The sequence below is a fragment of the Panthera leo genome, chromosome B2, assembly GCF_018350215.1.
Source record: "Panthera leo isolate Ple1 chromosome B2, P.leo_Ple1_pat1.1, whole genome shotgun sequence".
Classification (NCBI taxonomy): domain Eukaryota; kingdom Metazoa; phylum Chordata; class Mammalia; order Carnivora; family Felidae; genus Panthera; species Panthera leo.
In genome coordinates, this window is record NC_056683.1 from 120342970 (window position 1) to 120487148 (window position 144179).

Sequence of the window (144179 nt, forward strand, 5' to 3'; positions counted from 1 at the left end):
TTTGAATACTTAGAGTAGGAAGCAAAAGATCAAGAGCCATCCTTAGAGACCCAATAGATAATAAAATACCCAAATGGTTGCATACTCCCAAATCCCCTGAAGTCAGCCCTTGCCTTCATTTTCAAACGGATAGTGGCATTATCATTTTTCACCCACGATTCACACCAATCAGAGACCAGATACCCATGACCCCGCCTTGTGGCCTTTTATTAAATCAGAGCTGCCCATCGGCCTTTTCTGTGGCCAGAGGCTTCTGGCTGCAGCTGAGCTCGGGAGCAGACGCCCGTGACAGCCTGAAGAGTGGGACTCCGGGGGCGCCGCGGGGTTCTGCGCTGCCTGGCGCTCCCCAGGCCGTTACCCGAGTCTCGCTCCCGCGGGCAGCGCCTCTCAGGCCACCCCCGAGAGCTCATCGGACCGCAGCGCGGCCGTTCAAACTGGCGAGTGTGCGCCTCTCGGGGTTCCCGGATTCCAGGGCTACTTGGGCGCAGAGCCATGAAAGAGTCTCAGTCCCCAGGCGCCCAGCTTTCGAGTGACCGCCCTCCTACGCCCGTCGGCCTGAGCCACCGTTTCTCCTGCTGGGCTCCCCAGCCCTAGCCTGCAGCCGCCCTCGCCCCGGTCCATCCTTCCAGGATCTGACTGCGCCGCGTATAAGCCTCTGAAGTGCTCGGGCTCCCAGGCGGAGTCCTGACCGCAAACCCAAGTTGAGTAAGGAATAGGGAAGGGAGAGACGACAGAAGTGTGACCTAAGCTCCCTGCCTCTATCTCTCTGTCTGTCTGTCTATCTATCCATCCATCCATCCATCCACCCACCCACCCATTCACCCACCCTTCTATCGATCTGTCCATCCATCCTTCCGCTATCATCTCCTGCCGGTGTATTTTAGGACTAGAACTAGAATTCCTTAATGAGAGGTTTATCATGACGTCGTAAATTAACGCGTTTAACTGAAAAAGCGAAAATAGGACTTTTTCAGACAGAAAATGTCTTAGAAAATAAATTTACTTGTTGAGAACTAGTTTTGCTAATTGCGTTAAATGGTGGACCTTGAAGTTGAACGAGCTAACGAGAAAGTTCTAAGGTTTTGACAAAAAAATTAAAGTCCATTTATAATATACTGTATGCCAGGAACAACGTACTCATGTTTAGAGATGAGCTAGAAAGGTACAAAGATCACGCAGTTTTTTCAAAACCTTTTTAGGCGGTCCTCCAGCAAAAGAAGTCTAGCCCAGTAGCACTCCCTGCCCCCAACACCCGGACGTCGCCAAGCCCAAGAGCGGGAGGGGCCTACCTTGGGGGACCAGGAAGGAGGAAGGGAAAGTGGGGAAAGGGGCGGGGGAAAGTGACGGGAGCAGTGAGAGCCGGAAATGAGTGGCTAGCGAGGAGCCCAGGGGCGCCCTGTCCGGCGGCGCTCTAGCCCCCGCGCACTGTCTCTATGTTCCCCCTGCGTCTGGTCTATTTATTGTCGCGGGGAAGAAGCGGCCGCCCAGTACCCGGAACAACAAAGCACGAAAGACGGAGCCCGAGCCTCGGGGGCTCCTAGCAACGGGTCGGGGCGGGAGTTCCATGGAGACTGGGGAGCGCGCCCGCCTCATCATCATCCTTGTCCTCCAGCTTATCCTCCGCGTCCGACGTAACCGGCAGCAGCGCTGCCGCCGCGTTCTCTGCCGCCGCCCCCTCTTCCCACGGTAACCCCGTAGGCGACCCTGGGCGGGGGGAGCGCGGGCGACCGGGCGGCCTGAGCGCCGGGTGCCGGGCATCTGGGTGCCGGGGCTGGCGTGTGCGAGCCGGGCCGTACGGTTGGTGGGGTGTGCGGGGGCGGACGACCCGAGGAGAGGAACTAAGGTGGGAGGAATTGGTCCGGGGGCCGAGGGAGGGTCTACTTCTTAGGAGGACCGGGTGATATTTGGGGAGCTCATCAGGGATAACGGCGTGGGGGGCGGGGCGTCCCTGCCTGCGAGCTTAACCGAGCGGGGTGTAGCAGAAGAAAAGAAGTGTTTTATTTTTCCTGTTAGCCACCCCTGGGAAAGACAGAAGGGAGATTCCCCATCCGTTTCTGTGAAGCCCTCACCCTGGAGAAGAAGAATCGTGCAAAGATGCTAGGGGTCCATTGCTTCCCAAAAAACTTCCAGCGGCCTCTGCCGCGGCGGGAATGCTACCAAATAGCATCTTCCCCGGTTACTGGTGCCGGCAATGCCAACAGCCCCGCTTTATTATTATTATTATTATTATTATTATTATTATTATTATTATTACCCAAATTAGGTTTGATGAAGGATCCGGAACTGAGGAAGATAAAATGAATTGTGGGCAGAGCTAAGCGAGGATCAGAATTGGGATAAGCGCTTAATGATAGCCCGTAAGAGCCCTAAAAGTAATTTAATTGAGAATGATGGTTTTTAAGACTCCTTCAGCCGCGGTGTGCATCTGCGGGCTCTGTCAGTGTGCTCATTGCAATAAGACTCAGACTGCAGCCAGCCAGTTCACATCTGTGAGCTCTCTGGCTGCGTCTGTCACCTGCAGTTGCAAAGCGACACTGGCAGTTAACCAGCGTGGGTTTCTGTATTTAGGGTTAAGAACAGTGCCTTAAAATTGGCTGTGGGTAAAAAAGAGAGAGAAACAAGCCTGGTGTGATTTTTGTGTGAAGAACCAATTACAGAATCCCTGAGAAAATTGAAAAATAGAAATATAAGGAAAAGATTTAGCAGTCGGAGCGTAATCTGCTGTCTCTTTTAAAGTTTGAGAAAATGGCAGGCCATTCAAATGGAGAATCTGGTTTAAAGAATTATTTGCAGTTTGGTACCTCCAGGTAAATATTTGTCAGCTTATATGATCTCTGTGCTTTACATCACTATTTAGTGGTTTTATACTTTCCCAAATCATTCCAGGTCAGTAAATGAGGTTTCCCTATGGCATACTGAAATGGCCACATATACCTTCAAGAGAATATCATCTTCATGTCCAGTGAGAATAAAGCTCTTTATATAAAGTTGAGGATTAACAATGAAAATAAAACTGATAAATCACAGAAGCAATTATGTCAACCACAGCTTCTGTTTGTCTCAAGCTTTTTTTTTTTTTTTTTTTTTTTTTGGCTAAGCTGGCTTGTCTTAAGCAAAATGTGTCATCCTTATTCTCAGCCCCCTCTTTTCATACTCTTTGCCTTCAAGATCAGAAACTAATGGTCTGCTAATAAGTGCTCTTGATTGGTTCACTATAGCCAGAATAGCGTTTTTAACACAGGCATTTTCATGGAGTTGGGGTTCAGTATCTCTTGTTAAAGGACTTTCATGGATGTGCAGTTACCTTTAATGGAAAGTATAAACATTGGGAGACTTAGAGTTGCGTTTTAAGATTCTAAGAGGAAAAACCCAAGATTGTCACCTTTAGGTTAATGAATCAAGGATTGTTTAATCTTTTCATAAAGCTCTCCTTCTATGAAGGATATCCTGGGGGAGGACCACACTTGAAGCTGTTGGATGTTGAGTCCCAAGATTTCCATAGTGCACATGAGACTTAAGTGAATTCCCTCAATCACAGGGTTGCCATCACATACTTCACCTAGACCTGTTTGTGGTTCCCTGTCTGTTCCGTGTTTGAGTGGGGGTCAGGCCCTAGCTTCCACCTTTAGTAGCAATCCAAATTCTGTGTTCCCTGCTCTCTACTGTAACATTCCCAGTGTTTGGTGTTGTTTTAGTTCCTATCCTTATTTAATCATGTAACAGTCCAAGTGATTTTTTGGGCTATTTGTATTGTTTGTTTCTTACGGAGTTTTCGGTATACATCCTTGGGCTATATATATCCTTTTCATTAATGTTACTTTTGTTGTATTTTCCTTCTTCTGTATGCCTCCCCTTTATTTGTAGAATTGAAGTGGTCATGTCAGATGTTCTGTATTCATTCTGTTTGTGCAGAACAGCAGGTTAAGAGCCTCATGCTGGGACTGTATTGAAATAAAGCATGTAAAAAATATTGTCACTTTTCAGAATTAAAAGGTGTTTTACAAGTTCAAGTGGTAGTACTATAATTACAGACAGTCACTTTTTTAAAGGTTAAAAGTATTGTAGAGCTCACTGTGTGTTTTTAATTGAACCTCAGATTTTCATAATTTTTATTCTGAAAACCTTCTTAGTATCAGTCTTTTCTGATCATTTTGCATCTGAATATTTAACTGAAATTACATTTTGCCAAGTTTGAGGGAACAATTTAAGTGATTCCCACAAATTTTTCTTTATGTGGATAATTTTTATATCAAAACTTTTGTGGATATACAGTAGTCCCCTCTTTATCTGTGGTTTTGCTTCCTGTGGGTTCAGTTCCCCCTGGTCAGCCAGGGGCTGGAAGCAGACAATCTTCCTTCTGATGTATGGTCGGAATGTCAGTAGTAGCTTAATATTAGGTTATTAGGTCATAGGGCCTACATCATTCACCTCATTTCATCTCAACATATATGCATTTTATCATCTCACATCACAAAAAGAAGGGGGAATAGAGTACAATAAGATATTTTGAGAAAGACCACATTCACATAACTTTTCTTATAGTACATTGTTATAATTGTTCTGTTTTATTACTCTTGTTAATCTCTTACTGTGCCTTATTTAGAAATTACACTTTAACATAGGTATGTATGTACAGAGAAAAACATAGTGTATATAGGGTTTCGTATTACCTGCAGTTTCAGGCATCCACCAGGGGTCTTGGAACATATACTCTACAAATGAGGGGAACTACTATATACATGTATAGAATGTGCAGAATTTGCTCTAAAGTAGAGCAAATACATATGAAATATGCAACCGAATGTTATTGGAGAATGTTATTTCTTATCATGGACGTGGCACATCACTTACAATAAATATTGTGTAATCTAGTTGAATGGGTGTCAGCATTGTTTTTAGGCAAAGGGAGCCGGTAAGAATCTGGTGATTGAACAGATTTCCTTCCGTTGCATCATTGACCATGTGATGAAATTATTATTGCTTTGAAAAATAAAATTTAAATTGATTTTAGAAGAATTTATAGTAGAATGTTTCCCCCGTGTGTTTAACTGAAGACCTGTAGTGCTTTGAAAATTTAGCTGTGTTGTGACATTTGAATTAAAAAATAAGGATTTCCTGAAACGTACACTCAGATTTGTTACACCTTTTATATGCCTAATGCCGCATCGAGTACGTAAAGCTGGAAGAAAGGTGTTTCTCTTCAGGTGCTTTTTGTGCACTTGTAGATAGCAGAGAAATGGACATACCATGAATACCGAAACACGACACACAAATTTGTATTTTAAATCCCTTGTTACACACTGCCTGGTGCTATTGATGTCCAGATTTCATCATGCCTGATAAAATTAGGACTTTCTGGAGGATCAGGACTATGAGTTGCCATCCTATTGTACGCTAATGTCATGCAGGTGTGTGTACATATTTTGAAGATTAACATGTTAATAAAAGGGTATATTTATTTTCTTTGACTTCAGAGGGTAATCTGGTAGATGAGGGGAACCTTTAATTATCTAATCTAATTAGTAATCTAATTCTTGATGCCTACAATTTCAGTTATTTTGTTTTTTTGTTTTACTGGCTGCAAATTATAAGCAAAAACTTCTCTAACATGATTGGGGATTTTTTTTTTTAAACCAGTTCAAACAGTAAAAATAATGATTTACTGCCTTGAGTAGCTCTAGTATTTGCTCGCATGAATACCACCTTGGGAAATTTCGAAAGGGTGAAAGAGTATATGCGTGTTTGAGGTCTTGCCAGGCTACGTATACAAATTTGACTTTTGTGATACAACCTTTTATTAAGACGAAAGATACGGAGTGTGTGTGTCTGTGTAGTTGTGGAAAAACCAAGATTCTAGAAATAGGTCATTAGTGAAAAAGAATCAGTTTGTATCAGAAGTTATATTCATCTGGTCTTATCGTGTGATTGGTGATAAAACTCAAAATTTGGCTTCGATGGCTTGTTTTGGATGGGACACCTGCTGCTAGGGATCCCATTAAATGTTAAACACACTAAAGTGAGTTCTGGGACAGTTCGGATGGGCCTTTGTGCAGGAATCAATAATGAAACTGTTTAAAATTTCACGAAAAAAAAAAAACGTAGCACAAAAGTTTGGCTGGCAACTTCAAGCATGCAGTATTCATTCATCAAGCAAGAGTACTGAAAATCAGATTGTGTACTGAGGACGCTTTTGTCAGGACATGTGTGGATGAGGACTCTTACTGTTTTAATTGTATTTAGCACCACAGAGATCTGCTTATAAACATTGGTCCGTGGTATGTTTTTTTGTTTTGTTTTGTTTTATGTCTGTTTATTTTTGAGCGAGCGAGAGAGACAGAGCAGAGCTTGAGCAGGGAAGGGGCAGAAAGAGAGAGAGGGAGAAACGGAATCGGAAGCAGGCTCCAGGCTCTGAGCTGTCAGCACAGAGCCTGATGCATGACTTGAACCCACAGACTATGAGATCATGACCTGAGCTGAAGTTGGACGCTTAACTGGCTGAGGCACCCAGGTGCCCCTGTTTTTGGTTTTTAACTCCCTCGATGAGAATGCATAAAATTTTAAAAGAAGTAAAAATTTGTTTTTGTTAATTAAATAGTTCCAAAGAATCAGGTGCAAGCCTTCTTTTGTTGATAAATTACAGGTATTTTCATTGTGAGGCAGAACAATTTTAGTCAAAATCAGTTATACTGTTTTCTTAGGATTAGTCTTAATATAGCACTTAACAGTATGGAATCAGGATACAGGCTGTCTGTGTTCAATACAGTGGCCGTGCTGCTCTTTGATGATATGGCCTGAGTAATTTATTTCACTGCCTTGATTCCCCAGTTGTTTCAACTACAGTATGGGACTAATCCCAGTACGACCCTGTAGGATTGCTGTGAGAATTAAGTGAAAAGCATTTGGAACAATGCTCAGCATAATTAGGTGAAAAAATATTCCCTGATGCTAACAGCATTGGTACTAGGCAGCACATGAAAGGTGAACCAGCTATATAGTTTGTGTCCTTCATATGGAGGCTTTCTGTTAAAGCACTGGAATTCTTGATGTGTGATTACCGACTTAGACTCATCCCTGCTGTTAGGTTCCGGGGGGAGGGAAGCACTTTTGTTTTAATTTTGAATTATCACACAGGCATCTGGTTAGCACTTACGGCAGATGGACTAAGTAAAAAGAGACATCTCTGTTTCTTGGGAAAGGAAGGCCAACAAAGCCTGATCTGGCACCACGTTGCAGCTATTGAAATGCTATTACCCTGTGGACTTGACCACTTGTTTTGCTGTATGGTGCTTCTGAATAAAAGCAATAGACCCTGATGGTTTTATTTAGCAGAATTCCTCTTTCTTTAGAGGATACTATTTTTGCTTGTATAACCTTAAATGGTGATAAACTTGAAACTTGTTGGTGTCTTTGTCAGGCCATTTAACTTGTGTTTTCTGTTATCACTATAAATGTCCTACATTGTAGCTTTCTTGTAATTTTAGAAGTAGCTGAGACTGCTGCTCTGCTCCAGTAATTCAAGTGACTCAAGGATGACCGCATAGAACTGGAAAATTATTTGTTTATGGTAAGGCTAACACCAGATACTGAGGCTTACCTAAGCAGGGGAATAGCTTGATAATTGTAGTTTTGTTTAGGCTGTTATTAAAATGGTTAACTTTTTAAAGTGAAGTACAAATGTTTTAGTTTAGTTAGAAGGACATTTGAAACTGCTGACTAGAAAATAAATGTTTCTGCTTAAATACAGTGAATTGCAAACTGTTCTTTTCTGTTTTGGCTGACATCCAGGTCTTGGTTTTTAGTTGAAATAATGTTTTCATGAAAGGTATATTACAGAAGTTTATATGAAACGTGCTATTAAAAATATGTTTTGCTTTAAACGTACAGGGGTCGAGTTTTATAACCCTTCCATATTGTGCTGTTTTGTTTTAGTTGCTTTTTATACTATTTCTCCCCTAAGAAGATTGGCGTATATGCTTGTATGTAGAGATGTGACTTTTGTTTTCCTGTTTAAAGAGAGGGAAGTTTAGTTGATGTTCTTGATTTAGTTGAGTAGTCATTTCGTTGACTAGATTGATATAGTATTGATATAATATTGTTAACATTATTCCTATAGCCATCATGGATTCTGGGTCTGAAAAATATTGAGATAAGCAAAGAAATGATCATGGCTATTTCACTGATACCTATATCCATATGTATCTATATATATCTCTGTAGATATCTATATCCATAGATATATATCCATAGATATATCTATAGAGATATAGATATATAGTTTATACATACACACCTCCATATATCCTTTTAGATATTCTAAGGACTATAGTGGGAGATTTTTACGAAAACAGGTCTCCAAGGTGTTAATATTGTCCAGAATAAAAGCCCGTTTTGAAATAAAGGTCTGACTGACACATTGTTAAATGTTCCCTAGTGTTCTTTCCACCACACTTTTTCAGGGACAGGTGTTGCTGACCTTGAGATATAAAGATAATAAAGCTGATGTGTAGTCTAAAAGCACAAATACGAAGATGGGAATTTGGTTTTTGACTATGGGCACCATTTATAGAACCCATCGTTGTTTGAACCTCAGCTAACATTCCTGGTAAACCTGAACCTTCTGTGGAATAAGAACCACCCCAGTCCTTGTAAATTGCTGCAGAGCCTCTTTCAAGGTGTAGAGTCTTTTCTTTTCCTTACCAGCTGATGGCTACAGTGAGCTTCTTGGCTGTCTCCAGTTATTCGTATGCGTGTGTAACCCGGTGAAGTTGTGATGAGCATCTTTAATTGCACGGCTTGACCATATATATCCCAGAATCTCTGCTGGGGGCAGGTTAGGGTAGATGTGGATGGTACAACCTTCCTGAAGGCATAGTCACCAGTTCATGAGACCTGCCTCAGCACAACGTTGGTATGCTAATCTCAAAGGTACACTAGATTTCTTAACCCAGTTCTTTCCTCCTTTTTTGGTGATGGTGGCAGTTAAGGTATGTGACACAGCTGAACAGTTTATGATTGACGAAAAGCCACGCAAATAACTCTTTTATCATCTCAGCAGCATACTGCTAGTGTGAATCCTTAGGTTAGTAAAGCTGAGAAAACCTTTGGCTGGCCAGTGATCTTGAAAATTCTCCTTCAGTGCATAGTACAGTACCACTTGGATAATTGTTTAATTTGTGTGTCTATTAAGAATGTGTGTCTATTAAGAATGTGTGCCTTTTAATTTACTCTTTCTAGGCTTTTTGTTTGGGGCCGATTAAATTGGAAGAGTTTCAAATGTCTGAAGCTACATTCTTAATTCGTCTTGTGTTACATCCTCACTCTTACTTTGTAAAGAGTGGAATGATGGCTTTATTATCATATTCATTTAATTGCGCGACTGGTAGGCTGGAGGCAGCTGACCTGTTGGCTGGTCTGTGACCAGCTACCATGGAATGAACTTTGGGTATGGATGGTTTAGGGCTCACAGGACTCCTGGGGTTAAAATGGAGAACGTAACCCTTAGGAGAAAGGAAAGGGAATATATACATCAAAAACGTTAAGGATCTGTATGGGTGTTTTAATTAAAATAATTCTTTCTTTACATCAGAAACATACTTCTGTATTTGTAAAAGCTCCTGAAACACAGTTGCCCTTCAGGATTTGGGGGTCTAAACTGAAACCAATAATAACTTGTTAGGTGTGTGAACACTAAGCAGAACATACCAGTAAGTTAAATAAGGGACATAATAGATGCTGTTAGAGAACTTGAGTGGTTTGGGGCTACTAAGATTCTTACCTGTTACAGTGAAAAATGTCTGCCCTTCCTACTTACTCCCCAACCCCACAATTCGGTTTTTCACTTGTTCTTGAAGTATTCATCTAATTTAGCAACTATTTGTTGAGTTGACCAAGTGCCAGCTAAGCCAAATTCTAAAGGTTACACATTTATATTAAACAGCTCTCTTCAAGGCGTGTGGTGCCTATAGCACACGGTCATCATGCAGACGGTACCTCTGCGGTACCCTCTGCTCGGAGAGCTCCTCTTAGTGTTTCGTGACTGGTTCCTTCTTATCCTACAAGATCGCACGTTAAGAATAATTTTTCGTCTCTGAGGAACTTAAGAGGCCTGCCTGCATCATTCCTCCTAGAGTTTCTGTTGTGTCCTCTTATTCCCTTCACAACATAGATCACATTTTCTTAATTATTTTAATTGCTTATCTGTTCATTGTCAGATTCTTCCGCCGGAATACAGCTGCCGTGAAGTTTCCTCCCCTGACCGTTGTTCTGAGCTGTATTCCCAGTGTCCAGCTACAGTGCTTGGTTCGTATCAGTTGTGTATTCAATGAGTCTAACCACAAGTAAGAGTCTGTTAGTGAAGCAATGAGGAAAGGGCATCCTAGGCAAATTTAAAATTAAGAAAAGGTCTGCTGGAGGAGAAATAGTGAATAGCTGAGATTGTTAAGGTGTGTTGGAAGTGGAAGAAGATTAGGTCACAAAAGGTAAATTGGAGGCTCGAAGCTCACTGCATTCCAAGCCAAGCAAGTTAGATTCCATGTGTCCCTGCAAGAGAGCCAGACTTTTCTTCAAGCAGGGGTGTGGCACAGTTAGGAAGAGAGCTTATTTGTTGGACGGACTAGATTGCGGATACTGCAAGCAAAGTTCCATTAGAAGGCCGTGGTCATAAGGACATGTGAAAGCCTAAAATAAAATGTCGATGCTTCGGATGCAGAAAAGAAGCAAAGTGAAAAGTTAACTGGGTATAAGAGAAAGAGAAGAGCTGAAGGATGATTGATTCTGAAATTTCTGATTCAGGTGTTGAGTGTTGGAGGGTGGCTTCATCAACTGAAATTAAGAATTAAGAGACCACAAGTATTTCTGAGGGGATTAACTGATTTTGGATATGTTGGTTTAAGTTAATGAACATACCGCACAGCCAGTGAAGAAAATGGATTCAGATCTCTGATAGGTTAGGATTGATGTAGGAGTCATAAACTCAGAGATAACAGTTGAAGCTTGGAAAGCTTATAGAAGAAAAGGTTTATAACCTTCAGGGCTCTTAAATTCATCGAGAATATGAAAAACAAATGGCCTCCTCAGGTACACTTCCAAATTTGTGTGTGCACAATTTCAGGGGTTCCTCACCTCTGGAACCTATTGTTGAGCTTTTCAGGAACTGTCCTGGGATTCAGTGAGGAACTTCCAATTTGCGGAGCAGAAGAGTATTGTAGATGGGAGGAGAACCTAGGGAAAGGTGCCTCAGAAGCCAAAACTAGGGGTGGTGAGGGAGAATTTTGAGAGTCAGGAGTGCCCCGTGCTTTGTGCTCTGGAGAGGTCCATCAGGAGGGAGTTTCAACTGCGACATCAGATTCAGCAGTGAGCCGCTCGTTCCTAAACATTTCATACCATGCAGAGGCACAGGGCAGAGTGTGACAGTTTCATGCATGAATCAAGTTAAGGAAACAACGCATGGTAAACAGACTACAGAAGTCTTGATGTTCTCTAATGATAAACAGGCCTAATATGAGAATAGAGTCCATTTTAAGGACCTGCCGAAAGGGAAATTCCATTATTTTGATGACCTGTTGTGGTGTTGCAGCCCAGTGGTTCTCAGCTGGCTGCCCACTAGAAACAACTTGGCAATGTTTTTAAAAATTAGGGCCCCCATGAAGGTTAGTTAATCAGTATCTCTGGGGGTTGAGATTTTGGTAGTTGTTATTTTGTTTTATCTTTTACTTAGTAGTTAAGAGCTAGTGTTGCAGTCAGAAAACTTCATTATCATTCCTGATTTATGTTCTATGTAAGAATACTTTCTTTTACTTGTATGTTATCTAATTACTCAGTTTACTGTTGTGCTGTTTTAAAATATTTTGTCTTTCTCGCAGACCTTAATTTCCAGTTTAAAAAACGTGACTCAGCCCTCAGTCAATTAAAGATCTGACAGTTCTGAGTAAATTAAGACGTTCTTAATGGTGCTTACATGTGGAAAGATATTCATTCTGTAACCCTGTTTGCTTTTATTTAAGTATGTTACTTTTTTACTAAATAGTAAAAACTGCTTTTTACCTAGAAAAGTTTGAACTCTGTATTACTATTTTCCAGCTAGCTGATTTATTTCATAATTCTACCTTCCTTTTCTTAAAATGGCACTCATACATGACATAGACCTTAAACAGGTTGTCTACACTAGAGCACACATTTTATACGAAGGGTAAGCCTGTAAAAGCAGTTGAAAGGAAACCATCAAAATAGAAAATTTCTCATGTTGTATTCTACCTTGGGGTGCTTTCTCTTGATTAAATTCTTGGTGAGCTGTCAGCATTCAAGTTTGAACCCTGCATTCACATCCCTGACATAAAAATCAGAATACAGAATACGGAGAACTTTGAACTTTATGGGTGTCAACCCTGACACCAACCAGAAGGTGAAAGAGGGGTTGTTCAGCTTACTAGCCGCCTAGGGAGTTAATATTTACACTACCAAGAAAATTATAATCTTTTTAAAATTATGTGGTTTTATTAGCTTATTAGTGGCTTAATTAGTTTCACAAAGTGTGGTTACTTATGAGTAAGTTAGGACAAATATCAAGATTCTCTATAAAGTGACAGACGTAACTAGTTTCTGAAATGATGGCTCACAATATGGGAGAATACGACATATAAGACTGGGGAGAAAACCTGTGCCATACACTTGAAATGAACAGAGTAGATTTACACTTTAAGGGAAATGAACATGATACACAGTTTTTGCAGTTTAGTTTCCAAATCTGTTGTACCTCTAATTTTCCTGTGTTTGCAGGTACCTAGCTGAGTTAAAGCAAAATATATATTTTGCAATATGTAATAGACTTGGTCAGATTCTTTTTCCCTCTCTCTCCTTGTTCCCCTTCTCCCCTAACCCCAACCCCCCTCCCCCCCCAAAAAAAAACTCTGCATAATAAGCACTTGGTTTCAAATGGTTTTATTATTGAGGATTTTTCTTTTTTTTAACGTTTATTTATTTTTGAGACAGAGAGAGACAGAGCATGAACAGGGGAGGGTCAGAGAGAGGGAGACACAGAATCTGAAACAGGCTCCAGGCTCCGAGCTGTCAACACAGAGCCCGACGCGGGGCTCGAACTCATGGACCGTGAGATCATGACCTGAGCTGAAGTCGGACGCTTAACCGACCGAGCCACCCAGGCGCCCCTATTATTGAGGATTTTTTAAAAAATCACTGTTAAATCTATTTTTTTATAATACTAAACAGACACATCAAAATTCTTTATTTTTCCACTTGCTTTTTTCTTTTTTTCTTTTTCCTTTTATTCTTTGTCCTTTTTAGAGTTTATTTATTTTGAGAGAGAGAGACAGAAAAAGAGAGAGAGAGAGAGAGAGAGAGAGAGAGAGAGAGAGATCCAGAGTGGGGGAGGGGCAGAGAAAGAAGGGGAGAGAGAGAGGATCCCAAGCAGACTCTGCACTGTCAGTGCAGAGCCCGACTTGAGGCTCCAGCTCACAAACCACAGGATCATGATCTAGGCTGAAATTAAGAGTCAGACACTTAACCGACTGAGCCACCCAAGCACCCCCAACCCCACTTTTTTTTTTTTTAAAGAGAGAGAAAGCAGAGGAGAGGGGCAGAGGAGCCTGACATGGGGCTCAATTCCATGACCCTGAGCTCATGACCTGAGCTGAAATCAAGAGCCTGACTCTCAACTCACTGACACCCCGGTGCCCCTCTACCCCTTGCTTTTAGACTTGAAAGAACATGATTTGTTTTTGTTTTTGTTTTCCAAAGCTTGAGGACCACAGCAGATAACTGGAAATCCTTTCCAGTTTTGAACACTTCTGTATTCATGGAAGATAAAGAAAGGAGATAATAATAACAATGAGAATTGCTAAGTTTGAATGCTTACCAACTGTTAGTACTGCACTGTGTTTTGCATGAAATTTCAATTTCTGCAACACTCCAGGATAGGTCCTATTACCTGCCTTATTTAATAGATGAGGACATTTAGGCACAAAGGCGTTAAATAACTTACCTAGGGTCACACAGCTGATAAATGGTAGGGTCTTGGTTTAACCCAAGTGATCTATTCCAGAGTCTGAGCTCTGAAACCTGTGTGTGTGTGTGTGTGTGTGTGTGTGTGTGTGTGTGTACTGCTTTTTAATCTCAAGCTAACAGTTAAGCTCTTCCAGACATTTTATTGAATGTGTTTAGTGTCTTGGGAACTATGCTAAGGTTTGGGTGTAAAAATAAGTAAGATTTGATTATGTACTTGAGGAGTTTATTGTCTACCAGGGAGACATAAATAAATACGAAATTTTACTATAGTGTGGGGAAATCCTGTGATAGTGGTTTGCATAGCAACATGGTACTGGGACTCAGAATAGGGACACCCTGGCTCAGTCTTAGGGATCGGATGTCTCAGTTCCTTTGATTTCTTATTTTATCCGTCGTGGTTTTAATTACCTTCTCTACTCAGGTTTTCAGATTTTTACCTCTAATCTGGACCTGTCCTGAGTGATGGACTCTTACCTAATTGTCTGCTCTGTACCTCCCTATGGATGTCTTCTGAGTTCCTTCAACTCAGCATTCCCCAAACAGAATCCTCACCATCGCTCCTTGTCCTGTCTGCTCTGCAGCTTGCTCTCCTTCCAGTGTTTCTGTAAATAGTATGTTAGGCAACAAACCTGGAGTCATCCTCCACCCCCTTTTCCTCTTTCTGTATCAGCCACAAAGCTGTGTTCAGTCATCTCCTAGAAATGTCACTCTTCTGTCTACTTCTTTGCATCTTCATCCACCCTGTCTCCACTGCTTCCCTCTCTCACCAGGACTGCTGCACTGGACCCTGACTGAGTTTCCTGCCCGTTCTTATCATCCAGTCCATTCTTCCATTACAGAAGTGCCAGGGATATATTTTTAAAAAGCAAATACTTCATGTCATTTCTTGCTTCTCTTTTAGTTCATTGCTCTCGGGATGAATGTGAGAATGTGAAAATCCTTAACGTAGTCTGGAAGGCATGACCCCTCTGTGCATCTCCAGCCTGGTCTTGCGCCACTCTTTCCACTTGAGCTGTGCTGGCCCTTCTTCAGGTCGGAATAGTTTGTACTCTTCACCTTGGAGCTGAGAACACCTGCATTCCCTCTACCAGGTCTTGCTCAGGGCTGGATCCCCAACCCCCCCCTCCCCCCCCCAGCCCCCAGCATGAGGCCTAATGCTTAGATTTCCAATTCATTTCTACAGAATTGATTGAATGAAGGGGATGCTGAGCTATAGAACAAATAGGAGTGAGACAGGTGAAGAATTTTAGCGAAGGAATAGCATAAGCCGGCAAAAGATTAATATTCTTTAACATATAAAAGCTTGTATAAAGCAGTAAGAAATCTCAGAAGGAAAATGAACACAGAATCGGAGACAGTTAACAGAATAAATACAAGTGGTAGTATTTTAAAAGTGCACTCTTATCAGTATTCAAGGAATTTCACCCTCACCAGTTAATTCACTATTGGTTTTTCTTGTATCTCAGATTGTCAAAGACCTTTTCAGAATACTTTGTTGGCGAGCTATGACAGAATATACATGTGATCTCAGTCTTGTTTAATATGCAGATAAATGTAAGGATTCAGCAGCCTAAAAACGTGCCTTTTTGAGCATGGGGGAGGGGGGACCTTAGTAATTATAACTGTGGTAGGACTTGTTTTTCTTTGAGTATTTTGTATGTGATTGGAAAATGACGTGGTATCTTCCTTAAAATCCTGCATTAAGGCCATTTATTTGAAATACTAAGAAAGCTATCCAAAGTAAATTTTGTTCTTCATAAGGAATTGGTACACTCAATTTCTCATCTTTTGAGTTTGAATCCGCAAATTTCAAGTTATATTCAGTAAAATATACTTATTTTCTTGTTATCCACAGTAATACATTAGTTGATGTTAGCATTGACTAATATGGCATTAATTGGGCACATTATGATTTGGGAGGTGTTCATTAATTTCTCAAAACAAATCATGTGATGAGTAAATGGTGTATGCATTTTGCAAATAAGTGTAGGAACGTTCAGAGCCAGCCCACTTTCACAAAGCTTCCACTAGGATCCAAGTTCTCTTACTTTATTTCTGAGAGAGAGAGAGAGAGAGCCTCTGCTCAAGCACTGGGGAGGGGCAGAGGGAGAGAGAGAATCTTAAGCAAGCTCCATGCTCAGCGTGGAGCCCAACCCGGGGCTTGATCTCAAAACCTTAGATCGTGACCTGAGCTGAAATCAAGAGTCGGACACTTAACCAACTGAGCCACCCAGGCACCCCCAAGTTCTCTTATTTTATAGATAGATTTTAGTACATGATGAAATAGTGAAATTCTTAAGTGGGCTACTATTTAAACATTATTAATATGAGGTAGATATTAGATTATTCTTAAATTGCAAAAATACTTTGTTTTGTTTTAACTGGAACTTTTTCTTTGAGTGTAAACCATTGATTTGCCTTTCATTAAGCACACATTCAGAAAATCATCAAGTTAAATTAAATTAAGTTTTCCTCCATTATTTTTTAGGCACCATTACAAATATTTTTACTGACTGAAACATAAAAATTTTCCTTACTATTTTTTTTAAATAGATAGTTGCTGGCAACCCACCACTTTGTTAATTAATTTCCATAAAAACAGTATTTTTGTAGTTTTCTTAATACAGATTTAAAAAATCGTAACAGTTCATTTTGATGCAAGGTATTTACATGAATGCTACCAGCTTGCTGGTCTTCAGAATTGTTATTTAGACTGAGTCATAGTAGGTGGAGGCAAAAGTAATGAAGATACTTTAACTTTCTGTTTAACTCAATGTAATCATGGTTTGTATATCAAGTACTTTTTGCTTTATACTTAAATACTTACTTGTTGAATGTTTTATGTAATATGGATGGCATAATATATAAGCTTTTCCTTTGGAAAGTACAAGGGTTTTTTTTAGGCCAGGCGTCCTGTTAGTAAAATTTTCTTTCTGTGGCTAGAATGCAAAAATGCCAGCCCTAAGGATGGGTCCCGGAAGTGCACCAGGTGACAGAATGATAGAATGTCACCCTGCCACACGGGTTCAAGGTTTGCAGCTTCATCCATGTGCCTGTGCTGTTGCCCTGTAGTGCTGCCAGTTGTCTCCCTCCACCTGCCCCTTTGAACATAAACGCATATTGAAGGCAAAGCGGGAAGTTGAGAATTGGGATGTTAATTTAACTAAACTGACACAGTAGCTCTAGAACTGAAATAAAAATTTAGTGTATAATGCCTAGTTTGTCAGTAGCCTGTCTTCATCTAAGATGTTAGAATCTGGGATTTGAGAATTGGGTGGGACCTTAGAAACCATCTAGTCTCATCTTATACTCAATCAAAGACTCATTCTATAACATTCTTAACTGTTGGTTAATTCTCTAGCCACACCTTCCCCCCCCCCCCCTCCTTTTGTGACACTTCTCTTCTGTGGAGTCCCCTGCTTTGCAGTGGTATTTGTTTATCAGTGTGGCTTCATGAGATCTGCTTCCATGTGACTTTAACTGGTTCTGTCAGTTTCCTTTTTATTCAGATATTTGAGAACAACTGCTATCTTTTCTTTCCTGCGCTAAATGTCCTGAGACTTCCCTCACACACTATTTTTATATCTCATACCATCCTGCTTCCCTCTGGATATCTGGTTATCATTGCCCTCTTTAAATGACAATGTTTGGATATTGAGATATTTTGGTAGCAAAAAAGGCTATAGGCACTCCTTTGCTGTAGGTGCTCCTATCTAACCTAGGTTCTGTTTGTTTTTTAAGTAATATAATCACAACTTCATGTTGTCTTAGTATGGCCTAGTGTGAAGTAAAGTCTTTTCTTAAACACTTTTTACAATTATTGTGGAGAGGCACCTGGCTGGCTCAGTCAGTTAAGCATCCAACTTCGGCTCAGCTCATGATCTGACCTGGGTTCGAGTCCCACGTCAGGCTCCGTGCTGACAGCCTGGAGCCTCCTTTGGATTCTGTGTGTCCCTCTCTCTCTGTCCCTCCCATGCTCGTACTCTGCCTCTCTCTCTCTCTCAAAGACAAACATTAAAAAAATTATTATGGAAATTTTCAGAGAGAATTAGAGGGAGAATAGTATAATGAATACCCATCTGTATGTCTATCACGTACATTTAACAATTGTTAAGACATGCAACAGTAACATGACATTTTTTTGGTCCTAAAATACAATTATATTTACTGTCCATATCTATTCTGTATCCCAGAATAGATTGTCCAAATTTGTTTGGTTCCTGTAGCAGGATTCCAGCATCTAGGGAATCATCTGAAACTTTATCCAAATCTATTTGTTACTGAGTTCAGATAACGAAAAACACTTGCATTTTAACGTAAATTATAAACACGACATGCCTCCCTGAATATTTTGGTAGTGTCTCTAAAAAATAAGCATATTTGTCTATGTAACTAGTCTGTCATTGCACATAACGAAATGAACAGTAACTCCCCAATATATGTATCACTCAGATCCATACTGATGTCCTTCAAATATTGCCTACAACTGGTTTGTTCAAACCAGTGTTCAATCAAGGACCATGACAAACATATTTTATGTATTTTAATAAAAATGTAGGTGGGGCGCCTGGGTGGCTCAGTCGGTTAAGCATCCGACTTCAGCTCAGGTCATGATCTCACAGTCTATGAGTTCAAGCCCCGCGTCGGGCTCTGTGCTGACAGCTTGGAGCCTGAAGCCTGCTTCAGATTCTGTGTCTCCCTCTCTCTGACCCTCCTCCGTTCATGTTCTGTCTCTTTCTGTCTCAAAAAAAAAAAAAAAAAAAAAAAAAAAAAGTAGGCTTTAAAATTTATCAGTGTTGCATTTTATTTTATTGATACAGCTTCATTGGGCCAGCCCAGGAATTAACAGACTTTTTTTTTTTCCTTAAAGACCGGATGGTAACTATTTTAGACTTGTGGGTCATCTGGTTTTTGTCATAATTGCTCAGTTGTGCCACGTGGTCATTAGGTAACACTTGAGCATGGCATGTTCCAATAAAACTTTTTTTACAAAATGGCCACTGGCCCATTGTATGATTTGCTGACCCCTGCCTAATCTGCGGCGATCTCCATTTTTTTCCTCTCTGTTAATATGGCTTCTCAAGGTTTGCATCGGTTCATGAAATAATACTATTTGGTTATAAAATTCAACTACCTGTGAATCCATCAAGCAGTAATAGCTGTCATTTAATTAATGCATGCTGTGTGCTGTATGGACATAGATAACCGTACTTAATCCTTCACGGCACCTTGGTGGGGGGTTGCGGTGATACCGCCAGTTTCCAGACGAGAAAGGGAAGAAGTAAGGTTTCTCCTGTCCCGTGAAACAGATGTGAAAGAACGTTGGCTTTTTCAAAGGCACAACGTTAGCTGGGTTACAGGCGTGTGCTCAGGGACTGTCAAGTCGTCTGTTGGAGTCAGGACACAACGCCTGTGTCCTGATGTGCTATTTTGAGAGCTTTATGAAGAATATGAGGTTACTTTGGACGGCATGCCTCACCTGTAGAAAAGAGCAATCTCCAGGAGACTGTGAGGGTTCGTGTTGTTTGCAAATGGGTCTAAATCCAGCCTTCCCCTACTTTTGCCATTTCTCAAATCATGGAGGGTGATCTTGTGGTTAAAGCATTGGAGGCCGCTCTCCCGGTGTCCTCAGATGCAACTTGAATATCCTCAGAGTAGCTAAGATATTATTCTTCTGTGCTCTGTTTATTTCGTTTTGTTCTTCTGGCTTTTTATTAGGTTTTGGGGGTATTTTTGCCTTGTTTTTACGAAGAGTGTTTTTTGTGGCCTTTCAGTTTTAATATCTTTCCTGGTGTGGAAAGTATAAAATGTACTAGAGCTATTACTGGTCTTAATGCGCTCCACAGATACCGCGTTTTTGGCAGACGGGAGGTTTGTGACAACCTTGCACCAAGCAAATCTGTTGGCACCATCTTTCCAACAGTTAGATGATTCCCTCGGTGTTTCAGACTTACTCATTATTACTGTGTTTGTTATGGTGATCAGTGATCTTCGCTGTTACTCTGTAGTTGTTTTGGAGCCCCGAGACATGCTCCCGTTTAAGGTGGCAGACTTGAGACGTATCGGGTGTGTCTGCTCACCAGCTGGTCGTTCCCCTGTCTGTCTCCTCGCGCCCCCCCCCCCCCTTCCCTGAAACACAACAATATTGAAATTAGGTCAGTTTGTAGCCCTCTGATGACCTCTAAGTGTTCAAGTGAAAGGAAGAATTACACTCCCTTGAAATCAAAGCCAGATACGATTACGCGTCGTGAGTGTCAAAAGCTGCAGTAGGCCAAAAGCTAGGTCTCTTGTGCCAGTTAGTCAAGTTGTGACCACAAAGGAAACGTTCTTGAAGGAAATTAAGACTGCTACTCCAGTAAACACACTAATGGTACGAAAGTAAAACAACTGTATTGCTGATACAGAGAAAATTGTGGTGGTCTGGATAGAGGGTCATACCAGCCCCGACATTCCCTTAAGCCGAAGCCTAATCCAGAGCAAGGCCCCAACTCTCTTCAATTCTGTGTAGGCTGAGAAAGATGAGGAAGCTGGAGAAGAAAGTTTGAAGCTCACAGAGGTTGGTGCATTTAAGGAAAGAAGCCATTTCCATGACCTAAAAGCAGGGTGAAGCAGCAAGCGGTGATGTAGAAGCTGAAGCAAGTTATCCAGAAGATCTAGCTAAGATAAGGAAGGTGGTTACATTAAACAACAGATTTTAAGTATACACAAAATAGCTTTTGATTGCAATGAAATGCTGTTTAAGGATTTCATAGCTAGAGAGAAGTCAATGCTAGCTTCAAAGGATAGACTGACTCTCCTGTTGGGGGCTGATATAGCTGGTGACTTTCAGTTGAAGCCAGTGCTCATGTACTATCCCAAAAATCCTAGGACCTTTAAGAGAATCTACTCTGCCTGTGCTCTATAAATGGAACAATAAAGTTTGGGTGAAAGCACATCTATTTGCAACATGGTTTATGAATGTTTTAAGCCCACTGTTGAGACCTACTGCTCAGAAAAAAAGATTCTTTTCAAAATATTACTGCTCATTGACAGTGCGCCTGGTTACCCAAAAGCTCTGGTGGAGATGTGCAATGAAATTAATGTCGTTTTATGCCTGCTACCACAACATCCATTCTGTAGCCCATGGATCAAGGAGTCGGTTCAACTTGCAAGTCTTATTGTTTAAGAAATACATTTCCATAAGCCTATAGAACTGCCCCAGATAGTGATTCCTTTGATGGATCTGGAAAAAGTACATTGAAAACCTTCTGTAAAGGATTCACCATTCTAGATGCCATTAAGAACATTCATGATTCATGGGAAGAGGTCACAATATCAACATTAAGAGGAGTTTGGAAGAAGTTGGTTTCAATCCTCATGGATGACTTTAAGGGGCTCAGTACTAAAGTGGAGGAAGTAACTGCAGGTGTGGTGGAAACAGCAGGAGAACTAGAATTAGAAGTGGAGCCTGGGGGCGCCTGGGTGGCTCAGTCGGTTAAGTGTCCGACTTTGGCTCAGGTCATGATCTCGTGGTTCACGAGTTCAAGCCCCGCATCGGGCTCTGTGCCTGACAGCTCAGAGCCTGGAGCCTGCTTCCGATTCTGTGTCTCCCTCTCTCTCTGACCCTCCCCCCATTCATGCTCTGTCTCTCTCTGTCTCAAAAATAAATAAACATTTAAAAACAAATTAAAAAGAAGTGGAGCCTGAAGATGGGACTGAATTGCTGCAATCTCATGGTCAATCTTGAATGGCTGACGAGTCGCTTCTTAGGGAAGAGCCAAGAAGGTGGTTTCCTGAGATGGAGTCTACTCTTGGTGAAGATGCCATGAAGATTGTTGAAGTGACCAACAGAGGATTTAGAATATTACATGAATTTAGCTGATAATGCAGTAGGTTTAATGGATTGAGAGGACTGACTTCAATTTTCAAAGAAGTTCGACGGTGGCTACCTACTATAGGGAATGCATCACCTACTATAGGGAAATCGTTCATGAAAGGAAGATCCGATCCATGTGGCAAACTTTATTGTCTCAAAGAAATTGCCGCAATCACCCCAATCTTCACCCCAACTGCTTCACTCTGATCAGTCAGCAGCCATCAACATGGAGGCAGAACCTTCCATGTTCTCCTTTTCCTTTCCGCCAGCAAAAAGATTGACTTGCTGAAAGCTCAGATGGTTAACATTTTTTAGCAATAAAGTACTTTTAAAATAAGGTTTATACATTGATGATTTTAGAAATAATGCTGTTATATAATTAATAGACTGTAGTATGGTGTAAACATAACTTATATGCACTGAGAAACCAGAACGTTTATTTGACTTGCTTTATTGAGTTACCTGCTTCATCATGGTGGTCTAGAACCAAACCCACGCTATCACCTGTAGTCTTTGATGCAATTTGTCTTAAAAGCCAGGAGGTGGCGGTGTTTTCCAAGTAATGCTTTAAGGTTGCAGTTTGTGAGGGTTACTGAAGTAATGTTTTTGAATACCACTGAAAAGTCAGAGAACCTAACACACAATGTGTTCTTACCCATAAAATCATTGAGTGAGGAAGAAGCTGCTTCAGCCTCTATGAGGAATTTTTTCTAAGACTATTTAAAAATTTTTATTGAGATACAATTGACATATAATATGTTTCAGGTATACAACTTAATGATTTAAAAATATATATATATGTATATAGGTGTGTATGTGTATATATATGTATATATATATATGTGTATATATATATATATATATATATATATACACACATATATATATAGCAAAATCACCACCACACTATGTCATTAGCATCCGTCACCACACATAGTTACACATTTATTTTCTTGTGATGAGATCTACTCTCTTAGCTTTCAAATATACCATATGGTAGTACTAACTCTAGTCGCCAAGCTGTACATTATATCTCCAGGACTTACTGGTTTTATAACTGGAAGTTTGTGCTTTTGGCCACAACTGTAATGGACTTAATAAGAAGCTAGAAATATGATAGTTCCTGAAGTTAGGGCAGGGGCAGTTTTGAATTCTGCTTTTTATTAGGAGGAAATATTTGATAACTCATAGTAGGCATACTTGGAGCACAGGACGAAACACCTGATTAACACATGCCTTAATGTTAGGCCCTGTGCAGTGAGAAAGTCATCGATAATTCTATTTAAATCAAAATAGAGTTAACTGTGCTTTTCATATATACGTTGTTTTTCTCTAATATATATGTTATTTTTCTATACTGTACAAAGATTCTAATATTTATGTTGTTTTTCTATACTATACAAAAAATTGAAGAAATTAACTTTTTAATATTCCTATATGAAAAAACTATTGGAATCTTTTACATTTCAAAACTTGGAGTTGAATTTTTCTTTTATTTCTACCATGTTTGTTAGTTATAACTACCATGTTAGTTATATTATTTCTACTTTCATTTACCATTTTCTTCCGTCTATTTTGTGGTTGTCATTTACTTGATTTCTTGGATCGAATGCTTAAGTCATTTATATTTGTCCTATACTTGATTTCTTGGATCGAATGCTTAAGTCGTTTATATTTGTTTTCTTTTTTATGGCCGAGAAGTATTCCATTTTGTATATATACCACATCTTTTTTTATCCATTCACCCATCAGTGGACATTTAGGTTACTTCCATAGCTTGGCTATTGTAAATAATACTGTGATGAATGTAGGGGTGCATATATCTTTTCAAATTAATGTTTCCCCTTTCTTCAGATGACTGTCCAAAAGTGGAATTGTTGGATCATTTTTAATTTTTTGAGGAACCTCCATACTGTTTTCCACAGTAGCTGCACCAGTTTACATTCCCACCAACAGTGAACAAGCAAGCATTCCCTTCTCTCCACATCCTCACCAGCGCCTGTTGTTGTGTGTCTTTTTGTTAACAACCATTCTAACACATGCGCAGTGATCTCTCATTGTGGTTTTGGGTTGCTTTTCCCTGATGATTAGTGATGTCGATTGAGTATCTTTTCATGTGCCTGTTGGCTATCTGTATGCCTTCTTTGGAAAAATGTCTCTTCAGTTCCTCTACCCATTTTTTAATCAGATTGTTTGTTGTTTTTGCTATTGAGTTATGAGAGTTCTTTTTATTTTCTGGATATTTACATCTTACTGAGTATATGATTTGCAGCAATTTTCTCGCATTCAGTAGGCTGCCTTTTCATGTTGTTTGCTGTGCAGAAGCTTTTTAGTTTGATGTATCGCTCGCTTGTTTTTGCTTTTGTTGCCTTTGCTTTTAAAGTTAGATCCAGAAATTCAGTGCGAAGACTGGTGGTATCGTGGAGCTTACCACCCGTTTTCTTCTAGTTTTATAGTTCCAGGTTTTACATTCAAGTCTTTAATCCATTTTGTGTTATTTTTACGTGTGGTGTAAGATAGGAGTGTAGTTTTATTCTTTTGAATGTGGCTGCCCGGGTTTCTCAGCACCACTTCTTGAAGAGACTGTCTGTTCACCATTGTGTATGCTTGCCTCCTTATTCATACATCGGTTGACTGAACGTGCATGGGTTTATTTTGAGCTCTATCTCTATTACTATAGCTTTGTAATATAGTTTGAAATCGGAGTCCAGCTTTGTTCTTTCTCAAGATTGCTTGTGTGGTTCCATACAAATTTTTGGATTGTTTGTTCTATTTCTGTGAAAAATACCATTGGGATTTTGATAGGGATCGCATTGAATCTCTAGATTGCTTTGAGTGGTATGGACATTTTAACTATTAATTCTTTCAATCGATGAGCATGTAATATACATTTACTTGTTTTTCATTTTCTTTCATCAGTGTCTTACAGTTTTCAGTGTACAGGTTTTTCATCCCCTTGTTTAAATTTATTCCTAGGTATTTTGTTCTTTTTGATGCAATTATAAATTGAGTTTTTAAAATTTCTCTTTCTGATAGTTTGTTGTTAGTATATAGAAACAGAACAGATTTTATATATTGATTTTGTACTTGGCAGCTTTTCCTGAATTCATTTATTAGTTATAAAAGTGTTTTTGGTGGAGTCTTTAGGGTTTTCTATATATAAAATCATGCCATCCGCAAAAAGTGACAATTTTCCTTTTTCCCTTTCCAATTTGGATGCATTGTCTTTTTCTTGCCTAACTGCTCTGGCTAGGATTTCCAATATTGTGTTGAATGCAAGTGGTGAGAGTGGGCATCCTTGACTTGTTCTGGATCTCCGAGGAAAAGCTTTCAGCTTTTCACCATTGAGTATGATGTTAGCTGTGGGGTGAATCTTTGTTAATATCCAGCACTGCTTTCTTGTTTTACAAGATAGCTAAATTGACTGCAAGTGGGTTTTTTGTTGTAATGCTTCAGAAATGTGGAGTCTTTCGTGTAGGATACCTGACTCTTTTTTTTTTTTATTTTTTATTTTTTAACGTTTATTTATTTTTGAGACAGAGAGAGACAGAGCATGAACGGGGGAGGGGCAGAGAGAGGGAGACACAGAATCTGAAACAGGCTCCAGGCTCTGAGCTGTCAGCACAGAGCCCGACGAGGGGCTCGAACTAACGGACCGTGAGATCATGACCTGAGCCGAAGTGGGCCGCTTAACCGGCTGAGCCACCCAGGCGCCCCGCCTGATTTCTTTTTTAAGTACTGACTCCATATTCTGTCCTTGATTTAAAATGTATTAAAGCAATAGTGTTTTCTGAGGCTGCTTGCCAGGTTATATTCATCTAAAATATGAACATTGAGTAACTTCGAATGAACTACGCCTGTGATCTCATTTTTAGAGTTTAAGTTACTAAGGTACAGGCACAATTGTATTAATTTCAAGTCTTCTTTGCAGTCACCGAGATTTGCTTTATACCTACTTTCTTGACTTATTTTTACCCTACATATTGTCCTGGTATTCTCGCCTTAATTTGTTTTAACTTGTTTTGATGTAAAAAACAAAATCTGTGTGAAACAGTAAATTTAACAGTTTCTTCATACGAGTTTCTTTTTAAGTAGTGCTTTCTGTAGCCTGTCTCTAGGGATGTGCATCCGTTAGGATTAGGCTTGGCTGCATATGACAGAAATTCAGCAGGTGAGGGCCTTGAGATGGAAATTGATTTTTCTCCCACCTTCATCAAGTCTGGAATTAGGAAGTACAGGGGTAATAAGGAATTTCATTGGATTAGGGACTCGGGCTTGCTCTGTCTTACTGTTCCACTGCCCTTATCTCATAGTCTCATGATCAGATGGCTACTTGAGCTCCCAATTCTTACATCTAAAGTCCAGGCAATAAAAGTGAAGAAGGGTAGGAAGGCAAAAGGGGTCTTGGCTGGCTTAGTTTGGTCACTCTAAGCAATCTTTTCTTCGCAAAAGATACAAAACCATTTCATTTTACATTTCGTTAATCGTGACAGGATCGTGTGGCCCCTTGGCTCTACCTGTTCCCAGGGAGCCTTGAAAGTATGGATAGTATTTTATTTCTCCCAAACACCTGGGTTCTGTTCACTGTGCAGGAAGGGTGGAACGGATGTTGGGGTATGCGGCTAAGAGCCTCTTTACCTCAGTTATTTCATAGTTTTTACAGGAAAATAGAAAACCTGGTGAGGTCTATATGGCTCAGCATCTGGGCTATAATATAATCATGGGAAATGGTAGTAAGAGATCTCTGCTTATTGATTATTTTATCTATATTAACTGTCATTTTTGTGTTATTATTGCCAAATATGTATGCTAAGTACTTTTTATACACTCTGTATAATCCCCACAACACGTTCTAGTAGGACACTAGATTCCATGCCACAAATGAGAAAACCGAGGCACAGATAGATTGCATACCTTTTTCAGGTTCTCGTACCTGGTGTGTGGTGAGTCAGGATATCGATCCTGCTGTTTAAGATCAGTGTTGATAACTGCCTCCATCCTCTTTCGTAATCCGTCTACTTGTATATGCACTGCTACTCCTGCCCCATCCCTTGTACGTAACAATTATTTGAGTTGACTTAGAGATACACAGAAAACAACAAAACAAGGAGATAAGCAGATTGAAGGGAACATAAAAGTCAGAAATTGGTGAAGCGGAGATACAGGTGGTGCACACAACTGAAGGCTCCATCATCCTAGAGAGGTGCCACAGGCCTGGTCTGACTTGTGTTCTGTCAGATCCCAAACGGCGGGAAAACAAGCTTGAATTTTATTTATCGGGACTCTTGGCATCTTCATTGTTTTAGTCATACAATAATTTGAATCCTTATAAAGAATACTAGTTTATCATATTGTAGCTGCAAGGGATCCCCAAGATCATTACAATGGTATTGTTACTGTTTTCTGGTATTCTCTTTGTGGGTTAGGTGAACTAAATTACCATTACTTGTTTTTTAAGATGTGGAAACCTAGTCAGAATTTTTTAACTGGAAATGGGTCATATGCTTACTGGTAAAAACTGGGGCTCTTTTTTGTTGGTTCATTTATAGAAATGCTCGTATCATAGTTTTAAAAGGATACAGACCTTGAAAGACTGTGATCCTGACGAAAATGGTGTGCTATTTGTGAGAGCTTCTTCCTACACTCATAGACTTGTGAGCTCCTTGATGACAAAAGATTTTGCCTTATTCATTTTTTTCCTGGTGTCCTCAGTGCATAGAAGGTATTCAGTAAGTGAATAATGAATGGCTGACTAGCAAATGAGAAAAATCTATTAATATTATAATTAATATTTCTGCTTCTTTAAACAGGTAAGTCAGTTACCTAAAATAGAGGAAAGACAGGTCATCCTTCTTTTTGCCCTGGCAAGTTGTATGAGGTGGGTTACAGTACCACTAATGATTGGACATTGGGACCACAAAGTCCCACCCTTAAACTTGGTGTGTTTGGAGAATTGCCATAATTATGATACACCTGAAACATAGTGGTTGTAAAGGGAAGTAGCAGGAGAAAAGTCTGGTAGGCTCCTGGCACGTAAATGTTACTTATTAATTGTAAGGAATAAAAGGTCCGGATTTTGAAAGATTCTGTACGACATGTTTGTTATCTTTTTAAAAATGACATTTTTAGTGAGGAAAAGAAGGGACATGATTTGGTTTGAGTCACATTTGAAAACCAAATAGTCTAATTCATTTCTTATATTTTAATTTTCAAGACTATTTATGAAAAATAAATTAACAGGATATTTAAGTGTAATTACTTTATTTTGTTTTCTTTCTCAGGATGTGATCTTCGTGGTGGGAAGCTCAGTTTTTAAACTACCCCAATGGATGCAGACAGTGATGTTGCATTGGACATTCTAATTACAAATGTAGTCTGTGTTTTTAGAACAAGATGCCATTTGAACTTAAGGAAGATTGCTTTGGAGGGAGCAAATGTAATTTATAAGCGTGATGTTGGAGTAAGTATCTAAATTTTGGCGTGTGGGCTACATAGACTGGTTTTGTAGCGCTGTAAATGATATACTAAAATACATTCACTTACCGATAGTTTAAGAGCACCTTACCATGTGCCGGCTGTACTCAGTACAATATGGAGCCCTGTAGAAGCGCCCCCCTGCTCCCATGAAGTGCCAACTTTTGCATATACATATCTCTAAGTCTTAGCAGAGAATTCACAGGCTACTAGACATTTTTTTCTCTTAATTTCTTTTAACTGAAGAAGGGGACATCTGTACAGTGGTGTATACTTAATTCAAATATAATTTTTTAGTTGCATGAATGATGCATGATATGAATGAGGTCCTAATACGTATGTTGTGATTTTTGTAGTATGTTGTCATACCCCTCTTTATTTAGCTAAAATAAAATAGTTGGAATTCTTAGTAACACATGGCTGAAAACAATATGATTCATATCCTAACCTGGATACTTTCAATTTTAGTTTTTGTTAGACCTCTACTATTTAAAATAAAAGCATTGATAACTTGCCTTTAATCTTATTGAAGATTAACATTAGAAGTGACAATACGTGTTCATTGGATTTTGTAAACCACATGATGTTGAGATGTGTATCTTATACATTTATTATGAAAATTATGAATGTATATGAAGGCTCCAAGCTCTAAAAATTAGGTGCCAGTATACCTCAGTAAATTATCATTAGTTCTTAGTACTACAAACTAAGTTAAGGGGAATTGAATTCAATTAAAACTTAATAGTGACACAATTAAAGATTTTCAAGTTCATCAGCAATGCCATCGTCCCCTAAATAAAGGAAGGAATATGTCCGCTGAAGAAGGTTAGCGAGTAAAAGGCCTCGTACTGCTTTGGATCTTGTGTGTGCCATGGGACAGGGAAGTCATTTTTTCTAGGAAGATGAACTGAAAAGGCTGAGTTGATGGTAAGCAGGTGGTGAAAGGCACTTAAATGCAGAATAAACTCAGTTTAGTGTTTCCCAGCCACTTGTGTGTGAAATTTTATACTATCTTTTGGTTCAGATTTTATTTTGACTCTTTGGGAAATTTTATCCTTCCAGATTTAATAGCTTTGATAATAAGTGTGTAATACGGCATATGACAGAGAAAGGGCAAAACTCAAAATGCCAATGGAAGTTTGAAGGCGAAACGTCTAATTCATATGCTATCGTAATCAGTATACATTTATTTCTCTTATGCACAGTGGGCATATAATTAATATTTCCATAAATGAAAAACTACAATGAAAATTTAAATTTGTTGTTCTCTTGGACCTTAGTCCTTGACCGACTTATGCTCATTCTGTAGATAATTTCATTCAAACCCACAGCTTTAAATAAATGGCTCTCATATCTAAGGAATCTAAAATTACATCTCCAGCTCCACCGTTTCCCCTACATTCAAGATTTGTGTATTGAACTTGAACATGTAGTAGGCATCTCAACTGTAAGGTACAGAAAGTAGCGTTGAGTCCCATGAAGCAGAATAAAGCAAGGTGGGAGGTGGGGAGCGACAAAGGGATGGGTGCATTGATGGAGTGGTCAGGGAAGGCCTCTCTGACATCTGGTGAGAGACCTGAATGAAGTGAGACTATTGAGGGAAGAACATTCAGGATGACAGTAACAAACACTGCAAAACCCCTGAGGTGTGAACAGGTTTGGCATGTTTAAGGATCCATTTATGTGGATTGCGAATTGCAAATTCCAGTTATGTAACCCGCAGGGAATGAGAGTTGGAAAGTGTACAGACTTGTGGCGTATTGATTTCAAGTATATAGTAAGAGGTTTATGCAGACCTTGTATTTTTGATTAATTGAATGTCCTTTTGGATTAATATGTTCTTTGTGTTTGGTATGGAGCTCGATTTCCGAGTGGATGATTTGGAGAACAGTTATTTATTTCAGACTTGGGTAAGCGTCGAGTAGTCAACTCGTATTAAAATGGCCACATAGAGCAGCACCGTAAGTGAAAATTAATATTTAATGTGTAATCAGGTTTTGGGTCTTGTGTGTGTGTGTGTGTTGTTTTTTGCAGAAAGTATTAATGAAGCTTAGAAAACCTAGAATCACAGCTACAATTTGGTCCTCAGGAAAAATTATTTGCACTGGAGCAACAAGGTAAACTTTCCTTGGACTTTCAATGTTTCCTTTGTACAAGGGGAGGACGTTTTCCTGGACTTAAAATCATGTGTGAAGTTTGTCATGTTTGTCAGTATAAAGTTTATTTCCTGTGTGACTGATAATCTTTTCGTCTCCTTAAAACCGTAGTGAAGAAGAAGCAAAATTTGGTGCCAGACGTTTAGCCCGCAGTCTGCAGAAACTAGGTTTTCAGGTAATGTTTTCAAAAAAACATCCAAACTGCAAATATGAAAGGATTTAGTTTGTAAAGGTAAACTTTTTAATTTAATAGACTGAAGAGATCACACAAAAACTTCCTCACGATTGGCCTTTTTCTTACTGTCCTTCAGTACAAAAATTACGCAGTGAACTTACCCACGTGAGTCCTTGTAAGGATCCTGGCTTTTTCACTGCCCCCTTTCTCAGAGAGGCTTGTTACCTTACACGTGACCTGCCTTTTCAGCTCTTCAGGTTGTTCACTCCTCACACACACACACCAAGTCATGTTTTTGATGACCTCAAGAGTAGTTTGTCAGGATGATGAGTAGGGAGTAGGGCCCTACGTTCAAAAAGTTGAAGCGCATTTGTTTTTATTTATAGATAGCTATCACATAAATTATAAAGAAGAAAAAAGATACTAGAATGGAACTTGCCTAGATCTACACATTTTATGGCTAAGAGTGAACAGTGTTCCTACATTTTATGGCTAGTGACAGCATTACCATTATAACAGGAAATTGTGATTATTTAAAAATACGCAGAACTGACTGAATCTGTGCTTGAGAAATAAGAGCACTTGCTGGTGTAAGTTGAAAAGGATTCACATGAATAACTAATACTAAGTATACACCTGTGTATAAGAACTCAGAAAGGCTGCATTTTGTAAAATCAATCAGCTGTATTAAAAATGACATGAATCCTGGGGCACCTGGGTGGCTCAGTCGGTTAAGCGTCCGGCTCTTGACTTCGGCTCAGCTCATGGTTGATGAGTTTGAGCCCCACGTCGTGCTCTCTGCTGTCAGTGTAGAGCCCGCTTCAGATCCTCTGTCTCCTGCCCCTCCCCGACTTGCGCTCTCTCAAAAATAAACATTTTAAAAAAATAGCATAAATCCAAAACAAAATGCACAGTGTTTGAAAACGGACATTGTAAGATTGGCCTGCTGTGTTAAATCCACACTTTAGTCCACAGAAAGTACATACTGGTTGGTGGGCTCTTACTTGTAAAGTGACCATCACTGGGAGGTTAACTTTATCAGATACCATTTTATGGAGGCATACATTTGGTAAAATTGCTCTGTAGTATGGACTTGTTATGTCACTTGCAAATGATGAGTAAACGAAAGAAAAATAAAGATGTGCTGTGGTCTCTGAAGAGATGGGCCCAGGCTGTGTGGAATTCAAATGAGCAGTTGTGGGAAGTTGAGTTTCTCTGTGTCTTCCTCAGTCTTCCCTGAGGTGGAAGATACTAGAAAGGTGCCGGAGTACTGATGGTGGGAGAGGGGGAGGGTTGGTGCTTAAGAAAAGTGGCAGTATTGAGAGTCGTGACTGATGGTGGGGCCACTTTGGACAGCGTAGTGACTTTCATCAGCTGCCTTGTGCAGGTACTCAGGTGGAAGATAGTTAACCCAGAATTGTGGTTTTACTGGGAACGTTTCAAAAGATAATAAACTGCTCCATTCAAGTTATTGGTAGGAGTGGCTGAAGTTACTTTTCAGCCTTGGACCTTGTCTTGCTATAACATTAGACGTGTTGAGAAAAATCCCAGTCAAAAACACCATTTTCTCACTCTACCCTCCCGAAAGAAAACGTCTAACTAAACTCACAGAAAGGTCATTTTACCTTACTCCTATAAGCAAAAGTCTGACCTTTCAGAGCTCAGTGTACACGCAGTACTCAGTATTGACTCAGCGTATACTCAGTATTTACTTATTTAAGTGGCAGCTTCCATTTTGACTCTTGAGAAGGATAACTCTGCTTTAATTTTTATAATCACTATTCTTTCTCCTGTCCCAGCAGATTAAATATCCCACTTAAAGTTTAAAAAAATACAACATAAGATTCAAAAGACCCAGATGTTTTAATCTTGCAAATCTCTCAAGTTCTATTTAATTTTTTGATGAAGTTTTTGACCTTTTTCTTTAATTACAGTGGGCCCTTGAACAACACAGGTTTGAACTGTGCGGATCCACTTATGTACAGATGTTTTTTGATAAATATATTACGGTGCCATATATGTATTCTCTCTTCCTTATGACTTTCTTAATAACATTTTCTTTTCTCTAGCTTTATTGTAAGAATACAGTATATAATATGTATACAAAATATGTGTTAATCGACTGTTTATGTTATGGGTAAGGCTTCCAGTCAATCGTAGGCTATTAGTAGTTGAGTTTGAGGAGTCAGAAGTTATGAGTGGAATTTTGACTGGCAGGGGCACTAATCCCTGCATTGTTCAAGGGTCACCTGTATGGTAGTAAGAAGTCACCGAAAACTAAATCAGTTCGTCAGGTGTTGTTTTTCTTTCTAGTTTGTTCTTTTAAGGATTGAAACAGTTATTTATAGTTTCCCTGATGAACAATTTCTATTTTCTGCTGAGCAATTTTTTTGTTGCAAAGTAATTCATTGAGTTGTACTTCTCTCCTGAAGGTAATATTTACAGATTTTAAGGTCGTTAACGTTTTGGCGGTGTGTAATATGCCATTTGAAATCCGTTTGCCAGAATTCACAAAGAACAATAGACCTCATGCCAGGTAGGTCTTCGAAGAATCAGGACAACTTACCAAATTTGTAATTGTTTGTCAGCCTATAAATATTTATATTAATTGTGTTTTGTTTTTTTTTTTTTTGTACAGTTATGAACCTGAACTTCATCCTGCTGTGTGCTATCGGATAAAATCTCTAAGAGCTACGTTACAGATTTTTTCAACGGGAAGTATCACAGTAACAGGTATTTTATGATACTGAAAGCAAGCGTATGGCCAATTATGGTTTGAATGAAGTGCTTATATCCAAATACAAATATTGTCTCATTGTCCCCCTTCAGTCACTTCTGCCCTTCAAAGGGAACCAGTCTCCTGACTTTTGAAACTGTAGTTTCGTTTTCCCTGCTTTTTCTACTAGTTTTAAGTCTTACACATACTATTTTGGGTCAGTGTTCTTTCATTCATTATTATCTAGTGAGATTCATTCGTATTATTCCATGTAGTTGTAGATTCATGACCTAAGCCAAAATCAAGAGTCAGACGCTTAACCCACTGAGCCACACAGGCACCCTAAGAGAAATCCACTTCATAAACTTCATAGAGGTTTTACATAAGCAAAATACTCATATATCACTGGTGCCTATTTATCACGTCTTATGTGTATTTTGTTATGTATCTTCTGAGTCCTAAGTATTTGGAAGGGGTGGTTTCAAAGACCAGGCATAGATGTCAAAGGATCACATTAGCACACAGGATGGTTTTTAAAAGTACTGTGCGTATAAATTGTACGGAGACATCACTTGAGAGTTAGGCCCAACCTTTGACTAAATTGGATTCAGGAAAATTTCTTTGGTGTCCTTGAATTTTTCTTTTTATTCCTTTAGTCCTTAAGAGAAAATACACGTTACCAACACCTTTAGACTCTGAACAAGTAAGTTTTAGTTTTGACTCATTCTATGGGCTTTCACATCTTCCTTGGAGACTTTTAAAACCTACTGCCAGGGTCATGCCGAAATCTTAAAATGGAGTGTGGGGGAACAAATCCATTTGTTCCCTCCTTTCAACTGCCTCTTCCTACATTTTGGAGCCTAGGCCTCTGCAGAGCCCCAAAATCTGTTGAGAAGTCCCCATTAAGTGTAGAGTTTATGATGCATAGGTAAAATCTACATTTGAGTTAATAGGTAACTAAACAACATCACAAACTGAAGACAGTTAGGTTGATTAGTATACGCTATATATTTACATCTGGAACATCCTATGAAATGCTAACAATTCAGTGAACAGATACTGAGTGGTTCCCGTAGGCAAAGCACTATCCTATGTGGGGGAAGGGAGAGGAATCAGGAAAGAGCAGACCCTGATAACACGTGGTCAGTACCTTCAGAGAGTTCACAGTGGGTACAATATGTGTGTTTTTAAGATCTTTCGAAAGAGTTAAGCGTACGTTAGTGAAACCATTTTTATTAAAATGTTTTATGAAAATATTTGGTCTTTTTTTATGTTTCCTTTTATCTATTCAAGTGGAATATTAAATTTTTTAAAAACTAGTTATTCCTAGCATTATATGGATTAATTCATATGTAGCATCACCTCATTCCCGGGTGTGTGTGTGTGTGTGTGTGTGTGTGCGTGCGCGCGTGCGCACGTGCACGCTTCCCTATTTACTGAGTGAACTGTGAGGATGAATGGCCAGGTTAGTAATAAACGTGGGGGTGGGTAGTGAGTACTAATCTGCGGGGCGTTTTAGACCAGTTAGCTAGTCACAGCCCTCTGATTTCCCAGAACTTTGGAAGCAGGCTTGTTGTACTTTACTGGGTTCCTCAGCACTCCTGTGAGCCTCAGAGGCGGCCTAACCAAAGCCAGACTACAGCGACCAAAAGGATAGTGCCCAAAATGTCTACTCCCGTTTATCATTCCTTCCTTTAATCAGTATCTCACATCGCTTCTTATTCTCCTTCACGGCAGTCTGTGTGTGGTTTTTATGTACACTGTCTTCACCCTGGGGCCCGAAAACAAGACGAATCACATCATTTGTGTTTCAGATTGCCTTTAATTGTTCAGAGAGAATTTTATTCTCTTGGTTTTTGCTGTGACTGTCTGACTATGTAAAGTGTAGATCTTTTTAAAAACAACCCCGTATATTTTCAGTTCTGGGAAATCCGTGTTCCTGGCGCTCTTCTCACCCCTTCCTCTCTCTGTTGTGTTTGGTACAGGGCCCAACGTAAAGGCTGTTGCTACCGCTGTGGAACAGATTTACCCGTTTGTGTTTGAAAGCAGGAAAGAAATTTTATAATTCATCGCTTAATTGGTTAGAATCCCTAACTGAGCACCTTTTAAAACCTGCTGCACATTGGACTCAAAACAAAAGGAAAACTGGACCAACAGTAATTGAGGAAATAGACTCTTTTATTCATTCACGGCTACAGTGTAAGCTCCAGGCCCTTTGGATTTTATTTCAGACCTTGCTGTAATATAAAAAGGAAGTTTACAAGACATGACATTGCTGCTTTTACAAAAGGACATTCTATTTATTTTCGCAGTAATTCTCATGTCCCCGTAAGCAGAGCTGTCACAGTGTGCACTACCTTAAATTGTTCTGTTGTTGTCATTAGTTTTTTCCAGTTTGAGCTAATGTGTTTTATTTGTGAATAGTCTTTTACATTTTTGTATGCTGAATATGGGCACCAAAGAACCTGTAAAAGTTATCTTTTTCAATTGAATGTGCACAAATAAAAGTTTGGAAAAGATCTCTCTTCATATCCATTCTGTAACTTTTATTCCCCATTTTCTATTTTAACAAAAATTGTATTCACAATTCTTTTTTCTTTTTGATCTATGCAAGCTTAGACTTTTGCTAAAAGTGTGTTGGCTTCTTTTTGAAGTGTATTTTGTAAATATATATATGCCACGTGTGTATAGTATCTTTTAATGCTCTGTTACCAAATATCAAATAGGCAATTTTTTCTTGCAGATTAGAAATAAAAATATGTGTATAAATTCTAGGGAATGAACCGGAGTAGAACTTTATAGATTAAGCATAATGTTTTATGTTGCTAATTTAATATGATAGAGAATGTTAAATATCTTTTAAAAGTTACAGAATTGTAGTTTTAAAAAGCAAAACCTCTTACCTATGAGATGGATGTGAGAAAGAAGCTGTGATGGGTTGTACCTCGTATGTACTTCTGTGATTCTGGTAAGACTCAACTCTAGTTGTAGGAAAGTAGTAATCTGAGGTTGGCGTTCGAGGCTATACTAAGAGTCTTGTCAGAAGTTGATACGTTGTGCTGTTTTAACAGGAAGTGCCCACAAGCTGCCTCTGTGCCACAGTATAATTATAATATAGTTCAACTTGAACTTGAAAGCCATTTTGCAAGACATGTCTTTCCCCTTGCTGTGTCTTATTCAATGGAGCCGAAGAGTGACTGCCTATCCAGTATTTGGGATTGCTCCTCTTAAAATGACAATAAATGTGCATGTGTGAAACATTGGCTCTCTGGCTCACCCGCGTGAGCCCTGGGATGGTGGCGTGCGAAGCAGGCTGCAGTTGCGCTCCACCCCTGGGGTGAGGAATTCAGTAGAACCAACAATAATTTCAACTGGAAGTGAAGTTGAGTGGAGAGTGCAATTAGCTTCTCAGTAGAAACTTACTAGAGACAGTATTCCAACACAATCCCCCACTAAAACCTGAATTTCCAAAACGTTTTGAAAGCTTCGTGAGAAATGGCCGCGTCCTAACCTCCATATTCGAGTCCATTTTCCTCACCATCTCATAAAGTCTCCCAAACCTCACTTACATCCTGCCCTGAACAACACACGTTATTTTATATTTATTTTTATCTTCTTTCCTCTCGATGCCTTTCCCTACTGTGCCTCTCACTCTTAATGGCGGGGGGGCAAAGGCTAACTTTTATATTTTCTTTCTTGTGAAAGACTTGTGATTTTCAAACTTCCGTGCGCCCTCTCTCTTTCTCTCTCTCTCTCTTTTTTTTTTACATTGTGTTTATTTGCTTCACGTTAAGAGCCAATAGGATAGGTAGACCTCATAAAACACAGAGGATACCATTCCGTGAAGAAGTTACAGGTTCCGGGCAGACTATTTTAAAAATTGAGATTTTCCACTTAGCTTTAATTAACAGTAACAAGTGACCTGTTTTGTAACGTTCCCCCAAAAAAGAAATGTGGGAAAGGGGGGGGGGGAACATGATTATATGGCCAATGTGCGGATCCAGATGTTGTAATATTTTCAGCATTCGAGTGACTTGAAAAGTGGGTAGATCAGTAGCGCATCAAAACGCTTTCTCAGAAAAGAGGAAGAAAGACAATCTAACCAGTTTAGGTTTCAGGGCTGCTGTGTGAGCGTCACCTGGCAAAATGTCCTGGCTGACCCACTAAACTTAAAGCTGGGAAGAATGAGCATGTCTGAGGTCTTCTGCTGGCTCTTCACAAGTGCTGTAAATTTTTTGATAAATAAAAACTGTGACTATATACATACACATTGTAAGTATTCCCCCTTTTTTATATTTGAAAACCAAAAAAAGCTCTGATTGGGGGCATGTTGGGTAAAAGTTGGTTCGAAGACAGAATTATTTAGTCATGGACTCAGGGTAATAAAAGAAACGTGTAAGAGTGTTTAAGGTACCGAAGTTGAAATCACCAGTGATAAACCACCTAAGTTTATGAACAATTTCCTACCCATTTATGATGTATGGCTAAAACAAATTGCTAATGTATACGTAGTGCTCAGACTTTGAAGGGAACATGTAACAGTTTTGTTAAATATCTCACAATCTGGGATGCTTGGCAAAGAAAAATTCGTATCAATTCCCTGTCTTGATTAAAAAAAAAAAAAATCTCAGCATCTAATTCCACTGAAGATTCATAATAAATTTCTTAAATTGATCCTCTAGAACATACTTTTCCTTTTTCCAAAAAAAAAAAAAAACAAACCACCCAACACATGCTCTAACTTGCATAGGAAATGTGCTGTGGTAGAAGGAAGATCTCAAGTCTCCCTTCCTCATAACTTTCCCTGCCAATTTTCATTATGTAATTCGTTTCAGAATCAGGACTTTTAGTCATTCTCCTGAGTCTCTGCTAGTACAGTTTCCCTATTATACAGATTTGTAGTCTTTCCATTTTGTTATAGGGAAATGACTAGGTCATATACCCTTCTGTCAAACTGGGGCAGTTTGGTTGGGGCCAGTAGGAAAATCCCAACCTAAACAACAAAGGGTTTTGGCTCTTAGGATTCTCTTTTCTTCAGGCCAAACATAATTGGTTACTCTTTTTCAAGTTAGGTTATTCGTGCCTTAAGTCTTTGTGTGCCTCCCATAGCTTAGAATAGTAACTTAATGGGTTACTCCTGAAGTGGGTCAAGATTCTTTATTGTAGGTTCTCTGTCGTCATATCCAAATTGGTAAAATGCCCCACCAAGTCCTAATATTCAACTGGAGAAATACAGAGGAAAGCAATTCATTGTTGTGGTAAAAACTCAAGCTTCTGGTATAGCTGGTGACCTCTGTTTCATCATAGAGAAGAACATAGTGAAGGAGTTGTCCTGATGTCCTATGTCTGCAGTCATCTGAAAGTCAGCATCAATTATAGCCAGTATGCCATGACCTGAGGTAGTGATATTCCTGAGGAGTGCAAAGAATTGCAGGAAACTATGGATCGCTATTAAGTCATGAAAGCCTTACAAGGAGAGAGTTTTATAAGCTTGACTGCATAACCCAAACCTAATTGATTATAGAGATTTGGATAAATAACCTAATGGCCTGACTCCTTTTCTCATGTTTTACTAACAGCTACTACTAAGTATATATGGTCCCAGGATTTGGAAATTGCCTTTTCTATTCATATAGATTTTTTTAAATGGATGGAAAAGTGTTTGTTTTTCTTAACTATGGCAGAATTGTTTCTTTTAATATGTGATAATACATAAAATTTATAAAGGTATTTTGCATTACACTGTTGTTCATAATTCATAGAATAAGCTGCATAATCTTTGTACTTGTTGAAATATAATTAGGAATTATCACTGAAATCCTAGCCAGGATCCTATCCTAATCTAAAACCTAGGTGCAACTGTCCACATTGTGTCCTGATTCTTTTTTACAGAAGACCCAGTGTAAGTACTGTCGTAGTGGGCAAAAAAAAAAACCCTGTAAGCTTGTGTTCAGGCCACTTACGTGTCCGGATAATAAAGCTGCGACTGGCCTCCGTACGTACATACCTTAAGGCAGAAGTTGATCGTATTACTAGTTCATAGTTTTTCAAAGGCTGCTATGTGAAAAGGGTGGGAAGTATTGAACCAGCCAGTATTTTTCACCTAGTATCCTACTCAGAGTAAGAGATCACTTGGGATCTTGCACCCCATTTACACTTCGAGAGGTGGACATGAAAGGTTGTCCTTATCATTTCAGGGCGTCCCTCTAAAACTAGCTCCGTGACCCTAAGAAAACATGGGAGTGGCCAATAGGTGTTGGTACAAAGACACCCTTCTAATTTGTCAACACTTGTAAGGTTTGAGGCCATTAGATCTCTGGAGAAAGCCACCTTGCTCGTCCCCTACCACACAGCTTTTTACACTCCAAGAGCTGCTCTTGGGGGTTTTCTTTTTTGAAGCTGTTTTGGCACTAATTCCTCTTGATGATGACTCATAAAACAAATGTTGTTTTTCACAAAGTTCCTGAAAGAGAAAGAGGCACTAATGAAAATGTCGTTCTTAATTTATAGTACTGGGGTGGGGGGGGGGGGGGAGGGTGCAGGCTTTTTTTTTTTTTTTTTTTTTTTTTAAACCACCCGGGGCCTCTCGTGTTTTAGCTAAGCAAAAAAGACATTTTCATTGGAAAGCCCTGACGTATCCTGACATTCAGTACCCCACAGAACTTGTGTCGATTTCATGCAAAGGGTAAAATGGGGAGGGTGACTTCTCTGAACACAATCAAGGCATTCCTACCAGCAGAGTTCAAGGACAGTATTACACAGAACTAATGGACATAACGTCCCAGATCGTATTTTGTCTCCATTTCTCGAACCCAATTAACATGCCTGTTTGTATATCTACATTGTCTGCCTTCTGCATTATCCCCTTGCTCCTGCAGTAATCATTTTTTTCCTACAGGATTATTCCCATTATGGGATTATTTCCCATAAAAATATGCCCTAGTATTTTACGCTCATTTAAAAGTGAAACAAAGGGATGCCTGGGTGGCTCAGTCGATTGAGCATCCGACTTCGGCTCAGGTCGCCATCTCACGGGTCGTGAGTTCAAGCCCTGCATCAGGCTCTCTCCTGTCAGCGCAGAGCCTGCTTTAGATCCTCTGTCTCTGCCCCTCCTCCCCCTTCTCTCTCTCCAAAATCTACATTAAAAAATAATAATAAAAAAAAAAAATAAAGCCACCTTTGAACCTCCTCTTTCAAAGATCTTTTCCTGTAATTTAGCCAGTTACTTAAGTGGCTACTATGCACCTAGTACTACGCTAGATACTGAGGATAGCGTGGATATAGAGTCCTGCTTTCAAGGAGCTTACATTTTAATAAAGGAGACAGGCACATAAGCACCTGATTTCAAGTAGTGGAAGTGCTAATGAGAAAAGTAAACGGAAAGGAAAAAAAGAAGGAAAATAGTTGGGAGAGAGGCGACTATATCCCGCTGGCATCGCTCCCAAGAGGTGACATGTGATCAGAAACTGTAACGAGAAGGTAACCATGTGAAGCATTAGAAGCACTGTGTTTTCAGAAAGATCAGAGCATGGTGAGTACACGAACGACAAGACGGGAGGTAGGTGGCAGCCACAGTAAGAAGTTTGCATTTTATCTGAAATGTAATTTGCACCATGGCATTTTGAGCTGAGGAATGACATTTGTAAAAGATCAAGCTGACTGCCCCATGGAGGGCAGACTGTAGAGGGCCAGGGCTGGAAGACCAGTGTGGAGGTTAGTGTAGTCCAGGAACTCCGAATGGTACTGGCTCAAAGTGTCAGATTCATGTATGTCATGCCGACAGATTTAACGAGAATTAGCGACAGTATGGTTGTGGAGCATAGTGATTATCGTGGATGAATCCTAAGCATCTGGCCTGAGGAGCCCCTCCCGACTACCCCCAGGCAGAAGGCTTATGGAGGAGGGTGTGTGCGTTTGGGTGAGTGGGTCTGAGACCCAAGAGTTCTGTGTAGGTCATGTCAAGCTAGAGACGCCTATTAGACATTCCAACCAAAGATGTTAAGTAAGCAGTTAGATTTGGAAATTTGAAAGTCAGGTAAAAGGTCAAAACCTGGAGATCGTAGACATTTGGGAGTCCTCACTTTTTGGATGGCTTATAATGCCTTAGGGATAGGTCTAAGAAGTAGACGTAGGTATAGAGCTAAGGACTGAATCCTGGGCGCTACTGGGTTTTTTATTTTTTATTTTTTCTAATCTTTATTTTTGAGAGAGAGGGAGACACAGAGTATGAAGCAGGCTCCGGGCTCTGAGCTGTCAGCACAGAGCCTGATGTGGGGCTCAAACTCACAGTTCGTGAGTTCATGACCTGAGCCCGAAGTTGGACGCTCAACCGACTGAGCCACCCGGGTGCCCCTTGGGCACTACTGTTTTTAAAGGTATACAGGAGGACGGGGAGAGGGAGGAAGCAAAGGAGACCACGAAGTGACTAATGAGGTAGGAGGAAAATCAGCAAAGAGTGGTATTCTGGAAGACAAGTGAAAACAAGTGTTTGCAGATAGGGAGCATGAGGAACTGGGCAAGTGCTTCTGGGAAGTCGAGTAACGGGGACTGAGAACTGTCCCCATGTTTGATAACTTGGAAGTCCTAAGTAGCCTTCGGAGTAAGAACATGAGCAAGTCTGAGTGGAGTAAGTTCAAGAAAGAATGGAAGGTGAGGACACAAAGACAATGCAGAGTACAGTAAAACCTTGGTTGGCGAGCATAATTCGTTCCAGAACGTGCTTGTAATACAAAGCACTTGCATGTCAGTGCGAATTTCAAGAACCATTGGCTCAGTTGTGATCACGTGACATTCGGTGTCACGTACCACTCGTATTGCAAGACATCGCTTGGATATCAAGTTAAAATGTATTAGAAATGTTTGCTTGTCTTGCACAACTCTCGCAGAACAAGTCACTCGCCATATAAGGTTTTACTGTACTTGAGAACTGAAAAGTAGGCAGGGAAGGGGTGGGTTCCTGGAGGAAGGAGGTATATTGTTTATGACGGTAAATACTGCAGCTCTGTGTGTGTGTGTGTGTGTGTGTGTGATGATAACCTCACAGAAGGGGGAAGTTGATGACAGCGCATAAAGGGAAGAGCTGGCATAGATGGATATGGGCATAGATGTAGGTAGTTTAGTGGATGGCATGGAGGATGAGTTGGTCTCTCTATTTCTCTTTTGTCAGCGAACTGAAAAGGCAAGATCGTCGGCAGAGAGGAAGTGGGAAGGGTACTCAAGGCTTGAGGAAAGAGTATAGAGTGTAAGGTAATCCTCTTGGAGAGGAGGGAAGTCAACTCTCTGGGCCACGTGGGTTGTAGGACTCGCCCGAAGACCTACTTGAGATTTATGTTCATAAATCTAAAATCAGTCTTGTCAACACGGTTGTGTGTTTTCTTCAGCCACGCTGCGCCCCTTGGGTGCAGGGATAGCATAAGAAATGGTTTCGTCAGAGTTGGGTTTTCCCGAAATGATGGAGGAAGCGAAGGCAGGGAAAAGGTGGTGGTGGTCCATGAAGTCTGAGCAGGGGAAGCCGATGGCTACTCAGTGGATTCCAGGCCCTGGTGTGGCGCGGATTTGTTGCGGTGCTGGTGCTTGGGAAAGTGAGCTGGGGCGCAGAGGGGTCACAGGGCGAGGGGTAATGACAGTCCGTGATACGACCATCCTGTTTGCTCCCCTTCTGAGCAAAATGACAGAAGGGCTGTAGCTGATTCCCTCACTTCGTGAACTTCTGACCCATCTCAAGCCTCAAACCTTCCGTCCTGTCACTCCATTGAGACTGTGCCTGACAAGCCTGCGGTCACCTTACTCTTTGTACTTGACCTCTCAGCAGCTTTTGGCACCATCTGGTCCCATCTTCCTAGAACACTTTTTTTTTTTTTTTGGCTTCAGTGATCCCATGGTCTCCTGGCTTTCCCCCAAACTCACTATCAGCTCCTTTTCAGTCTTTTTGGATACTCCGTCTCCTCTGTTGGATCTCTAAATGTCGGATTAACCTAGGGCTTGGTTCTGGACTTCCTTCCCTTCTCTCGGCTCTTTGACTAGATTTCATCCGGTTCCACAACTTAAATGCCACCTACAAACTACATACCAGCCCAATCTGACCCTGTCCCTGGGTGTCTTTCAGACTTATTATATATCGCACAGCTGGCTAATAATATATCTCCCCGATGCCTAATGGTCATCTCAAAATGAATATATCGAAAATAGTACTCTGGACTCTCTCCATCCCCGAAACCTAGTCCCCCTTGTGGCTACCCTATCTTACCATCCATGTAGTTTCTCAAGCTAAACATTTAGGTGTCATCCTGACTACTTCATTGCCTTACTCTTATATCCAATTCATTCATTCATTCATTCATTCATTCATTCAATAACTTTAGCTGAGATCAATTAGCCAGTGAGGCTGATAAAGAAGTTCTCTAAGAAATATACCTTAGGGCACAAAAACTTTAAAATAGTGGGAAGATACAATGGAACCAGTAGAGGGTGCTGACAGGAGACAACCGGGGGGGGGGGGGGGTCCTCGAAGGCAGTGAAGCCAACTATTTCAGGAAGAAGGGCATGCTCACCTCGGTCCAATTCTGGGAATGGTCACCACGCTAGCCATTAAGATGAGGAAGGAGAATTGACCACTGGCTTTAGCATTGTAGGGGGTAACTGGGATGCTAAAAACAGCAATTTCTGTAGAACGGTGGCCATAAAAGTCTTACTGGAGCAGGTTCATAAGAGAATGGGAAAAGAGGAACTGACAATGAATATGCTAGAATTTGCTATAAATGGTAGCAGAAAAACAGCAAAAGCCAAAGAGAAAAATGGAATCAAGGCCATTTTTTTTTTTTTTTTAGATGGGGAAAAATTGCACAGGGTTTCCCTGCTGGTGAGCAGTTGAGATAAAGGGAGAGGTAAAATGGGCATGATGCATGGGTGAGCAGAGAGAACTGTCAGAGAATGTCCTGGAAAAGGCATGGGGGGAGAACATGAAGTGATTGGCCTCAAACAGGAATGCTGAGGCTAACAGAGAAAACCCAGAGGGATGGTGGCGTATTTGGATACAAACACGTGCGGGTTGGTGTGCCAGGTTACGGAAGTGTCCATTTTTCTCAGTAAAGTCAGAGGGGCAAGGCCGTCAGTGGGAGTGAGCAGGGCTAAGGAAGAAGGGAGGTTTCCAGACAGAGAAGGCAGTATGGAGCAGTTGTCTAGGAGACAAGCAGTTAATGGACCAGGGACACGTGCGATCGCCAGGCAGCAAGCACTGAGGGCCATTTGAGGTCAATGATCGTGATTCAAAATGAGAAAAACCCAACACCGCGCTTGTGTGCTTTCTCAGCCACGTTCTGCTGTGCGACTGCAGAGGCTTACTTGGCACACCTCAAAATGTAAATCAGATCATGTCACTCCCTGCTTAAAATATTTTAGTGGCTTCCTATTGTACTTAGAATGAAATCCAAACTCGCTGGGCCTGCAGAGTTCTGTATGCTCGTCTCTACCGACTTTCTGACTAATCTCACACAGATTTCAGCTTCCTGGGCTTCCTGCTGTTCCTGGAACAGGTCAAGTGCATTTCGGATTAGCCTTTGCGCTGTTCTCTCTGCCCGAATTCTCCTTCGCCCTATCTTGGTTGGCTCCTTTATTATCACATAGATTTTATCTTAAATGTTGCCTCTCAGAATAACCTTCTCGGATCAGCTGATCAAAAATAGCCCCCTGGGACACCTGGGTGGCTCAGTAGGTTGAGCATCTGACTCTTGACTCTTGATTTTGGCTCAGGTCATGATGTTGAGGTTCGTGAGATCGAGCCGCGTATTGGGCTCCACACTGACAACAGGGAGACTTGCTTGGGATTCTCTCTCTCCCTCTCTCTCTGCCCCTCCCCCACACTCGCTCACTTCTCTCTCAAAATAAATAAACTTTAAAAAAAAACAAAAACAAAAAACCTAGGCCCTGATTAGGAGGCTCTCTTATTGCCATGTTTTAATACGGCCTTTTTGCTTGTTGAGTAATGTTGCCGTAGCACCTAGAACAGTGCCTGGCACGTATTAGATGCTCAGGAAATATTTATCGAATCAGTGAATTTGGGTGAATGAATGAAGCAATGACCACATACGATAAACTGCTGGAAGCGGAAAATAACCTAAGTCTCAGAGCCAAAATATTTCCAAAACGTTAGCTTGTTAATTTTCTCCATTTGTTCCCGCTTAACCTGAGGAAAAGCATCAAAGTCACAGCTGAAATAGCAAATATGGCAAACATCCCATTTTGAGTTTGTGGCTGGCAGGGCAGAAGTTCAAAACAAAATCCTTTCAAATTACATTCTTGCTGAAATCTTGTCCGACCTCTCAGCTGAGTCCCTGCTTATTTTATAAGAAACTTAACAACCTTGGGAGAATATTTGTTTTCTCAGCCTCGCGGAGATGGAAGCACAAGAACCGAACTCCGGAGATGAGGAAAGAAAAGTGCTAAGCGGTATGCAGGCTCAGCTTCGAAGTTAATTTGACATTATAAATTGCTTCCTTTCTTACTCCTTAGGAAGTCATTGGGAGATGCATGTCAGGACTATCTCTTTCCATGGTGGCAAAAAATGATTCACTTGTTTCATAGACTCCTAAATTTGCAAAGACTTGCTTGACGTAGCAGCGTCCTTCCGCAGTCTCTAAGCTCCCTTAAGCTTCCGCGTCCAAGCCAGCTCCCTGGGCTTTCTGCTGCCCCGCATTTACTTAGCTGGTTGGAGAACCATTATGTATTTTATCTTTTTATTTTTGTCGCTGACATTTCCCTCCAGGGAACCTTTTTTTTTTTTTTTTTTTTTTTAATATATGAAATTTATTGTCACATTGGTTTCCATACAACACCCAGTGCTCATCCCAAAAGATGCCCTCCTCAATACCCGTCACCTACCCTCCCCTCCCTCCCACCCCCCATCAACCCTCAGTTTGTTCTCATTTTTTGAGAGTCTCTTAGGCTTTGGCTCTCTCCCACTCTAACCCCTCCAGGGAACCTTGTCTAATGTACAGACTTTGGCCAGTCTGCACAATTCGGGCTGCTTACATTTTCATTTGAAAAGCCTTTGCCGACCTGCTTCTTCGAGCTCAGATGAACCGCAGGCTCTCTACTACTAGATAAACAGGAGTTAGCCAAGGGTTCCCAGAGCAACTCTTTCCTTTCCGCCCTCCATAATGGGTTTCCTCACACCATACACCCTAGGAGATGCCTTCACTGCTGCTGTGAATTTCACGTGCAGGATTGGTTTGCCACCTCCTCTTTTATAATTCTCCGCAACAGAGCTCGCATCTATTTTTGGTCTCCAACACCTGGTGCCCGTGTCGTCTTGTCTAGGGTTCACGGTGCTTTGGCTTCTGGATTCCTCTTACTTTGCCGTTTATCACTTGAGGTTCGGATTTAAGTGTGAATACCTTGCGTGACTCAAAAGTAACAGAAATGTGATTCTTTCGAAAACCTTTCATAATCCAGAGCTTTACTGATTTAGACGGATTCCTTCCCCACCCTGACGCTGAATGAGTAAGTTTTGTTGCGTTTTAGACAGCCAAATCAGATACTGCTAGGGAATGTCTTATTCTGGAGGTCTATTAGATAGAAAGATTGGCTTTTCTGAGGGTTTGTCCTCAGATTTTTATTTGGTTTGCAATTGGATACATTCTGACAGCCCCGTGTGAAAAATAGATCTGAAAGTTTCTTAACCTTAGCTCATCCAGAGCGTTCCTTCCACTTTCAAGTTAGACTTAAAAAGTTAATTCCTAACTGCTTTCTCCCTGCCTCAATTCTGTAGTGTTGTTCACGAGAATTTTAACAAACGTTAATGTTTTAAAGGAATCTCACACCCCCAGCTAATAAATGGGTAGTTACAAAGTGCTTACGCACACGGTGGACGGACTTACCATGAAGCCAATGACACATAAGCCCCAGGGTCCCTCCCTGCACAGCCTCTTCCAAGACCTACATAGTCACACCTAATTTCACATTCATAATTTGTATTTTTTTTTCCTTCGACAGGGCCCCTCAAAAGCTTAGGCTCCACGAAATGTGGATCAGCCCCCACTTACATCCCTATGCACTGATGTGTTGAGGACCGCCTTGCGACCGACACCGGTCTCTCCGCTCCCCTGGTCCATTTGCATGTCCCAGAGGCACCTCACAGACAGTCCCTACAGACTGAGTTCAGTGCTGTCCCTGAGCCCCGCCAGGCTCCAGCCCCCCAAACCTGCTCCTCCTTCTCCTGGTCTTACGAGGGCACATGTCGCCATTGTGTATGGGGTTAGTTCTCTAAGCTTGAGGGAGATTTGCTCCTTTCCCTTGACCATCTTTTCCAATCGAGGTCTAAGTTGTCTGGTTCCATCCCTACATGCCATCCAGTCCCATAGTTTTCTGTCTGGTTTCATCAACACGCTCCCATCGGTCTCCCTCACCCAGCTGCCCCTCCACTTCCATTCTCTGTATTTGGCCAGAGTCCTCCTTCAAAAATCGGTAACTCTTCCCTCCTGTTCGGTTACTTTATCTTTTCATTTTTATTTTTTGAATTTTTCATGTTTATTTTTGGGAGACAGAGCATGAGCATGGGAGGCGCAGAGAGAGGGGGAGACACAGACTCTGAAGCAGGCTCCAGGCTCCGAGCTGTCGGCACAGAGCCCGACGCGGGGCTCGAACCCACGAGCCGTGAGATCGTGACCTGAGCCGCGGTCGGATGCCCAACCAACTGAACTGCCCAGGTGCCCCTAAACATGCCCCGCTGCCTTTAGCACCAACTCCAAACTCTTTACCAAGAAGGACGAGCCCCTTCCTGACTGTTCTCTGCCTTCTGCTCGGCACTCCCATCTCAATCCTCTTGTCCTCTCCGGACCACACCAGCGAGCATACTGGCCTCCGTGTGTGATCCCCCTGTGTCTCGCACATACACCTCTTTGCCCAGGCAACTCCTTCAGGATTCTGCTTCAGTATTATCTCTTTCAGGAAGATTTTATAGGTGAGATCCTCCAATATAGGCCATCTTCCTTTGAGCCTGCCAACAACGCTAAATATTTGTAATAGTCTGTTTTCTTGCCTGCCTTCTAAAGAAGCTATGGATTCTTTGTCTCCTGCGTCTTCAGTTCTTTCCCAGAACGGTGTCTGGTGGAGAGCAGATGGTCAAAAAAGAGTTGAATGAGTAAGATGAAACCGTGGGGAAGGGAGTGGTGTGGTATAGCCAGTCGGGCTCACTTATCTGAACACATACCTCTGCCTCTTCCCATTGCACAGGCTCCATTCAACTGTAGATGAAACCACACCCTACAAGCCACAGATCAACACCTATTGTGCTCCACACGGTCATCCCAGCTCTAATCCCCTCACACAATGAATTCAGCATTGGCCTTGTTCATAGGTTATCAAATTGAACAGCGGATACTTTTCCACCATCCTCTAGGAATCAAGATTATGCTAGGCACCACACAGAGGTTCCGGAAGAAAGATAATGGGCAGAGGCCACTCCTGGAAACCAAGACTTTACCGCTTAGTTAAGGAGGGGAAACCCCTAGAGTCCTAGCTACGCCAGTAGAGAAGAAAATGGGACTCGAAAATGTGAAAAATCCAGGAGAGAGGAATGCTATCCAGGGCTGGGGTTATGCAGGGCTTCTAAGATGAGGCTTTGCATGGTCTCTCAAGGCATAAGGATGACCGGCTAAATCGGCAATGATAACTATAATGTAGGGAGAGAAGGAGAGATAAAGAAATAAGTATCAGTGAGGCAGGAGGGAAGCCAGGAAAGAAAACTGTTTCACAGGCGCTAAAAGAGAATTTCAAAAAGAGTAGGTGTGGAAGAGTCAATGTGGTTAAAAACAGGTTTTTGTGTGCGCGTGTCCATCTCATCAAGAGATTAAGTCAATGTCTACAGCCCTTGATTCTGGGCTGGCCTTGGGACTTGTAGGATGCTAGATAGTAATGCAGGTAATGCAGTGTGACTTCCAGAACGTATACCCCACAGGGCCTTACAGCTCTGGCTCTCACCGCCGTGGAATGCTGCCCAGAGTCTGCCGCGTGAGGAAGCCATGTTAGCCTGGAGGCTGAGGCCACGTGAAGGGCAATGGGAGCTCCCCACTGAGTCAGCACCCACCGCCATCCTGTGGCTGAGACTCCCTTACACCGTCTATTACGGCGTTCCCTCCTGCTGATGGAGACACATGAGTGCAGCCAGGCTAACCGAGCAGAGGCACCGCCCAAGCAAGCCAAAGAATCCGGGGAAATGGGAAATGGTGTATCTTCAGCCACCACATTTGGGGATGGTGCGTTCCACCTGAACAGACAGCTGATGTGAAACAGGTGACAGGGAAGAATGAGAAATGAAGAATGAACAGCAGATTTGGAAGTCTTTAGCGTCCTGGCATCTAAGTCCCGGAAAAAGGCCTTGAATCTGAATCAAGTATTCAGATGAATGCATAAAGTTACCAAGGTCTGAGGCTACTAGTTATTGGAATCAGGTATCTGTGACAGTCTTGTTGAGATTCTGTGCTCTCCAAGAAATCTAGTCAGTTGGTTTCAACTAGCATAGGGCCAGGCAATGTGCTGATCAGGCCAAGGGTACAGCCGGCTTTCCTGACAATTACATATCTTCGTAAATGAGTAACCTTCGTTTTCATTGTGTTTTTTAAAAATGGGGCCTTATCTGTATTAAAAAGTAATCCTACAATTTGATGTTTAACTTACAGCTTGAATTAAGAGAAAAGTCCTTCCGCTCACTTAAGTGAAATATTTACTTATGTATTTATTTATTTTTTAACGTTTATTTATTTTTGAGACAGAGAGAGACAGGGTACGAGCGGGAGAGGGTCAGAGAGAGAGGGAGACGCAGAATCTGAAACAGGCTCCAGGCTCTGAGCTGTCAGCACGGAGCCCGACGCGGGGCTCGAACTCACGGACCGCGAGATCATGACCTGAGCCGAAGTTGGATGCTTAACCGACTGAGCCACCCAGGCGCCCCTTTAAGTGAAATATTTTAAAAAGGCAAACCACTCTCGGGGCTCCTGGGTGACTCAGTCCGTTAAGTGTCCGACTCTTGATTTCGGCTCAGGTCATGATCTCACAGTTGGTAAGATCGAGCCCCGGGTTAGGCTCCATGCTGACAGCATGGAGCTTGCTTGGGATGCTCTCTCCCTCTTTCTCTGCCCACCCCCCCTTTCTTTCTCTCTGTCTTTCTCTCTTTCTTCTCCCCCCTCAAAAATAAATAAATAAACATGGGGGGAAAATGCAAACCATCTAAAAGTGTATAAAATACAAAGCGAAAGTTTTCCAAACCCTACTCTACATGAATATGTACATGTCCGGCTACCATCAAATCACCTATCAGGTATGTTCTTCCTTCAGGCAAAAGCTGAAGCATCACGGTGCCCACATTTCCTGTAGCAATCATACATTTTTCTCCAGCGCATTGACAGACTTTCTGGAAGAAATTCCCAGACTATAAATAAGTCGTGCCCTCCCAGTATATTGAAACCCAAGAGCAAGAATCTCTCCATGTTCAAGTGTAATGATTTAATCCGAGGAAGAACGAGTTCCCCTTCATTCCTGGCCCCTGTGCATCACCTCCTTGCCCTCCGTTGAGCAGTCAGAGCTGTGAGCTCTGTTACCAAAACCAAAGAGTTTTCTACAGCCCCTAAGTTAAATGGTCTAGACAATCTCTCTATGTGAGATGCGTTCCACCAGTTTTCTGAATGCTATCCCTGCGAGAAAGTCTTTATCTTCTTAAACTCGTTTTGATTGTGCCGCATTTGGAATGACTGCAGTCACTGAAACTCGAGTGTTCCTGATAATCTTAGCCTTGACAGGTGTTTGGGGCTTAAAGACGACCTACAAGCGTAATAGGAATAGAAGCCTGTGGTTCTGGCACAGGATGGGCATGGCATTCCAAGACTTACCTGAAACCCCAAACAAACAAACTAACAAAAAACCCCTCCTGGGTGGGGGACCTAGGGAGCCGAGAGAGGTTCTTTGAGCATTTCTGAAAAGAGCTTTGAAAAGGTCCCCTGTTCGAAAGCACTGGTTATTCTAACTCCTTCGCTTAGTCACCCAGATTCAACACATGGCCCTAAAACCTGCAGTTGTGCTCTGAGATATGGCTTCACACCGTAGGGAATATCCTGAAATAATTTCCGACGTTATCATTATTCAGTTGTACATAAAAGCTGCATTTTTCTGGACCAGAGTGTTGTGCAGAGAGCAGTGCATAGAATACTTACCCTTTGGCCAGCTCTGCTGATATCTGTTCCAAAGAGCATCCCTTCGTCTCAGGTATAAACACAACAACAAAAACCAGGGATGCGAGGCTCATGATCGTGTATATAAAGCACACCCATGGCAAGCCAATGAGATCTACAAAGGACAAAAGAGACTGATTAAAAATGTGGGTTTTGCTTTTTGTTTTTTATTTGAGAGAGAGAGAGAGAGAAGGAAAGCAGGGGAGAGGGAGAGAAAGAGAGAGAGAGAGAGAGAGAGAGAATCCTAAGCAAGTTCCACCCTCAGTGTGGAGCCCAACACAGGACTCGATCCCAGGACCTTGGGATCATGATCTGAGCCGAAATCAAGAGTAGGACACTCAACTGACTCAGCCACCCAGGCATCCCTAAAAATGTGTTTTGTGTTGCTTTGACCCACTTTGTGGACAGCTGCTTCTTAGAGCATATAAAAAACATGTGTATTTCCAAACACGCTGGTAGGGTATATATCCAGGGAAATAGCAACTACAAATTAAAAATACAGTCAACCTCTGTAAGTGTCATGTTTAGCAACTACCCCAGCTTGCCCTGTCAAAGTAAATAGAAGCCTTGTGACTACCACCATTTAAATCCAATGCCATCATGCCATCTTCCTGCTGAAAATGCTCATCGCAAAAAAGAAAAAAAGACCTCAAACAACACAGAAACAGAGAAAGCAGAAGGTAAAATATCTCCTCCCTCTCTCTCTCCTCACCCCACAGTTCCCCTCCTGGGAGTACTGGCTGTAGCAGTTTGGTTTCTATTTGGTGGATATTTTAAAAGACATTTATACAGATGCACTTTTCTTGAAATGAGCTCACCCGTCTTTACCCTGACTCAAATACATCACTCGTGTTGGCAATATTCGTTTTAGTAGCTGGCAGCATTTTTGTGATGCCTCTTCCTGGATTCAGAGAAAAAAGTGATAACAGTTCTTTTTTTTTTTTTTTTAATGTTTATCTATTTTTGAGAGACAGGGTGTGAGCAGGGGAGGGGCAGAGAGAGAGACACAGAATCCGAAGCAGGCTCCAGGCTCTGAGCCATCAGCACAGAGCCCGATGCGGGGCTCGAACTCACAAACCGAGAGATCATGACCTGAGCCAAAGTCGGACACTTAGCCGACTGAGCCACCCAGGTGCCCCAGAAGTGATAACAGTTCTAATGAAAGGCATTAGCTTGCTAAGATTCATCAACAAGAAGCCGCATCCTCTCCTGCCAGCCTGGTGTTTCCTCTGACTTCTGGTCAAAGATACAGTCCTTTTGTAGTTACTGACCAAGGTTCGAGGCAAGTTAACTGGCGAGAAGCGGCCCCCAGGGCACCGGAGCCTGGCATGGGCACTGCGTTGCCCCGGGCTTAGCAGCAAGAAGTCCAGCCTGGCGGGAACTTGTGGGAAAGAAACTGGCTCTTAACAAACACAGGCTCAGACTGACCTCAGCCAGAGACAGTGCAAACAGCCCTTAACAGCCGCAGCCACGAATCCCGACTGGTCAGTCAGGGAAAAGTGCAGTGGGGAGGTTTGGCGAATGCAGCGTGGAAGGATCTGGGCATATAAACCACCTGCCAGTCAGTGAGGTGAGGAGAAGCAGGAAGAAGGGACAGTGCTGCAGTTCTTTGGACAGTTTTAATTAAAGTCCGATCCCTTGTGCTTTCCTTGCTGCTGGCACAGGTTTTTGCCCCAGTGAGGGCTTAATAAAGTGCTTGTAGAATCGGTCGTCTTTTCCTCTCTGGGACATAAAACCGGAATATAGACAGTGGGGGAAAAAAAAAGGTCACCTCATCGAACTCGTCCTCTGTTCTGTTTGAACACTTTCAGTAACATGGAGTTGATGAATTGATGGCTTCAGAGATTCTCACCGCACAGTGGGCTGGCCCAACTGTTACAAAGGCCTTCCTCACTCATTCTGAAGTCCAAGTACTACCTTTCAAGAGCTCTGGCTCTGGTCCTGCTTTGCCCTCCGGGTCAGCTCTCCAGTCCCTTCGTCATGACAGCGTGACAGCCACGCAGGCCCCCGGGCGAGCCCCCTTCCATCCTTTCCCTGAGCATCTTCTCGCCCCAAACACCCAGGACTTTCGCAACTTTTCTGGACAGACCGCGGGTCACAATGCCCATCCAGGTGCCCTCCCGTGCTGGGCACACGGCAGCCCTCTTTTTTTATTTTTAATTTTTTTTTAATGTTTATTTTTGAGGGGCGGGGGGCAGAGAGAGAGGGAGACACAGAATCCGAAGCAGGCTCCAGGCTCCGAGCTGTCAGTACAGAGCCCGACGCGGGGCTCGAACCCACGAACTCTGAGATCGTGACCTGAGCCGAAGTCGGACGCTCAACCGACTGAGCCACCCAGGCGCCCCTTGGGAAGTTGACTTTTGAAAGTAAGCACAGCCTTCCCTGTTCTCGGCAAATTCGTGTCCTGCCACTTTGCTTTTATGAGAGACCTACCTCGGTATCTGTTTTTGCTAACTGAGAAAAATCCAGAGAGGATTTTCGCTCTTAGGAAGTGCGAGTTGCTTTGCTTCAGGCCATTGTGGCTTCTGAGTGGTTTCGTGGACACACCCTACTTTCGAACAGCGGGAGAAACCCGTATCGAATTTCAAACGCAGCCCGGTGAAATGTCATCTACAGGTTCATTCCAGGATTTTTAAGTGAATGTGCTTTCCCAACGTTTGTTCTAAATGCAGGAGAACTTCTGAATGTGCATTAGCTCATCTTACACATTAGCTAGCCTTCCCAGAGATTTATGTCATCTTTTCCCATCCCTGATCGTTTCCATTCTTTCTTCTATTTTTTAATTTCAATTTTAAGTATAGTTGACACACAATGTTACACTGGTTTCAGGTATCAGGTTAGTGATTGGACAAGTTGACACATTATGCCATGCTCACTCCATTTTTGCATTTATATTTCTCTTTCTCCACATCAAGGGGCAGAAAAGGGGTGTGTGTGTGTGTGTGTGTGTGTGTGTGTGTGTGAAGGTGAAAGGTACAGGGCTATGCATGTGATCTGAGAAGGACACGTATGGTTGGTGCTAATGACCGATTTCTTTGTTTCCTTTAATCTTAGGCTATTTCTAAAAAACGTGGGACGTTTGAAAATGTTATGTAAAAACCCAAACCATGGTTAATTAATAACTCCAAAACTGAATTTCCAAAAGCAGATGTACTCAAAAAAAAGTGGTTGACAAGTATTCAGAAATATAGATATAGACCTTTTCGAGTACACATCCACTTTTCAAAATTCATATTTTATATGTATTTTTTAATATGTGTATCAGATACACATATAATGGGAAAAGGAAAGGAAGAAAACAGCTCCTTAGTAATTTTGGAAGATGCTGGGGAACTATCTCATTATTTTGAAAACTAGAAAATCAAGAGAAAACGTCAAGCATTTACCTTGCCTTTTTCCTACAATTCATCCTTTAGGGCAGGCAAATAACTAATGAGAAGAAATTCCTCCTTAGAGAAATATCAATGACAAAAATACAGAAGGAGCGATGCAATGAAAATAACGGATCTGGGGTGCCTGGGTGGCTGAGTCAGTTAAGCATCCGATTTCAGCTCAGGTCACGATCTCGCAGTTTGTGAGTTTGAGCCCCTGTGTGGGGCTCTGGGTTGACAGCTCAGAGCCTGGAACCTGCTTCAGATTCTGTGTCTCCCTCTCTCTCTGTCCCTCTCTGTTCGTGTTCTGTCTTTTTCTCTCTCTCTCTCAAAAAAAATGAATAAAATATTAAAAAACAACACTTAAAAAAAATAACGGATCTGGGTGATGATCCTCGAAGGGGCCTGCATGACAAAGTGGGACACAGACAGACAAGCAGACACACAGGGTGTGCCTTTGTGGCAGGACACCCTCCATCATCTGTGAAGGAGTTTATAGACAAACAAATGAGAAAATCTAAATCTGCTCTCAAGCCTCGAGATCTAAAGAGCAGTTCTCAGGAAACCCAAAAGACAGAAGGCCACGTGACATGACTATAATCAGCAAAACCCAGCGTGGGGAAACTCTTTGAAACAAATGACCCAGTTTCTTCATTACAAATCCAAAGATGGGCAGGAAAAGGAGGAAATGGAGATGAAACCTACAAATTAGGAGCTATGTCAATCAAAGGCAGATTGTGTTATTTGGATCGTGATTCAAACAAAGTATAAGAAAATATAAAAAGTGTATAAAAGACATAAAAAATAACACAAAATATAAAAAATAACTAGAAGACATGGAAGAATGTGGATACAGACTCGATATTTGATACTAAGGGATTACTGTGAATATTTTTATTTCTGATAATGACCTTGCAGGTATAGGTTTTAAACGCCTGATCTTATAGAGGTCCACGTGGAAATTTTATAGACAAAATGATGTCCTGTCTGGGATATGACCCAAAACAATTCGGGGAGAGAGAAGCTGGGGTTATAAACGAATTCAGAATGATAACTTTAAATTGGCTGGTCGGTACATCAGATACATCCTCTTTATGTTTGAATGTTTTAAAAATGTCCACAGTGAGGGGCGCCTGGGTGGCGCAGTCGGTTAAACGTCCGACTTCATCCAGGTCACGATCTCGCGGTCCGTGAGTTCGAGCCCCGCGTCAGGCTCTGGGCTGATGGCTCTGGGCTGATGGCTCGGAGCCTGGAGCCTGTTTCCGATTCTGTGTTTCCCTCTCTCTCTGCCCCTCCCCCGTTCATGCTCTGTCTCTCTCTGTCCCAAAAATAAATAAAAAACGTTGGAAAAAAAAATTAAAAAAAAAAAAAAAAAAAATGTCCACAGTGAAATGTCTTTTAGGTGAGTGTGCTTCCCCAACATTTGTCCTATGAGCACAAAAGGTGGTAGAGGCAAACAGCAGGTCCTTACCGGTCACAGTCAAAAATGTCAGCGAGATGATGAGATTGATGCCCCAGTTCATGCTAGAAGTTAAAGCCATGGCTCGTCCTCTAATTCCAGCAGGAAAAATCTCGCTCAGTAGTAGCCAGGGCACTAGAAGAAAGGGAAGAGAGGGTGGGGAGCAGCGAAATTATCAAACACCCATTGAAACGGAGGGCCAGCCCCCTGACCTCCAACCTCGGCTCTGGCTCCGAGTGGTTTATGGTTGGAGAGTGGTTTATGGTTTATGGTTGGGTCCTTCCTTGGCAGGAGGGAAGAGGACAGGCTTCCTGCTCCTCTCCAGCCAAGTGAGAAAGGATTCGGGAGAAACACCAACAGAGTCTGACAATCCTGGAGGAGGGGTGGGGCAGAGGTGGGGGGCGGGAGGACAGAAAGTGCTGGTATGTGACACAGGCCTGAGAAATGCAAATGGGAGGGGCAGTGGCTGGGGCCACCTGCCAGGGAGCAACCAGAGAGGCAGCTTGGGACCTCTGCCAAGCACAGAGCCTCAGGGCCAGACCAGCGCTCTACCTGCTCCATGTCTGGGCCCTTCCCTATAATTTCCTTTGCCCCTGACCTTGGAGAAATCCAACATCATAGCTAATGAGTGGGTAGGAAATGGAGCCACGAAGGCAGGAGGAAGGAGGCTCTCTTATTCCCCCTTCTCCCACTTGGTCTTCCTGACCTGGGCAAGCTGAATGGACAGAAGGTCTGAATTCAACAGAGCTCCGAAATTTGATTATTATACTTGACTTAATGTTTGAGTGTCTGAAAGGAGACTCTGGTCGGCACAAAAACTGACCAGAGCATTTTTGATTCTCTGGGAGTGACGAGGAGCATTATAGGACCCTCCTGATGGGATGAGGAGGGGCGGCCGAGGAGCAAACGCACTTGTCTTCTGTTTACAGCCTTTCAAGTCCAATCTGCCCTCATAAAGGAGGTACGAGTTCGTACAAGGGGCGGAGCACGTCCCGAAACTTACTTCAAACGAGTCTCCTCAAATCTCACACGATAGGAACTATTACTATCCCTCTTCACAAGAGACGAAACTCGGGCTGAAAGAGTTAATAATTTGCCAAGGTCACGGCGCTCACAAGTGGCACGGGTGCCACTGAGTCCTGGCGGTCAGTCTGTGAAACTCATGCTTTTTAATCACGGTGCTCTCTTGCTGGTGGCTCAATAAATATTTGTTAATGAATAAGTAAATGTGGAATCTAAGCCTTTGATTCTGAAGAAAGAAGGACGCAGGAGCTGCCCCAGCCCGGGCTCACTGCTGGCTAAGTCACCTTGTGTTGGAAAGCCATCAGTCACATACAGCCCAGATGTACTGTCCTAGCCCAGTGGGGGTGGGGGTTGGGGGCGGGGAGAAGCTTGAAGCCAGGGAGGGGCCCCACTGCGGGCAACCACTGGGAGGGATCATGTGGGAACCAAGCTGTCAGCTGTGCCTCTAATTTAACAACTTGGCTCTCATGACAAGAGCAGGCTCTGGGCTGAAAACATCTGCTCATAGTAAATTTGTTGTTTCAAAGTAAGAAAAACAAATTGAATTATAGAAGAGAGCTGGAGAAACATTTTTTTTCTTGATTACCTTTTCCACGTGAATCCGTATCGAGTTACCTTTAGGGCATGGAAGATACTTTTAACAAAAGGAACACGATGATCATTGTTTTAATTAACAGGGAATTCAAAGTCAACATTTTGTACCGCCCCCCCCCCCCCCCCCCCGCTTCCTACCTGCAAAAAAAAAAAAAACAACTTTATTGGGTTCTTGCAGATTAGACCCGAGGTAGGATCACTTTGCTCTTAATGAGACCAAAGCAGTACTCGGGTAACCTCGTCTGGGGCTTTGTTAAGACTGGGGATCTGGCTCTGACAGTTGTGTGATTCTAGCAAAGTCTTTGTAATGACCTGCCCTTGGACAAATGCAAGATGAATTTATGTATATGCAATTTCTTTGGAGCTAAATAATCTACGCCACAGACCAATCCCCTCTGCCCCTTTCTGCCATGGTTTTTTGTCAAGGTAGAGCGGAGGATCTCTTATCACCTTTTGCTCTAGCGGCCCTAAGGAGGAGGTGGGGGATGGGTCACTCTTTCATTCTGTTTTCTGGAGGAGTTCGCACAAGTTTGCTTTATTTTTTTTTAAACTTTTTAAATGTTTCCTTTTTGAGAGGGAGAGACAGAGCATGAGCGAGGGAGGGGCAGAGAAAGGGAGACACAGAATCCAAAACAGGCTCCAGGCTCTGAGCTCTCCGCCCAGAGCCCCATGCGGGCTCGAACTTACAAACCGTGAGATCACGATCTGAGCCGAAGTCGGACGCTTAACCGGCTGCGCCACCCAGGCGCCCTTCACACAGGTTTTCTTGATCTACTTTCATCCCCACTTCGTCACCTCTGAAACTCCCTTCTTACCCTCCCCACTTTCATCATGACCTCCTCTTGGAATTATTTGGTGGGATTTTGCAAAATCATTGCTGGGGTCATCAGACCCATGCTGGCATCGGATGAAAATGAGCTGATCTTTCTGTCGTAGAAAGTGGTAGAGCTCGCCAACAAGAAGATGGGACAGTTTCCTAAAGCCCTAGTTACAAGCACTCAATCTGAACTGTCAGAGGCTTCCTGAAAGGACCCACAGTCTACACTGAAAGCCTGGGTACTAGGTGTGCATTCAATTCAGCACCTGAGCCAGCTTCGCGGGCAGTTGAACCAGTCAGTGAGCAATGAACTGAATGTGGAGAGAGGGACTTCCCTTCGTCTCTGATAAGAGCTTGTCAGGCAAACCTTGCACCTGACGTTTCCAAAAATAACGCATCATTGTGGAAAGCTTCCACTTCTTTTTTGATCTAATAGAAAGAATTCAAGAATCGATACCTTGGCTTATCTAATACTGACAAACTGGGTGCTGTGGCAGTTGACAAGCATTTTGACAAGGATGGTTCAACCTCCCAATAAGAAGCCTGTTAAGTCAAAAATAAGGATTTTAATTGTTAAAATTATTGTTAAAATTGTTAACATTGTTTTAACAATGAGGTCAGCACCCTAACATCACAGACTTCCAAATTCAGAAAGTGAAATAAAGTTCTGAAGATGGTCCTTGCAGCAAGGGAAAACTTCCTGAAAGGATAAGAATCTTTCCACAGCAGCCTCAGGAGCAAGATGATGAAAAGCCTCCACGTTCCCTGGGAAGGGGCCACGAATACCCAAAGCGGAAAGAATGGAGAAGCTCTGTGTCAGTTCACAAGGAAGGAGCACGGAGAGGTAAAATGTCACGTGGGGATTTACTATGTTGATATTGGTAATGGCAAGTAGAAGTCTTCTGAAAACCACCAATGTTGCGTTCTCATGAGATGGCCTCATCGCTCTCCCAGGGAAAATTGAGCTATTGTTACATGGCACCGTGAGGAAGTGCTGGCTCTCTCTGGGAGTCCTTGTTCTCCCCTTCCCTGATGACAGAGCCAGAGGGGATGCTTTGTGCCCACCGCATAGCGAACTCTTCTACAATGAGTGCCACCGCTACAGTTTAGCAGACCCTGAAACAGTCCTCCTTGATTTCTGTTATTCCACCTTTAACCCTGACGTTCCAGGACTACCTTGGCAATTCGTGCCTCCATAAATGTCAGTCTGCACATGCCTTTTTTTTTAATGTTTATTTTTTTAGTTTTTTTTATGTTTATTTTTGAAAGAGAGAGACAGAGTGTGAGTGTGTGTGTATGGAGGGGTGGGTGCAGAGAGAGAGAGGGAGACACAGAATCTGAAGCAGACTCCAGGCTCTGAGCTGTCAGCGCAGAGCTTGACGCGGGGCTTGAACCCACGAGCTGTGAGATCACGACCTGAGCTGAAGTCGGCCACTTAACCAACTGAGCCACCCAGGCGCCCCAATGTTTATTTATTTTTGAGAGAGAGTGAGAGAGACAGAGCACGAACAGGGGAGAGGCAGAGAGAGAGAGAGAGAGAGAGAGAGAGAGAGAATGTGAGGCAGGCTCCAGGCTCTGAGCTGTCAGTACAGAGCCCAATGCAGGGCTCGAACTCATGGACCACGAGTGCGCAACCTGAGCCAAAGTCGGATGCTTAACTGACTGAGCCACCCAGGTGACCCTCTGCACAGGTCTTCAAGGCCTTCTTTTGTGGCCGCGAGGATAGAGGAGATTTTGGACTTGCCAGGACACAATTTGTCCACAAGTATTGGAACTTGTATTTCACATGCTACTGAATCACCACGGCTGCCCGTCAGAACGCGGCTGATCCGGGTGAGATCTGCAGACAGTGTTGACGGCTGGACACAGTGTCAAAAAATATGTTGACGTGTCCCCATGTGCCATGGAGGACAAGGGCTTGCATTGGTAGGGGCCATCAGTGGAGATGACCCAGCCCACCCAAAGGTAAACTGCCTGCTTATCTCCACCCCCTCCATATGAGCCACCAAGGCTATCACGGCTCTCCAGGCACACCTTCCATTTGGCTCGAGCTTTTCCTGAACCTCCTGGCATGCTAGCTCCAGGTTTGAAAAGCTCGTGGAGGTCTCAAACTCTTACCAGAGAATTCCTAGCAACTTTGGAGGAAGTTCTACACTCAGGGTGCAGAATTTTCAACAACCTGACTTGCTGAGAAATCAGTGTTCCACACTTGGCAGAAGTAAAGCTAAATCCCATGACTTTTATTGCCTATGCACACAGCACAGGGCAGACCTAGCTCTCTGTCTGCCAAGAGGTCCTTTAAATATGAATGTGAGAGGGAAATAGGCCCATTTCCTCCCAACCAGATGTTCAAATCCTGGCTTCGGAAGTTCCCTAAATAGGAAAAGTGTGCTCTTTAAAAGTACCCTGCACTGTAGAGCACCATTTCCAACATCAGTGATGACACAATAGCTTTCGCTTATTTTTATTTTTATTCTTATATTCTCCTTTCTCTCAGTCTCTCTGAGTTTTGCTCATGCCTGGCCTCTTCTCAAATATTTTATTCAAGAATACTATTTTGTATTACTTAAACCAAGAAAAAGCAACAAAAGAAAGTCTCAATGTTCCCTAATCTTTCTATCTTCATGATCTCTAGTCAACACCAACTGATTGTTTGAAAATATTGTAGGGGAAATTGGAATAAATCGAATAACCCTCCATTTAAAAAATGCCAGAATTGATCATGGAACTCCTTTGTGAGCAGGAACCAGTTGGAAATAAGAAAAAGCTATTGGCAGTGGTCTTCAAACTTTCTTCTTGTGTAACCTTTAAAATAATTTGAAAAACTGGGGCGCCTGGGTGGCGCAGTCGGTTAAGCGTCCGACTTCAGCCAGGTCACGATCTCGCGGTCCGTGAGTTCGAGCCCCGCGTCAGGCTCTGGGCTGATGGCTCGGAGCCTGGAGCCTGTTTCCGATTCTGTGTTTCCCTCTCTCTCTGCCCCTCCCCCGTTCATGCTCTGTCTCTCTCTGTCCCAAAAATAAATAAAAAACATTGAAAAAAAAAAAATTAAAAAAAAATAAAAAAATAAAAAAAAAAAAAAAATAATTTGAAAAACTAAGTACTTTCTTTCTTTATAAGCCAGCATCAAACTCCCTTTCACCATAAATTTAACTGATAGCAAAGAATGCAACTTCTATGGTATTATACACTCTAATATAAAATAGAACACTTATCATTCTATGAAATACTATACTTATCTGATATTCATCATCATCCATTTAAAAAATACAGGAATGAGGTGCTTAACATCAATTTTATATAGTTTTTTCACCTTGAACTTGGTATTTTATCCTTTTTAATGCATTTTTAAACTTGAAAGTCTTTTGATCACTCCATCATAATTCTCTGAAAAAAATTACCTTAAATTGAAATTTTAGGGATTTTTAAATTTCCCCTAAGAGATTTTGGTATTTTTTCCCTCAGGTATTAACACAATAATTAATACAAAATGGATGAAAATTATAGAAATACGTTACAAATCTTTAGAAATAACTATCAGATATGAAAAGTGAAATGTATTGAAAAAAAAAAAACTCTCTTAATTGACTGGGGAGTTTTTTCTTTATCATGTATGTGTGGGTGAATGTCACTTCTAGAACAATATGGTACATTTCTACTCTTTAGATGAAATTCATTGTTCTCAAGAATAATGAGAAAAGATGGGGAGTTGAAGAAATTTTATAACAGCAGTATCACTCGGTTCTTTGCATTAACAAAACAAGTTATTTGTAATGATATATCAGCTCATAACTTGGTTAGATCATTCTTTAATTTTGTTGAAAGTAAATTATTGGAAATATCTAGGTTTATGAAAAGATGATTATCTAGTCATTCTCATTTTTCCATACCATACCTACAGCAATATTTCCTTTTTTTGAATTCAGTATATGAAATTTATTGTCAAATTGGTTTTCATACAACACCCAGTGCTCATCCCAAAAGGTGCCCTCCTCAATACAGCAATATTTCCAATTATTTTTTTGATTAGTGCTCCTGAGGTTTTTATAATTTGGGACATGTGTCATAATAAAAAGGTTTCCTGATGGGTAATGGGTTTGCTTTAACAACAGTTATTACAATGGAGATGAGGAAGAAGAAAATTTAGGGAACAGATTTTCCCTAAAGAATCAAGAAATTTATTTTCTTTGATGTACCATTGAAGGAGTACTCTGGAAAATGAACCTCTAGGAGTACGACTATCCCAATTTTCGGACCACTGAACTAGGATTCAAAACGAAAAATAAAAAAAGGAGTTACGAGAAATTAGTCTTTTCTTGTCTAAACTATAACTTGAATGTCATGCTTCAGAGCTAATACATTATGCGGCGCTTTTTTGATGATTGCTTTGGGCTTAATCAGAAAGGTATTCTGGTTTTTAAATGTTGCAAATATTCCTCGGAAAAATTCTTAACATCGTGCTCCGGAAAACATAAAGTAGCAAAGGAATGCTTGGGTTGATCAGGACAGTATTAAAACCTTAGTCTGTTTCTTTAACATCTTAACTGTGTGATATTCACAGGCTTCAAGGGCACAGGACTACGCTGTGGTGCCGACTGAGAGGGAAGTTCAGCACTTGTTTTATGGGAACAGTTGCCCATGGTAACGGAACTGATGGTGTCATTTCATTAAGTGTTGAGTTGTGCTCACGCTACAAAAATGCAATTTTTACACTGCTGCTGTTAGGTACTGGTTTCCTGCTTCATGTAACTCCAAAGAGGAAAATAGGACTTCACTGGGCAAGGGCACATATTTCTTTCAGCACAGAGACCGAGGCGGGGCTCGAACTCACGGACCGTGAGGTCGTGACCTGAGCCGAAGTCGGACGCTTAACCGACAGAGCCACCCAGGCACCCCAAGGGCACGTATTTCTTTAAGCCTTTCCTCTTTCGCTCAGATGCAAACTTAGTATAAAACTATTCAGATACCATTTTTTAATTTACTTTGCATTATTTTAATGATTCACATCAGAGCACCAAATAAATCATCATTTTCATCAATCAACATGGCCTTTAACTTCATTAATTGGAAAAAAGGAAGAGTACGGGTGGGAATATTGGTGATAACTGAAGCCTAAGATCTAAAAGAAAAAAAATTTGGAAAGATCTTAAACTTACGCACTTAACACTTACACTTAACACAGACTAATGTGTGACTATGATCGTTTAGTGGCTACAGTTGATAATAAGATCCACACGTTTGTAGCATAATAATTTGGGGGACACCTCGTGGCTCAGTGAAGCATCTGACTTTAGCTCAGGTCATGAGCTCACGGTTTGAGAGTTTGAGCCCCGCATCAGGCTCTGTGCTGACAGCTCAGAGCCTGGGACCTGCTTGGGATTCTGTGTCTCCCTCTTTCTCTGCCTCTCTCTCTCTCTCTCTCTCTCTCTCTCAAATGTAAACATTACAAATTAAATAAATAAAATAAAGCATAATAATGTATGCAGTATGTCTTTTCTCTAAAGGTATGTAACTATCCTATAAGAATTGTAGGGGAAAAAAGACGACCACTAAAACTGCCTTGAACAGTCATGATTCTGAATATTAAAGCCCTAGAGCCTAGGAGGCAATATGAAGAATACTGAAATCTTTTTTGAAACATTCAATGTACTCTGGTCTGTATGCTTCTGTGTTCTAAACCCAATATATCTTAGAGTGAAGCAGCTTCCAAATTAGAACCTGCTGTTTCACATCCCGGAACTATCAAAATCTTTAGCTATGCAAACATCACATGAACAATTGCTTTTTGAAGAACTAGAGTTATTTGGGTATAAAATCTAAATTTGAATGTTATGGCAGAGGAGTCTTCTGCTTCCTACTGCTAACCCATCCTCCAAAAAGCTGGCTAGACTCCGTAAAACTAAACCACACAAAAAGTTAGACTCTACAGTTTTTGCAACTTAAAAAAATTCTGGTTTCTTATTGAAAACATAAAATCAGCTTTTGGGGGTTACTTGACTCGAGAGACAATTCTCTGTGGCTCTCTCACAGTTCTGCATATCTTCTGAGCAAAAGCGCTGACTGTCTTTGGTCTGGGCTGTCTTCCTAAGGATTTTTGTATAACAAACAGCCTTGGAAGACAGAGATAGGGTCTCCTCCGGAGCAAAGGTTTGTTTACAATCCAATAAATTAAAGATAATGTCTTCCATGGAAGAAATCAGGCTGGCTTACTGTCTATTATAAAAGATTTGGGTTCTCTAGGCTTGGGGCTCCTCTTCTCAAAAATAACCCATAATATGTGCAGGGATTATCTCGTTCTCTTTGTGGTTAGCTTGTTTTCTGTTGTTAGCTTGCAAGTGGGTTAAAATATCAGTCAGTTTACCGTTCTTGAGGGTTTGATTACTTGTGGCAATGGTATGATTTTTCTACAAAGATCTTTTATTACTAACTGTGGACTGCCCATTTACATCTGATGGATTCAATGGGATTGTTAAGCCTGAGATAATCCATTGAAATATTTCTGTAAACTCTAATATTAATTAAAAAGCAAAAACAAGTCTCAAATGCCAGGTTCAGATTTTCACATATTTCTCTTAGGAAAACTGTGAAGGAATTGACTCAAATCTTTTCTGTAGAGTCAAGTTTAAATATACCTAATTACTAAACCAAGGTATGGAATATTATTCCATGACATTGCTAATCTTAATCTTTGTTTTCAAAGGAAGGACTGGGTCTTGTATTTGGGGAAAACAATAGAAATCTGGAGATGAATATTTTGTATAACGCTACAACTTTTTAATGGCCTTAATTTTAGGAAATTTAAAACGTAAAACTTCTTAGGTCATCAAATATTGGAGATGGCCTTGCATCCTGAATTGAGTAGCTGTATTCAGGTATAATTTTTGGTGAAAGGTACACAGGTTCCATACACCATACATGCATCTCTAATTCCCTATACACTGACTCAAATACCAGAGGGGATCAGGATGTATCAACCCCAAACTAGACAGAGAGCTCCCCTTTAGTCCCAGAAGCTGAGAGAGTTCCAGAAACACTTTTTTGACTCCTACAATACATATTTATTGCACCCCTGCTGTGGGCCAGGCCCTAGGTTAGGCTGGAGGAAACAACAATGAACAAGATAGAGGTTGTGTACACATAGGACATATAGTCTGAATTAGTTGCACCAACGTAGAAGAGTGGACAGGTGGGTGTTTCTCAGCCTACCTCACACCTTTCACCAAAGCTTCAGGACCTTCTCTAAGCCATGTCTGGTTTCCTAGGAAGCTCTCTTGACTGCAGGTAATCCAGAATTAAAAGATATTTTAAGACCCAAATCTATTCATTTTAGTCTTGACCCAAGTGGAATAGTGTATAGAAGGGAGGTGATGAGGACCATGGCATCATAATTCAACATAGGGCCGTGAGGTACTTCCCATGTGTCCTGACACGGCTTGAACAAAACGCCTGCTGCGGTCAGTGGTGGCATTATCAGAACTATTCACGTCTTGTCTGACATTTATTAGCATAATAACTAGCTGTATTGAGTCCACACGGGACATCAGGCACTGAACTAGGAATGCTTGATATAGATTGCCTCACTTAACCCCACGGATTACACTGTGAGGCAGACAGTATTGTCCCATTTTCTAGATAAGGAAATTGAAACCTCGAGAGATGAACTGACTTGCCCAAAGTTCCATACCCTGGACCTGAGATTCGAGGCCAGGCAGTCAGATGTCAAAGCCTGGTCCGAATTCAAATACCCCGTGGTACAGCCTCAACAGGCTTTCTTGCTGTTCTGCTAAATCTTCAGTCAAACTCATGTCCCCTCAAGGCCCCTTGACCTGCCATCACCCCTGATTCAAACTCCCTGCCCCCAGATTTTCACACCACTTTCTTCATACGAGCATTGGCCCCATGTCACCACACCAGAAAGGCTTTCTGTGACCTTTCGACCTCCTCCACACAGGCTGTTCCATTTATCCTTTCCATTATTTCTTTACTACTCTTACCTAAAGCTAGATGTGAGCATTTCTCTCCTCTTGACACTGTATCACACATGTAGTCATTTTCTTGCTTATTGCCTGTCCCCATCACTGGGCTCACGAGGGCACATCGTGGGCCTCGCTCACCCACCCCGAATCGCCACACCACTGAGCCCCGTATGTCATGGGTGAGCAATACACATATGCCGCATAAGCGAGTGAACTGATGACCCCTCCCCCCAATCGCTGCTTCCTCGCTCTCCCTCCTCCTCTGGGTCCCCGCAAGTCGCTTTCTTGCTGGAACTTCTGCCTATTTAGTAGAAGGGCTCTGGGAGGCGCTTTGGTGGCACCTGTCACTCAGCCTGCAGTGTAAGGTTGTGCTTGAATGGGTGAATACAAAGGTAGTTAAAAGATAACAGCCACAGTCTCATTACCGAACTTAGCATGTGACGTCGGACAAATTCCTTCCATCTGCTTTCATGAATAGAGACTAGTCATGAGATGGAAGAGGTTAATTCATTAATTTATGAACATAGGAAGGTTTGGATTTTAAAAAGCCCTAATTATTGTGAAAAGAACAGCCACACACATTTTTCTGTGTTACGGTGGCCACTTTAAGGAGGGCTGGGTTTCTACACAAATGTCACCTCAAACGAACTCATGAGCTAATAATTCCACGCCTCGGGTTTGGGCTCATCTGTGCTTTACTTTTGAACGTGAGTCAAAGAGAAATCTTCCTGTGGGTCTATGTCCTCACGGTGTAAGGAACCTCTGGTTCAACCCTGAAGTTGGAACCATGATGGACAAATATTCTGTAATTAGAAGGAGCTAAGTGATGATCAGGACCATCCCAGAAGCACAGGAGAGGGTAAGATTCCGATTTTGAACGTATTTTAAAGTGAAAAACGAGGTATGGAAAGTAGAATGTTAAATAAATGTCTCTAATGGCAGCAGTGGCGTCTATATCCTGATTTCTTTTGATGGAAGAGTTTTTGGATGAGTAACAGAAAAATGGAAGGCAGAGACTTTAGGCCATGAGCCCTTCAGCAAGCGGATTAAGACTATGGATTCCTTCCCTGAATAGTATATTAGACGCATAAAATAAAATACATAAGATTACTTGGTACCGACCAAATTCATGCCCCCTTCTGAATTCAAATTCTAGGCCAAGCTTTATGATGTTACACGGAGGGAAACAGAGGACCAGAAAATAAAATGATGTAGGTCATGTACTTTAACCTAAAAATAGAAACACTTTTTTTTTGGCTGAAGAAACTATGTTGTGATCTAATACAATTAAGGAATGTTGTTCTAAGCCAATCCAGATTTAAGAAGACTTAATAAAAACAGTTTAATCTTGCTTTCAATTTTACTTTACAAAAGCAGCAAACTCCCTTTATACACAAAGGATTTGCATCTATTACAAGCAATAAACTCTTTAAATGAAATACCTGGGCAATAATCACATCAGATTAGTAAGTTTTATTATGCATTCAAGATCTGGTATGAAAACCTTGCTCCTAATAAAAATCTTTAAACTCCAACTGGCTTGCAAGGTTTATACTAATGATCTAGAATACAATTTTGGTGACCAAATTGGGATAGGTTCCTAGGTTACGTTTTCTTTAAAAAGAAAAAAACTACAATATAATATACAGACATAAATGACTGACTCTTGGCAAGAAAAAAAAGGACAGTTACCAGATCCCTTCTGAAAACTCTAGAAGAATCAATAACCCAAACCACGTGTATGAAATAACCATTGGTTCTCACCAGAGGGGAAGATTTGGGATTCTGCCTCAGACTGCGTGCCCCCACAGATTCATGAGTGAATACCCAATCTTTAGGCTTTCTTTCTTTCTTTTTTTTAAAATAATGTTTAGTTTTGAGAGACAGAGAGAGACAGAGCATGAGTGGGGAAGGAGCAGAGAGAGAGGGAGACACAGAATCCGAAGCAGGCTCCAGGCTCTGAGCTGTCAGCACAGAGCCCTGTGGGGGCTCGAACTCACGAACCGCGAGATCATGACCCGAGCCGAAGTCCGACTGAGCCACCCAGGCACCCCTAAGCTTATTTATTTCTTTTACTCAACATGTACTTATATGGCACTCTGAGTGCCAGTCTTTAAGGACTTTATTATGAGCCGATTTAATCTTAACAAGGCTATGATTTAATTATTAATCATATCCATATTTACAAGTGATAAAAAATGAGGCACAGAGAAGTTAACTAACTTCCTCAAAGTTGCACAGCTAGCAGAGTGGAGATTCACCTCCATGCAGCACCCTACTCCAAAATCCACACTTTTCCTTTTCTTAGTAATTGAACCCATATCTTGTTACCTACATGTCACCCAGCTCAGCCCTTGGAACTGCAATTATAAGCTGGGGAAACCATGAGACAAAGGGTCATTTCTTCTCCCACACCCAAACCTCCTTCAACCATGAGATTCTCTACCTCCTTAGCAGAAAGAACTCTCTTCTCTTTCTAGCAGCAAAAGGTAGAGATGTCCAAGAAAAACTGGGGCGACTTTTAGATACTCTGAGTCTGAAATTCCCCAATAATGCTTCACGACTTGACAAAGAAAAGCCCTAAGTGCCTCCCAATACCTCTTTTCAAGGCCTCCTAACTTCCCTATATCGTATCTGACGGGCCAAACCAGAAAGAGATTTTTGGAAATATGCCCAAGTGATGGATTGTTCCGCAAAGAGCCTCGCGATGGTGGCTAGCAAGGATAGCTCATACGGTGCCTCGCCTGCCCTGGAAGGCTTGACACACGTAAAAACCACACTTCGAGATCTTTCTTATATTTATATCTCATTTTAAAACTCCTTTTCCCCCAACTCCTCCTCTTAGAAACACACATGCCTTCCTTCATGGTTTTCAAACAGACTTATGTAGTGCTCACTTAAAGGAGGAGAAGGAAAAAAACAACATGAGATGTCATTTCTTTCCCCAAAGGCCTTATTCTAATAACGATGTTTGCTTAATAAGCCAAAACAAACATAACGAAGCAATACACTTCATCATTAAGGCCTCAGTGGTGTTATCACACATGTGACTTCCACTTACACCAGACTCAACAGCATCCCAAACAGTCGCACGTGCTTCAACTCACTTGGCACTCACTCTACCCTGTGAGATCGAGCAAGGGTCATTATGCACAATTCATAGATTAGAATCGGCTTCAGAGAAGATACATGGCTTTAAGATCCCACGGCCAGTAGGTAGAAAAGCTGGAATCAGAAGAACCCAGCTTTTCTGATTTTACATTCAGGCTCTTCCGTGGCCCCGGACCAGACCGCTCTACACTAGAAATACTTCGTAGTTCATACAAACAAAGACCTCTAAGAAACCGAGTGAATTCCTAAAGGAGACGAGACTTATACTGAGCTCTAAAGATAGGCGGGATCTGGGAAGAGGGGAGGGGGAAGGAAAAGGAACCATGACAAGGGCGTGTGTCTCTCGACCGGGGTGTGGAGCCGTGGAGACACAGCAGCGCCGAGAGGTAAAGCGTGACCTCACTACACGGGGGCAGGGCTGCCCCTCCCTTTGCCGTCCATTCGGAGTCTACACGTGCTTCTGTATGAGTGGTGGCACCGAGCACAAGGCCACTGACTACAAAATGGAGCTGGGAAGATGATGGAGGGCCTTGGAAATCATACCATCTTTCCCTGAGAGGTGGGTGAGGGAGTACTAGAAAGAGGACGGATGAGGCTCCAGATGCCTGGCGATCTGGTCCCACGTCTGTGTGCTCTCAATCTCATGGACTTCTTTCTTTTCTACAAAAGGAATACGTTGGACTAGGGAATGTCTAATCTTCGTTTCATCTTGAAAGGCATTGGACTTCTCCGATGTGGTAGAAAGCAGGAAACCATGGGAGATTTGTGAGCTGTGGTGATACGAGGAACAAGGTATTTAAGGGGGCCCCTATGTTGGACGGGAGGGCATGGGAAGGATCTGCAATGTAAGAGAATTACGGGAAGCGTCTGCCGGGAATCAAAGAGCGAGCTCCTAAGGGGTCGACTACGATGGCAGAAACGGGAAGGAAAAGCTCAACACAGGAGGCATTTGTGAGCGGGAATGCGAGAGCGTTTGGTCATTGACTGGATTGGGAAAAGGCATCAGAGCATCAGACTGAATGACAGACAGCATGGAAAAGAAAGGGCCGTTCCCCCTGGTCTCAGGGAGAAAAGAATTCAGCACTGAGCTTCTTGCATTGGGCTTACAGTGAAGCATCAAAGTGGAAAAATCCCGTACTCATTAGGAAAAAAAGGAGCTCGAAGCCCTGTGACACGATAGAACTAGAGATAAGTGAGAGTCATCAGCTGCCGGGAGATAATGAACATTCCTGAGAAAATAGATGTGGAGGCTTTTATAATGCATTAGCAAAAGAGTCTTTTTTGTTTGTTTTATAGCTAAAGAAATGAAAGCCAAGAGACATTAATTTAATGATCTCACCTCTTTTTTAGAAGTAGATGGAATGGAAGCTAGTCATACATGTTAACAACTTAAGAAATATCTATCACAGGAATAAGAGAAACAATATCTAACAGAAATAAATATCTATCACGGCATTTGAAGACAGCATTCAGGGCCCTTGACCTTCTGGAATGTTTTTGGCCACATTCACATCTATTCTTTCTTAGTCCGGAGTTCATTACTATGGCGGTTTTGTACTGCATCCATTGAGCTAAGCTGGAACTATGTTTCCCAGAGTTCCCTCCCCTGGGTAGTTCTGGTGAGGGTTGGCCAGAAGAGAAATCTGCACGAGGCTTGGAAGGCCAAAGTGACACCCAGCCTCTGCTGGGTCCTAGACGTCACTAGGGCTGTGACCGGCTGCCTTTCCCTGCTGGTCATGAGGACTAGCCAATGGCACCCAGTCTCCTCCTCTGGCCTCTCCTGCTGCTGTCAGGGCTCTACGGAGAAGGACACCTGCTTTTCTGCAGGTGGCCAGCATCACCAGAGTCGATGTGGTGGGAGACAGACGTGGGCTCCAGTTTCTTCTCGCGGATTCCAGTTTGTCGTGGCTTTGAGGCCATCCTTTCTTCCCTGGGGCCCTGTGTGAGGGGCAACCCTTGTGACAAGTTCCTTGTCCCCTATCACTTACAGTGGTCCTGCTTCCCCGACAGAGCTGCTCACAATCCTCCTTACCCAGGCCTTCCTATGCCCCGCCTCCCTCTAATTGACTGTACTTTGCGTCTTCCACTGATTCCCAAGGGCCCATTAGCCATCAGAAAAGGGTGATGAAATTTTAAAACGCATCTTTGTATTTTTAAAGAGTCAGCATGATGGACAGAGAACCAAGAAGGAAGTACTAGCTACAAGGAGGTTTGGGGGACACCATCTAGGGGCTTCTGGTACCTGACCGTGGAGGCCTCCACAGCACCCAGAACTGCCCAGTCACTAAGCGAGAGAGAAAGAAACTCCTATCTTATTGAATTCACTGTTATTTCAGTCTTTGTTAGGGCCGGGCTTGAAATCTAACCAAACAACCAGTAAACATTATCTTCGTCAACTTCAGTCATTCAAGTAAGTACACATCAGAAACTTCTGTGTTCTTATCATTACCCTCCCTCTCTCTTATCCTGCAGCTCAGCCTTATAAATGTACATGCTCACTTACCCAGCAGAGCTTCCGAAAAAGAGAGACTGTCTCTATCTTGCATAAAATGCAGAGTGGTGCACTTAACAGCCTCATGTGATGGGCAATGACACACGATTTCCATTCATTCTTGCCTCTACAGCGTCCTCATGGAGGACGGAACTAAAAGTAATTAACATTTATTTTCGAGACCAACAGAGACCTGCTTATTCTTGCCTGGGACGAGGATTAACACTGAATTTCAGAAGACGAGTCTTTTCAATTATTTGAGCAAGTCACTTCGTTGGCCTCTGTGAGACCCAGTACTGTCATTTGTAAAATTTGGTGGCCATTCTTTCTTCACAGGCTTGTCCTGAAGGTAAAACGAAATACTTCAAAGTATGTAAAACCTTCCTAGCACAGTATTTGACCTAACAGGTGTCAAAACGTATGAGTTGGATCTACAGCCTAAATTATATTTTGAAAGAATGAGTAGAGAACATGATTTCAAGAATCCTAAAGGGTAAATAACAAACAGCTCCCAATAATTTCTTCCAAAATCAAATGGAGTTTGCTGAAAAGGGGAATTCTTGCTCTAATACAATAATGTATCAAATGGGAAGCTAGTGACGGAGAATTTGCTGTGTGTTTTCAAAGTTACCCCAAAACTAAAGACAGAAAGGGAGTAGGAGCTCATACCATGAGTATGTGGGTTCTGGAGGTTTATGATCAATGTCTGATATAATATGTACCATATCATCACCTCTGTTCACCTGAAAGTTTCTCTGACTTAAAGCAAGAAAAGCATCCTTTTCTTTTTGCTCACCTTTCCTTAGATTCTTAGTTGATTCTTGATATTGTAAAAGACTGGGTCAAGAAAATTGATGTAAAGAAGATTTTTAGTTATATGATGAACGTATAGGAAAAAAAGATGCTGGCAAAGGAAATCAACGAGACAATACCACCTGAAGTTTATCACATGAGCAAAACTTATTGTACTCCTTCATATGGAAAAGTTCACAAAGGAGCTTGAGTTGTTCCTTGGTACGAGACAACACTTACATGTTGCCCTTCTGGTGGACTTCAAGGAGCTTCTGAGAATAAAAGCGTAAGGTGCTCTCTCGAATTTCATTAGCTTTATGCGTCAGAGTAACCACGTAAGTATTGTCTGCACCGCACGCACGTTTGTGTTCCCCATAAAATTCATATGTTGAAATCCTAATTCTCAATGGGATAGCATTTGCAGGTAGGGACTTTAGGAGGTAACTGGGTCATCAGGGTGGAGCCATGAGAAAGCTAGCTAGCTCTCTCTTGTCTGTCTCTGTTTCTGTCTCTCTCTCTGTCCCTCTGCCATGTGAGGACACACTACGAAGGTAATGGCCAATCACAAATCAGGAGGGGGGCTCTCACCAACAACCAAGCCTGCCAGCACCTTGATCTTGGACTTGCCAGCCGCCAGACGATGAGAAATAAACGTTTGCTGTCTAAGCCATCCGGTCTTTGGTCTTTTGTTATAGCAACCCGAACTAACTAAGATAAGTGTCCCACAGATACACACACCCAAGACGCCTGATTCCTGAAATAATAGTCGAAACCTGTTTTCAGGAAACTGTTCATTAATAATATTTGCCATTGCTAAGTCTTAACAAGGAGGGCCCGGGTTCAGAAACAAGTCAGAGAGGTCAGAGGCTGATGGTGTCGTCGAATTGACTCGTATCTGCCCATGCACAGTCCCTTAGAAGGAAATCCAACCACTCATAGCGCCAGATGAAGGGCCAGCTCTGGTCGTCCATGGTTGGGACCATGTGGCCCAGAGGTGTCCTGCACAACCACTTATGACCGCGTCGCAAAGGACAGAGTCCATCAGATTCCTTCTCTTTCTCTGGAATTTGAAAGAATCAATATCTAGAGACCGATCTCGGTTAGATGTGGGAGTAGGCTTCAAAGTGAGGAAAGAGAGCAGCTGTAGAGGCCATATAAGTCATGTGCAAATGCAGGTATTAATTAACTGAGATTAAGGAGGCCAAATCTGCTGGTTGCTGACCAGAAAGAAGCAGACACGGGGAATATAGTTCAGTTAATTCAAGTATCATCTCCTTGAAAACAGGGACAGTGTCTGCCTTGTTCATTACGATTTCCTCAACATCTAGCGTAGTTGTTTGCTATTAAAAAATTAGTCACTTGCTACACATCACCTGAATGAATAGTTAATGACCTAACAGTAGATCACCAGAGCAAAAGCCCTAAAGTGACTTTCTTTCTAGGAACATTGTCAGGTCCTGGAACCAGAAACCTAAATTTGTCCATGAGATTCCCTCTCCTTCAACATGACCAATGTCTTCTCATGTTCTTAAGCCCCAATGTTTCCTTTTATCTGAGCAACTCTGCTTGGTCCCTGATCCTTGTAAACAACAACAGCAAAACTTTGTGGGAGAGAGGAAGGAAGAAAGGAAGAGGGAAAGAGGGAAAGAATGGGGGAGACGGAGAGTTGTAAGAGTTGACTTATACTTCCCTAAAGAGAGGTTTGGATTTTGTGTGTGAGGCTAAAAGACAAGGAACTGCTACCAACAACCTGTTCTAGAAAACCGTAGAGAGTTTGCTCAAGAGAGGTGTTTGAACTTTGTCATTGGACTAGACCAGCTATATAAAATTAAACAACCGTGTAGCTATCTCCCTGTAAATTGTTTATATTGTACTGAATGGGAGTAACTTGACTCCCATTCTCCTGCTTAATGAGTAAAGTGCTCAGGGAGGTTACTCTGGTGATAAAACATACAGTACTTACAGGAATAATCCACCCTCCTTCCCAACTCATCGTTCCCTGTTCTTCATTATTACTAAATGCATCCACCAGTGTGTCTTTGAGAAAATCTAAAAGCTTGATTTTTTTCTTCCATTCACGAAGACACTCAGGAATGATATGGGAGAAAATGTTATTCCAGTAAACTGCTTTCATAAAACACACACTTCTTGCACAATACTCATCTTTTGAGGTCTGGTTTATCCCCAATCAATTGCTGCTAAATTATCCTCCTGCGACAGATAATGGAAAACTAATCCTTCTGTTGAATACCAGCCCTGCACATCTCACAAGAGAGGTATGAGCCAAGCATACTTTCCACATGAGTAGAAATGTCAGGTGGCCAGTATTATCCCCATCTTACGTCTAGTAGGTTCATGTGCAAGGTACCATAGCCCTAAGACGTTCTGATGGCCAAAGGCAACAAGTTAGCATTCATAAGGGCAAAGAGGGAAGGGATAAAAAATGGGATACTTACTTGGTCCTAGACCAATGGAAAAAGCAGCAACATAAACAAGCAAGCTGGCTAAGGAAAGCCATTTCAAGAAAGCTGGGACGTCCGCGGGATCTGTGACTATCTGGTATTGAGCTTGGCTCAGTCCAGTATTTGGCAAGTGTGTCACTCCTTTCTTATCCACGTCATTTCTCATGGGCATTAGGGAGCTTTGGCTGCGGGCAGTGAGCTCCTTATAGAGCTCTCTAAGAGTGTCATCACCGGCTGACAGGTTTCCAGGCCCATAGAACACAGACTCATCCAATGATTGGTTGACAGGGCTATGGCTTCTGCAGATATTGGTGAAGTTCATGGGGATGTTGAGATTCACGATGCCCATGGTCATCAATGAAGCTGCCATCACAGAGGAGCCGATACAAAGGAAGGTTTTGCTCCCAACGTGGTCTACAAGAAGAGTGGCGGGGATGGTGCTGATGACCTTGACGACCCCAACCCCAGTGGAGGCGAGGCTCGCTGCCTCATTGCTTTGGAAGCCAACGGACTTCAAAACAGTTGACGCATAGAATAATATGTTTGGCTGACCAGTGACTTGCACAAAAAATACCAATGTTAGGCCTATCATTATCCGGGTCCTCATGTTGTCCTTTGATCGAAACAGATCCCAGAGACTATACTGATATTCATCTTTCAGGGAAGATTTGATCCCAGTGAGTTCCTCAGTTGTATCTGAGACGGCTCTCAACCTTCTGAGAACCTTGCTAGCAGCTTCCTCGTGTCCTTTCATCACCAGAAACCGGGGACTTGGAGGCAGAAAATACATTGCAATTGCCTGCAAAATTCCCAAGGGAATGACAAGGCCAAACATGTACTTCCAGCCATGGGAAACATTGGCAAACGCATAATTTGAGATGTAGGCAAAAAGTATGCCGATGACAATCATCAGCTCGTTCAGTGACACAAGCAGGCCTCTTCTGTGTTGGGGAGCAATCTCTGCGATGTAAACACATGTGGCAATTGAAGAGAGTGAAATGGAAACCCCTAGAGCAACGCGTCCTGCTATGAGGACCGTGTAAGATGAACTGAGTATCAACACCAGGCTTCCGAGTCCAAGTAGGCAGGATGACAAGATGATGGCAGCCCTTCGTCCATATCTGTCAATCAGGACCCCTCCAGTGAGAGCGGCGAGCAAGGCCCCCATGAGGAGGGAGCTCACAACCATCTCCTGCTCGTGGCAGGTTAGGGCTAATAAGGCTCTTATCTGCAGAAGGGCTCCAGAGATGAGCCCAAGTTCATAACCCACCAGGAGGCCACTGACAGCAGCAGTGACGGATGACAGGAGAGTAAACATGCCGCAACCTACAGGCAGAGAGGAGAGACAGAGAGGTCAGTTCTGCACCATTAGTTTAAACATTTTATGTCTGAATGGAGACTCAAGCTTGTGTGCGTAAGCTTTTCAGAGCACTGAGTATACACACACACACACATTAATATAGTAAAGTAATATATTAACAAAAATGATTAGATATAAATGGAAATACCCTTTTTCTTTCATTTTTGGAGGAGAGGGGTGAGGACATTTAGGAAGTCATTTCCTTCTATTTGTGGTGCCACTGTTGTTTTTCAGTGACCAGCAGACAGCTACGCAAGATAAGCAGATGATAGATGATAAAGACTGAACAAACAAGAGCAACCCCATTGGGTTCCTGCTTTGGTGTTGGATCAGAAATTCAGCCAGCCCAGTTCCTCGGGCCCCATGGCAGGCTTTTCTCTAAAGGCAAACCTCCAAGGCAGAGTAGAAAGGGTAGAAACCTCCAGAAGCGCTAAAGGCTTCCCCTTGTGTAACCTGGGGAAAAATGAACCACAACCTCCAGGAAACCTGCCCTCATTTCTCCTTGGTCACATCTGGCCACAGTTGGCTCTTGCTGAAATATGAGGGTAGTGTGAGTGTGTGTGTGTGTGTGTGTGTGTGTGTGTGTGTGCGCGCGTGCGCCCACGTGCGCGTATGCCTTAACAAAGTTAAGGTTGTATCAGAAAGAAGGAAGAAGGAAATGGATGCAGGGGAGGGAACCAACAATATCCATTACTTGCTGTGAGTACGGAGGAAGGGGAATAGGACTTGGGGGAAGAAGGACAAAAGGGACTTCGTCTTGTTTTGTTATTTTAATGTTAACAACTGAGGAAAAATAGCAAAACGTTAACAGGCATTAATTTTCAGAAGTAGGTAGGAGGGTGTTTATTATATGTGTATATCTGTAGTTTGTCAAAACGGGAACAAAACGAAACAAAAAGTAACCGAGGGCAGCGCAGGGAAGAGCACTGCAGGCACAGGAAACAATAGTTTGCAACTGAAAGGCATGACACAGGAAAGCAAATTCTGGAACTGCTGGGCAGCTAGTACATCATATGTGGGGTGCAACCCCAGCTTGGAGAAGTAAATAGGATCCAGTAAATCGGGGTAGACACAGAGGGCACACTTCAAACAGAGCCCTGCAAGCCACAGTGACACCTTTTATTTATTTTTTAAATACTTATTTGGGGGGAGAACGTAAGCAGGGGAGGGGCAGATAGAGGGGGACAGAGGATCTGAAATGGACTCTGTGCTGACAGGCTGACAGCAACGAGCCTGATGTGGGGCTGGAACTCACAAACTGCAAGATCATGACCTGAATCGAAGTTGGACGCTCAACCGACTGAGCCACCCAGGTGTCCCACAGTGACACCTTCTATTGTTTTCCAAGAATAATGGGGCCAATGCACACCGAATAGCATGGGGGGACTGACACCAAGTTTCTTGCTGCTGGGTGCAGACTAGTTCTTCCAGAAGCAAGACTGGTAACAGAGAAAAGTGTGTTGCCTTAGAGTTGACAAGAGATGATTGTAGCTTAGATGTTCAGAGTAGACCTGGAGACACGTAGACAGATTCAAGAGTTAATTTGGAGGTAGGGTGTCTGGGTGGTTCAGTTGGTTGAGCATCCAATTCATAATTTTGGCTCAGGTCATGATCCCAGGGTCATGGGATCAAGACCTGCATCGGGCTCTGCACTGAGTGTGGAGCCTGCTTAAGATTCTCTCTCTCTCTCTCTCTCTCTCTCTCTCTCTCTTTTTCTTCCTCTCTGTCCCCTTCCCCAGCTCACAAGTGCTCTCTCTCTCTCTCTCAAATTAAAATAAAAAAAAAAGAGTGAATTTGGAAGTAATAACAACTACACTTGCTTGTGAATTGGGAGTTAGAAGGAGAAGAGGTGGGCCAGAGCCCAAGATGGCTTCCTGGTTTGACCTGTTGGTTGAGTGATTTTATAATGTTCAATACCCTGTGGACAAATATGTACGTGGGATTCAGCAGCATTTATTTGGGATTTAAAAGCAGGGGAATGAATGAAATCAGGTAGGGAGGTGAAGAGAAGAGCTGAAGAAGGAGGAGTAGTCCTGGGACCTGGGGAATGCCAACATCTAGAAGACAGACAACAGCAAAGGAGTTGGAGAAGGAACAGAACTGAGATGTGTACAGAGTAGACTAGAAATGTGCATAGGCACACAATTATCACAGGCTGAGCAAGGGCTATTTAAGCCTGTCATTGTGGCGGGGGCGGGGCGGTTAAAAATGATGTTCAGCTCTAGGAAGTGAAGCAGGTCAAATAAAGTTGGTCTGAGTCTCTTCCTACCAGAAATACCCAAGGTATTTTACATCTCCAGGATCCTGGGACATAGGTGACTTCAAAAAATAAATCTAAAAAGGATTGAACATTTAGATGGAGGAGAAAATAAAAGGGCAAGAACCCACAATAAAATAAAAGTAATTCATGAGCATAGTGATCATAAACCATTAAAGTGAAATTAAATTAGCAATTTATCCAGCTAAGTAAAAAACAAATATTTAGCACCAGTACATGGAAGATATTTCTGTAGGTAGTGGGAAGTACACACACACACACACACACACACACACACACACAGAGAGAGAGAGAGAGAGAGAGAGAGAGAGAGGGAAATAAGGACAACCAGATGTAGTTATATAGTTGCCCCCAAGAAACCCAAAATTCTGGTGATATCTCTGTTATCTATTATTTATTATGCAGTGTTTTAGTTTTTACGTGCAAAATGGCTTTAAAGTAGTCTCTCATAGTGGCTCCTGGGTGACTCAGTTGGTTAAGCATCTGACTCTCAATTTCAGCTTAGTTCATGATCTCATGGTTCGTGAGTTCCAGCCCCACATCAGGCTCTCCTCCTCCTCCTCCTCTGTCTCTGCTCCTGCCCCACTTTTTCCCTTTCTCTCAAAATAAATAAATCAACAACAACAACAACAACAAAAAAGGTACTCTCTTATAAGATCATTCATGTGCTAAATTTCCACATATTTCCCCCCCATGTGATCTTGAAATCCTCAGCAACATATTTCTCTATGACAAGGAGAATCGGGTCAAATTCTCACATTTTGATAAGAATATTGTATTACTTCGTATCTCTATCTCCCACTGTTCATTTTATCTATTATTTTTTAAGTTTCTTATTTTATTTATTTTTGAGGTGGGGGAGGGACACACAGAGAGAGAGAATCTCCAGCAAATTCCACACTGTCAGCATGAAGCCCAGTGTAGGGCTTGAACCCACCAACTGTGAGATCACAACCTAAGCCAAAATAAAGAGTCAGATGCCTGACTGACTGAGCCACCCAGGCCCCCCAATTTTATCTACTTTTGACATATTGATTAGCTTTTATATGTTTTGGCAATTGGCCTCTGCTATTCATATAAAAAAAATAAACGACATTGAAGAATGAAACACTTGTAAGGCAGATTGAGGGAGGCACCCCAGGAGTGGATTTAGAGCGACACAGGGCAGCAATGAGGGGATACTGAGTCAGGGGCATGGCAGAATAGATGCTGCAACTGCTTGAGTGGCAGAAGATTGCCCTTGCCACTTCGCCCTCTCCTTCCCCTCTTGTTTCCCCCCTTTGTTAGCTGGGAGATAGTGTTTTCCTACCAAAAGAAAGACTTCTTGACATACCAGATTCCCTTCCTTTGATGCTCTATCATGTTACTTCAGACAGAGTCTGAGGTGGGCAAGTCACAAAGCCTGCTCCTTATACTGTGGGGGAAATGCTCCTGACGGAAGAGAGATCCAGCTTCTTTGTCCACTTTCTGGACTTAGCTTCATATGCTGATTCTTTTAGTCAGCGTTCACGGGACACGGACAAATTGGGATGTGTGCAAAGGGTCTGGAAACCATCCCAGTTTGTCAAGGTCCCTCTAGATACCCAGCAGCTAGCACTGAGTATAATTCCTCAGAGTTACAATAACTTTATTTCCATACGAATTACTAAAAAGTCTTTTTACAAAATTACAAGTGTAAAAGTTTTTTTTAATTAATTAATTTATTTATTTATTTGAGAGAGAGACAGAGCATGAGCAGTAGAGGGGTAGAGTGAGAGGGAGACACAGAATCTGAAGGAAGCCCCAGGCTCTGAGCTGCCAGCACAGAGCCCAACATGGGGCTGGAACTAGTGAACCACGAGATCATGACCTGAGCTGGAGTTGGACGCTCAACCAACTGGGCCACCCAGGAGCCCTGAGTTTAAAAATTTTTTTATATATCACAACATTATCTATCTATCTATATCTATCTTTCTGTCTGTCTATCTAGGGAGTTGGCCTTTAAAATCTTAAAGGGTGCAGAGGACATTCTATGACCCTATTCCCACACAGGGGGCATACCAACAGGGGTGATATATCACAGAATTAAGCTAAGGGCTTAACTGTGTGTATTTCATTTGAGGGGCCTGTCCTCCCTGAGATATGCTTTAAGGGATCCTGATCAAAACAAATTTCACTCATCTTGGTGCTGCTCCTTGTTACTGCTGAAGTTCCCTTACAGTCTCCAGCTGCCCATTTGGGATTTTGAATTCCAATGAGCCCGTGGAAGGTTAGTCCCTAATCACCCTAGATTGTAGCCCTGTGACACCTCAGGACTTCCACGACAGGACATTTTCCTGGTGCTCATTTACCATAAAAAAAACAGTGAAGAGACATAAAAAGTGGACTTTTTTTTTTTTTTTGATGATGATGATGATAAAAGCAAGACATTATTCTACGGATGCCAGAAGGTAGAAATAACTTGTTCAAGAAATCTGGCCATGAACAGGAGGAAAGAGTGCGTCGCAGGCAGGTGGGGTCTGCCTAAACACAGATGAGAGAGTTTGGGCAGCTCGCTGGACCCAGAAGCAGCAGCCGGTCCTGAAGGAGAGGGCAGGATGAGGAATTCTGATGAATGCCTTTTCAAAGAACACCCAGCCCTGAAGTCAAACACCCTGCACTTCACATTCATGGTGACGTTTAGCATTTCCAACCCATTTGCTCGCGGCCTTGCTCAATGGGGGCCTTTCCTTAACATTCAAGGAAATGGCCCCAAAGGGGCCACAGGGAACTCCCAGCCTTTCGTGGACATCACAGAAATGGCAACTACGTGCAGAGTCACACCTGGGACCCGCAGTGCCGCTGGGTCATGCCTACTTCTCTGCCTTGCTGCTTCGCTAGGTCCAGCAGCGTCCCTGTTGAAGCCACGACGCCTGTGCTACAAGGTAAGGAAGTAAAAGCATTTGCGGAAGATGCCATCACAGCCACGGGGCCTCACGTACGTGCACTGAGACCCACACGGAGGGCACAAAGGGCAGGAGCCTCCCCAGGCGAGGCGAGGCCACAATAGCTGCATTGTCCGCCGCTTGTCGTGACTCACATGAAACCACGCTGTCACTGGCTCGCACACGACACAATTTTCCATAATATTTGCGTTTCTGCCTGCCCTCTGCTTTCCTCTCTTACCCCATATGTCTGTTCCAGCCTGGGTACATAATGGGCGCACCATGAACACTTGTCGGCTCACTAAATCCTACAACAGACGGCAAAACGTGCACACACAGGTTCCTCTGGCAGGCAGCCAGGGAATTGGACGGCGTGCCCCAATGCGAATGCCTCTGAGGTTTCAAAGACCCCCCACTTCACGTTTTGCTCGGGGGGAAAAACTTGCAGTGGCCCCCAAATGGCCTTGCAGATGTGGTCTCCCCTTTCTCCACTCCTCCTCCCTGAATATCTTCCATCCCAACTCATCTTTCAAGAGTCATCCCAAGCGCCACCTCCCCCAGGAAGGCCACCCTGCTCGGCCTTATTTTGCGAGCTTCACCCCTCACCCCCCCTGGGCTCCTGCCGCCCAAAGAATGTGTTTCTAGTGCACCTGTCATTGTTCAAGGTGCTCACTTATTTACCCATTTGTCTCCACCTGTTGAACTGAACGTCTAAGAACTCTACTTTCCTTATGTCTGTATTCTCATCTGTGGTCTCTGGCGCAAGGTAAATACTCAGTAAATGTTTGCTGAGTGGTGGAATAAATGAACGAAGGATAAGAGCCTTCCAGAACACTGATCCTCGGTCCTCACCTCCCCAAGGTTTTGTGGGCAGACTAAGATTAAGGCACAGTATTATGGAATGGTTAGCATTTACAACTTCATATTTACATAAATGCTTAGCATTTGAACAGCCTAGCATTAGCATTTCTATAAAGCTTTCAGCCCTATTTTTAGCCTGTTAATATAGCACCACCGGAGACACCGTAAACCGTTTCGTTATCACTCATATATTTATTCTTTATGAAACGTGCGCCCCGTGTTCTCTGGCTGTTCAGACTCACTGTTTAGCAGCACCCGTCAGGGACTCGGGTTTTCAGCCCCCACAACAGTCTCCAGACACCGGTTCCTCCCAGCCCATCCGGACTACTTGCTGTTTCTGGAAAATGCCATGCACTTTCCCAGACTTGTGCTTCTCTTCCAGCTGTTCCCCCTCAGGGTATGTCTCTCCCCTAACTTCAGAGTCTAGGGGAAACCTGAGTCATCTCTGAAGATACAGTTTGAATATTGCCTTCTCTACAAAACCTTTCCAGACGCCCTCTGGTTAGCATTAATCTCTCTCCTCTCTCTTGCCTTTCTGTCCATGACCTGACAGCACCCTGGATCATATTTAGTTGCGCCCGTCTCCTGCCTTAGATTGGGAGCGCCTTGAGAGTAGGACTGTCGCCGTCAAGGGACAAAACTCATCAAGGGACCCACACAGGGCCTGCCAGGAGAGCTCAGTACAGACTCCTGGTTGTCACGTGGGGGAAGGGCGCTGGCCCAGAGAGCTCCCCCAGGCCCAGAGGGTATGGCCCCTGGAGAGTTGAGGTGTGCTGCTTCCACCAGCTGCCAAAGGTCCCGGATGCTGCCTCTGGGCCCTAGACCACGTGTGGGGCCCCTGGTGGTGGTAAATACTGGGCACTAGCCTGCATCTAGTCCCCCTCCCTGCCTCCCAATCCCCCTTAGCATACAATGAAACTCAGCCCAACCGAAAATTTGGCCTCCCTCTCTACCTGCTGTTGTTTGGCCTTTCGAAAACAAAAACCGATAGAAACTTTGCTTTCTTTTTCATTTTTCAAATCTCAGGTTTGATTTAGTAGTACGTATACAGCCACACTTTCCGGAAACCAGGCTTCTCCAAATTCCCTGGGCTAGGGAGGTACCCAGAGGGGACGCTGCTTACAGTGGCTTATTAGCCCTTCCCTTCATCTTGCCCTATTATTAACTCTCTTTTTCTGCCTGATTATTCACAGGACTTCCATTCTTTTCTTTCTTTCCTTTTCGCTTTTTTGCCTTTCCGTCCTTCCTTCCCTCCTTCACTGTGAGACTTTCGCCGGGATAAGTCTGGCTACTTGTTTCTTCCACACTTTTCTGCTTCTACTTGGGTTCTTCTACTCAGGAAAGATTTCTTCTAGTATTTTGGGTTTCCCCCTATTTGTTTAGTAATAATTATTTATGTGTTACTTATACATATTCATCTCATTTCCCGCCTGTATCTTTTTTTTTTTTAAATGTTTATTTGTTTTTGACAGAAAGAGAGCACGGAAAGGCGAAGGGCAGAGAGGGAGACCAAAGCACTGAGAGCAGAGACCCCTTCGTGGGGATCGAACTTACAAACCATGAGATCATGACCTGAGCCGAAGTCGGATGCTTAACAGACTGAGCCACCCAGGCGTCCCCACTCTCTGTCTTCTTGTCCTGCTTATGTGCACCTAGAATAGCCTCTCCTACGTCGCAGATCTCAGAATATAGTTCTGCTCCGGCGGCGTTAGTGTCCTCATGCTCATGACAGGTTCACACAGGCCTGTCCTGTCTGCACCTGTCCTCAGCTCTGTCTTCACCTAGATTTGTTCTCGTCATTGGGCGTTGTCCTAATCTCTTTTTTCAGAGTCTACTCTTACAAAATGTATAGAGAACAGAAAACAGATGCTTTCCAAAAATGTATGTATGTTTCCTATAAAAAGAAATCTTAAAATGCATCCTTCGCCTTTGTATTTAGAACATACTTGCCAGTGGCCAGATTTGTTGCTTTCTCTGTATCCAGCCCCCAGATCAGTTATGATATTTTTGACCGTAGGAAACCAAAACCTAAAAAACAAGGCTTTAAAACATTGTGGCATTCGCTGTTTAATTGGTGAGAAGACCGAGTTGAGTTTGGTGTCTCCAAGGATTCATACTCTATTCATCCTTCTGTTCCTGCCTCCTCAGAGGGTTGGCTTTTGCCCCTGGTTTGTCACCATAGGTGCAAAGAGGCCGCCACAGCCCCAGGCTTAAGATTCTCTCGCTACCAAATTCAAAGGCAAGTGCCGGTGGAAGAAGGCTTGCGGTAAGGCCTCTTTCTTTTTTTCATGGAGGGAACTTTCCAGAAGCACCCTGGAAGAGGATGGGTTTCAGAATACGCTAGCCCCGAAATGTGGTGCCTTGGCTTATTGAATGCTTTAAGCTGAAGGAGTTTGAGAAAATGGCAGAAGCAGGAGGGTCCCTCTGGCCTTCTCCCTGCCCTTTCCCCCTAAAGCAGGTGACACCCTTACATGGGAGGTGCCCTCCCCACACCCACAGGAAGGGAACAATCTTATCTCTGAAGACAGAGAGAGACCACGAAGGATCCGAACAAACAGGCCTTGCCCAGTCTCCCCAGTTCACGACACTTACCTCACACACCTTGACCTGTCATATGCTCCGTGGCTGTCCACGCTTCATCAAACAGAGCATAACAACACTCAGGTTTAACCATTTCTTACTCTTTAGTTCCCGAGGGCTCCCGTGTCATGTAGAACTCGCATTAAATTCACGTGGATACTTTTTCCCTCTTAATCTTCGTCAGTTTAATTTTCAGACCTAGCTGAAGACTTCCCGTCATGTCTCATTGGCCAGAAGCAGAGGAAGGTTCCCTGGTCAGACTTGGCTGCAAGGGAGCCTGAGATGCGAGTCTCTGAATATTTTAGCTCCCCAGATAGGAAAGGCAGAACATGAGAAGGGAGTTGGAACAGCTGTTGGGTTTTCAGTGTCTTACATACCTTATTCTAGCCACCCGGCTGCCGTCGAGAACTCCTCTTAGCAAGACCGGGGGGAGCACTTGGTGTGCAGAGCGACTGGCCAAATTTCTGATCCCTGGAAGTAATTTTTCTGGTGGGATGCCATTGGACGGAGGAAGGACTTGTATTGCTTCCATGTTTTGGTCCCCTGACTAGGAAGAAGAGATACCATTCCTGCATGATTTAAAGCAGTCTGGAAAACCAGTACGGGCAAAGCTACAACTTCTGGAAGGCACCATTCCAGTGGCTCATCCAGGCTTTGTCCCTTCTTAACACTGATCTCATGTTCCAGAACTCGGTGAGCCGCTGCCGTTCCTATCTGCCCAGGGTTGCTGAAATCTTGGAAACTGTAGCCCCTGAGAGAGAAAGAGAAGTAACGGCAACGGGATGCCTGGGAAGATCGGACCGTGCGGCAAAGCTTCGACCCTCTGCCAGAGTGGCCCCAGGGGTCTGTGGCGATGTCTTCCCTATATCTGGCTCCCGAAAATCCTCTCCATTAGGGATGTGCAGTGGGAGCTTGTGCAAAGCTAAAATGTTACTGCCTTTTATACATCAGGCCCGTGTTTGTACCTAACTTTGGGTTAAATGCTAACCCATTGATGAACATATCTGGCTTGTACGCTTTTGTGACTTTACCTCTCTTTCCATGTTTTTATGGATATTTTCAACAGTTAAGGGGGTGTGATCTAGAGAACAAACCAGCAGCCACGTCACCTGGAGACGTCTGAGGACTCCCCCACGGAGATTCTCAGTGTGTGCGAGCGCGAGTGAGCTATGGACATGTGAGAATTCACAAAATCTTTAATTAGTGAACGTTGGGAAACATAGTAACACGTGTATCTGTACTCGAAGATTTCAAACGTATGCAGATGTGATGAAAAAGTTATAAAAAAAGTTCAAGTTCCGGTGATGGCACAGTAGCATTCCTTCAGTCTATATTTTCTTTTTTTTTTTTTTTTAATTTTAAAATGTTTTTATTTATTTTTGAGACAGAGAGAGACAGAGCATGAGCAGGGGAGGGGCAGACACAGAATCAGAAGCAGGCTCCAGGCTCTGGGCTGTCAGCACAGAGCCCAACAGGGGGCTCGAACTCACAGACTGTGAGATCAGGACCTGAGCTGAAGTTAGAAGCTTAACCGATTGAGCCACCCAGGCGCCCCCCGTCAGTCTATATTTTCTAATCAATAAATTTAAGATGGCAGAAACTATTATGTGAGGATCTAAAGTTGTTTAAGGAGTTGTTAAAGGGGTCTACATACTTGAAAATGACTGGGAATCATCTGTAGTGCATTTAAACATTTTAAATTGGGAAAATACAATGGGAAGAGAACAAATAATATTGTAAAGGCTGTGGATGTAAAGCTCTTAGGAAATGCACTTTGTTTACTAAAAATAAATACCTGCATGGCCACCTGGATGTTAAGGGAGAAGTGCATGGGGCAGGTTGATAATATACAAGTGGACTATGGGAAAGAGAGAGAGAGAGAGGAAAAAAAAAAGGCCGAGATGTTTTATATAACATAAGGGAAGAATTTTGACCTGTGTGTGGATGTGTGTATGTGTGTATGACAGAGAGAGTTCAAGAAAGACTGGCGAAGAATGCCCAGAAATGGAAGAAATGGAAGAAAAATGGAGAAATGGAAGAAAAGGTCCAGACAGGTTATCAAGTTGTGGGGGAGAGGACGGGGATAAGGGAACAAAAGGGCCACAGGCCTACAGATTTTAGGAAAGTTGGTTTACAAGAAATTCCCTATGGTAGATTTGACAGGATAATTTTAAAAATGGGCTCACCAAACATTTATTTGGATGATAGCTGTCTGCAAATCGTAGTAATGATCCACAAAGAGCTTATATGAATGGGATTTGAGAATGTGAAGGAAAAAGGGGCCATGATCCGCACATGGATCAAAGCAAAGATAAGAGAAAAAGCCTAATTGTAGGAAGTGAAGGTTAAGAATCCAGTGGAGACAGGAAGTTGATCAGAAGAACAGCCAGGCTCCTCAGGTATTCTGTGTGTGCACAGCGAGGGCGGCGAGTAAGAAAGCATGTGGACTTAGCCTCATGGGGGCTGGAACTGTGTTTATTTAAATATTAAAATAATGGGGGCGCCTGGGTGGCTCAGTCGGTTAAGCGTCCGACTTCGGCTCAGGTCACGATCTCACAGTCTGTGAGTTCGAGCCCCGCGTCGGGCTCTGGGCTGATGGCTCAGAGCCTGGAGCCTGCTTCCGATTCTGTGTCTCCCTCTCTCTCTGCCCCTCCCCCATTCATGCTCTGTCTCTCTCTGTCTCAAAAATAAATAAAAAAAGGTTAAAAAAATTAAAAAAATTTAAAAAAAAATAAATATTAAAATAATGGTGGCCCCATGAAGCTGGAGGATTTTGACATGCAGATAAGGTTTTCTAGAACTCTCTAAGTCTGTCCCCACTACCATCATTTTCAGAAACTTGCTTGGTTTCTCTAAACTGATATGGTCTCTTCCTAAGAATGCTTCCTCTCATGGTACTTAGCACACAAAGGTCTTGTGATATGGTCCCTGCTTACATCTTCAGATTTCTTTGTCGTCCTCTGCCCTCCACCCTTCTTTGAACTCTGTGCTCTCGTCACACAGAAATAGCTGGAGGTCCCTGAATGTGCCATTTTGTCTTCTCAAAATTTGTACGCAAGCTATTTTCTCTGCTGATAATGCTCTCCGTAAATGCACTGCCCTCAGTTATACCTTCTTGACTCAACTTCACTCTACTATCTTCCAGAATCCATCAAAACCTGGCTGAGCTGCCCCATAGGCATTAGTATGGCATTATATCCCCGGCCACCTCCTCCATCTTGGGTTTCCTGAACGCGTGTCTCTCTCCACCAGTTGGTAATATGTATCGGCATTGCATGGATGTCTCTTATTCACCCTGGACCCGGCTGTAGCACGTTTGCTAAACGATCATCTTATAATTATTTCGATTCTGGTAAAATCTACGGACATGGATAATGTCCTACATATTGCTTTTCACTCTGAAGCATCCAGCATGGAGTAAGTGCTCAATATGTACTGAATTCCCATGTTCTTTAGCTGAACAAATGCTCATTTACTCATTTAACAGCTCAGCATGTACTATGCGCCAGCACCACGTTGGGCACAGATGGTAACAGGCTCATCTGGATGAACAGTGCAGTCAGCAGGATGGTCTTTATGAGCACTGTGTTGAGAGATTTCCCAGGTTACATCTGGATTTGGTAGCTCAAGATGGTGGTACTTGTCCCACATGCACGTGATCCCCGATGGAAAAGGCATAGCTCCTACCTCTTACGGACAGTCTTTTCCAAGCCCACAGTGCTTGCAGTCCTCTCAGAGCTCTGACAAATGTACAAGAATGTGTATTTTATCCAGGAGCTTATAACCTTATAGCAAAAGACGCGTTGCATGGAAAATCAGGGAGCTAGCTAAAATCGAATGCAATAAAGTTCTGAAACGAGTTAAACAGGTACCCCAAATCAAAGATCAGATAACAGAACAGAGCAGGGAGTAGAGACATTGGTGCTGGATGGTATTACGGGTCAAGTGGGTAAAACCGTGGATTGGATCATAGGATACCGACACTCTGATATTATCCATGCTACCTGGAGTGAGTCCCTTTTGTTCTGTCTAGGAGGTACCCGTGCTTAAGGTGAAGGTACAGTCAGGAATCAGAGTGCCTGATTAGTTACCGGCTACATGTCCCTTAACCTTTCTGTTCCTCTGTGTCCTCATTCCTAACATAGAGATAATAATATTACCTACTTCATAAAGTTGTTATGAGAATTAATGAGGCAGAAGAATGTGTTGGGCATGGTAGTAAGCATTTGGTAAACGTTCGCTGTTGTTCTCTTGGCCTCAGTTTCCTTAACTGTGAACTGGGGGTAGTATTACCTCATTGCGTTATTGTAAAGATAAGAAGGAATAATAGTAATAGAAACATGTGACCCACAATAATCATTCAACAAAAATCTGTGTCGTCTGGACCAGTGGGGTAAAATCTCCATGACACGGAAATAAACCTTTGAAACAGTCTCTCTTACTGATAGCAAAGGAAGAAAAATGATACCTTGTTTCCAGCATAACAATTATGCCTTTTCATAAATTCTTGAATTCCTTTGTTTTTGGTAGTACCTACATAATTGGGTTTACACCATGAAAAATTCTTCCCGTGAGTTTGCCTGGGGTTTCAACAATCTTGTTTCCCAATGGAATTGAAACATTTTATTAGCTTGGGAATGCTCTCTCACCACAAACTGATCTTAATCACAATTTATTTCTCTGTTCTTAAAAGTCTTGCTGGGGCACCTGGGTGGCTCAGTCAGTTAAGCCTCTAACTTCAGCTCGGGTCATGATCTCGCAGTTCGTGAGTTCGAGCCCCGCATCAGGCTGTCTGCTTTCAGCATGGAGACCACTTCAGATCTTGTCTCCCTCTCTCTTCTCCTCCCCCACCTGTCTCAAAAATAAATAAACATTAAAAAAAAAAGTCTTGCACCGCTGAGGCTGCGATGCCATTTCGGGCTGGTTTCTAAATTAACATTGCACATTTCTCCCAGCACCAACTTCCACAAAGTATGGAAGCAGGTGCATGTAGAACAAATTTTGGAGAAAATTATATGGACATAACCAACAGCCCCAGAGTCTGCCTAACTGTGCCAGGCAGACCTGAGTCATGAGTGTTCCGGAGAAACAATTACTTCCAAGGGGAGCACAATTTAACAGCTTAAAGGTGAATTACACTTGATTTACTCAAGGAAAAAAATACTCCTGTAAGTCAAACAAAGGACTGCATTTTTCTCCCTGATATTTTGGCAGAACAATATAAAGTAAGGGATTGTTCGAAAAGAATGAAACCTACTGAAATTAAAAGGATGTAATTAATTATTTTAGTTTTATTATTACTCCTATACCTCAATTGTATAGAAAAATTAGTATATCATTGAAGTATAGCCACTTAGCAAATGTATAAATGAGTGTGCTGTGTTGTGTGTGTGGGGTTTTTTTTTTTTGTTTTCATTTTTTAATTTTTAATTAATTAATTTTTAGGATCCTATGGGATTAGCAGTACTTCCTATAGGAAGTAAAACGGTACCAATGAGCCAAAAGAAAACAAAATTAAATTTTAAAAAACATGTATGATTTTATGATTTACTGTAAAGGTTATATAGCTGACTCGAAGTTTCAGCTGGGAACTATCTGGGGTGATTTCAAGTCCTTTGCCTTTAACGGAGATTAGGTGCCTTCTGAGGGAAGACAGGATGAGAAATTATCCTTATTTGGTATTTGGTCAAACAGCCCCTTGAAATGAAGCCCATTCTAACCTTCCCCCCCTTTCTCACCGTATCTTGGTATCTTTTTACATGGCTTTTATTCTCTATTTTATTCAATAACTCATCTTCTTGGGGAAGACTGTGCCCGAGGAAACCATTGAACTAGGGAACCCAACTCTGCTCAATCTAAGAATCTTCTACAACGAGTTCTGGCTCACATCTGAGTCAGTAGGTGTTTTGCTGAGAAGCAGAAACTAATTGCACACTAACAGGGGGCGGGGGGCAACTGGGAGCTCTCAGAACTTTTTAAACCCTGAGGCTAATTATTACTTGGTTCCTACTACTGAGAAAACGCTACCTACAAAGCCAGATTCAACAACTATTATTGAACGAGAAGACAGTCCCACCTATCTATGGCAATTAAACATTGCATTTTCAAATTGGCTGACTCCCCTTGGATTTACACATTTAAATTGGAGTTTTCCTCGGGCAGCTACCGGGTGGGTTTATTTTGAGGTGTTTTTGGTTTTGTTTTCATTTGTTTGTCTGTCTGTTTTTTTTTACCTGCGAACATAAGATTTAGCCCACCAAAAAGTACCCCCTTGAAAATTCACAAACAGTAGAAGTTAAGGACTACCACTAGGCCTGTTCCTGGGATCTCAGAGGCCTCAGCTACTGCAAGCAATCTGACCAGACTATGGGTGATATTACAAATATTTCACAACGGGGATGGGGCACTGACCCATCAGAAGAGGCATTAGCTGTGAAACCAGCTCAGGCACAATGTGTCTGCTGACTGATTTCAGTCCTCTGGGTCAGTCACACCGCTTGAAGGCTTCATCCATGTCTGCCAGGCCCTGCCTCCTGCAGGCTCCCTCCAGTGCATGTCCGCAGCTGTGGTGGCAGCCAGGGGGTAGCCTGTGGAAGCAGCAACCTCTCTGCCCTCTCTAGGGCACAGCCATTTCAAAGGGAAACAAGAGCCCTGGCTGTGTGAGCCCAACGCTACCCGGAGTCTGTGGTGAAACAGCTTCCGCCATGTTGGTTCAGAGCCTTCTCCCTCCCTAGATCTCAGAGAAGCCATTTGCCTGGCCCTCACAGTCACAAGGAGCCTCAAACTAGGCTTTTGATGTGATTTCCAAGTGAGGTTAAATGTACAGTCATAGAGATAAGCTGACCGAAGTGAAAAGGGAGATAATCATCTTTAAATCTGTTCTTATTTCCAGACAAAAGAGTCGACAGTCTCTCAGAGATTCACATGTCTATCAATCCTGCCATTTCCTTGGCAATATCAAGCTGTATAGAATATTTTTTTATTGTGATCAGTCATCAATGTGTTAAATGCCCGTGTTTTTAAAGCACAATAATCTGTGTCACAGGTTTTGCCACTTTTTAATGTAGGGAAAGCCTGGGAAAATGCTAATGGCTAAGGCCTGGGTCTTCCCAAAATGACTGGTTTGTTATTAGACTTGCCCTTTTCACAACCAAGGCTCTGTTAAGAGGTCGAGTTCATTGGCCTGACTTGCTCTTCCCTGGGGACAAGTTTCCTTCTAAAGTCTGCTCAACTCTCTTACAGGTAGACTCTCCATCGGGCTGCCCAAGGAAGCCTGAGAGAGCTGGGCCTGACTGAGTTCAAGGGGGCCTGGTTCAGGCTAACCCTGGGAACCCAAGACTCAGTAGGAGCATAGTAAAAATGCCCCACCCTCAAAATCATCGTCTGCATAACCAGAGTAGTGACAGACCTGTGGTTTGCTAATGTGGTCCCACCCAGGACCCAGCTCAGGACTACAGGAGATGGGAAGGGATCAGGGAGCAGCCTGCCTCAGGCTCTTCCTTTTCTTCACCCCCCTTTCCACTAAAGAGGTGCCATGATTACCTCTCTTACATACTGACCACCTATTCAGCTTTTCCTTTGTCGAAAGGAGTTTCATGGCTTTAAAGAAGTTTGAAAACAATTGCCTTTGGATACTCATCTGATTAGCCCAAGTGTACATTTCTTAAATCTCAGCCTGCGGCACCTTGGATTTAGAAGGGTCTCAGGGGGAACGAAGCCCAGCCCCTTCAACTGGGCCAGTGAGTCCAGCCAGTTATACTGATCTGGGTTCCAGTGCATCGGGCAGCCGGGGCTCCATTGCTTGAGAACTTGCACTCATACAGTGAATATTGTTCTTGGTCTCTGATCCTTTGGGCAGGTGCTGGTGGGGTAAAAAGGGCCTCAAGAAAACTCCTCTTAACCTGATCTGAAACATGAAATTGGAGGGGCGCCTGGCTGGCTCAGTCGGTTAAGTGTCAGACTTCGGCTCCGGTCATGATCTCACAGCTTGTGAGCTCGAGTCCCGCATCGGGCTCTGTGCTGACAGATCGGAGCCTGGCACCTGCTTCAGATTCTGTGTCTCCCTGTCTTTCTGCTTCCCCACTCATGCTCTGTCTCTCTCTCTCTCTCTCCCCTTCAAAAACAAATAAACATTAAAAAAAAAAAAAAGAAACATGAAATTGGAAGAGTCTGGAAGACCCATCTGCTGAGACAGAGGAACAGGCATCCAGCCCCCCAGGCCAGAGACCTCAGGGTGAGTTTTGCACCAGCCCTGCGAGAACCTGGGCCAACCACACATCTTCTCTCACTTGTATGAGATGTTGTAGCATTGTGCTTTTCTAATATCACCCACACAGCGGTCGGGTATAGGCACCAGGATTATGAATTGAGCTTAACGCTGCCTATAAGGTCGGTTATAACATGCCCGTGAATACTAAAAAAAAATTACTAAAAACATACACGCTTTATGTCGTAACTGATTGAAAATGGACTTAAGTTCGTTAGCTTGTAGTCACTGGAACAAAGAATTCTTTCCAGTTTCAGAGGAGGTTCCCTGGGCGAGATCTGCCAACACTTTTATTGGGCGTAAGAGCGTTAGGAGGCGCTAACATGGAGTCTGGAAATTTTTGTGTGGATTTGTTTCTCAGTATCTCACATGATCTAATTACTTTGTCCTGGGTTGTATGACTCATTCGTCTTTGTGCTTTAATTTCCCCATCTAGGAATACAGAAAAACTTGTATCTTCAAATGCAGGACTAGGATGGTAATTATTGAGCATACGTAAATACTCTGGATTTCCTGGATGAAACTATGGGAATGTACAAAGCGGTCAAAAGAACGATTCGACACACATCATTTCATTAAAACCTCAGCATTTTCATAAAACAGACTACAGTATAATCCCAAATCGTACAGCGAGCCTGCACTATGCCTTCCGTAGGTACAAGTCCATACACATAATTGCCTTGGATACCACGACACGTCTGAGACAACTTATGAAAATTTGTACTAAAAATCCTAAAATGTTTGTATCCATCTAAATATAAACTCTAGCACAAATCAAAGCTTTATTCATTTAGGATTTGGGGGAGACGTTTAGGCTTCCTTTCTTTTCTACGTAATAAAGGTTCATTTACAATTAAGTTAAAAAATAATTTACCGTGTTTATTCATTTTATCATTTCTTTGGAACACGGTTGCATTGTCAGTTGAATCTTGTGCCTCTCCAAACACTAACACCTGTGACCTTCCTTCAGGATGACCGTGACCTTGCGCAATTTAACCTATTAAGAGTACATGGTGCTTTCAAAGCCATATCAGAATTAAATAGTCCATATTTTTAATTGTTGCCATGGAGGCCCCTTCAGGACAAAGTTTCTTTTCATCCTCTTTGTGACGTTCCCACGGGCTATTTAGCGAACGCTTTTGTTGACATGGCCACCTGAGCAAGCTCGGCGGTTCAGTCTTTCAGGAACTCAGAGAGAACATTGCAACTCTTTCCTTTACCCTCAAATACAAGCTTCCCTGGCCTGCTTGGAGACGTAGGAGCCAGAGAGCACCCTTGGAGAAAGGGGTAGTTCTGCTTAAGCGAGGGAGAGGCCGTCCTGAAGGATGACCTCAGGTACTCATTCTTGACCAGAAGTGGGGAAGTAGGAGGACGCTGAAGGGGGAAAGGGCAGGGAAGAATGACAGCCTCTCATTGTGGAAGAGCCAATCCATGCCTCCGTCAGAGGGGTCGTGGAGTCAAGTCCAAGATCAGACAGACCCACGAGGCAAACGTGGTTTGATAGATCCACTGCAAGGTGAGAGGCACATGCCTTTTGAATCAGTTAGTGTTCTGGATTGTTCATGAAAATTGGCCATTTTCACATTGGCCATTCCAATAAATGGCCTGGGAATCTATGGTAGGCATGGTGAAGGGGCACAGAGCTGAGGAAAGCTTCAGAGAGACAATTATCTGTGTTCGATTTAATTTCCTATTACGATTAGTTTCCATTCCTTTGGGAACCAACTAACAGAGTAGGAAAGGCTAGCCAAGAGCTTGCAGTGCGTTTGTGGGAACTGTAAATGTGGAAGTGAAGGAAAGCATTTGCTGTAGCAAAGATAACTGGAATGAATTAAAACTTTTCCCAGTTTCGCCTCCAGAAGGAAAAAGGATTCAAGGACCCTCAGTTTGAAAGGCCAGTTTGACAGTTAGGCAGGAGCAAACGGAGCACAGGTTTGAGGCTTCCCTAAGGCTCAAATGCTCAAATGCATTACCAACTAGACGCTGGGAAGTTAAAAAAGAAAGTTGGTGTTCATTGATTACGTAACTAACAATTTTCCAGAGCCTGCTTAAAATACTGACTTAAAACATGGTGGTTCTCCATGTTCCCTCCTTACAGATTGCCCATTTGTGGCAATCAATGAAAAAGTGTGTGTGCGCGCGCGGGTGTGTGTGTGTGTGTGTGTGTTTACACATGTGACTCCTTTGCCAGTCACTCTTCCCCAAATGAAAAAGAGTTACACATTATGTCAACACAGTCCACGGACCCATCGTGCCAGCAGTGGGACTTCAATCTCCACGTTACAGCTCCTTGCCTCTCTTCCTCCCACCGGATCCCGTTCCCTTCTCTCCACGCACCGTGCACGCTCACGTGTACACACACACACACACGCGCGCGCGCACACACACACACACACACACACACACACACGCGAGCGAGACCCGAGCACAGCTTGCTCCTCCAGCCGGTCGGCGCCTCACTTTACCTCTGGCCCCGGGAGGATGCCGGCTGCCGCTGGCCGCGCCGCTGCCGTCCGTCTCGGCCGCTCTCCCCTTCGGGTTCAGCAGAGCGGGGCCCTCTCTATTTTCAACAGGTACCATGGTCGCGGAGAAGTTACAGCCGCTCCCGCGGCCCCGAACCACCCCGGCTGCCCCCCGTGACAGCGGCGGTCACTGTCCCCATGGTAGCATGCTTAAAGAAGGGTGGGAAAAAAAAAAAAAAAAAAAACAACTTCGGGCAAAGCCAATGTGATTTGTAACCAACTTTGTTTCTATTTCCGAAGGCTTTGCCCTTTTCGGTGACACAGGCTGTTGCTATTTGCAAGCAGCCTATCAGAGGCAGTGGGAGGGCCGTGTCTCCGAGGATTGTTTTTGCCTTCAGATGCGGAGTTGGAAGCAAGGGGTTAAAAGGCCGGGGCGCTCAGGGTTTGGCAAGCTGGGGTGGGGGGTGGGGGGAGCTCTTGTATGCCCCGCACCTTTGAAAAGAGGCAGAGAAGAGAAACCTGCAGATTTAAAGGGAAGCTGAGAGGGACGGCCCAGAATGTTCACAGATGGTATCACTTAATCTTGCAGAGAGGGGGACAATTTATGCAAAGACATACCAGAAGGAAAAGTGTGGCAGTTTTTCAGCAAGGCTGTTACTCCAAGAGTCGTGATACTCACCATTTAAACAAAGCATAAGACAGCTTTGCTGTTTCGGCCTGATTTTGCTCTAGGTGAGTGTGGTATGCACTCTTCCTCCACAAGGCCCGTCAGACAGATCCAGGCCCGAGACCAAGCGTGCATGAACTCATACTGCATAGATTCTTTCGACTTTTTATACCCTGGGATGATCGCAAAGTAATCCAGTTTATTTATGCATAGTTGTCTTTATGAGAGGAACCAACCCCCCCCCCCCCGCAACCCCAATCTTCGTCAGGTTGTGTGATTGCCTGCTTGTGGGAGGAGGGTGTTTCCAATTCAGAGACGTCAGACCGATGACCCATTGTGTGAGTGTGGTGGCCATAGACTCGGAAACAAAACCAGGGAGTGAGAAGATTTTGCCCCCCGATTGGTGAATATGATTTAGATAAAAAGGTCTTACAGAGTTGTGATATTTTACCTTCGGCTGTATGTTTCAGCAAGTCGTGTTTCGCGAAAAATCTTAGGAAATTGGGATCGTTTTAGAAAATCATTAGGCGTGAAAACGAAAATTTACGGAGCACTTATTATGTGCCAGCAATTGTGCCGAGGGTATTAACTCAGATGATTCTTTTCTTTGGAGATGATTCTTTTGAGAAACGACAACAGCAACAACAACAACTTGTGAGGCAGGTACCCGTGTTACAGAAGAGGCAATGGACGCTGAGAAAGTTGCCTCAAGTGTCACAGCTGCTTTAGTGGCGGGGCTGAGACTGCAAAGCCAGGCAGCCTAATGTACTCCTACATCCGAATTTCCCAGCCTTTCCTTCTCTGACTTTCTTGGCTTCCTTCCCTCATCAGCCTTTCTTGATTTTAGGAAGAGGCCGTGAAACATGCCCTTTTGACCTAGTCACTTCCCTGGACGGAGAGGCCGATCTGTGCTGTCGGCAGAAGCTGAACCACTCTGGACTCACTTTTGACGCCTCGGCTGGATCATAACACAACTGTGAAGTAACTTATCATGTGTATCTTTCCTTCGCTCATCACCAGATCGCTTTATATTTGTCTTATCTGTCCAGGAATCACATAGCGAATGGAAACAAACCTGTAGGAACTCGACTAGTATTTACCGTGCACCTGTCATATGTGTGCTGACCCTGCTGAAGCTCTCCAGATATCGCCCAGCCCCCTCCTGGTTCAGAGGTGAATATACCCCCGGATCAGCTTGTCCCCACCGAAGAATGCGTAGTGCGATGATGCTTTAGTTTTAATTTGTTCCCGGAAGGTGTTATGATGGTAAGAGCTGTACTTTTTATCTGCGACACACATACATCTCTCATCGGCTCTCCATATTCTCTTTGCTTCTACCTTTAAAAAATTTTTTTTAATGTTTATTTATTTTTGAGAAAGAGAGAGAGACGCAGCATGAATGGGAGAGGAGCAGAGAGCGAGGGAGACACAGAGTCCGAAGCAAGCTCCAGGCTCCAAGCTGTCAGCACAGAGCCCGAGGCGGGGCTCAAACTCACCAGCTGTGAGATCATGACCTGAGCCAAAGTCAGATACTTAACCGACTGAGCCGCCACCCGCGTGCCCTTGCTTCTCCCTTTTCTGCTCAGAACCAGTGACCTCAATTGGCGGGGAGTGGTGGAGGGGAGGACATATTCTTGCACTTGGTCAATCGCGTAATCGCCTTGTTTAATGATCCCGGGGCCCTGCGTCTCCTCCAGTGGCTTGTGGGCATCATGAAAGTGTCAGGGTGTTTGCTGTAGTCTTTGATCAGAGAGAAGACAAACTTAATTCTAGAATTCTTTAAGTCTGGTTAAAAGCAATTCTCACTTTACTTTCTATGGTCGAACTCTACTGGAATTCCTAAGGCATAATCCAACAAGAAACCAAAAGGAATGAGCAAACAATGTGACTGACTACCTCGCCTCCTGGTAGAACTAATTCTGTTCCTCATTCCGTTGTTGCCCTGATGTGAGCCGTGGCTATCCCGGTCTGTCCTGTGCTCGCCTTACTCTCTTAACTCCGAGCAAAGGGAGGAGATTCCTTTCACCTGGGCTACAGGGGAATATTCTTCTGCCTAAGTTTCCTGAAGTAACCTGTATTTCTTCATCATAGTTTGCACATTTATAATTTATAATGTATTTCTTGGTGTAGATTGATCAACTTTGCCTTTTCTGCTAGATAGCAAGCTCTACGAGAGTATGGAGCATGTTTCGTTCATTATGGTCCAAGTGAATATTCAGTAAATATTTGCTGGCTAGCAGGCTGATCCCTGTAAACGCAACCGATGCTAGCACTGTTCGAATGCAAAGTCCGAGAGAACACGTACCTACGTCTGGGTGTGCCCTCGTCCATCTCTGTCCCCCCAGGTCCTGGCACAATACCAGCCATGCTGTATAAATCCTTGATCATATCTGAATATCGTATATCTGAAATAAGCGAGTGCTCACAAATGAAGCTTTTAGTGAGCTGAAGACCTGTTTAGTTTTTATGTATCAAAACCCATTTGATGATTGCCTGTAACACTCTGGCCTTCCTCTCTCATTTCCGTTAATATCTTTGGAGCAAGTATCACCATCGGCTTTCTGTCCCTCTTCCATGGAGTTTGAGCCACTGCTATCCTTAAAAGCTGTTCCCCCCCCCCCCCCCCCAAGAAATAGATCTTAGCAGACAGCACACAGTTTGTTCCTTATAACCCCAATAATTATGCCACACACCGTTTTAGACCCCCTGCTTGTAGATCATGCTGTGGAATCCTAAAAGACATATCATGGCTGATAAATTGGCAAGATAGGTAAGAGGGGACCAGAGACAAGGCCGGAAGCATTGCCAGGCACATGAATGTCTACTATATTCCAGGCCTATTTTTGTGGCGAGTTTTTTTTTTTTTTTTTAACATCACAACTTTGTGAAGTAAATACTATGACCCCCATTTGCAGAAATTGAACTTGAGAAGTTTATGAGCATGCCCAAGATCAAAAAGTACTTTGCAATGTTTTATCATGAAAATTTGCAATAACACAGGAAAACCTAGATTCTATAGTCAACATTTTACAACATGCTTACTCTTTGACTTATATGTCCACCCCTCTATCCATCCATTGATCCATCCTAGTTTTCATGAATTTCTTTTTTTTAAATGTTTGTTTCTGAGACGGAGCGAGCCTGTGTATGCTCGCACAAGCAGGAGAGGGGCAGAGAGAGAGAGAGAGAGGGAAACAGAGGATCCAAAGCAGGTTCAGAGCTGACATCAGAGAGACTGATGTAGGGCTCAAACTTGCGAATCTCAAGATCATGACCTGAGCCCAAGTCGGATGCTTAACCGACTGAGCCATGCAGGCGCCTCAGTATTTATGAATTTCAAAGTAAGTTGAAATACTTTGGGATGTGTATCATTCCCTAGAGTTCAATATTTATTTTAGTTCTTTTTTTTCCCCTTTGAGACATTTTACATACAACAAAGTGCACAAATCCTAAGGGTACCATGACATGATTTCATGTGCACAGTCCAAAGCTCTGTTAAGTTACAGAACATGCCCATCATCCCAGAAAGTTCTTTGTTATCTCTTCTGAGTAAATTCCCATTTCAGCCTCTGGAAACAACCAGTGCTGTGGGTTTTTCTCACATGGGTTACCTTTGCTGGTTCTGGCTCTTCATACCATGGAATCATAAAGTATGTACTCTCGTAGAAGGCTTGTTTCACTGAGCGGAATTTTGAGATTCACCCATGTTTTTATGTGTATTCTGTTCATTCTGTTCATTTTATGTGTATTATGTTCATTCTGTTATTGCTGAATAGGATTCCATGGGTGACGATGACACGGTTTATTTATCCATTTTCCTACTGATGTGTACCTGGACTGTTTCCAGTTTGAGCTGTTATAAATAAAGCTGTTATGAACATTCTTGTACAGGTCTTTTTGTGGAACATAAAATTTCAAAGCACAGCAGTCCAAGTCCATTTGATTCCAAAACCCACATGTTTTCCACTACACCCCGTTGCTTCTCCCCAGTGTATCCTACGGCACTGTGTTTATGTGCGATGTACCTCTGGAGTTTTTTAATCCTAAAATGGTTCATTACAGTGTAAGCACAAATGGGGAAATATGATCTTTAGAAAAAAATTACCCAGATACAAAGTCAGCTCTTCCTTAGCCCCGGTCCGATCAACTACTCAGCTTGGTACGATTTTTTGGAAAGATAGTTATTATATTACCTGTTTATACTACCTAAATAACTTCTTTCTCTTAAAAGTTTTCAATATAACTTTGTTTCTTATATGTAGAATCTTACCAATCATTACCTATGGATTCAAGTTCCTCACATAAAAGAAGCACGGTTGAATTTATTATAATATATTTTCTGGGTAGAAAATGATAAACCATTAAGACAGTTTAGCAATAAAATCATTAAGGACAGTATAGCAATAAAAACTGTTATTTTATTATTGTGAATGAGAAAATCAGAGTAGAAAATTGCATGCTGATTACCATTATAATAATTTTTAAACATGCATGTGCATAGCGGTAGAGATTAGAAAGGAACTTGTAAAAATTGAAAGTAACTGACAATGTTGGAATGGTAATCTTAGGCCACGTTAAGAAATTTAGACCAGTCCTAATCATGTGTAAATCATGTGTAAAAAGTATTTTCGGAAGAAATGTTTTCTTAATGTTGTGATAACATTGTATAATATATATACATGTATATACATATACAATATATATAATATATAATATATAATATATAATATATAATATATAATATATAATATATAATATATAATATATAATATATAATATATAATATATAAGTATCCATCTAAAGAACCATTCTTCAGATTTAGGGCTACTATATATTATTGTGCAATTTAGACATTGCACAATAGGCGGACCATTCCCATTCACAGCACAGGTTGGTTTTATTTAATCGTAAAACAAATTTTCCAGAAAACGATACTTGAAAATGTCATGGGGGGGTGGGGTGCGTCTGGGTGACTCAGTTGGTTGGGCGTCTTACTCTTGATATCGGCTCAGGTCACCATCAGGTCATGATCGAGCCCCGCATCAGGCCCTGCCTTAAGAGCATGGAGCCTGCTTGGGATTCTCTCTCTCCCTCTCCCTCTCTCTCTCTCTCTGCCGTTCCCATGCTCACGTGCTCGTGCTCTCTCAAAATAAATAAATACGTTTTAAAAAAACATCATGAGGAAGGGGCAGCTTTTTCTAATTTGCACAAAGATGTATCTGAGCAACTAAGAAGGCTGTTCAAATTATAGTCTTCCTTTAAATTTCCTTTTTGATTTGTCTGGCCTTCATCTGCTTTTTTCCCGCTTGGCTATACAAATGAGTGCCTTTCTTCATTCCGTCAGCTATTGTTCCTAATAAATCATTTCTAATTTTTAAATCTTCCTCAGTACTCTTACACGGTCTTGCAATGGATCCTTTTTCATTTGTGCAGAGGTAGGTTAAAAGTAAAATATTTACCTGCAACGAGTTAAGACTAACGAACTCTTTGCACCATGACTCTGACATCCTCTCTGTCACATTTTCTTTGCGTCAGGTGACATGGTGGCCCTCGAATATTTGGGATCCAGCTTAGGGGCAGTTAATTTGGAAAAATATTTGGTTTGAGTTTCAGTTAGATGGCTCCCAGGAGCTTTGGTGTATATAGTTAAGCTCTTGTTAGCTCTCTTTGTAAAAGAAGGACTTCCGGGAAGTCTCCCATGTCACACATATTCCACGTTGTCACTCATGGGGCACCGCGATGGAAGGGACAGAGCTGGAGACTGCCTCTCAACATGAACCTGTCCTATGGCTCTCAGCACAAGACGTGTGTGGACTGTGGAGGATGGCCATGCTAGGGGACACACTGGATTCTTTTGATTCTCTCTGTAGAAAATAATGTCACCAAAAACATGTGTATGGAGAGGAGAGGGAGAAAAAAGTACTGTCAGATGTATCAGGCGATTCTTGGATTGTGTGATGTTTGTAACAGTGGCAGCTTTTCAGTACAGTAAAACCTGGGATAGCGAGTAACTTGTTCTGTGAGTAGTGTCCCACAAGACGAGCAAACGTTTCTGATAAATTTTAACTTGCTAAATGAACAACGTCTTGCGATACGAGTAGTACGTGATGTTGAACGTCACATGATCACAACTGAGCCAAAGGTTCCTGAAATTCGCTTTGATATACAAGTGCTTTGGATTATAAGCATGTTTCTAGAATGAATTATGTGTACACACCAGAGTTTTACTATATTTGGAATTTAGCTAAATAAATATTCACATTCATATGTAATTTTGAATTCTTATTTTATTTATGTATTTATTTTAAGGTTTATTTATTTTGAGAGAGAGAGAGAGAGAGAGAGAGAGAGAATACAAGTGGGGGGAAGATACAGAGAGGGAGAGACAGAATCCCGAGCAGTCTCTGAGCTGTGAGAGCAGAGCCCGATGTGGGGCTTGATCCCATGGACAGTGAGGTCATGACCTGTGCCAAAATCAAGAGTTGGACACTTAAATGACTGAGGCACCCAGGTGCCCCATTTTGTATTCTTATTTCTTAAAAGTAGGAGCCCTCAACTTTTTAAAACCTTCAGGCCCCACAAAACTTAGATCAAGAAGCATGAATATGTTTGGTAAATAGAGTTCTCTCCGGATGAGCATGCTTACTAAACGTCTCTCAGATCCCTTCCCTTCTCCCCTTCTCCACCGCTGCTCCCTGAATCCAGGCCACCTGACCGCTGGCCCTGTGGGCAGCTGCAGCAGCCTCTAACAAGCCCCCCTGACTGTGTTCTTGCTCCTGGAGGCCATTTCCAAACTGCAGCCAGGAAGATTTTTTTTCTAACATCAAGACCCTTAAATGGATTCCAGGTATTTTAAACCTTTCGCCAGCTTCCTCCATTCTTAGGATTGGTCTAAGTTTCTTAATGAGACTTGAGATGCCCTGCACAGTGTGGCTCAAGCTGGGATCTCCAGACCCGTCTCCTGGCCCTTGAACTCTGCTCAACTTGAACTCTGCAGTCTCCTCCCATCTCAGACTCTACAGTGGGCCAGCCAATCAGTGCCTCCTTGACTGGATCCCCTCTCAGAAGGCCTCGTCTCACTCCTCACCGTGGTTGCTCTAATCCTCCCCAGCACAACTAACTAAACCAGGAATAGAATTCTTTTTTTGCCCAGGGAACAGACAGGATGGGCCAGGATCCCCTCTTTCACATCTTCTCTCTCTGAATTAAGTTAGAGACTGGTCATATCAGTCAGAGTTCAGTGCAGGAAGTTTAAGCAGGAAGGAATTTAACACAGGGAAATGAATGCTTATAAAATCATTAGAAGGCCTGAAAGATCAGATTCCAAGCACTCATAAATGACTCCCAGAATGATACAGAGCTGACTTATCAGTTGAGCTCCTGTATCTAAGGCCAGAGAACAAAGCCGTGAGTTCAAGAATGTATTGCCTAAATTCAGACGATAACTGCCCCCATAACTGCATTCTCCAGGAAGCTATCGATGCAGGAATGCTGTCTCTGGAAAATGTCACATCTGTCTGAACTCACAGGGCAGCAGACACTCCCCAAAGAGCCAGAGAAAATAGCCCCCCCCCTCCCCCCGCATCGTACCTATCCCTATACAGATGCACAGAACTGACATCCAGAGCTGGTTGTAAGAGTCTGGGAACCGACACTGAGTTTTCTCATCTCTAAAATGGGATAATAATAGCACCCATCTCACAGGATTCCTACAAGGATGAAATGAATTAATATACAGAAAGTATTTAGAACAGTATCTGACCTCAGTGATCCTCAGTAAGTCATAGCTGTTATTTGCATCCAAGGGACTCCATAGAAATATAGGGCAATAATAGAAAAAAATGCCGGTTCAAGAGTAAGGTAATATAGATTCTAATGTTGGATTTTTTGTTTATTATGCACACGACTTTGGCCAGTTTGAATCATCCCTCTAGGCTCGGTTTCCTTATCTTGAAGACAGGGAAACATATACTTGCTTTGCCTAAAGCTGCTAATTTTTTCTACCAAGCAGCTAAGCTCACTTCTTTTGGCAATATTCTTGAAATTTTCTTTTGGGACCTGCCAACTAGTTCACACCACCCTTAGCCAAGGGGTAAGCTTGGACCTGCCCGCCATGACAATTAGATGTTCTGTCTTTGGAATGGAAGTCTTCCAAGGTGACACAAGGGACTATACCTGAATTGGAGCAGTCAGTCATTCTCAATGGCAGAACTCCGAAAAGACCATCCATTAGTTCCTACTACCCGTTTCTCTAGAACTTTCCTGATCCTTCCCAAGGCTTTGTTCTCAGTATTCTCTCCCTTCGTTCTTATAAACCACCCCAAAACCAAGCAACAGACTCATTTTTAGCTAATGCTGTCCAGAGTCCAAAATTCCTAACATAAACTCTTTGAAGGGATTTCAGTTACGATAAAATCAGATAAAGTATTTGAAAGCACTTTTAAAACCGTTCGGGTGCCATATAAATATAATTTATTCGCCGATGCAATAGCAACAGTAAGTGTAAAAGAGAATCTGTTTGTTTATCCGTCCAAATCATGCACTCCCTTTCTAAAAAGGACAGAAACAGCATATGACAGTAGACTGTCAATGGATACAGTGGTGATAAGCCAGAAAAGTCCACGTATCTCCAGCCTTTACAACGGCATGACCTGACTCAACATTTCCCAGAGCCATGTACCCAACTGGAGGCCCCTGGTTAGATCTTTAACTTTCAGATGAAAATCTGGGGTCTGGCCTAACTTCCCAGGAGAGAAGGTGAGACAGGAAAGTGCCAAGTAGAAAGGTTTGAAGGTGTATCTACATTTTTCAAGCTCCCTCTTGAGATAATTTACTCTATGAAATGGCAACATTGTCGTCCTTTCCTCCCTGTCGCCCAATAAATGTTCTCTTATCTTTAAAGCCGAGAGAATCAACCTCCGCTCAAGACAGTACGAATTTGCTAGGACAGCGCTTCCTAATTCGTCCTCTACAGAGTTTTGGCGTCGCATCTTCAGATGCGAATAGATGTTCTGAGAAATTAAAAAACGAGGGGGCCCTTTCATTTTCCAGAAAGTTTGAGAAATTGTCTGCATGGTATGCTACTCTTAGGACACCAAAGCTCTAAGAAATATTTTCAGTGTAGACACCAAACCATTTTAATGTAGATTTCTCCCAACGTCCTTAATTTTAGATATTTAATTTTGCCACAAAACAAAACAAAACAAAACAAAACAAAACAAAACAAACATTACCTTGTAGGAGGACACAGCTTGGAAAATCTGCGTTGAGATATTGGTGGGAGTGGGGTGGCTTTGCTCGCAGAAGGCTGGAACCTGAATTTGCTTCTCTCTGCTGCCCCCTACTGATAGATAGAGGGAAGAGTGGGTTTCTGCTGCAAGGGCTGAGGAGATTGAGAGAGCACCCCACCAATTATGAAGTTGTGCTTTGTCAACCTTGTGGTTTCTGTGGGTCCAATTAGCTGTTTGTTCCTGCTGCATCTATGCCTTCCCAGGTGTCCTTGGGCCCTGGACTGAAGGCAATACGGGCAATCATTCAAAAACTCATTTATCCATCCGTACAAATGTTTGTGTGCTTACTAAAACAGCAGTGACAAACCAGTGCAAAGCGATGGGGATAGAACCATGAACGACGCGCTCCTGTGGACGAACCAGAGACTTTTCCCAACTGTGTGATTATATTCATTGCACCTGGACCTGGCCTTCCTTTGGACTCTAACATCCTTCCTTGCTCTCTGTGAATCTCAAAGACTGAAACTGCTGATCGAGACTTCTTTCTTCTTATCAAATACAACAGCCATCTTTTCAGTTTTCCAGATCCTGGATATTATTTAGTAGGGACATTTTAATGTTTAGTCATAAATGCCCACCTTAGGCTTATATCATTTTTGCTGCCTCCACAACTCTTTATTCTGTTTTGTGCTGAGATTTGAGGCAGGACCTGGGTCACAGAGTCTACCTGAAGCTACCCTGGGTGTGGAAGGGTATTCACTTTGGGAAGAAATCCGAATCGAGTCCTTAAGGTATAAAAGTGTCATCATTTTCAGCATGGCTCACAACAAATGGAACACTAAAAAATATCTCCAGAAAGAAAAAATAAAGGAACACTGATGAGGCGGTTTCCAGCCCTTCCATCTCTTTCCTGGCTACCTCTATCCTCATAGAAACTTCTAAGTGACAGTGAAGAGCTTCCTGGCAAACTCCAGTTTTGCCCCACTGCAGAGCCTCACAGAGTAGCCCAGACCTTCTGAGACACTTTGTCATTTCAGTCTCATTACTGTATGGTATTTATGTCATTCGTTGCCTGAAAGAAAACAGTTGTATCTTATTGTTCTAGAAACTTTTGCCAGACAGGTGCAAGCAGCATCTTTATCTGTCCTTGGAAAAAAGTGGAAGACCTAGGATGCGTCTATTTTGAGGGGAGAACAGCAGTGGGACTGCCCACGCCAGACCCTGTCCCCAGCACCAAAATCACCAGCAACCAGAGATCGGATTCTCTCCAAAACTCCACCCTATCAAAACTCATCTTGAATCTTTCCACAACCCCCACAGTCTACCTAACCTACTCAAGGGTCTTTATTGGATAATAATTGGATCTCATGCAAACTGTACTTTTCTCTTCTCCAAATGGTCCCTTTAAGCAGACATTTGAGAATGAAAGAAAAGAAACTCAGGTTTGAAGATCTACGTGTCTAAGAAACATGATGAAATTGAATTAGCAAATATGTTAGTTCAAAGAGTGAGTACCTTTCAGAAGCAGAGGCCTTTATTGATTTATTTCCAGAAGACAAAGAGATTGGCACCTTTTCTAGAAGATTCTACCCACAGTCTAACTTTTCTCGGGCTCAGGAGAGATCTGTTCTGATGCACAATCATTACTGAGTAATTACGCTGAGACCTGACCATTTCTTCTTTTCAGCTTTATAATGACATCACCCACCATGTAGAGACCAAAAGCGACCTCAGGTTATCAAGTTCAGTGTTCCCTTTTGGCAAGTAGAGAAATTGAGGCCTTAAATAATTAAGTAATTAACCATGTTGCAACCTACTCCTTTTAGTTTATAAAGGAAGCTGTTAATTATTATATGGTAGAATTATTAACTTCATGCCGTCTTTGATCTTGAAAACTATCAAAAAACATTAGTTACCTCCAAATCACCTTGGCTGCCGAGCCTAATGTGGGGATGCTATGCCATGGGCCCTGCAGATACAACTCTTCCCTTGTCTCACCTCTGGGAAAGGACTGACAAGGAAAGAGTCTTGCCCAAGGTCAAGGGACAGGTGAGGAACAAGACAGAGATTAACATCAAGCCCTAGTAAATAGAACTTTCTCTGTCCTTATTCTCTCGGGTGCTTTTTTTCTCTTTCCTTCTCTACATGCCAAAACATTTCAACACCACGGAGGACAATCGGATATCTAAAGAATGGCCAAATTTTCAGTGGTTAGGGAATTAGACGGTGAGTGAAGTTTTTGATGAATAGTCTGAGAGAGATGTTACTTTAGTCACCGCTGTAATATGCATTACTTACTTCCCTGCCTGAGTTACCATAGGGTAGGAACCAGATGGAAAATTTTCTGGATTATTCTGGGTAATGACTATATTCAGTTGTCATGCAATGATGTCCTGAAGAGTAACTAGTGTGAGAAATAAAAAGCCAACGTAACTCCTTCACTCAATTGCTTCTGGCTTGTGGGCCCTCAAACATTTTTGCTCAAGTATGCCACGAAAGTATTTGAAAAACTCTTGAGAAATTCTGTACCTCTTCATGCATTTTTAAGCTGACATCTGAATGTTTTACCATAAATTTAAATAGTTGCAAAGTCTGTATTTTCCAGGGTACTGCATAATATATATATATATATATATATATATATATATATATATATATATATATTCTTTGGATGTATTAATTAAAAGCAAAGAACTATAAAGATTCAAACTGTGGCTAACATCTGTCACACTTCACGATAGGCCTGAGTGTCAAACCATACAGTCAAATAATACTTATTTTCCACCAGGAAATATTGAAACTCATTTTTAAGTTCAAATAGCCACACTGATGTGCATCTTCCTATGATGGCCTTCTCATTTCTGAATTTTTATTCTAAAATAGATTGATGATAGATGGAAAGAAAGAAAGACCTTTGCCACGAGTTGGGACTTGAGACCTGAAGTTTTCAGGAGGAACAGGAAGGCCCAATACCCATCTCCCAATGAAGACGTTGTTAAAAAGCAGCAAGGGTTGTCAAGTCATGACAAGACATGGAGGAACCCTAAAATCACTAAGTGGAGAAAGCCATATAAAAAGGCTTCATTCTGTATGATTTCAACCATAGGACACTCTAGAAGAGGGAATGTGGTGGAGACAGTCAGAATGATCAGTGGTTGCCAGGGGCCGAGAGGAGAGGGGATGAACAGGTGGAGCAAAGAGGAATTTTAAGACAGTGAAACGGCTCTGTATGATAATCTAATGATCGATACGTGTTGTTATACATTTGTCAAAATCTATAGAGTGTATAACATAAAGAATGAATCCTAATGTACATTATGGACTGTGGGGGATAATAATGAGTCACTGTAGATTTATCAGTTGTAACAAATGTACCATTCTAGTGGGGGATGTTGATAGTAAGGCCAGGGGGAATATAGGAAATCTTTATACCTCTGTTCAATTTTGCTGTGAACCTAAACTGACTCTAAAAAATAAAGTCTTTAGGGGCATCTGGGTGGCCCAGTTGGTTAAGTGTCTGACTTCGGCTCAGTTCATGATCTTACAGTTCGCGAGTTCGAGCCCCGCATCGGGCTCTGTGCTGATGGCTCGGAGCCTGGATCCTGCTTCGGATTCTGTGTCTCCCTCTCTCTCTGCCCCTCCCTTGCTCAAGCTCTGTCTCTCTCTCAAAAATAAATAAACATTAAAAAAAATTTTGTAGATAAAGTCTTTTTAAAAAAGCAAGTGGACTAGATTTGACCAAGCTCAGCCTGAACTGGTCCTTGGGTGTCTGGCAGGTGCTGTGACACCAGACTAAATCACTCTGGCCTGGAGAACTGTGCCAACACTGGTTGGCTATGCATGGATACCGTGGTCTTGCCAGGGTCAAAGATGGCCAACCCCTCTGAATTGGGGATGCAATTCCAGGAAGCAAGTGGAAATTTCCACAGTCACCCTGAGAAGGAGCAGCTCTAGAAACCAAATATGAGAATTCTGGGTCTGGGATGAGATTGGGCTGGGAGGGAGGGTAAAGTTCTTTCTTTGGGGCTTTCAGGAAGAAGGGTCCAGGATGAGAGGCAAGGATGTGCCTGGGGAACCCCCGCTGAAGGCCCAGCAGGGAGAGTGTTGGCTCCCGAACCCAGAGGCAGCACATGTATGGCAGCAAAATTGACATTAGGCCATCCTTGAGCCCCTGAGCTGTTAGTCTTTGTGCCTACATGGTCTACAGATTTGGCAAAAGATGGTGGCCAGTCTTAGCTGCTTTGTCAGAAGTTGAGGCAATTGTCTGTGCACATACTTAGGACAGAGGCAGAGAGACGGGAGCAGTCTTTTCTCCTTCTTTATAAATTCTGCTTGCTGGGCAGCCTGCTGAGTTTCTGGAAGACCTAACAGGCTGTGGCTCTTCACCCCCTCTTTTCCCGTATCTCACCTCTCTACACCTCCACTCCCCACTTAGAACCTAGGAAGGAACTCCAGGCTAAAGGAAAATGGGTCCCCAAAAAACATTTATATGCTTTAATAGCCTCTGTGCCTGAGGAAGGAAGGCGTGACTCCACCTCTCTCTTGGTGAGTAATGTGCATGGACTTGTGATCTCTCTTTTGAGTAGCTGATGCCATTTTTGGGTGCTTATTTCTGAGTTTGAGCCCTCATGAGTGGGTGATGACACCAGATACGTGGGATCCAAGTATATCTGGAGATAGAAACTACAAATCTAAAGATTCATCCAAGAGCAAATTATTCCCCCATCAACTTTCAAATATTGCATGAATTCTAAGAACACCTCAGTGTATTCCGATCTGGCCATGCCACATGAGTTACAGGCTAAGCTGTTGGGATTTAGGGCAGGGTGGGGGGTGGGGGTGGGGAAGCCCCTTGTTTTCAGTCAGAAAATAAGTTGCTGTAGCTACCAGTCTAAGAGAAGTGGGGATATTAACTAGATGGGCTGACAGTAACGGGTGTCCAAGGCCAGAAATGGTATCACTTGATGAAATATCCCAGGAGCATTAGATTCCTAGGGTTGCTGTAACAAAGTATCATACCCTGAAGGGTAATGAAAATTTGTTGTCTCATAGTTCAAGAGGCTAGAAGTCTAAGAAGAAGGCATCAGTAGGACCACACTCTCTTCGAAGTACTAGGAAAATCTCTGTTCAGACCTCTCTGCCAGCTTTGGGTCATTTCTTGGCACGTGGTAACATGATTCTGGTCCTCACGTGGTGGTCTCCCTGTGTGCGTCCATCTCCTTGTGGAAAGAAGACGGAAGTCATATTGGATTAGGAACCCACCCTACTCCAATGTGGCTTCTTCTTAACTAACTACATCTGTGAAGACTATTTCCAATAAGGTCACTTTCTGAGGTCCTGGGGGGTTAGGATTTCAATATATTAATTGTGGTAGGGGGAGCACAACAGAAACTCTGCTCCGAGAACTCTTTCTTCAGATGTTGCATTAAAATGTCTAAGAAGTCGGGGCACCTGGGTGGCTCGGTCAGTTAAGCATGGGGCTCTTGATTTAGGCTCAGATTATGATCTCGTGGTTCATGATTTTGAGCCCCACGACAGTTGTGCGCAAGCTCTTGCTCTCTCTCTCTCTTTCTCTCTAAAAAGAAATAAATAAACTTAAAGGGGGAAAAAAAACCCCAAAATGTCTAAGAATTTTGGAAGAGGATTTAGTGTCCACTAAAAACCAGAGGACAACCTGAGTCAGTTTCCTAAACACCCCCGTGAAGGCTGTTGGAAAGGCTGGGGTCTGTATGTGCACTGAGATTAGAGTTTCTGGTACAGAAAGCTTAGACATCTGTTGCTTGGAATCTGCTTGTTTAAAACAGGGCATGTACAAAGCACAGTGCCTCACCTTGCTGCATACAGCCTCAGCCTCCCTAGACCCTGTATACCCCCTCTCTCACCCCAACTGCTCTCCTATGCACTGAAATAGGTGAAGGAAAGGGGAGAGATGAGGAGTGAGGAAGCCGTTGCCCACTTATATAAGTGTAGGAACAAGGCATGGATAGGTTGACGTTAGTGGCCCATATCTTGCGTGTTGTGATAGATGGAAGTTCGCCAGAGCAACAAAAGCCCTGACTTCCCTGGGCAGGCTTTGGGAAACATGGTGTGGGCACCCTTTTAGGGAGCTGGGTGCTGAGGCATCCTACAGAGAGTACCCTCTGGTCTAGTATGCCGTCAAAGAGATATGGCTCTTACTTGGTCCTTGAGACAGTGGCTTGGAACCCAAGTAATGCGACTAAAACATGGACTAGGCCCCAGTGGCTCCAGGGGAGACAAGGAGCCCTCCTTAGCCTTAGGGTGGGAAGATCCAAGCGAGTCATTGAGGATTTAGGGAAGCCCAATGGGCTTTTGTTTGCTTTTCTTACAGTGGACTATACTCAGGCATGAATGGGCAGCTGATAAAAGGAAACTAGCTATGTTTATGGCAACTGTGGGGAATCTGGGAGGGAGCAGGAAGTGGAGACGTTGCAAACAATACGAAATTAGGCTCGGCTGGCTTCTTTAGTTTTCCCTTTTACTCCACACTACAGAGGTCCTGAAAATGGGGAAAAGAATAGTGAGGAAGAAGAGGGCACAACCCCCAGTTAGGAGACCAGATCTGGTTTTGTCAAAAATTGACTCTCTTCGTCTCTTGTTGCCAATAAGCCAAACATCACTCCCCCAAACGTGAGGTTTACTAGGGATTTCAGAACCTAAGAAAATTCTAGACCTCAGGCACATAATGGGTTGAGGAATTGCTTCTTGGTCCACTTGCCGGGAACCCAGATGGATATGGGAAAGATCCCTCACCAACTGATAAGCTGCTTCAGGTCAGGGAGCTAACAGCCTGGGAAACCTAGATCTGGTCTTCTTGGGGGAACCACAGGGTAGGGAAATGTTTTTTTTCAGGGACTCCAAGATTATGTGGGGAGATGGGAGGCAGAGAAATGATATAAGATCATTTTTTGAAAATATCAGTTTGTGTTTTGGTCTTGCTGCTAGAGTGTGTTAACTCCCCCATCCCAGAAGATGCCAGGCCTTTGTGTTCCCAGCCAGCCTGAGTGCTTTTGTGTGGCACTCCAGGAAGTAGCGGTTGCCAGGCACCCAGAAGACTCCCGCCCCCCCCCCCCCCCTTCCTGGCTTTTGTTTTGCCTAGGTCTGGGCTGCTGGAAGCAAATTATGCTGCCTAAAAGGGAAATCAAGAGAAGTGAGTAGTCAGGATTGAAAAGACTCAAGCAACTGTAGGCGAGGACTACTTTTCCAGAGCTCCCTTCCAGAACTGGAAAGGAAATGGGGGCTTTTGTGATTTCCACACCTAGAGAAGCAACATCACCCCGTCCTAATACATCCACACTGTCTTGAGAATTTTAGAACAGGGCTGTCAGAAGTTCAGAGGTTTGCCAAGAGATGGCTCCGCCCCTCCCTACCAAGGGCTCTTGGAAAATAGAGATGGCCCCAAGTTGTCCTTCTCATACACACAGGATGATGAACAGAGTGCAGAATGGATTTCATTTCTCACTGGGTCCTTCACTTAGACAAACCTGTCAGTCCCAGTCTCTTTTCCCAATTCATTGTAACTATTTTTAATTCTTCGATTGGATTTTTCCATAGGCCTCCAATTCTCACTATAGCATCTTCCAACTTCTAAAACTATACTTATTTCTACATTCTCAATATTTATAGTATTATGTTTATAGTGTCTCCAACTGTAATTAATTTATTCATGCTTTGTAGATTGTTTTTAATAACTGGTATTCCTCATAACCACATTTATAACAGGATACTTAGGGATACATTATTTACCATGGAACTAATTGAAGTAATGTGGTGGGATAAATACAGAAATGTACCAATGTGTCATTAAAAGCTGTGATGCTAAAAGGAAAAAAAAAAATATGTCCAAATGTTAAAACCAAATAATTTACTTTCTTACACTCTGTCAATTCTTTAAAATTACACCACATTGGGGTACCTGGGTGGCTCAGTCGGTTAAGCGTCCGACTTTGGCTCAGGTCACGATCTCACGGTCCGTGAGTTCGAGCCCCGCGTCGGGCTCTGTGCTGGCAGCTCAGAGCCTGGAGCCTGCTTCAGATTCTGTGTCTCCCTCTCTCTCTGACCCTCCCCCATTCATGCTCTGTCTCTCCCTGTCTCAAAAATAAATAAAAACATTAAAAAAAATTAAAAATAAATAAATAAAATTACACCACATTTTTTTACTGCTTCATGTTTGAACCTTGATTTTCCTGCAGATGTTTGTTCTTCTTTTAGTTTCTAATTGCCTTTGTATTTTCCAAAAAGAAACATATATATTTTTCACTGAGGTCGTCTAGCTTCTTAAAGATGTTCGTCAAGGTGAATTCACTGACCTTCTTCGACTTCCTGTTTTAATTTGAACAGATTGCTTTTCAGGGCTGCTGCATAATCTTCATCATGGGTTGGTCTCCTCTCCCTTGACCTCATACTTTTTTTTTTTTCTTGCATTCACTTTAAGTTTTCCTAAAGTAAATTCTCAATTTTTTTCCCCAAAGGGTAAATAGTAGAAAACCATTTGTGCTATGTATGTCTGGAAAAACCTTTGTTTTGTCTTTATGTCGGAGTAATGGTGTGGGTTGGTATATAATTTTAGGTTAAAATAATGCTTCCTCAGAACTTTGAAGGCGTCCAGCATATAGGTTGCTCACCTAATTTTCACTCCATTTAGAGAAACCGTGGTATACTTCTCCCTCTCTCAAAACCTCCTAAGCTGGATTTCTGAAATTTCATATCTTGGTATGAATCTTTTTTTTTCCTCCACATCTATTAATCCCTCTGAGTAGTTTTCAATAAGAGTTTTAATTTTATTTTTTTATTTTTTTAATGTTTATTTATTTTTGAGAGAGAGAGACAGAGTGCGAGCAGGGGAGGGGCAGAGAGAGAGGGAGACACAGAACCTGAAGCAGGCTCCAGGCTCTGAGCTGTCAGCACAGAGTCCGATGCGGGGCTCAAACTCATGAACTGTGAGATCATAACCTGAACCCAAGTCAGAGACTTAACCTAGTGAGCCACCCAGGTGCCCCCAGAGTTTTAATTTCTTAAATATTTTATTTATTTTATATTTTAGAAATTCTTATATTACATAAGGTATTACATCTTCCTTTTATTTTGTCTATTTTTTACTTCTAGAACTCCCATTGACCAGACTTTGGGTTGATTTCTCATGCTACAAACTCAGTAGTTTAAAACAAAACACATTTACTATCTCATGGTTTCTATGGGTCAGGAGTCTAAGCACAGTCCAGCTGAGTCCTCTGCTCTGGGTCTCAAAAGACCTCAATCAAGACATCAACTAGGTTGTAGGCTCATCTGGAGGCTTGACTGGGGAAGAATCTCCTTCCAAGCTTGGCAGAATTTATTTCCTTACAGCGATAAGACTGAGGGCCCCAGCTTATTGGGGGCTTTGGGATAGAGGCTTCCCTCAGCTCCCCAAGGCCACCTGAAATACTTGCCACATAGCCCCCAACATGGCTATTCTCTTTTTCAAAGCCAGCTGGGGAGAGAGAATCCCTGGCATTAGTCTGTTGGCAAGAAAGGAGCTTGTATAACGTAATGTGGCCACAGCAGTGACATTTCATTACTTTTGCCTATAGTCAGTTCACTAAAAGAAATTCATATGTCCAGCCCACACTCAAGGGGAGAGAACTATTCCAGAATGTGAACACCAGGAGGTGGAGATCATGGAGAAGCCATCCTCGCATCTGTCCTCTGCATCCCATGGCTTTTAATCACCCCTCACCTGCCTTTTCCTCCCTCTGCCGTGTTTATTTTCCAATGCTTTTCATTTTTTTAATCTATGCTCTGGAAGATTTACTCTCCTTTGTTTGCCTCTTCTTCCCGAGAATAAGAGGCCCATGAAAGAGGGGGAAAAAAAAATCACAACAGTGTCACGTTCTGGATGGCTAGTGAAAGATACGATTCAAAGAGGAGGGAGTGGTCCACAATGTTAAAATTACGTTTTCTTTGCTAATGAGTCGGGAAAGATGAGGACTGATAACTTCCCTATTGGATTTGGCCACATGGGATCATTGTGACTTGGCGGTTTTGGTGGAATGATGAGGGTGGAAGCCATTTGGAGTGGGTTCAAAAGAAAATGGGAGGCAAAGAACTAGAGTAGAAACTAGACAGCTCCTTGGAGGAGTTTTGTGGGGTTTTTCGTTTTTAAAGTTTCTCCCCAACTCTATTGCAAAATAATTGATATACTGGAGGAATTTCTCTGTTAAGAGAAACTGAGAAAATGGGGCAGGAGTTGGATAAGGATGCAGGATTGAGAGAGAGTATTTAACATGTAAGAAGTTATTACGTGTTTATATGCCGATGGCAATAATCTAGGAGAATGGGGAGGGGGGGAGGAAGGGATACAGGAGAGAAAGGGAACAATAGCTAGAACAATACTTTTTAATAGATAAAGGACAACGGGATCCTTTGCACAAGTGGACAGATTGGCCCTTGAGAGCAGTGTAGACAGTTTATTGTTGTAAAAGGAAGAATTCCCCCCCTCCCCCAGGCAAGGGAAAGGTTAATAGAAATGTGACCTCCTCCTGAGGGGACGCGGCAACTGGATGGTTGACCTTGACCAGACCTCCTTATAAATATGTTAATGATGTTTACTGTTAGATGGAGACACACACATGCACCTACACACACAGAAAGAGAGCTGCCAGGTGTCAAAGTAGTCAATTAAGACAAGCTAGGGTTGTGTAGCAACCCACATTACTCCTTCAACATGAAGGCATTTTCACACATGCGTGTCTCAGATTTTTTACCATTCACCCTTCTGAAAAAAGAACATTGACGCAATACTTCAGCAAAACTTACAGTGAATTCAAGAAAGCAAGCAAGCATCAGGTCCATACTGCTTATTGTAAATAAGCCTGGAACTTATGGACTTAGGCAGCCTGATGGTCTGGGGGCGCAGACAATATCCTTTTCCACATTGTTCAGAAACCAGTTGTTGATCTGAAAACAATGCATTCTAATGATGGAGAAAGAGACTTTTTTTTTTAAAGCTGAGTCTGACAGATTGGGGCTCCTCCTGAAAGACATGCCACATCTATTTCTAGTTCTTGCCCATCGTCTTCCAATTATCAGCAAAGTTTGGTGCTGGGTGAGATCTATTATTCAAGTGAGTTTGCTTTGACAATTCAACCCTTCTCCTCTGAAGGCAGGTAGGTAGGCAGATGCTCCTGTGGGCGTGTGGTGGGCACAATATCTTTTCTGACTTTTTTTTTTTTTTCTTTTGGGTTTCCTGGGTAAACTTTGATTTCTCCAGAATTAGTCATTCTGTTTATTCCTCTTGGTCCTTCTCTTGATGACTAATGTGGGAAATCGCTCTTGGTCGCCTGGCAACAAGCTGGTAAAAATGGTGGTTCACGCCTCTCAGGGGCAGAGCCTGAAATTTCCTCTGTAATCAAGTGCCTTCCCTGGGAGGACTGGTACCCAAATTTCACAGTAGTGGGCACCCTCAAGTTCTCCAGATGTGGCCAAGTGGCATTTCGCAGAAGGTTCCTAAATAATTGGCACCTAAGCTCAGACTTTTTCGTATGCTGGGCCAGAATCTTTCTTTTTCTCCTCCAAGATCAGTGTCACGCTCTTGGATGAGAGCAAGAGTGACAGGAATCGCGGTGTTCGTGGTCGCGACCAGCCCCGCCATGTGTTCAGCTGCTTCAAGGTCAAGCATGCCTCTCGTAGGGTGCCAGAAGCCAGGGTCCTCTCAGCGTCCACCATTAATAGCCTCTGGTGTTTGCCCAGATCTCTGTGGGGATGGTCTGGTGATCCTTGGCTGTCCTTTCTTATTTTTGCATAAAGGGCTAGACTGATTAATGGAGGAGCTTGGCATGGTTTCCAAAGCTATTGCGTAGTTCTGTTCTCCCAATGAGAATCTTTCTCAAACCAGCATCCTGTCATGGGGGGAAGGGTGCGCGAGCATCTGCGCATTCACTGAATAAGGGGGTTTACTTCCGGGCGGAAGCCCTACACGGAATACATGGGCTAATTCTGTCAACAAAAAAGCTAAGGCTTTACTTCAACTTGCCGGCGTCCACTCTTGGAGCCCTAAACTCGGCGTCACAGATCACTCTCTTTAGCTACCACATCTCTGTGACTTTCTTCCCCTCGGGCTAAAGACAGCAGCCAGTTTCTTGTCAAGTGTGAGGTGAAGTATGATAGATGGGAAGACAGCCACCAGCTCTACTGTTCTGGAGAAAGCCTTCCAATAAACACAGGTCTTTTACTCCTGCTTGGAACCTGGTGATGCTAAGCTTTGCACCACCTTGGAGCTTGCAAAGAACAGCTGTCACCTCTACTGAAGCCTTCTCCCAGGGATGCTTAGAAAGTACCCCCGATCTTCTTTCCATTTTCCAGAAATCAGTCAGAATCACCAGTCCACTCATTGCCTGTTGTGGTTGTTTTCCCTGTGTTTCTTACGTGTAACACATTTATTCACACAAACTTTTTTTTTTTAATGTTTATTAATTTTTGAGAGAGAAAGAGAGAGAGAGAGAGGAAGAGAGCATGAGCAGGGGAGGGGTAGAGAGAGAGAGAGAGAGGGAGGCAGAGAATCCCAAAGCAGGCTCCCCACTGTCAACACAGAGTCTGATGTGGAGCTCAAATTCATGAACTGTGAGATCATGACCCGAGCCAAAATCAAGAGTCAGATGTTTAACCGGCTGAATCACCCAGGCGCCCCTATTCATCCAGAAACCTAAACGCTTTATTTTAAAGAATCTGGGTATGAATTGACAGGCTACTATGAAGCCTGCCTTTTGTGTTTGCATAGGATGTTAAAATAGGACGCTTTTGCCCTCAATTTTGGCTATAGGTTCAAAAAGTTGAGTAGCGAATAATAGGTGGCAAATGTTCCCACCTTCCTAAGTGACATACTGCACCTCCGATGCAGGGCTAGCAAAGTTGCAGATCAAAAGCTGTTTCCATGACCCTCCCATCCTAACATTCATTAAAGGGTATTCGAAATGGAGGTTGAAGAGAGAGTTTCTTTGAAAAGATGTGGGTAAGCTGAGGCTCCTTCCCTCTCCCAAGCAGGCTCTCTTCTCCTTGGAGAAGGGAAAGGGCTGCCTCTTCTTTACTCAAGCTGGTGACAAGGGTTTCAAAGGCATACTTGGAAAGCTTGATGGGTGTTTCAGAGTTTAGGAATTGATTTGAGCCATACTTATGAAGCCAAAGCTAAAGGGCTAAGCTGAAGCCACCTGTGGAGACAGGAAAAGACAACGGGCTGTGCTGGGCAGGTGGTACATTCAAGGATACATGGGCATACCATGGACCAAGTGGAGAGTGGAAACTGATCCTGGATGCATCCGGAAGGAGCCCTACACAGAAGAGCCGCCAAGTGAAGTAATCCCATCAGTATCAGCTCAAGGGAACACACTGACTCTGGTGCTAAGGGTAGGGGTTGTCACCACAGATCAGTTAGGGAGTGTGTCACTCATGTCAGGGGCTACGAAATGTGGCGTCTCATAAAAGGCCTCTGGAGACCCCATTGGAGCACTAAAACAAAAATATCAACTTGGAATGTCCATAGCCCATCTTGAGTTAGAGCCCCAGATCAGCCAGCAGAAGGGAGAAAGTAGCTCAAGGAAATAGAAAGGAAACTGACCAGGTCTCTCTTCTCATTGCAGGTTTCCCCCCTGAAGGCAGCCTGGGCTAGGTGAGAAGGAAGCCTTTACTCAATAAAGTTTGGAGTTTTTACAACACATGGAACTAGATATATTGATGATTGAAATAAAGCTGTTACTGTGACTAGAAGTAACTGGAGGTCTTTTTTATTTTATTTATTTATTTTTTGTTAGAGAGAGGGGGCACAAGTGAGCGAGGGCAGAGAGAGACAGAGGGAAAGAGAGAGAATCCCATAAGAGGGGAGAGACAGAGAATGAGAGAGAGAGAGAAAGCAGGGCTCAGACTCACAAACCACGAAATCATAGCCTGAGTTGTGACTTGCCTTAGATTTTATCCAACAGGCAGAGAAGAAATAGTCTTATAGGACAGGTTGGTAAGGGCAATCAAGAGAAAGAATAAAGTTTGTTTTTTCTGCTGGCACCCCATGAAAATTACATTTCCATTCTGCTCACTCAGATCCAACTTTCAAATGTATCTTTTCAGGAAAAATGAAATTGGAATCAGAGGTAGCAGTTTAGGTGAAAGGAAACAGCTTGTGCACTGTCAAAACATCAAAAAGTGAAAACATTCATTCGTTATTAATTCATTAAAAATAAATTGTGCACCATGACCTGAGCTGGGCATGTGGGTTACAAATGTGTCAGAGCGAGCCCACACATTTCTTAATCTGGTGGGAGAGCCAGACATGTAAACAAATCGTGGCACCATGGAACATCATACTACAGACGTAGACGTATAATTATATGGAAGCCTCTTCCTATCTCATTCTGCTCATTTGCATTTCTTACCTGCATATTCTTAAAATTAAAAGTATACCAGGGGAGAGCCACTAATCCTAAATTTGGAATTTCCTAGCAGGGAAATAGGGAGGCCACGACGGAATATGTAGTGGAGTGGGGCCCAGACAATGGAAGGGTTGAGTTGGATTCACCAAAAGGGTGTTTTCCCACTTCATGACTTTGCTGAGAGCCAGAGCTCCTTGCCAAGGAACAAGTTTTGTGATAGCCATTATGAAAATTAAACCCAACTTTCTGTGATTAGAGCATGGTGGGAATTGGCACAGTGATATGTCTTTTTTTTTTCCCCCACATATTAAAAAAAAAAACAACCTTAAAAAAGCTAAAGCTATTTCTCACACACCACTTTTGGATTTGGCAAACACAATGAACGAGGAGAAAGTGGAAAAATTTTAAAAGCTTGTGGCATTTAGCCCTCGTCAAAGACAAGAACTAGAAGTGAGAATAATAATAATTGTTAGCATTTCAGCCTTCAAATCTTTTTCCTTGGAGACAGAAATGAGCAAGCTACAAGGACTATAATGATTTTTTCAAAGGTCTTGAGGATGATAGTTTTTTTTCTGTTGTTATCGTGTCACATTAAATAATATTCCCTCCTCAGAAATATGATATTTTGGCCCCCCAGTTATTTACAGATTACATTAAATCAGAAACCATTGAATTAACATATTTGGATATATTTCTCTGTACAACAACTTAAACATTTTTTTTTGGTATGGATATAACAGAGAACACGTTTAGCCTTTTATTTTATTTTATTTATTATTATTGTTTTTAATGTTCAACCTTTTTCTGTTTGAAACTAATTTACTTGAGGTTTAGGATTTTTTCCCCAAGCAATAGAGTAGCTTTGTTGAAAACAATGATCAACTTTTACACTGTCCGTATAACTGCCATATAGCTTGAGAGAAGGCCCTATCTTTTCCCTTCCCATCCTACCCTCCAAATATCTCAATGACAGCTATCCTTTCAAAAATAAATTTAAATTATTAGTGGTAGTTATGAACGTGATCTATAGTCCTTACATGTGAGAAACGTTACATTATGTATTCTAAATTAAATACATCTGTCATGTTTTGGGGGTCACATTAAAGATCTGAAGACTGCCATGGTGTCCTCAAACACCGAAAAGGTTTCTAGTTTTCACAACATCATTGCCATGGTTGAGATACCCGTCTGCCATATTTCCCCTGCTGACAACTGCACCTAGCATATCAGTGAAAGTTTGCTAAATAAATGAATGAATGGTTGTTTGCTAAATAAATGAATGAATGGTTGGTTGAATGCCTGTTCCAAATGGCCAGGAGGCTCTGTAACCACAGTGCCCACGGCCATGATTCTTAATTGTTCATATCTGAAAGGGTTGATACATAGCACCTCCCTCTCTCCCCACTTGAGTTCAGGACCAACTGGGAGATGCAGGAATGTGCAGCAGGAGATCAAAATACTACTTTAGATACAGATAAAGCTACATCAGGGAGAATGGTCTGGAACTCCAGAGCTCAACTGGTTCACCCACCTAGGAATGCTGGTTCACTCACCCAGCCAAGGTTGCTCCCGGCCACTGCCATCCCCCTCCATTGGGGGCAGAGCAGAAAGCCATGGGGAAGAGCTGGAGTGTGCAGGCCCATTTTCCTCCCATTTCACTCATCAGAGCATTTGCTTCTTCTCCCCTGGGAGGACTGGGAGGCAAGGGGGAGAGAGAGCAGGCGTTCGACTTCTGCTGAGTTCTCTCCGCAAAGGAAACATCAGGAAAGAGAATAAGAGCACACCCCTTGACACCAGTATTCGGTCCCTCTGGCAGTTATGAACCACCTTGTAAGGGAGGTCTTATGTCCCCTTGGGGCACAGTGCCCACCCATCATGAACCCCAAGGCACTTGCTCCTCCTCAGGGTCTGGAAAGAATCGGCATCCTCATCTGGCAGGTCCAGGCTCTCCTCCCTCCCTCGATGGTCCTCCTTCAATGGGCCTTCCTCAATGGGCCATTCGCTCAGAACCAAAGGGTTGGTGGGCCAGGAAAGGTCTAATTCTGAGAGCCTTCTACCTTCTGTTCTGCAATAAAAATATCCCCTAAGCCATGGAACGTGTAGTCAGAATCTAGTTTCTTAGGATGAGAAAGGGGGGCACATAATCTGATCCTTCAGTTTTCCTGTGGATTAAGAATAAAATGCTGAGGCGCCTGGATGGCTCAGTTAGTTGAGCATCAGACTTTTGGTTTCCGCCCAGGTCATGATCCCAGGGTCATAGGATCGAACCCAGTGTCAGGCTCCATGCTGACCATGGATCCTGTTTAAGATTCTTTTTCTCTCTTGCTCTCCCCTGCCCACACACTCTCCCTCTGAAAAATAAAATAAAATAAAATAAAATAAAATAAAATAAAATAAATAAAAAATTAAAAAAAAGAACAAAACGCAACTACGTGTTCTAAGAATTTATTCTTCTCACCTTTGAAAAATTGCATTTGCTACGTAAATAATAGGCATTTTTTGGTACATTGGTTTAAAATTCAGCACTGATAAGGGAGATGGAAGATAGCAAAGTTGAACTCTTCCTCCCCTTCACGTGCCACTGGAGATTTAGCTCCAGAGCCCAGGAATCGTATATTGACAGAAAGAAGCCTTTTGTGGAAGGATGGGACTCTGGCCAGTTACAAAACAGTCAATTCTGAACGTTCCCTTCCAAGGGGGCCTTCTGGTGGCACAGGCAGCTGTCTGCTGAAAGAAAAGCCTGAGTCGATATGATGTTCAAAACAGATATACTCTCGGGAAGGGAAGCATCAAAATAGAACTATAAATACAGCGCGGACAGGTTTTCTCCCCGGACATGGATGAAGAAACAGGTCACCCAGATATCTTGTGCCATGATCTTGCCAACACAAAACAGAGCCAGGTTTATGCGGTGAGAATAATAAAAGGAGAGATGGCTGACTTCTTCATAACAACTATGAGCTTACAAATCAGACCAATCCTATCCCACCTTGGACATTTTGAATTACACCAACCTACGCAACATATTATTTGAGCCAGTAAGTAGATAGAGAGAAAAAAAACTTTAAAGGAGTGCTAACACCCTTAGCTGTTTTCCACCCTAAATCTGTTTTTTAAATTAATTCCTGTGTCTAGACTGACTTCCAAGAAATGTAGCACAAGGCAGTTACCTTATGGTAAGAGGGGAGAGAAAGAAAAAAGCAGGAAGAGAAAAAGGAGGGAATAATTTTTCAAGCCGACTCGAAAGTCACATAATGTTATACATCAGTTACATCTCCAGTTTAAAAGTAATTAATTAAAAAATAAGTTAAAGGTTAGCCCAGAAGGGAAGGGGGTTAGGACTTTGCAGAATCTTGCTTTAATTTCTGGAATTTAAATTCATTAGCCGCAGAAGTACATTTGAGAAGATTAAAATAAGCAATTTTGGCTTCTCTAAACTCACAGATGTAAGATTTTTACATCTTACTAAAGTTGGTACTGGTCCTTAATTCCTTAATTAGCAATAATGGGAAAGGAATACAACATAAATGAACAAGCCTGGGAACTGATTTTTAGTGCCTCATGAAATTCACTATACATGTATATGCCTGCACATAAAGGGGTATTAAGCACAACTCAACTTACAATGAAATTTACTCCAGATACCTTGCCTTGATTATATGCTCTTTAATCCTACACTTGGCCATTGTTCCTAGAATGTTCCATGTTGATAAATCTCATGATCAAACCAGAGACTTTTGTCAGAAATGATATTTTTTTGTCCAATCTATAGCTGAAACATGATGAGGCAGCTGGTTCAGCACTTAGTAATAAAATAAAACTCATTCTCCCAATTCCATCTGGAATAGATTTATATAGCCTTTGGCAACTGACAAATCTGGAGCTTTGTACAGCTTTGATTTAGAAGTTTCTCAACAATGACCAAGCCTAGCATCTATCCCTTCACCCTTGCTGAAACACTAGAAAGAAAAAATTCTCACTGTCACAGTAATTCAGAACTTCTTCAATGAAGCAAACATATATGGAGTTTTGAAAGCTCCACATATCCAAGGATGTAAGCACAGCCCTCTGCCCCCGACTTTCCATGGAACGGAATCTGTCTTTATATATAAAACACAGGGATTGACTATTTCATATATTCTGAAAGTCTGTTTGCTAGTTTGTCTTTCCACTGACGATTTCTCAACTAGGGTAAAGTTGGCTTTTGGGGAAGGAATGAAAAAAAAAACAAAACTCCAGACTTTTCTTTTTTTTATTTATTTTATTTTTTTATTTATTTTTTTTAACATTTATTTATTTTGAAACAGAGACAGAGCATGAACGGGGGAGGGTCAGAGAGAGAGGGAGACACAGAATCCAAAACAGGCTCCGGGCGGTCAGCCCAGAGCCCGACGCGGGGCTCGAACTCACGAAACGTGAGATCATGACCTGAGCTGAAGTCAGCCGCTTAACCGACTGAGCCACCCAGGCGCCCCAACTCCAGACTTTTCAAAGGAGAGTTATATAAGAGCTAACTCTGAAGTTCAAATAGTTCAAATAGGGAAACGGGCACCACGTTCTCTGGAAAACCCCCTCATCAGCAAATCTTGGCCACAGCGAAGATCTGGAAATCGTAAGTTAGTGTCCTGTGACCTCATTCCATCTACTCTTGTTCAAAATGGTAGAGTGGGGATGAAGAGAGTAGCCGCCTCGTATCCGGGAGCTGGCCTGGTATTACACATTAGGTCTGGGTTTTGCTAGCACTCAGGGCTGGTACTCTCAGCTAAGTTTTATCCCTTGCTGTTGAACAAAAATAGTTTTACAGAACATCAGCACCAGGCAAGGCCATCTGGGACCATGATGGATCAGGAGGAAGCCAAATTTGCTCTGTAATCATGCCTGAGCACCGAGAAAACCGAACATTCTCCAAACCACATAAATGACCAAACATCCTCCCAGCGAGACCAGTAAACGTGACTGCTGCTTCTTTACCAGGTATAGTCTCAGCTCCGTTCTAGTCTCTCTTTCAAGGTTAAGATTCAGTAAGGTACCTCTTATGGATGGAATTGTGTCATCCCTTCATATACCGGCATTGCAGCTTCCAGCACCTCAGAATGTGATCTTGTTGGGAGAGGTGGTTGTTGCACATGGAAGTAAGTTGAATGGGATCATGGGGAAGTCGGGGTGAGGCCCTAATCCGATGTGATCAGCGTCCTTGCAGGAAGGGGGAGTTTGGACACAGACATGCACACAGGGGAGAATGCCACGTGAAGATATTATGCTAAATGCTATGAAAAATAATAATACACATCCCTAGATTCGATGCATTCCCTCCTTGTCCAATTGTCTTCCTCAAGTCATAGTCCCTAAATAAATATAAAAAGCGAGGCACCAAAAGGAGCATGGAAATGGTGGATAGAGGTGGGAATGGCAATTTGGGAGTCTACAAAATCAACAGCCACAAAGGAGAGGGAGAGATGCCTGGTTTTCTTTTTAGGCAGGCCTTGCATTTCTGGCCCAGGGGCTGATGGTCTGGAAGGTATTAGGTTGTTCCATTTTCTATGTCACAGTACGAGCAAGGCATTTCAACCCAGATTATCCAGTGGAATTAAGCTAAATTTCTCTTAATCTTTAGTGTTGTAAGCTTTCATATATTTCTTTTTTTTCCCCATATATTTCTATTTTCATAAGAATTTCAATAAGCCGAAAGAAGATGGGTGGGAAGCTTTTTAGTAAATGTCATTTTGAATTAGGGAATACAAGTGAATACAGGTGATATGACCAGAGTACATGTTTCTCATGGGCAGAGACTGATTTACACCTCTTAACTAATTTATAGGATAGTATCAGCCCATAGTTCAATACATTTTCTTTGATGGGTAAAATCAGTGTGATCTAAACCACAGACAGTCCTTAATGATCCAGTCGGCATTTTGGGGCAACCGAGAAATAATTTCATACCCTTTTTCCAAGGTCAAAAGATCAAGCCATTCAGATCATCAAGCCAATTCACAATTCACTTGATTCAATTAGGACCAACTTTGTAAGTTTATTGTGAAGATTAGAATATTGCTTAAAGCTGTCGGTATAATCCCACTATAACAGCAAGTATGTCTTACCCTTGACTTAAATATTAGCTTTTATCATAAGTCACTCAGAATGTAAGTTTCTTGATGGTAAGACTTCAACAGTTTTATTCAACCCTGTAAGCCCTAGCATCGAGGTGCTTGGTATACATTTACCGAATGAACGAGTGAGTGGGTGAATAAATGAACTGGTGAGTGAAGAAATTAAGTCACACCCTGCCTTAAGTTCCTTGCCATCTACTTTGGAAGATTAATCACTGGTTACTATTATCTGTATAAAACTGACCAGCCGCTATACAACTTTACCATTTGGTGGCACCAACACAGGTAATGAAAACGGCAGGATGAGTAAGCTCAAAATAGGTACAGTCCGCTAAAAAGAAATTACTCCTAAGTCAAAGGAGATATTCTCTGCCTAAACTTGTTCATGATTTACAAAATCGTGACAGGTATTAACAGCAGATAATTCCATTTAAATTAGTACTTGAGCCCTGAAATAAAGCTGCTTAGAGAAGTTTTCTTTAATTTTGGTGCAGGGACTCTGAAATATTCCACATTTATGGCAATGTTGACGTGTGTTCATTACAAAGTATTTTTAAACACAGTTAATGGAAAATAAAGGTTGGCAATAAAATCAAGTACGTTAGGACAATCAGGCAGGTAGATTCTTAACAAGCAATATTTACATAAGACCAATGATTTAAGGGATTTTTTATTAAATGATTTTATTAATCTTATTTTATTGTGCTTTGCCTCAGTAAATCTTCAATACAATGAAGGATTTAAAATTTAATTACCTTCTAGGCTTTAAATTCTATGATTTTATAGTTGTTCAATTCTGGGGAAAAATGTATTTCACTTCTCTTTTATTTATTTTTTTTTAATGTTTATTTATTTTTGAGACAGAGACAGAGCATGAATGAGGGAGGGTCAGAGAGAAAGGGAGACACAGAATCTGAAGCAGGCTTCAGGCTCTGAGCTGTGAGCACAGAGCCCGATGCGGGGCTCAAACCCATGGACCGTGAGATCATGACCTGAGCCAAAGTCGGACACTTAACTGACTGAGCCACCCAGGTGCCCCTTCACTTCTCTTTTAAAAGTAAATGAGAGAGGGGTGCCTGGGTGGCTCAGTCGGTTAAGCATTCAACTCTGGTTCAGGTCACAACCTTGTGCCCTGTGGGTTCGAGCCCCACGTTGGGCTCAGACAGCTTGGAGCCTGGATCCTATTTCAGAACATGTGTCTCCCTCTTTCTCTGCCTTCCCTCTCTCATGCTCTGTCTCTCTCTTCCTCTCTCAAAAAAAAAAAAAAAAAAAAAAAAAATTAAAAATTTTTAAGTGAATGAGATAAAAAGAAATATTTTAAGTTTTTGAAATGATATATAAACAAACTTCTTTTTTTCTTTTTTTTTTAATTTTTATTTTCAGTTTGTCTCTGATAAAGTGAGTCCAACCAAAATGTTACTTCAGAAATCTTGTAAATTTAAAGTTTCTAGAATTTTCCTTTGCTCCAAGTCTAAATTTAATGTTTGGCGTTTAAATCATAAAATAATAAAGCAACAGTGTCACTAAGTAAACAAGAGCAAAAGTCCTCTTTGAAAAAGCCATAAAGAGCTGCTTGTTGCTTCAGCTCCAGAATTTTCTGTAAGGGTCATTTGTCGTGGGCTGGTGAGACTTTTCCACGCCACTGTTGCCATCTATCGGTAAAGTTACTGCCCTAGTTTACAAAATGTAATTTGGGCTGATAAATGGTGAAGGCTTTGTTTTTGCGTTTGCTTTGGTTTGTTTTCTAAATTTTATTCAAGTTGGTATGGAAGCAGAAGGAATCTTTTTCTTTCTGAAAGAATTTCACAATTTGGTGTTGTGACTAAGGATGCATTATTTCCCACCTGTGTGAACTCTGGGCTCTTTCTCATCCATAAAGTGGACATACTTCACATAGTGCCGGGCACTTACTATGTGCTCGGTGAACATTAGCTATTATCACTGTTTTCTTCTTAAGGCAAACCCGAATGAAAGCCTCTTGATTATTTTCTAGGAACATTGCTGATTTCCAAGCTATTTCTCGTTTGTTTGTGTTTCAATAGCAGAACATAATAGAGAGTCTACAATTCTACTGACGCTGTTATTTCTATGTCTTGAAATTATTCAAGCTCTTAGCACATACTTAATTGAGAGTCATTTCAGGTCATGACCTCTTTTTTAGAAGCAGTAGTTTTATTTTGAATTTTCCCATTTTTCTATAAACTCAATTGATTATGGTGACAATGCCTGAAAAGATACCTATGAACAAATAAAAAATGAGGCATGCTTTTGGGCATGTGGCACGTAGTCACTAAAAATAGCTTCTAGAATACGAATATTCTTACAGAAGGCAAGCTGCTCATCAGTCGGGCCAGAAATTCACGGAAATTCACCGAGGGCTACTGTGGCATTTTCACACTGCTTCTGTTCTGCCATCAGATATCTTGTCCCCTTTTTTCCCTTTAGGACTTGTTCTGCAGGCTCATGCCCTTTCCAATGTAAATTTGCTTCTCTTAGCTCCTGCCAAATCCTCTCCTCATCGATTACCCTGATCGATATCAAAAAGGCCCAAGAGGACAGCAGACCCCTGCGGAGTTCTCCTCAGAAGGTCACGGAAAAGAGCACGAGGGATGCTTCCGTTCTAATTTCTGTGACCCAGGCATATCCATATTTTATAAACCACAATTAACACGCAGGGCAGTTTAAATAGTAACCAGTGTCCCTCCTCATCAGACGCCTGGTCAAACTGCTACCAGATGTTTCTACTTTAGTCCCGTTAGGATCCAGTGCGCCGGTCATTTGACTTCCAGATTGTCTTCTTTTCGGACTCTTGTGAAATCTGAATGGTCAACCTTTTTTGTACCAAGACTCGAACACTAGTTGCCGAGAACTCTGGCGACCCATCCAGATCTGGTATTTGGATTACCACCCCCGGCCACCACCCGTCCCCTGTCCGACCCACAGCAGATTTACTTTGTTACCACTCATCTTCATACATGACACCACCTTTCATCTCATTGCTCAGGCCCCAAATCTTAGAGACATGTTTAATTTCTCTTTTTTCTCACATCCCAAATTTAGTCCCCAGACAACTCATCAGCTCCACCTTGAAAGTGCATCTGACTTTTATTTTTTATTATTTTTTTTTTTAAATTTTTTTTTTCAACGTTTATTTATTTTTGGGACAGAGAGAGACAGAGCATGAACGGGGGAGGGACAGAGAGAGAGGGAGACACAGAATCGGAAACAGGCTCCAGGCTCTGAGCCATCAGCCCAGAGCCTGACGCGGGGCTCGAACTCACGGACCGTGAGATCGTGACCTGGCTGAAGTCGGACGCTTAACCGACTGCGCCACCCAGGCGCCCTGCATCTGACTTTTAAAAATCTCCTCCACTGCTGACACTGGGCCAAACCACAGTCTTCTTTCCCTGGACTACTAAAATGTCTTTGAACGGATATATATACATATATATTTTTAAGTTTATTTATTTATTTTGAGCGAGACAGAGACAGCACGAGCGGGAAGGAGCCGAGAGGGAGGGAGAGAGAGAATCCCAAGCAGGCTCCGCGCTGCCAGCACGGAACCCAACGTGGGGCTAGAACCTACGAAGCCGTGAGATCGTGAGCTGAGCTGAAACCAAGAGTCAGATGCTTAACCGACAGAGCCACCCGGGCGCCCCTGAACGGATCTTTTAAGAATGTAAACCAGATCATGCCTCGTCTTTGTTCTAACTCTGCAGTGTCCTTCTGTAATACCTAGGGCACCATCAGAACTCCTCACCACGGCCTCCTGCCCTCTAGAAATTGGCCAGCAGTGACCTTACTCATTTCCTTCCAGACTCCCTCTTCTGCTGTTCCTGGGCCCCACCTGCCTTGTAGCTCTCCCTGAACATTCCAGCACACTCTCACCTCAGAGCCTTTACGTTTGCTGTCTCAGCCACTCGGCATGCTCTTCCCCAGATGTCGCAGTGATGTGCTCCCTGCCATCAATCAGACCCCTGCTCACGCGTGACTTCCGCAGGTAGGTCTCCCCAGACATCCCACTTAAAGCAACCACCCTTTCCTTGTCCCTGTCCCCCTGCTCTCCATCCCTGAACCAGCCCTGTGTTAATTTGGAGCACAGACCTCTCCCTGGCATCGTATAGTTATTTGTCGGTAGTGTGTCTCCGTCCTTAGAGGTCTACTTCTGCAAGGCAGGGTCTTTTCCTCTTGTTCACTGCTATAGCCTCAGTGCCTACTGCCTCGGAGGAACTTTTAAAAATTCGTTCAGTTTGGGTGAAAATCATTGAGTAAACGAAGCCTCGGTGTCCCCGCTGACTATTTCCCAGACATTACACTTAACTATTGAAAGTAATAATTACTGCTCGGAGACCTTACCAACGGACCAATACTACATACACTAAGCACTTAATGCAAGTTGTTTGATTTAACCCTCATAGTAATGCTAAAAGAAACCTAAGTGTTTTTTTTTTTTCAACTGCCTGATAACCTTGCTTTTTGTTTTTACCAATTTTCATAAATGGAGGAAGTTGATCAATTGAAAAATGGAATAGATTTTCTCAGACATTGTGCAGCTATGGTTCTAAAACAACTCTTTTCCCTTGATTTAAACTGGTGTAGGCTAGTCTGTCCATTCGAGACAGGTTCTTTTCGGGACATGTCAGGAGCCTCTGGTGATGAGGTAGAAGAGATCAGAGGATCTCTTGATTTAAACTGGTGTAGACTAATCTGTCCGTTCGAGACAGGTTCTTTTTGGGACATGTCAGGAGCCTCTGGTGACGAGGTAGATGAGATCAGAGGATCACTACACAACCTTACGCTCAGTGTACCTTACCAGGAAAGCAAGATTCAGGTTGAATCATGCTATGCCAACAGCCTTTTTAGCAAGCTGGCACGGGAACAGCCAGGCAATCTGTTTTCAAAAGCTCAGTGACTACCTTGCATGCTAGATTCATGGGAGGTGATAAGATTCTGGCAACAGGATTTAGCTGATTTTGTGAAGTGGTTTGACCCGGTCTTATTTGGAACCCTAGAGTTAGAGTTTTAAAGGGTACAGGGAGTTGTGCTGAACTGATTCTCGTACCCTGGTGTATGCGGGGGCAAACGTTCCTGTGCAATATTTCTCAGCAAATCACATCACTGGAACACCATTCATTTTCACAGTACAGAATTAATCCTAACAGCTCTCGTGCTGATGAACAATCCTTATAGGGCAGACAGAAATAGTTGAGCCCTTCGGCAGACCCTCTGAAGTGAGGCGTCCTGATTAGGGTGTTTCAAACACTAAGTAAGTACTTCTGGGGTGTGTATTCTTGAGTAGAGGAAATAAACTCCAGATGTCAAGTAACCGATTCGCAAGTGCTTGTACTGTCTTCGTGTTTCTCACTTTCCAAGAGGAAGTATTGAAGGGGAAATTACAAACGATGGAAGAGTCTTAGAGGGACGGCCAGGTCCAACATGGTGCAGGTGCGTGGGCAGGCCGGGCAAAGAGCCGGAAGCTCCTTCATGGCGCCTTCATGCATAGCGAGCAGGTGGGATGAAGTCCTCAGTTGTCAGAGAGAGACTTCTCTCAAGTGGAGACTGCCCCGCATCCAATATTGGGTGCGGCTGTCCTTACCTTTATTCCCACTCGGCCGGTGGTAGAATTGTTAAGTTCCCTTGGGCTTTTATCCACATCTCTGGGTCCCCACGTGGGAGCTCTCTGAAGCAGGCCCCTATTTTTCTTCTAAAGCTGTTTTTGGGTTGTGCAATTAAATGAAGACCCATATGAGAAAAGCAAAGGTTATTTATTCAGAGCTGCAAGGGAGTCAGCCACCAACACGTGTGTTATGGCAGAGGCTGAAGGCCGTCAGAAGAGTGGGAAAGCTATATAACAAAAAGAGAGAGAAAGCTTCAGATGTACCCCCATGGGGGGGGTGGTTGGACTAGGGAAACTGTAAGCAGGCTACCTAGAAGTGGGGCATCCCATGGGATTGACTGGGGGTGCGTGCTTGGCTTTCTCCGCTTGGTCCTAGATTGGACACGGGGGCCAAAAATTAGGGAAGTGGTCAGTTATGATTCCAGTCCTAGCCATTTTGAGCCAATTGGTACGGAAGTTCTTATTTCACTTCCTGGATTGTTACTACACGTAGCGGTCCAACTTCCTCCAAGTCTGACTTCTAGCAGGCTGGCTTCCTGGGCTGGCTACTGTAAATAAGGAGGGTGGTTTCCTGGGCAGGTTGTTACAGGTTGTGGATCAGAGTTCTCTTGTTAAATGTGACCTGGCCGTTGTTTGTCTACTCCGTCTGTCCAGGCAGCGGGTAAGCGAGTTGGAGAGACTACCCAGCACCGGGTTCTTTCACAACCTTGGCTGTTCCTAAACCTGTTTATAGAGGCTGAGGGTTCCCCCAGGGCACTGTTCGGTTGTTCTCATATGGTTGGTCTTCATTTAATTGCACAAATCTCCATGAGTGGCCTCTTTCAGGGCTTACATCTATCGTGGTTCCTGGCTTCTCTTCACATCAATATAAGCCCATCTGATTTCTATCTTGTAGGAATTCTTCAAAATTTCTGTTCCATTCATGGTACCCTTCTATATTTCCCACATTGTTGTATCTTGTCTATTGTTTTGATGGCATTTTGGTAGGGAGATGAGCTAAGTATTTTTGTGCGGGAGGATCTATAATGCTCTCTCTATAAGAATAGAAAGAGAAAACGCTACTTCTCCACCCCCATTGCTACTTTTTGGAAGAAAGTCAAGGCTCTGATTTCTAGAGGATATGCTCTGCTCCACTGCCCCCCCAGCTCGCAACAAACACAACTACTCTTGAACTTCTTTATTTTTTAAGAATTTTGCTGAAGAAAACCCTATCTGTTTTGTTTGGGAGATTAAGTCTATCAAAGAATTAAGTTGAAGCTGTCATTGACATGGGCATAGCGGGTGGGGTTGTCAGGGTGGAGGAAGGGATGGCAATAATTAACAACAAAAAAAATGAAGTTATTCTGTATATCTCGAGCAAATAAAGTCAGTTACCATAACCTTCCGGTTTTATTTGCATTAATGAGGGACTCAGTGACACTAGAATATAATAACGTGTTATAAAACTATTATACTTATTCCTTTCATAGAAAGGATTTTTTTTTGATAGTTTCAACATTGACTTGCTCTGATATTTTTTTTTTTCCTCCAGAAATAGTTACTAGATTGGATGGACATTCATGGGATGTTGTAGACATGATGTCATTTTTGATAAATTTTCATTTTGAGGAGCCACATTCTCCACTGGTGACAGATTTTGGCAAAGTTACATATATTCTGTAATAGTAAAAGTTTTCAGAAATGCATCCAGGAAATTTCCTCTCAAAGTTCTGCTGTATTAGGCAATAGAAATGTATCAAATCAATATGTTGTATGCCTTAAACTTATATAATGTTTTATGCCAAAGATAACTCAATTAAATCATTTTTGCTGAATTACAGTAGGACTTAAAATGCATTTTGGGAAAAGACTTGTATGTTGCTGCCCTTCAGGATCACCTCGCTTACTATGATCAGTATTCTATCTAAATTGGAAATGTTTACAACCAGTACAGTAATTCTGCAAATCACTTTGGTAATCTGATGCTGAAAATGCCATCATGTTCTTTTGATATAGAGAGACCTTTTCTTTTTTTCTTTTTAAATTTTTTTTTTTAATGTTTGTTCTTTTGAGACAGAGAGAGACAGAGCAGGAACGGGGGAGCGTCAGAGAGAGAGGGAGACACAGAATCCGAAACAGGCTCCAGGCTCCGAGCTGTCGGCACAGAGCCCGATGTGGGCTCGAACTCACAGACTGTGAGATCATGACCTGAGCCGAAGTCGGAAGCTCAACCGACTGAGCCACCCAGGCGCCCCGACGTTTTCTTTTTTTTTTTTTTTAAATGTTTATTTATTTTTGAGAGAAAGAGAGACAGGGACAGAGACAGAGCATGAGCAGGGGAGGGGCAGAGAGAGAGAGGGAGACTCCAGGCTCTGAGCTGCCAGCACAGAGCCCAACGTGGGACTCAAACCAACAAACTGTGAGATCATGACCTGAACCAAAGTCAGACGCTTAACCAACCAAACCACTCAGGCTCCCCAAGTGACCGTTTCTTTTAACATTAGTGCTTTTGCATCCAATATAGGAAAAGAATTGATTTTGAAATTTAGTTTTGGCTCATAGCTAGGACAAACCTTGTGATTTAGAGTTGAGATAAATCTTAATATTTGTAGTGTTGTCTATGTAGAAAAGTTGGCATAAATATCAATGTATTCTGTTGTCTATTTAATACCAATTATACATTTTTCATAAACACAATTTATTTTCCTTCAAAGACTTTCTCAGTGCGTTTGATCATTTCAAAGTCTTTGTTACCCTGAATTCTATTCCTTGCCCTCTTTTGCTATAACACTAATTTCACTTAAAATATCATGTCAAATTAATAAAGACTAAATAAATTTAATAACATTTATTTTTATAAAGTATACTTTTTGCTTGCATTCTAGAACTTATTAATGCATCAATAGCTTCTAAAAGATTGTTGCATATTGCTAGTATTTTAGTTTTTGTGTTGACTTCCCAATTGTGGTTTAAGTGAAGTGCTTTTATTATTTTTGAGAAAGAGAGAGACAGAGTGTGAGGGGAGAAAAGGCAGAGAGAGAGAGAGAGAGAGACAGAGAGAGAGAGACAGAATTTGAAGCAGGTTCCAGGGTCAGAGCTGTCAGCACAGAGCCCAATGAGGGGCTTGAACCCATGAGCAGTGAGATCATGACCTCAGCCGAAGTCAGATGCTTAACTGACTGAGCCACCCAGGCACCCCAGTAAAGTTTTTAAATATACATTTGTTAGAAGTGTTTTCATACACTATATTATTTCATTGTAGCCTACATTAATAATTTTTTAAGATCTTTTATTGAAATATTTTTTCCATTCACATTTCCAGCACATATATATATGTATTCCATATATATATATGTATATATATATATATATATATATATATATATATACACATATACATATACATATATATATGCATATATATATGTATATGTATATGTATATATATATACACACATATATATGCATATATATGTATATGTATATATATATATATGCATATATATATACATATACATATATATATATATGGAATCATGATGCATTCTTGGCCAAACTCTGGGAAAGTGGCCCTTGGAATGTTCTTTATATTAGTGATTGATGATTTTGTTTTTTTAAATCTAGAGCAGTGAATCCTGTTGTACAAGCTTGTCAGGTTGATTTGTACAAACAGCAAGATTGACAAGGTTTACCTATTTTCATTGTTGGGGGTCTGAGTTTCAGTTACCATGGCTGGTTGAATAGTAGGATACGCCTATGTGTTGGGCACCCCATGAGAGCCTCAGACCCTGGGACTTGAATGGGCTTTCCTGGGCATAGACACCCCACTCATGTCCCTGAGCTCTCCGCCGGAGAGAGAGCACATCCTATGTGGGCTCGGATAAGGAAAGACTCAGAAGATTTCCTGGCATAACTGTATTTCACCTGTGTGTCTTCTCTGCTGCTTTTGCTTTGTATTCATTGCCGTAATAAATCGCAGCCACAAGTACAACCTGCTATTGAGTCTTGTCAGTCTTTCTAGTGAATCAAATGATGGGATTCATAATATCAAAACATCATATTATGAATCCCATTATTTACCAGACACAATTCCCTAAGGGTTCAAATATAGAAATTTTTACCCTTTAGGAATCCGCAAATCCAAACAGAATTATCTGGATGAAACCCTTCATACATCAGGCATTTTATCTGAAACAGTTAAGCAGTGTTTAGCATGTATTACCTTATTCACAATTACTGGGGCTCCTGGGTGTCTCGGTCAGTTAAGCATCTGGCTTTGGCTCAGGTCATGACCGCACACTCTGTGAGTTCGAGCCCCGCATCGGGCTCTGTGCGGACAGCTCGCAGCTTGGAGCCTGCTTCGGATTCTGTGTCTCCCTCTCTCTCTGCCCCTCCCCCACTCTCTCTCTTTCTCTCTCTTTCAAAAAGAAACATTTAAAAATTAAATAAAAATTATTTTATTCATCACGTCTATTATAACTCTAGTCACTTGGTTTTGCATTTCATCTTTTAAATCATAGGTAGCAATATTTGATGTTTATGTTTATATTCTGTATAAGTGTTCTGCTATAACGTTAGCAGATTTGTTATGATAAATGGTGACTATCTTTTCATACATTCTCATTTTCCAGTTATCTTTTTTCCATCCTCAGGGAACTTGCAATTTAGCAAAATACCAAAGCTCTTGAGGTAAAAATAAAGAAACCAGGGAGTAGCAGGTTTTTGGATACTTAAAAGATTCAGGTGTAAGAGTTTTCTTTTTTTTTTTTTAAGTTTATTAATTTTGAGAGAGAGAGAGAGAGAGAGAGCGCATGCATGTGCGAATGAGGGAGAGACAGAGAGAGAGAGGGAGAGAGAGAATCCTAAACAGGTTCCTCACTGTCAGCGTGGAGCCCATTGTGGGGCTGGAACCCCTACACCATGAGATCATGATCTGAGCCAAAATGAAGAGTCAGATGCTCCAACTGAACCACCCAGGCGCCCCTGTGTAATAAGTTTCTAAAACATCATATATGCAATTTGAAAAAATAAATTTCCTTAATTGACAGGGCTAATTTTCTGTAATAGTGTTCTACTGCTTAATGTTCAAATTATAAGGGTATATGCCTGGATCAGGGGAAAGTGTATTAGGTTTAGTGGGTTCTTCAGGTTTTGCTTTCTTAAATATTTTGAAAATCGTTTCTAGTTGACAGGAGAGTAAAAGTAACTTTACATTATGGCCCATCAGTTACACAGCGCACCCCATGCTGTTGAAATGAGCAGTTTTATTCTTTCCAGTTTTTGCTCGTCTCAAAATATGGCTGCAGTGAATCTCATCTCCAAGGCTCCCCTTCTGTGTGGATTCCGCAATGAATTTGGGCTGATTCTAGGACTGACTTTAATCAATAGGTTGTGTCAGAAATGATATTGGGCCAGGCCACCAGGACACTCAGTCAGTTAAGCATCTGACTCTTGATTTTGGCTCAGATCATGACCTCACAGTTTGTGAGTTCGAGCCTTCCATTAGGCTGCGTGCTGACAGTGTGGAGCCTGTTTGGGATTCTCTCATGTGGTTGCAGCTTGATAGCTTCAGGCCAAAATCCCTAAAAGCACTCATTCACAGGTCTGGCAGTTGGTTCTAGCTCTTGCTGGGGACTTAGCTGGGCAATCAGTGAGAGATCTTCACTGCTTTCCATGCGAGCCTTTCTACGTGGTTGCCTGGGCTTCCTCTCTATGTAGTGACTACATTTCAAATGAATGTTCCAAGAAGAAAGAAGAAGAATTTGCTGATCCTCTTAAGGCTTGGGCGTGAGAGTCCAAGAATGTCTGTTGTATCACCTTCTATTGGTCAAAATAGACATAGGGCTTGCACAGATTCAATGAATGTAATAAAACATTCTATCTGGTGATGGGGGGTAGAGGGGGAATGCATCTGTAGAGACAGAAGGAGTTGACGGTGGTCTCTTTAAAGACAGTCTACCAACACCTGCCTTCTGGTACAACATTTATGTAGAAATAGACTCACCCCCTCTTCCCAAAATTTCTTCCCATTATGGTATCAGCCTAAATTCTAGATCTCTTCATCTAAATCAAGGATCTCCTTAGGTGCTGACCTTTAGACATAGCTCTTCAGATGAGGATTCTGGGTCAGAGCCCTGTGAACTAAATACACAACCTACATGGTGAGGAAGGGATAGGATAATTACAATATATATACCCATTCAAGAAATGAGGAGGGATGGGAGGCACCTAGCAATTACTGGTCCATAGCAATTCTGAAATTCAGACGGGCACATGTTGCCACTTCCTCCAACTCTAGCGACAGAATTGAATTAGGGGCAGTCTTGAATTGGGTCAAGTGCTGCTCCTGGGGAGTAGTTCCCCTTGACTCTTGAGGCTACCCTTTGATTTATTCTTCCGTTTCTTAAGAGATGGCTTGTGTTTGCCGCTGAGTAACTCTTTGCCTGCTTCTTACTTGTATGAAGTTGGGAGCCCAAATGTGTCTTTTTATTTTGAACTGCCTTTATTCCCTACATCCCAACCTTGTATAAAACTTTGTGGGCTTCCAGTGTAGTTTAACCACATGAGAGAACCCGAGTAAGACCCCCAGAAAGAATCAGTCAACCCAGAGAATTGTGAGAAGTAATAATTTTCTGTTTTAAGTCACTAGGTTTTAGAGTAGTGTGTTCAGCAGCAAATTATTTCAATTATTTATTGCTGTATAATACTCAATCCCAAAGTTTAATGGCTTAGAACAAAAACAATGTATCATTTCTCACCATGCTGGGATAACTAGGTGGTTATTCTGCTTCATGTGGTGTCAGCTGAAGAGCTGGGATGAGAGAAAGTTTTGAAATTATCTCATTCTCACGGCTGGCCGCTGGGGCTGGCCATTGGTTGGGAGTTTAGCTGGAGTTATCAGCTGGGGTTATTCTCCCCTTTGCAACCCTCTCTCTACCTTGCTTCTTAAGCTTCCTTGCAACGTGGTGGCTAGTATGTGGCCAGTTTTCAAGAAGAGGCATTTCAAGAGGAGAAAGCAGAAGTTGCAGGTCACTTACATAGCGTCACTTCTGCCACATTCTGTCAAAACAGGTCACAGGACCAGCTCAGATCCAATGTGAGAAGGAGACGACATAATGGAGAGAGCCCTAAGAGGTGTTGTTTGTTGGAAGCCATCTTTGGAGGCTAACTGCTGAATTCTACAGTTTTTTCTCAGTCTGAATTCTACAATTTTTTTCCAAAATTTCATTCAGTAATAAAAAAAAAATATTTTCCATCTCCTTTTCCAGTGGCTTTCTATTTTCCATTTTCTAATCCTCTATAAGGAATAACATGGGTATATAAACATTTAATTTTTTTTTTCTTTCCAACTTTGAAGGGTAATTAATATAAATAGTATTTTAGTTTAGATTTTGTTGCATTTTTTCAGTTGAAAATGTCTGATTGTGGTAAAAAATACATATGAACTTTATTACCTTAACCATTTTTCAAGGTACATACAGATCAGAAGTGATAAGGATATTTACATCGCCATGCAACAGGTCTCTAGAACTTTTTCATCTTGTCAAACTGAAACTTCATACCCATTAAACACCCCCTGCCCACTTCCCCCTCCTAATGATTTTTCAATTTTAAATAATGTTAAATAATTTTAATTGACTTTTATGATTATGAAATTTCTATAGCAACAAAAACCAATGGCTATAATTAGCATACCATTAAATTATAGTTTTTAATTTATGTCAATTTAATTCTCATTTATTATTTATAGTTATTACATCACAACTCATATCACTCAAAATGGAAATATTTGTAGCTTTAAGTTGAGAACTCAGCAATGCCATCCTGGTATAGTAAACAAGAAGCAGATTCTACAAATTGCATTATAACGTGTCAAATCGCTCAGGTATTAACAGTAGTAAGACGTTTGCTTTAAAGATACACATCAGTGTATCAGTTGAAAAAGCATCTTCTTGGGGCGCCTGGGTGGCTCAGTCGGTTAAGCGTCCGACTTCGGCTCAGGTCATGATCTCACGGTCCATGAGTTCGAGCCCCGCGTCGGGCTCTCTGCTGACAGCTCAGAGCCTGGAGCCTGTTTCAGATTCTGTGTCTCCCTCTCTCTCTGGCCCTCCCCTGTTCATGCTCTGTCTCTCTCTGTCTCAAAAATAAATAAGTATTAAAAAAAAAAAGAAAAGAAAAAAAAAAGAAAAAGCATCTTCTTATTTAGATGTACGGGTCATTTCGATATTGTTGGATCAAAAAGGTCTTTCAATGATCAGACTTGCTCCTTTGAAACCAGTTCCAAACCTATGCTAACACATCTGCATTGTCAGCTGCACTGTCTCCTCCTTAGGTCCTCATTATCTGACCTTATTCTGCTCCATTAGCCTATCTGTCCTTTCCCTGAAACTTCTTTGGGCTTCAATGTACCCTATATAAGGCTGCCAAATTAATTACCCTAAAGCCAAGTTCTGATCTTGTCAACCACAACTGGAAAAGACTTAATGAATTTCTTGGCTTAAAACAGTGATTCTCAAATGCTGTCGGACGTTGGAATCAACTTGGAGAGCTTTTAAATATTCTGGTGCCCAAGACATACTGCAGTCTAATTAAATCAGAAACTCACAGTGGTGGAGCGGGGTGGGAATGAGACTGAGGCATTGGTGGTTTTTAAACACTCCAGGCGATTCTACTGCACAGTCAAGGTTGAGACGTGAGGCTTAGACGAGCAGTTAATTAGGGGTAACATTAGCCCCATCTGTGAAGCTTTACCAAGTACAGATGTCTGCTTCCTCACTTTCTTCTTGCCCCCCAGGTAAAAAACAGCAAATGGTAAGAATGAATCTGGGCACTTTGTCTTTTTAAAGGCCCACATAGGACTTTGAGAACCATCAGCCTAGACTAATTAAAGATAACCTAATCAGATTGAGATTTTTGAAGATATTGCTGGATTATGGTGATATAACGAGGTGGGAACCAAGCATGAGAACTCCTTGTTCCATCTATAAATGAGAAACAACAAACATTACATTTAACACCGTGGCTTTACTTTTATTTATTTATAAAAAAATTTTTTTTTTGTAACGTTTATTTATTTTTGGGACAGAGAGAGACACAGCATGAACGGGGGAGGGGCAGAGAGAGAGGGAGACACAGAATCGGAAACAGGCTCCAGACTCTGAGCCATCAGCCCAGAGCCCGACGCGGGGCTCGAACTCAGGGACCGCGAGATCGTGACCTGAGCCGAAGTCGGACGCTCAACCGACTGAGCCACCCAGGCGCCCGATGGCTCTACTTTTAGAAGCAAGAGGTAATCGTGATGCGCACTGGGTGTTATATGTAAGCGATGAATCCCTAAATTCGACTCCCGAAACCAGTATTACACTGTAAATTAATGAACTAGAATGTAAATAAAATTTTGAAAAAAATCAAGAGGCAAACTCAAATCTGAATTATGGTCTCTAGATTATTACAATGCCCTTGGCCCATCGCCTATTTGGAGTCGGGACCATGAAACACATGGCCTATTTTACAGCTTGCTGGGGAAACAGGGTCCCATCTCTTAAGCACCACCTGCGCAGAAACCTCACCTACGCTATTCTAGACTACATTCTCAGAACTTAGAACAGTGTTTGGTTCATATTAATACTCAAAAAGTAGTTTTATGACAAACCAAAAAAAAAAAAAATACAGAAGTAAATAACCACAGAAAACAGATTGGTGGCTGTACCAGGGGGGAGGCGGGTAGGAGTTGGGTGAAATACGCGAGGGGGGTTAAAAGCTACAGACTTAAGTTATAAAGTAAACAAGTCACAGAGATGAAAAGCACAGCACAGGGAATACGGTCAAGACATTGTACGAAGGTTTTTGTGACAGGTGGTGACTATCCTTATTGTGATGAGCAGTGAGTAATGTGCAGAATTGTTCGATCATTACGCTGTCCACCTGAGACAAATACAACACCGTATGTTAATTTTACTTCAATAAATAAATAAACATAAACAAATAAATACATAAATAAGTAAGTAAATAAATAAATAAAACATTTTGATGAGTAAGGAAATGCAACTTTCCAGTTAATGTAATTCTATATAATCGCCACACCTCATTACCTCCTACTTGGTTGTAAAAGAAGTCACCCATATTTCAAACACCAGATGTACCACCCACAGACACACCGTAGAGTCTCTTACTGTCCCGTGATGCACCACATGATCCCACATAGACCAGAGGAATTTCGTCCCCTGACCCGGTGATGGCCACTGGTTCTACATCTCAGTCTTTCACAGGTCACAGAGGTGCCTCAACTTTGGCCTCAGCATTAGTTGGCTAGAACGCCATAAGAAAGGACCACAAACTGGGTGGCTTAGAACAACAGAAAGTTACTGTCCCGTTCTGGAGGTCAGAAGTCTAACTTCAAGGTGTTGGCAGGGCCGTGCTCCCTCTGAAGGTCCTAAGACTCTGTTCCAGGCCTGATAGTTGTTTGGCCTGTGACTGCATTACTCTAATCTTCACACGCAAGTCTCCCTATGTGTATGCACTTCTAGATTTCTTCATTCTGTATGACACCAGTCACATTGGATTAGAGGCCCACCTTATTCCAGTATGACCTCATCTTAACTAATTGCCTCTGCAATGGCCTATTTCCAAATAAGTTTGCATTCTGAGATACTGGGGGTTGGGACCTCAACATATAAAATGTTGCCGGGGGTCACAATTCAATTTATTACAGACCCTGAGGACAACTATTGGTTCATAACCACTGGTTCAGCCATTATTCCCAAAGCATTCTTAAGCTCAGAGGGCCTTCCAAAGCTTAGCCACTAACCTCCAGATTCTACCGTTGAGCCCAGGTCAAGATTTGTTCCCACTGGGGCCCATGGTGACCTTTCTGTGCACAGGCCATCTGCCTACCCTGAGAGAAAACCTGAACTTCATATTCCGAGAGGGGAGTACCGTATTCTTCCCCTCCTTTCAGAAATTCCCTGGTTTCCTTTTTCATCCTGTTCCACCTTTTAGAAAATTTTTATGTATTTATTTTGAGAAGACAGGATCCCACAAACGAGCAGGGGAGGGGCAGAGAGAGAGAGAGAGAGAGAGAGAGAATCCCAAACAGGTTCAGACCTGAGCCCTACTCGGGGCTCGAACTCACAAATGCAGGGTTGGAACTCAGGAACTGTGAGATCATGACCTGAGCTGAAATCAAGAGCCAGAGGCTTAACCGACTGAGCCACCCAGGCACCCCTTACGTTGCTCCCCTTTTAAACACACTCCAAACCATGTTGAGAGGCAGAGTGGTGCCAGTTTAAGCCTGTCAAAATATCCCAGCCCTCTGACAATTTGTTCATTGATATGCAGGTGATACAAACCAGTCAGGACTAGGATTTTGGAGACGTTCTCTCCCTTCTTTGAACCTAGAGCTCAGAGCATTTAAACCTAGATCCCCATCACACATGGAGATGCTTTGTGAAAGAGTAACGCCCTCACAGCCAGGAGCAGAGCCCCAGTGTTAGAGAGAGTTCTTAGGACATTCTTTTTTTTTTTTTTTTTTAACGTTTATTTATTTTTGAGACAGAGAGAGACAGAGCATGAACTGGGGAGGGCCAGAGAGAGAGGGAGACACAGAATCTGAAACAGGCTCCAGGCTCTGAGCTGTCAGCAGAGAGCCCGACGCGGGGCTCGAACTCACGGACCGCGAGATCATGACCTGAGCCGAAGTCGGCCGCCCAACCGACTGAGCCACCCAGGCGCCCCATGGACATTCTTTAAGTT

The 144179-nt window shown here is 42.5% G+C and overlaps 2 protein-coding genes across 8 annotated transcripts; one reads left to right on the top strand and one right to left on the bottom strand.

The window, feature by feature from the left end:
- Positions 1-336: 336 nt before the first annotated feature.
- On the top strand, positions 337-35914 carry TBPL1 (TATA-box binding protein like 1). Of its 7 annotated transcripts, none has more exons than XM_042939877.1 (8): positions 338-700; positions 7482-7564; positions 28156-28334; positions 30383-30465; positions 30616-30679; positions 33112-33215; positions 33318-33412; positions 35381-35914. In XM_042939877.1, the coding sequence occupies exons 3-8, from the start codon at positions 28200-28202 to the stop codon at positions 35458-35460; spliced, it is 561 nt and encodes a 186-aa protein (XP_042795811.1). In that variant the 5' UTR covers positions 338-700; positions 7482-7564; positions 28156-28199; the 3' UTR covers positions 35461-35914. The 7 variants fall into 7 exon arrangements, with proteins under 7 accessions (XP_042795815.1, XP_042795811.1, XP_042795813.1 ...); XM_042939876.1 differs by lacking the exon at positions 338-700 and adding an exon at positions 1431-1686; XM_042939878.1 differs by lacking the exon at positions 338-700 and adding an exon at positions 1752-1843.
- Positions 35915-37814: 1900 nt separating this feature from the next.
- On the bottom strand, positions 37815-96646 carry SLC2A12 (solute carrier family 2 member 12). Its single transcript, XM_042939882.1, has 5 exons — positions 96420-96646; positions 75701-77032; positions 56456-56578; positions 51596-51728; positions 37815-39858 (listed from the first exon to the last, which is right to left on the bottom strand). The coding sequence occupies exons 1-5, from the start codon at positions 96532-96534 to the stop codon at positions 39753-39755; spliced, it is 1809 nt and encodes a 602-aa protein (XP_042795816.1). The 5' UTR covers positions 96535-96646; the 3' UTR covers positions 37815-39752.
- Positions 96647-144179: the final 47533 nt, after the last annotated feature.

What these genes read in the sequence shown, in the direction of transcription:
- TBPL1 (XM_042939881.1), top strand. Translation starts at nt 28,200, where the DNA reads ATGGATGCAGACAGTGATGTTGCATTGGACATTCTAATTACAAATGTA. An exon ending in TTTATAAGCGTGATGTTGGA is followed by an intron (nt 28,335 to 30,382) that starts GTAAGTATCTAA and finishes TGTTTTTTGCAG; the next exon opens with AAAGTATTAATGAAGCTTAG. An exon ending in ATTTGCACTGGAGCAACAAG is followed by an intron (nt 30,466 to 30,615) that starts GTAAACTTTCCT and finishes TTAAAACCGTAG; the next exon opens with TGAAGAAGAAGCAAAATTTG.
- SLC2A12 (XM_042939882.1), bottom strand. Translation starts at nt 96,534, where the DNA reads ATGGTACCTGTTGAAAATAGAGAGGGCCCCGCTCTGCTGAACCCGAAG. An exon ending in GCATCCTCCCGGGGCCAGAG is followed by an intron (nt 77,033 to 96,419) that starts GTAAAGTGAGGC and finishes CTCTGCCTGTAG; the next exon opens with GTTGCGGCATGTTTACTCTC. An exon ending in GACATTTTTGACTGTGACCG is followed by an intron (nt 51,729 to 56,455) that starts GTAAGGACCTGC and finishes TGTCCTTTGTAG; the next exon opens with ATCTCATTGGCTTGCCATGG.